The 127,666-nt window shown below is 43.7% G+C and overlaps 3 protein-coding genes across 14 annotated transcripts; 2 read left to right on the forward strand and 1 right to left on the reverse strand.

Annotated features, from left to right (window-relative positions):
- The first annotated feature begins 7,446 nt into the window (after nt 1-7,446).
- Nucleotides 7,447-8,388, forward strand: LOC117348505 (olfactory receptor 1019-like). The gene has a single exon (XM_033920719.1). The coding sequence runs from the start codon at nt 7,447-7,449 to the stop codon at nt 8,386-8,388; it is 942 nt and encodes a 313-aa protein (XP_033776610.1).
- Nucleotides 8,389-37,205: 28,817 nt separating this feature from the next.
- On the reverse strand, nt 37,206-104,798 carry CLDND1 (claudin domain containing 1). 5 transcript variants are annotated; one of them, XM_033919583.1, is made up of 7 exons: nt 104,241-104,798; nt 103,337-103,452; nt 55,701-55,801; nt 52,027-52,339; nt 50,970-51,077; nt 42,682-42,819; nt 37,206-39,692 (listed from the first exon to the last, which is right to left on the reverse strand). In XM_033919583.1, exons 4-7 carry the CDS (start codon nt 52,322-52,324, stop codon nt 39,472-39,474), a joined length of 765 nt encoding a protein of 254 aa, XP_033775474.1. In that variant the 5' UTR covers nt 52,325-52,339; nt 55,701-55,801; nt 103,337-103,452; nt 104,241-104,798; the 3' UTR covers nt 37,206-39,471. The 5 variants fall into 5 exon arrangements, with proteins under 5 accessions (XP_033775474.1, XP_033775473.1, XP_033775471.1 ...); XM_033919582.1 differs by lacking the exons at nt 103,337-103,452; nt 104,241-104,798 and adding an exon at nt 56,219-56,352; XM_033919580.1 differs by lacking the exons at nt 103,337-103,452; nt 104,241-104,798 and adding an exon at nt 56,186-56,329.
- On the forward strand, nt 56,536-109,946 carry LOC117348016 (claudin domain-containing protein 1-like). 8 transcript variants are annotated; one of them, XM_033919588.1, is made up of 6 exons: nt 56,536-56,652; nt 84,313-84,583; nt 86,492-86,795; nt 99,041-99,148; nt 106,633-106,770; nt 109,231-109,946. In XM_033919588.1, the coding sequence occupies exons 3-6, from the start codon at nt 86,510-86,512 to the stop codon at nt 109,449-109,451; spliced, it is 753 nt and encodes a 250-aa protein (XP_033775479.1). In that variant the 5' UTR covers nt 56,536-56,652; nt 84,313-84,583; nt 86,492-86,509; the 3' UTR covers nt 109,452-109,946. The 8 variants fall into 8 exon arrangements, with proteins under 8 accessions (XP_033775479.1, XP_033775481.1, XP_033775484.1 ...); XM_033919585.1 differs by lacking the exon at nt 56,536-56,652 and adding an exon at nt 59,676-60,097; XM_033919587.1 differs by lacking the exon at nt 56,536-56,652 and adding an exon at nt 82,628-82,843.
- The last annotated feature ends 17,720 nt before the right edge of the window (nt 109,947-127,666 follow it).

The raw sequence follows: 127,666 nt of genomic DNA on the forward strand, positions 1-127,666 counted from the left end.
CAGGATAAGATTAAGAGAAAAATCCTACACTCCATGCAGACCTGTCACTGTCAGAAAGCTTATTCAGTTTGAACAGCCTGTTAAAATCAGGGCTAGGGAGAAACCTGCCTGTAATAGCAGGAAGCAAGCCGGTGTGTGGAAAACCCTTCCCCCCCACCTTCTCAGAGGGGGAGTGGTTATCCACAGGATATAACGAGGCACAGGGGACATATGAGGGGGAGAGAGGAGAGACGGGAGGATGGGAAGCTGAGAGGAGGGAGTCTCTCACAGACTGTCCCATGCTGAGGCAGATGAGTTACCTCCTGTCTGGGACACTGGAGTACAGCCAGAAGGAGAAGCCATGGAGGGGCAGGAAAGCTGTGTAGGAGCTGACACTCTGCCAACACCCATGGAGACCCAGTAAGCCTAAGATTGGGATTTAATTTCTTTATGCTGCAAGCTTGTCTCTTACCCGTTTGAAGCCAGTGAAGGTCTCCTGGGAAGCCACATTTTTGAGGTTTTCTGTAAAGCAGGAATGTGTGTGTTTTCTGACAAACCATTTTGAATGTATTTCCTGTATGATGATTCAGCTGGGAAATCTCGATGGTCCTGCTCAGCTGTGCCTGATTGCTACAGCAACGTTTAGAGGGAAACGTTTGCTCGATTTTGAACTCTGAATAATGCTGTGATTCTTATGTGTTCTGGACTGTTGGATAAAAGCATTACTTATCTGATTATTACTGCTCTGGTGAAGAGAACTGTATTTCTTGACTGATTAAAGTCCAGAAGCAGGGGACTGTACACAAGGCAGTGCTGACCCAGATTCAACTGCCTAATTATATTATTGTGAACCTTTGTATTTCATGCAATATCAGTCCATCTTAAACTACAAGGCTGTTGCCTATATTTTTTTGATTTATTCAACCAGTGGTTGAAATAAAGTTTATTTTTGCTTTGCCATTTCTGACTAAGATGCCTTTATACTTTGCATGCTGATAAGTTTAGAATGTGCCTGTTCTAAAGACCTGAAGGATCCCTTAGTGGAAAGGGACACGTCGGGTTTCAGCTTTGGTCACATTCCCAGGTGCTCGCTGCGCCTTACAGGAGCCCGGGTTGTGACAATTTGGTGTCAGGAGTGCGATTTGGTACCTCCTTCAGGTGAAGAAAGGCATAGCAAGGTGGAAAATTTTTTTTTTTGTTGTTCTTCTGGATTTTCAACTGTGGATTAATGTTGCCGGAGGAAAAGTTTGTTGGACTAAACTTCTGGAAGTGATTGCTGAACTGGGAGTTAGAAGTCTTCAGGACAGCGTTTTGGAGCCTGCAGAGGAGCAGCTGGATCAACAGCGGAGGAATCCACAGCAGTGCAGCGCAGGAGAGTGTTCCAGGAGTGGAGCCGGTGACCAGACGATCCCTGGAGTTTCCAGTGGAACCAGAGGGGGCCGGGAGGTCCTGGAAGAAGGGCGGTGCACCCTGTAAGGAGCACAGAGGCGAAGACTCACCAGTACTGCGGTAAGCGCACTAGACAGAGGGTCTAGGAGGGTGGTACTGGGGGGTCAGTGATTGTTAGGATACCACACTTGGATCGAGTGTTTGTGTCTCACATTTCCACAGATCCAGGATGGAGTCTTCAGCATTTGTGGCAGTGGCAGCGGAGTGTCACAGGCAGAACGAGGAGCTGAAGAAGGTGATAGACGCCAATCAAGGTCTGTGGCAGGCGAGCCAAGAAGCAGCAGAGTGGCACCACAAGGACTTTGTACATGTAATGGAGGCACAGGCACAAATGATGGGACGGCTGTTGCAAGTGTTAGAGGCGTACATGGACGCCCAAAGTAGGGTAAATATTGTGAGACCTGCTTTTAGAGCACACCCACCCACACCCATCCCGATACACTCATCTGGGGATATAGGACCCAGTGGGAAAAGATTTGCTAGAACCCAGGGTAACACCCAGAGGAAATTTACACCTAATACAGGGGTGCAATGTTTCAAGTGTGGGGGAAGAGGACACCGACAGTGGGAATGCAGGCAGAGGAGAGACTGTACCATAACAACTGAGGTAAGGAGGAGCCCTCAGGGGGGTTATGTGCAGAAGGTATGGGTACAAAACAAAGCAGTGACTGCCTTACTAGACACAGGGGCGGAACAGAGTGCTATGGCCAGTGACCTGTGGCAACAGATAAAAGGTGACATCTCGGAAAGCACTAGCCTTAAGGAAGTTGAGATAGGATGTGTCCACGGTGATAAAAAGAAATACCCAGTGCGGATAGTGAATGTGAAGAGTGAAGGGGCAGCGGTATCATTGCAAGTTGCCCTAGTACACAACCTACCTTATGCCCTGATATTAGGTCAGGATTGGCTAAGAATCCAGGGAGGAGAGTTCCAAGTAGCCGGCCATAATAATATAAGCATACAGGCGGGTAGCCAAATATTAGGGGCATGGACCAAAAGAAAGCAGAATTACCCGAGGAGAGTACGGAGAGGCTGGCAGCCGACATTAAGATGGGTATCAATATCTGATAAAGCCAAGGCCCCTACTAGAGCTTATGAGCGCGCAGCAGGTTATGACATATATGCAGCTCAAGAGGTAGAGGTGCCCGCTCAGGGGAGAGCAGTAGTATTCACTGACATACAGGTATCACCACCCCCAGGCTCCTATATAAGACTTGCCTCACGGTCAGGTTTGGCAGCGAAGAAGGCTATAGAAGTGGCAGCTGGGGTGATTGATCCCGATTACCGGGGTAATGTTGGAGTAATATTGGTGAATCATGGGTCGGAGCCCTATTGGGTCCGACAGGGGGATTGCATCGCTCAGATGATATGTGAGCGGATCTGGCCAGCAAAATTGCAACAGTGGGTACACTTGCCAGTAACAGGCAGGGGTGCTAAAGGCTTTGGCTCATCCGATAGAGCAATTCCCGCAGAGCAAGGTAAGCAGGAACAGCTACCAGGAGAGGCTCAGCAGGGAGTTAGGATAGGACAGAATGGCAGTCAAGAACATAAGATACAGGGAAGTGTCCCAGAAACAATTACACTACATGAACCTCAAAGGAAGGGCAGAGCAGGTATGGAGGAAGTCCTCAAACAAGAACTGAGGGAGTTGAGGGAACAATTAAAGTCCCTGAGGGAGGAAAAGAAACAAGAAATGTACAATCATACACAACAGTCAGCAGAAACCTTTAATAAAGCCCTGACGGAGATGGCTGGGCAACTCTCCCAAATAGGCAAACAGGTAGTTGATAATCAACATCAGCAAGAAGAACTGGGAAAAATCTTAGAAACCCTATCGGGGAAATGGAAGGATAGGGAAGGAGAAAAGAATAAATGGGGTGAACAGAAACAAGTACTAGATGCCCAAGTAGAACAACAGAAGTTGCAGCTTGATAAAATGGAGAATACACTAAAAGAAATCCAAACCCAAGTAGGAAGGAGTAAAAAGGAAAGGTTGAACGAGAGGGCTGAGGCTGTTGCAGCCCTAGCCCAGCGGGTGGAAGGGGTAGAAGTTCTGGATCAAAGAGAGATGGAGCCTACCCAAACACCAGTGCTACATTGGCCTGAAGATTTTCAGGACCCTCCTGCCATTACACAGGACCTTGAGAAGGACTGTAGGAATTCTAGGTTAAGTGAGGAGGCTGAAATGAATAGGGTAGAGGAAGATCTATCCCTACCGGACCCAATGATGTTAGGAGAGGAGGTGAGACTCTCTCCCCAGAAGTGGGCACAATTTTTCCCTCACTTGTGTCCCGGTCAGCTCGGAGGGAGTTTACAGGGACCTGAAGCCACTCAGTCCTCAGGTAAAAAAACTAGAAATAAGAAACGTCATTGATTATTGCGCATCCCAGAGAATACAGGAGGTCCTTCATCTTTAAGCAGGAGTCAGCTTTTAAGTGTGGGGGAATGTGACAAACCCAGGTCCGTTTCGGGTTTTGGCCAAAACAAACCCGAATCTGTACCGGGTTTTGCCCCAGTGATCAGGAGTATTCACAGTGCACCTAGATGCAGGAGGGCTGATCAGGTGACCTGCCAATTGATTGATGAAGCTGACTTCTGCTCTGATTCTGACATGTAGGTAGAAGAGACAGGGCAGGATAAGATTAAGAGAAAAATCCTACACTCCATGCAGACCTGTCACTGTCAGAAAGCTTATTCAGTTTGAACAGCCTGTTAAAATCAGGGCTAGGGAGAAACCTGCCTGTAATAGCAGGAAGCAAGCCGGTGTGTGAAAAACCCTTCCCCCCCACCTTCTCAGAGGGGGAGTGGTTATCCACAGGATATAACGAGGCACAGGGGACATATGAGGGGGAGAGAGGAGAGACGGGAGAATGGGAAGCTGAGAGGAGGCAGTCTCTCACAGACTGTCCCATGCTGAGGCAGATGAGTTACCTCCTGTCTGGGACACTGGAGTACAGCCAGAAGGAGAAGCCATGGAGGGGCAGGAAAGCTGTGTAGGAGCTGACACTCTGCCAACACCCATGGAGACCCAGTAAGCCTAAGATTGGGATTTAATTTCTTTATGCTGCAAGCTTGTCTCTTACCCGTTTGAAGCCAGTGAAGCTCTCCTGGGAAGCCACATTTTTGAGGTTTTCTGTAAAGCAGGAATGTGTGTGTTTTCTGACAAACCATTTTGAATGTATTTCCTGTATGATGATTCAGCTGGGAAATCTCGATGGTCCTGCTCAGCTGTGCCTGATTGCTACAGCAACGTTTGCTCGATTTTGAACTCTGAATAATGCTGTGATTCTTATGTGTTCTGGACTGTTGGATAAAAGCATTACTTATCTGATTATTACTGCTCTGGTGAAGAGAACTGTATTTCTTGACTGATTAAAGTCCAGAAGCAGGGGACTGTACACAAGGCAGTGCTGACCCAGATTCAACTGCCTAATTATATTATTGTGAACCTTTGTATTTCATGCAATATCAGTCCATCTTGAACTACAAGGCTGTTGCCTATATTTTTTTGATTTATTCAACCAGTGGTTGAAATAAAGTTTATTTTTGCTTTGCCATTTCTGACTAAGATGCCTTTATACTTTGCATGCTGATAAGTTTAGAATGTGCCTGTTCTAAAGACCTGAAGGATCCCTTAGTGGAAAGGGACACGTCGGGTTTCAGCTTTGGTCACATTCCCAGGTGCTCGCTGCGCCTTACAGGAGCCCGGGTTGTGACACTATGGATAAATTATGTTTGCATTACTTCTTCAAATGTGATCCAGCATTCATTCTTTTGGGTTTCTCTTTATGCTCAATACTTTTTCATAATAAAAAAAGATTTAAACATAATTTCTACTTTATATACTGTAGGGATTTTCAGCATATAAATATGGTGTGGATCTTTATTTTCACTGCTCTATGCCAGATCAATAAACATTTAAAAAAGAATAAAAAAACAAAACAGCCATTCCCTATTTTTCTGTTCCTTTTGCTTAAGATGTGATCAACTTTTGTCAATTTATTTTTTTATTTACCAAAACATATATTCCATCTGTTTTGCAGTTTCAAGCAGATACCAATTTTACATACATAATAAATCTAGAAAAAAAATTAAATCATTACATTAACAATAAAACCACACAATATCTACTAAAAAGACATAGGGCCTAATATTCAAATAGCACATAGCCAGCTCCCCACCGATATTCAGCAGGAGATTGACGGCTATCTCCCACTGCATATCCCATTTGGTAGATAGCTGGTCACAACCAATATTCAACGGCTCTCTGGACAGAAAGACTCACCTATAAAGCAGGTCTATCTTTGGCCACAGGTCTTAGACAGCTAAGCAGATATCCATTGACTGGCTGTCTGCATGGTCTGTGTCCCATATATGGACATTCAGTGGAAGACGGACTGGGGAGGGCTTCAATGGCTGGAATGGTTAAGATGGTTGGAGTGAGCTGTTATGGAGCTATGATAGATCCTAAGCGCACTACCGGGCAGGGCTCTGTGTTTCTGGCCCAGAAATATCTAAGAAAAAGGACCATTTAAATTAAATTCATTTATGGATCATATATGATTGAGCAGACTGGATGGACCATTCAGGTCTTTATCTGCCGTCATTTACTATATTACTATGTCACAGCTAGACCCCCAAAAACCCAAACCTATAAATTTAATGCCAGTTGCAGGATACCACACTGACATTAAATTTCTAGTTTTGCCAGCAATCTCCTGCAGTCTGAATATTGGGCACTGCTCTCAGACTGCTCAGTAAACTGAAATGCCCTAACATGGATTCAGCAAATGCCATCCAAACATAGTTACCAGAATGATCTGTGCAAAACGCCTTTATACACTGTCACATATCACGGATTCCCACGGCTAACTTTACACCCGAGGACTTAATAATAATAATAACAGTTTATATACCGCAGGACCGTGAAGTTCTATGCGGTTTACAATGATTAGAAATGTTACAGAGAATGAATAAACAAAGTACAGACATAGTGATTGATGGTTCTTGCGATTGTTTGTTGAGGACTAAGATTAAATAGGTTGGTTTCCTAAGTATTTCAGGAACAGATGTGTTTTTAGGCGTTTCCTGAATTCTCCATAGGTAGTGGGCATGAGCAATTGTTCAAGGTCTTTGCCCCATAATGCTGCTTGATGTGCGAGAAGATGTTGGTGATGACTTTTAAATTTGCAACTTCTAACCAGGGAAGAAATAAAGTTTGGGTGTGAGCTTCGCTTGTGTCTGTTGGTTGTGAAAGAGAAGAGGTCTGTTATGTATTTAGGGGCTAAGCCTTAGAGAACCTTGAAGCAAAAACAACCAAACTTAAATTTCACACGCGCCTCCATCGGCAGCCAGTGTAGGAAGGTGGTCGATAGGAAGGTGTCACGTGATCAAACTTTTTCAGTCCACAAAGTAGTCTGACCGCTGCATTCTGAACTAGTTGCAATCGCCGCATATACTTCTTGGGGAGTGCCAGGTAGGCGATGTTACAGTAATTGAGTTGGCTCAGTATAAGGGATTGTAGTAGAATTCGAAATGATGAGGCATCCAGGTAAGCTCTGATGGACCGAAGCTTCCAGAGGGTGAGAAAGATTTTTCTGATCAAGGAGTCTACCTGGTCTTTCATGGTCAGGTTCTGGTCCAGTGTTACTCCCAATATCTTCATAGTGGGTTGAATGGGATAACTTACACCTGCTGCTAAATATTTGAAATCCCCCTGACACCCCCCCTCCCCCGATGGCTACACCTTCTTTTGGGACGTGCACAAGACACTTTTGGGTGTTCAGTGTTATGGAATAACAGGTTCAAAATGTCAAGATATTGTCCAGAATGAATGCAAGACTTATTTGATTTACTCACAATCACGTGTTATATTGCAGATGAATAACAGTGTACAATCTACATAGAACGTGCCCTATCATTAGGCAAAAGCAAATATAGCAGGCAAGTTGTTTACAAATAAAAATACAAAAATCAATTCATAGCACTTTTTTTTTAAATTCTAGACTCAACTGAGTGATGGCAGATGGAAATGACACTTCATTGAAGGCGTTCTTTCTTCTAGGATTCACCAGTGCTCCCCATTTGCAGGTTCCGCTGTTTGTGGGGTTTTTGTTGATATATTTGGTGACTCTTCTGGGAAATTTTGGCATCATCTTGGTTATTCAGACTGATCCTCGTCTTAACACCCCCATGTATTTTTTTCTTGGTAATTTGGCATTTGTCGATCTCTGGTATTCATCAGTCACTGGCCCCAAAATGTTAATTAACTTCCTTTCAAAGAAGAAATCCATTTCCTATATTGGGTGTGCAACACAAATGTTCTTTTTCGTTACACTCGGCTGTACAGAGTGCCTCTTGCTGGCAGCTATGGCATATGATCGTTATATCGCAATTTGCAAGCCGCTGTATTACACCATCATTATGACCAAGACATTTTGTAGTCAGATGGTCGCTGGCTCCTACCTAGGTGGTGTAATATATTCCCTATTACAGACAGGAGCCACCTTTCGACTGTCATTCTGTGCATCCCATGAGATTGACCATTTCTTCTGTGACATCCCAACAATGCTGAAGCTCTCTTGCACCAACACCTACCTCAATGATGTCGTCCTCCCCACCCTTGTGGCCATTGTGACTTTTATTCCAGTTCTAGTCATCTGTTTTTCCTATGTTTCTATCATTACCACCATTCTTAGGATCCGCTCGACTGAAGGGAGACGCAAGGCCTTTTCTACTTGCGCTTCCCACTTTGTCTGTGTTGTTTTCTTTTATGGGACCATTATCTTCAAGTATGTGCTGCCGAGTTCCATTTACTCTCTGGAGCAGGACAGGGTTGTCTCAGTAATTTATGCTCAGGTGATTCCCATGTTAAATCCCCTCATCTACAGCTTCAGGAATAAAGAGGTAAAAGCAGCAGTCAGTAAAATGAGAGGTAGAAATATCTTTGCAAAATATTAATTAATAATCATAATAATAATCAATAATCTTATATTCTGCAATTTTTCAATTCAGATTTAAAGCAGATTACAGCAAAAAAAACAACCCAAAAACAAACAAACCCAAAAGCACCCCTACATTACAAGGAGCACATAAACTTAAAAATTATTACAGAAAGAATTAAAATATCAAGAATAGCATCAAAAAAGTAGGTTTTTAAAAATTTATGAAAAATAATATACAAATCTTAAGATTCTTATTTCTAATGGAAGACTGTTCCACATTAGAACAGCCTGATAACATAGAAACATGACGGCAGATAAAGGCCAAATGGCCCATCCAATCTGCCCATCCTCAGCAACCACCATCTCCTTCTCTCTCCGAGAGATCCCATGTGCCTATCCCAGGCCCCCTTGAACCCAGACTCAGTCTCCAACTCCACCACCTCCTCCGGGAAACCGCTCCAAGCATCCACCCTCCCCCTGAAAAAAAGTATTTCCTCAGATTACTCCGGAGCCTATCACCTCTTAACTTCATCCTATGCTCTCTCATGGCAGTTTCCCTTCAAATGAAAGCAGACTGTGTCTGGGTTCAAGGGGGCCTGGGTAGGCACGTGAATCTCTCAGAGAGGGAAAGAGGTAATGGTTACTGCGGATGGGCAGACTAGATAGGCTATTTGGCCTTTATCTGCTGTCATGTTTCTATTCAGAGCTTTAAAAACTGATTAAAGACATCTCTTTTTATAGAAAATTTTTAAGTGATTAAGAAGCAGTGACTGAAGGAATGAAGTAATTAATGAAAACGTTATCTGTACAATAGAGCCTCAGTTAACCGGGACTCTCACCCAAACGGCATAAAAATTGTTGGTGGAAAAAAAAAATGTCCCCCAAAGCACCAATGGCATTACTCCGAAGCCGCAACCCCTCCTCTCTCCCTCACGCCCCAAAGCACCAGTGTGGCAGTTGCAAAGCCCTCCTCTCTCTCTCAAACCCCTTAGTGGCAAACTCCCTCCCTCCCTCTCTCTCTTCCTTACCAGAAGCACAGCCTCAAAACAGGCTGCTCGCGACCAGCCCCAGCAGGGTCTTTCCTCTGATACATCACTTCCGACGCATCAGAGGAAAGGCCCTGCCAGGGCTGGCTGTGAGCAGCCTGTTTTGAGGCTGCCTCCTGTGCTTCGGGTGAGGAAGGGGATTCACGGCTCAGGACTGCCGCTTGCTTCTGCTATTTCAAGGCTTGAGGGAGGGAGGGAGGACAACTGACATACTGGGGGGTTCTAACACACTCTAAATTAACCAGAAAAACAGCTATCCATGGGTTCTGGATAGCTGAGATTCTACTATATACTGTTTTGTTTTATTGTGTTATATATTGTCTTTTTGTGTTTTTTATCTTATGATTATGTTCATTTTTCTGTAATTAGTATTAGTGGAATATAAGATTTTTAAATATCGTCGTATAATACAAACTTTTATTAGTCATGACAGGGGTTGCCATTCAACATATTACCAATAATTGGAAAAATTACAAGAATCTTAATCACACATTTTGGTGGTATTCATTATGCCATATTTATAAGATGGAAAGAGTAATAGCGATTCAAAAAGGGACATATAATAACTTTGTAAAGATATGGGGGCCATTGGCAAAGTATTGCGATGAATAGTCATCAGTTCTTTTCTTTTCTTTCTTAGCTGTATTTAGCATACTCAAGGGGGAGGGTGGAGTTGGGGGGTAATTTTACAAGATATGTTATCATATGGTATATAACATGTGTATATTCTATTTTAGTTGAAAATATGATGAAGGGTGGATGGGTGGGTGGGGTTATTACACTATTAGATTTTGTGTGTTATATTGGAATTACTTGTATGATGTATTTTTGTGCACCTAGGACTGATTCAGGGCCATACCAAGTACCAATTGGTTCTAAATCCAATCTTGACCAGCTGGTAACATCTGATATTTTTTTTTAAAAAGGTAATAAATAGGACGCAGCTTTTGTATTTATCATTTTTATATCAGATGTTACCAGTTGGTCAAGATTGGATTTAGCCTGCTTAGAATATGTGGTAAAGGATACATGAGGCAATACTTGAACCTGGGAACTACCTATGGAAGACACTGGAAGACTGGTGGTCATTTGCCTTTATCTGCCATCATGTTTCTATGGATGATTGAGGACTCCTAAATGTGGGCTTCATTCCATAGAAACGAACATTTGCATAACACAGACTTTGTGCTGTGAACATCTATATGTTACGGGGGAAGGGGAGGGGGGTTATCAACATGGCCTACCACAGGTTGCCATTGCATAAAATGGGAGACTGTGCAAAAATTAAATAGTTTATCAAAGAACTCCTCCTATAAATATCTCAAACCAATCAAACAGTGAAATTGTAGTGCAAAAGAACTATGAAAAGGCCCCCTGCCCATCTTAACTGTACTCAGGAGGAAAACTTCTTCCTAAATAGTCAAGACTGAGTACCGTATTTCCCCATGTATAGGCCGCAGGAAATGCCGATGTAGGTTTTAAAACTCTTAGATAAGCCGCCCCATGTTACTAGCCACAGCTTATCTAAGAGTTTTAAAAAACCTACATTGGCCTATACATCATCCCTCCCCCTTAAATACCTCCTGGATGGCTGCCTCCTCCAATGTCGCGGCCAGCGGTACAGGGCAGTAGCGATCTTTTCAGCATCCAGCCTGGGCCTGCGTTGCTTCCTCAATGCCTGCTGTCAGTTGTCGCGGGGAAATACGGTAAGCACAGCTTTGAAAATTCCTGGTTTGTGGTTTTTCATCATAGATGATTGAATCCAAAAGAGACGGGATATTTTTTTTCTAAGTGGTACATTGTAAACTCATTTGTGTACTATAATTCTTTCTATTGAACTGTTTGCTTTTATGGCAGAGGCCTCTCAGCGGTTGTAGGAAATTATTGGAATGAGTTTCCAGGTGACTTTCAGATCATTCCTGATTATGACCCACTTTCATTAAATACTACAACCAAATGGGGAAAGCTTACTTAACTCTGTGATGAATCTCTTCAATCTCTTAAACAATCACAGCTCTTGTAAGGATATATATTTAGAAATTAGTAAAAGTGCTCAGACCACCTAACCCAGTGATGACACCAAACTTTTATTAAGCCACAGTTGAGTGTTTTCGCACTTGCCTGCGAGATGAATACTCCAACGCTCAGTCAAATCTTGTGAACGTCAGAGGATTTACTTTGTCAGCCAGCTCTAAAATGCTCCACTGTGGCTTGATAAAAGGAGGCCTATATTTCTTTCCAGAACAAAGTGAAAACATTTTTATTTAGACATGCCTTTAATGTTAATGAAATAATCATATTTTGTACTATGTCCTGTAATGGTTTAGTATTGAATGTCTGTGTTTGATGTAAACTGCTAAAAACATGGTGGATTAGTACTGTTATAAATAAATATTTAAATAAACACGGTCTCTATTCTGGTCTCTGTATACTTGTCTATCTTTTCTCAAACAATATGGCTCAATCCAAAGATCAAAGTTGGCGGTTTTAAAATTATCTGGAAACATTGGATGATTGCTGGAATTCGGATTTTAGAAGATGTAATAAATAAAGGTAAACTGCTTGAATTTTCACAATTGCAAAATAAATTCGGTTTGAATAAATCACAATATTTCAGATGGATGCAATTGAAGCAGGCCATTCAGGTAGGGTTCCCTGAATGGAAAAATCTTAATAACTATCATAGTATGGAATTCTTATGTTTTCAGATAGATTCCATGGGTCACCAGGCCGCAATGTGGTATAAATTAATATCTGGATTCGTACATAAAAAGAAAAAAAATGGTCTTAGAGATATTTGGAGCATTGAGATTAAGCATCAGATTAATGCATCTCAATGGCCACGACTTTGGTCTTGGAGGTTAAAATGCACATTGTCAGCTTCTATGAGACAAACTTGGTTTTTTATTTTACATAGAGCTTTATGGACCCCTACACGTTTACATAGAATAGATAGCTCTAAGTCTAATAGATGCTGGCATTGTCATCTTGAAGCAGGGACATTAGATCATCTTTTATTCTATTGTCCATTCATATTAATATTTTGGAAATCAATTTGGCCTCAAATTAATAGGATGTTAGAAAATCCGGTAGCCTTGACATATGATACGATTATGTTTGGTACTGCAATGAGAGCTCGAAGTCAAATTTCATCAAATAACAATAAACTTTTATTTATATTGACTGGAGTAGCAGTACAGCAAATTACACATAATTGGAAAAATTATGACAGATTGAACTATAATTTTTGGTGGAACTCAGTTTGCCATATATATAAGATGGAGCGTACATTTGCAACACAAAAAGGATATATGGATAAGTTCAAGAAGATTTGGGGACCATTAACAGATTTTTGCAATGACTGATTTTAATTTTTCCCCATAATAAGATAATGGTTAAAGAAGGGAGGGAGGGAAGGGGTAAAGAATTTATTCTCTTTATTATACATTATAAAAAATATATCATAATGAATGAATGATAGTCTTATGAGAAATTAATGTGATAAAGGGAGGGAAAAGGGTTCATAATTAAATAATAATTGATAAAATCATTACAATATATTATATAAATTCATAAGAAAAATAATATAAAATATGGTTTATATAAAATACATTATAGAGATATCAAGTGTATTGTTAAGATAAATGTATGGAAAATTTATAACACTTGTTGATATGTGAAAAAATCAATAAAAAACTTAAAAAAATATTCTGGTCTCTGTATACTTGTCTATCTTTTCTATTTTGTTATCGGTGTTCCTTTCTTAGGGTTGCCAGATTTCCTCTTTGAAAAAAAGAAGACTCCTCAGCCCCTCACCCCCCTGAGCTCGAAGGCCGCATTTGGAAGCCTTTGCATATATGCAGATGTCAACACAATGACATCACACTCATGCACATGTGCATATGACATCACGCTGATGGCCACACATGCGCAAAGGCTTCCAGACGCGGCCTCTGAGCTCAGGATTTCCAAAACCTAGACAAACTGCCGGGTTTTGGAAATTCTTCCAGACACTCGGACAGTCCTCTAAAGAGAGGACATGTCTGGGTTTTCCCCGACATATGGTAGCCCTATTTTAAATGTTATTATTTTGGAACTTGCCTTGTCCTGCTTGTCAGATTAGGCCAGTGGCCCCAACCTTTTTTACGTAAAGGGTCGCAGTGTGAATACATTAAAGCGCTGAGGCCACCAAAAGTTTTCAAGCTTACATATATGTGGTACTGTAATTGTGTCTACCACCCTAACCTGCTTGTTGAACTGGGTAATAAACATTGCAAAAATTAATACTAATATTGACCCTACAACACTTCAAGGATTTATTTTAAAAACTCACTTTATTATATTTGAATATAAGTTTTGTGAGGGTGGGGTGGGATATAATCTTTTTCTTGAGAAATTGTAGAGCTTCAAGTGATGTTGTATATTAAATGATTATTTTATTGTATACTTGTTGAAAGATTTAAAATGAATAAAGATTTATTTTAAAAAAACACAAAAAAAACCAACTCACTTTATTTTGGATTGTCACAGTAGCAAATTCCATAAGTGAGACGCCTGAACAACAGACTTAAGATTATATCAAGTGGGCAAGACTGAAATTAATGCAATCACAGGATTTGAAGAACATTTCAGCCAGCTGCAATGGAGGACTTCAGGAGCTGAGCGTTGGAGACCACTGGATTAGACAGCAAGGGCCTAAATCTGTATGACGCCCATTCTCAGCAGCCACCTAAGTGGCTTTTGAGAATTGCACAAGGGCGACCTATATAGAATTGCGTCTGTCCTAACATGGGAGAATTAGAGACAATAGCAAGACACAATGAACTGGAAATCATTGGCATAACAGAAACATGGTGGAATGATGAAAACAAATGGGACACAATACTACAGGGATACAAACTATACAGAATAGATAAGAGTAGGGCAGAAAGGTGGAGGTATTGCCCTATATGTTCAGGATGGAGTAGAAACTGTTAGAGAGGCTACGACGGAAAGGACAGAGAAGCTGGAGTCCCTCTGGATCAAGATTCCTAGACACAATGGTGCAGACACAAAAATTGGCCTTTACTATCGACCCCCAGGACAGACGGAGGAAACAGACTCAGAAATGATAGAGGAAATTAAACAAGAATGTAAGACAGGTAATGTAACAATCATGGGAGACTTCAATTTCCCGGGGATAGACTGGAACCTGGGAACCTCGAACTACGGCAAGGAGGCCAAGTTCCTGGAAGCGCTAGGGGACTGTTTCCTGGAACAAATGGTGGGAGAGCTGACGAGAGGAAGCGCCACCTTGGACTTGGTCCTAAATGGCATTACGGGACTGACAAAAGAAGTAGAAGTCACGGTCCCGCTGGGGACGAGCGATCACAACATGATCAACTTTAAACTTGACATCGGGAAAGAGAAATGTACTAAAACCTTAACCATGACCTTAAACTTTAAAAAGGGAAGATACGATAGCATGAGAGCCATGGTGAAACAGCGGCTCAAGAAAAAGATGGACAAAGTTAAAACGGTAGATCAGGTATGGTCCCTACTGAAAAATACTATGACGGAATCACAAAATCTCTACATTCTGCAGATTTCCAAAGAAAGGAAAACTAAAGGCAAAGGAGAACCGGCATGGCTTACTAGAGAGGTGAAGGAAGCCATAAAAGAAAAGAAGGACTCCTTTAAAAAATGGAAATGCATGAAAACAACCGAAGCTTGGAATAAACACAAAGATGATCAGAAGAAATGTCACAAGGCGGTGAGGGATGCCAAAAAGGACTATGAGGAGAAATTAGCGCAAGAAGCCAAAAATTTTAAGCCCTTCTTTAGATACGTAAAAGGGAAAAAACCTGCAAAAGAGGCGGTGGGACCGCTGGATGACCAGGGAAGAAAAGGGTACATCAAGGAAGACAAACAAATTGCAGACTAAATTCTTTCTTTGCGTCTGTCTTTACGAAGGAGGACACCACAACAATACCAGAAGCAGTGAAAGTGTTCAAAGGAGTAATAGAGGACAGCCTCACCACAGTAGAAGTGGACTTGGACCGGATATACTACCAGATCAACAATCTTAAAAGCGACAAATCCCCTGGACCTGATGGAATTCACCCGAGAGTCTTAAAAGAACTGAAGTTTGAAATCGGAAAGCTTTTGCAAAAACTTGCCAACCTGTCAATTAGAACTGGACAGATACCGGACGATTGGAAGATAGCAAACGTCACGCCAATTTTCAAAAAAGGATCATGAGGAGAACTGGGCAACTACAGACCTGTGAGTCTTACATCTGTCCCTGGAAAGATGGTTGAAGCACTGATTAAAGATAGCATAGTCCGACACTTGATCATAGACGACCTGATGAGAGTCAGTCAACATGGCTTCAGGAAAGGGAAATCATGTTTGACGAATTTACTTCAATTTTTTGAGACTGTGAACAAACAAATTGATAGTGGAGATAATATACTTGGACTTCCAGAAAGCGTTCGACAAGGTTCCACATGAAAGACTTCAGGAAATACAAAGCCATGGAATAGAGGGAGATATACTAAGATGGATAGGCAAATGGCTGGAGAACAGAAAGCAGAGAGTGGGCATAAATGGGAAGTTCTCAGACTGGGAGAAAGTGACTAGTGGTGTGCACCAGGGCTCGGTACTTGGGCCCATCTTATTTAATATTTTCATCAATGACCTAGAAGAAGGAACATCCAGTGAGATCATCAAGTTTGCAGACGCCACAAGGCTATGGCTTCTATCACTTGTATATGTGCATTGTCATAGTCATAGTTTATATAAATGCTTATTTACCTATGGACTTAACTATGTGACCCCTAGGGAGAAGGTCTCAAAGGCCACCACACTGTATATTTGAATAAATGCTCCTAGGTAATTCAAATATTATCTTGTGACAAAGCCAAGAAAGATCATTTGTAACTGTTCAGGTAAGGTTAGAAATCTTACAATAAAATATATTTGAATTGTTAACTGCTAACACTCAATTTGGTTTTTATATTTTATTACAGTATCAAGGGAAGGCTAAATGTGGATTTCTTTTTGCTGGAACAAGACCATTTTTGTCCAGTTTTATAGAACAAGACTTTATCAGCCTGTCAGGAAAATCTGAATTTATACACATTTTGTCACATTATTAAATTCTTGAATTTTAGGGTGGTTATTGCTGCTTGGGTGGGGTTCGGAGGGGGGGTTTCCATTCTTGTTTCACCAAAATATTGTGATAACTTTTGTATTGTTGGAAGATCTTTCCTTTGGCTTTGCTGCCTTTGTTATTTGTTGTTTTGTATTCATAATAATAAAAAAGATTTGAACATAAATTCTTGAATTTTAGCGCAACAGACAATTTTTGTTGTATATTTTGCTGCTGCTATATTTTTTTGTTGAATTAAGAACATAACATAAGAATTACCATACTGGGACAGACCGAAGTTCCATCAAACCCAGTATCCTCTTTCCAACAGTAGCCAACCCAGGTCCCAAGTATTTATTTTTATCCACAACGGCTCACAAGGGGTTACCTACATAAAATGTTAAAAATCTATACAAAATAAGAAAATAAAAGACATATTCAGTGTAGTATAAATCAATTACTCAGAAAAATGCATTAACAAATAGTTGAGTCTTCAACATTTTCCTAAAAGAATTCCTCTTTCCACATTTTTGAATCTGGCCAACAAGGCCTTCCATAACTTAACTCCTGCACATGTAAAAGTCATAGCATTCGTGTCTACATGTGTAGGGTTGGCCTTTGTTTTCAACAATGCAGCACCTGCAGACCGCAGGGATCTTTGTGGTTGATAACGAGATATCATGTTCTTAAAAATTTCAGGCATCGTACCATGTAAAAATTGATGACATAATATACTGAATTCGAACCACAACTGGCAACCAATGCAGTTGTTGAAGATATGGAGTAATATGCTCCTATCTTGATGTTCCAGTTATAAACCTGGCTGCAACATTCTGGACCACCTGCAATGCCCTACACCTGGTCTTTGTTATTCCTAGGTACAGGACATTGCAGTAGTCCAGCCGTGACAAGACCATTGCTTGTACAACAGCATGAAAGTCAGATAATAATAGCATTGGTATATTTGTATAAAATATATTTGCACTGTTTTTGCAACTTGACAATTCATAGTAAGCCCTGTGGCCAATTTTACTCCCAGGACTGTCATGGACTCCCTCACTAGTAGTACCTCATCCATTACTTTTAATGTTTTTGGCCATTTAACATGGTCTGGTTTCCCCACAAACATTACCTCGGTCTTGTCAACATTCAATCTTAAATCCTGCTTCTCCATCCACCCAGTAATATCACTCATATAATTACTCAGTAACTTTTCTAACCCATCTCCCCATACACATATTGGGAAAAAATATATATATCATCCGCATAAATGCGGTATTCAACTCCTAAAGATTGAAACAGCTGACCAATAGTAGCCATATAGATATTAAAAACAGCGCTGAAAGCGCCAAACCTTGAGGAACTCCACTCTTCACCAAAAAGTTACTCGAAATCTTAGCCCCATTCCTTACTTGAAAAGTACGGTCTATCAAGTATGAATTTAACCATTTAAAAACAGTACCACTCACCCCAAGATCTTTTAGTCTCTGCAGCAATTTCTGAAGATCTACAGAATCAAAGGCTCCTGATATATCCAGGGATATCAGGCAGAAGGTTATGCGTTGATCCAAACCTAGGTGCAAAAAGTATTTAGTAACAATGTCAATAATAAGTACCTAGCTAGATCCCAAGAAGTAAAACAGATTTTATGCTGCTTATCCTAGGAATAAGCAGTGGATTTCCCCAAGCCATCTCAATAATGGTCTATAGATTTCTCTTTTAGGAAATTATCCAAACCTTTTTTAAACCCTGCTAAGCTAACTGATTTCATCACATTCTCCGGGAATGAATTCCAGAGTTTATTACACGTTGGTATCGCTCCATCTTTCCAATTTCAGTCAGTATAATATCCCAGTTAATGTATTGGTCTTCTTATTGTAAACTGCTTAGAACTTCATGGATTTAGTGATCTATAAATAAAGTACAGTATTATTATTATTAATTATTTATTTAATATACTCCCTTTCTTCACAGGATAACAAGGTGGTGAACAAATCTAATGAACAAAAAAGAAAAATCAGGGAGAAAGAAATGTAATTATTTTCATCGGAAAGAGAAAGACGCACAGGAAAGGGTTGGATTCCAGAGAGTCATTAAAGCCCAACTTTCTAAAAGAGGATTCCTCTACGATTTCATATTGTGGGGATCCAGGATTGCCAACCAAGTACGAATCTGGATATATTAACGACTGCGTGGGCTGAGGACTTGCATTTCCAGTTGACTGCTCAACAGTTACAACGGGTCCTGAAGAACATTCAGAAGGTGTCACCCAATATTACTCACTGGGAAATGCAATTGAAAATTGTTCTTAGACTTTACATTCCACCGGAACGTGCAGCCCGGATGGGGATTACTGCGTCGCATTCTTGCCCGAAATGCAATCAGGCTCACGCATCTTTGAGTCACATGTTTTGGGCCTGCCCCGCAATCCAACAGTTTTGGAGACATCTGGACCTTTATACCACATCGCGTTGGGGAAGGCGATAGCTTCCACAACCGAGGGCGTTATTTGGATTTTATAATATAGCCTCGCCCAAACCCAGGGGAATGTCAGCATTTATCTCCAGAGCCCTTTTGATGGGAAAAAAAAGCCATCCTCACCAACTGGCTCTCCCGTGATCCCCCGTCATATGCACAATGGAGATCCCTAATGATAGTGCACACAACACTGGAGAGACGCATGGTGGGAGACTTGACTCTTGGCCCGGGTCGCAAATTTTGTCAGGTGTGGGAGCACTTCTGGCAGGACCTCACACTGTGTGCTCGCAGTAGACTTTTGAATCTTTAAGATTTTATTCCCACTCTCAGCTGTTGAACTGGCCATGGATTCTTGGGGAGGGGGGGATGGGAGGGGAACTGATTATATTGTTGAAAATGTTATTTCCTGAATGGTACTACTGTTTGTATTTGCTTCTTACTGCTGGAATAATAAAAATCATTTAAACATAAAGCCCAACTTTCTCAAAAAGACAGGTCCTAAATTTGGGTTTGGGTTGGATTGTAGAGGGAAGGAAGGTCCAGAGGAAGAAGTGAGTCAAAAGAAAGCTACAAGGGGCTGCTGAAAAGTTCTCAGCCCATCCATCAGAGAGTCATGTACTTAAACAGGTCAAAGGATAACTCCCTGAGCATGTTCAGACCTTCAAGTTCTTCTCAATGTTGTATCCGATAAACAAAATTAAAAACAGTCTTTAAATAATTTTAAACAGGCAGCGCTACACAAAAGGGGCAAGAGTTCTTTAAAAATTACAAGTGCAAAAAATGAGAATATCTTGTACTGCTTAGTCTAAGCATGTCTCTGTAATTGTGCTGCTTGTTCCTATGATTTCTTCCTATTTGTTGGGGTATTTTCATAATTTTCAATGGAAAGTTATAATTTCCTTTTTTAAATGAAAATAATTTTTAACACATTTTCAAGGAGGAAGCTTCCATGTAGGCAGCTCGAAGCCACACCGGGTGCCAAACCCCATTATAAAAGCGTACAGCAGGGATCTCAAAGTCCCTCCTTGAGGGCCGCAATCCAGTCGGGTTTTCAGGATTTCTCCAATGAATATGCATGGGATCTATGTGCATGCACTGCTTTCAATGCATATTCATTGGGGAAATCCTGAAAACCCAACTGGATTGCGGCCCTCAAGGAGGGACTTTGAGATCCCTGGAGTATAGTAACAGTAACTGGCCATCGACACACTGGCATCGACAATCATTATGTTCTGATAACATGAATCTATTGGAAGTGAAATCATTTAAATTTGTCAAATGTTTGACTCATCGCCAAGCTATGCTTTCTAGTCAAGGTGCCTGGGCTTTTGCAATTTAGAAAATGTCTGAAAACAATTCTATTTGAGTGTTTTTATCAGTAGGTTTTATGTTAGACTATCTTATAGATGAGATATTATTTTGTATTAAGTTTTGTTGTTGTAGGACTTTTATGTATGTTTTATTGTAACTTGCACAGTACCCAAATGTAGCACAGTGTTCTCCCTAGCGCAGGGGTAGGGAACTCCGGTCCTCGAGAGCCGTATTCCAGTCGGGTTTTCAGGATTTCCCCAATGAATATGCATTGAAAGCAGTGCATGCAAATAGATATTATGCATATTCATTTGAGAAATCTTGAAAACTCAACTGGAATACGGCTCTCGAGGACCGGAGTTCCCTACCCCTGCCCTAGCGTCTTTTAGCCAGGTGCTCTGCCCGGCTAATTTAGGTGAGTGCCCGGCTGTCTTCCTCGAATGACACGCTTCCCCCCTAGTCAGTGTCTCACCTTTAAAACACTTGTCTCTCAGCGTCTTCCCGCCAGTCATGCCGCACACCGTCTCCCTACTGCCCATGCTCCACAACTCGTGCATCACCTGCTGTGGTACCACAGCAGCCTGATCCTGAATGAGCAGGGGTTGTGTGGACCACTACCAGCAAATCAAGGCAGTGGCGCTCAAGTGCTAGCTCTGCAAGAAGATCCCCAAGGAGGCGGCGGTGATGTGTAAGCATTACAGAGGTTTTTAATGCGGGCCAGCGAGGTAAGTGCTCCGCTGCTCACATGAATTCTATGAGCGCTGGAGCATTTACTGTGCTGGTCTGCACTAAAAACCTGTAACGCAGCATGATAAAAGGTGCCCAAACTGACATCTATCACAAATGAAGGTCCAGAAAATACAACGTATGCCAAAACAGGAGTAAATATTGAAAACCGAAAAGAACAAATCATATGATGAACAGGATATGCTAAAATGTGATGTGTAAATAGCAAGAAAAGCCATGGTGGTGTGACACACTTACCCCTTTTCTCTAACCAGCAGAGGGATTAGGTGTGTTGAGTTCTGGCCTGTCGGCGTGGCCTCCTCAGGTTGTAGGAAGGCTTTTCAGGTTATAACAGACCTAGGCGCCTGCCTAGTCTGCCAGGCCACATTGAGAGTAGCTTGTAAAGAGAAGACCACACAGGTAAGTCTTGTTACAAAAGAATGTTCTTGTACTTTATTGAACCTGGGGGTCTGAATACCATCAGCCACCCGCATGTCATGGCAAAATATAAAACACAAAATAGCTTGCAGTTGTCAGAATGGCTTGCTACAAATGCCACATACAGTTCAATACCCTGGACTTTTCAATCTAACTACAGTCCTCTTCACCAGGGGTAAAGGTAAATGAAAAATATCAGGAAAATAAACTTTCAAACTTTGCAAACATCTTGTGAACACAGCCAGAGTAATTACAGTTCCCAAACCTAGCAATGAATTTCTCAAACGTTTCAGCTTACCTAGCTGAGACACGATAGGTTTTGCAGAGCAGGCTTCACAGCTGGTTACTATCAGCTGGGCTTCCTAGCTGAACATAGCATGACATTAGGTAAGCTGTGAATAAAGTTCCTTGAACAAACAATGCTCTCCGGGCAGTCACACAGTGTAACGGAGAGATTTTCCTGTTCTCCCCCTAATCACTGTCAGCTGAGCTTGGGTTACAGGAGCCAGCACAAGCACAGCCTTACTTCCTTCTCCTTAGCAACTAACCTCCATGTCAGTGGGGAAATAGCCAGCTTCCAGCAGTGGTTCAGAGACGTCCATAGCCTCTGTCTGCTCAGCAGCCTCTGGGGTGGAGCTGAAGTAGTCCTCGGTCATCTCCACGTCCTCACTGCTGCGGGCTGGAGGAGAGAGACTTTTCCCCTCATCTGCATCCAAGCCTTGCTTCTGCCGCTGCCTGAGTTCGTTAGCTCTAGCTCCGTCCCACTCTTCCTGCTCCTCCCTACTGAGATCCCATACTCTGTTTTTATGTGGGTTAAAGCCCCACCCCTCTCTCCTAGGAACTGCTGTGTTAGGCAGGAAATCCCTAGGGAAATAATTCAGGTTTCTCCTAGGCTGGTAATGAGCATACCTTCCAGCATTGGGACTCCACTTCTCAATAAGAGTCCTATCAGGCTTTCTGGAGTACCTGTACTGAGATAGCGCTCTCTGCTGGGTATACCTATGTTCCTGTCTCTCCTGCCCTACCTCACTGTCTGAGGGGTAGTCAGCCAAATCCAAACCTTTACTTTTAACCTGGTCAGCCCTTCTGACCAGGGACCGTGTTCTGCTTTTATCCCTTACAGGGACAAAGCTAGCCACAGGTTTGTCACAGTGGATATATAGTGAGTGCAAATCAATACAGTAAACACCCACATATACATAGCAAAATAAAAAAATTCATCTTGTGGATAAATTGTGGGTGAGAAAGTAAAAAATTTAAATAAGCTGATACTGCTGGAAAAAAATGTTATGTATAACAGATACAAAATAGTAATGCTGCCATCTAGTGGAAACAGTAAAAAAAGACAATGAATGTGAATGGACTGCAAAGTGAAAGATACAGTATTTCAAATACAATGGCGCCATCTGGTGGAAACAGTAAAAAAGCCAATGAATGGACTGGCTCCCCGTACTAAAAACTGCGATAGCACTTTGGATAGAATAGTTTATCACATAGACAAATTATGATGTAAACAACTTGACAGGCATTGCATTCGGATGAATGATGTATATTGAAACCTTTATTAGTATGTGGATCTGTGAAGGAATCAATGCATACCACATGTTTGCAGACAGAGCAGCAACCGCAGGCTCGTTGGCCAGTGTGTGCAGGTAGCTGAGTGTCTGAGCCAGGTAAAATAGATAGCATGAAGATCTCACATAGATTCCTGTTTCTCGTATGGGCAATAGTAAGCCTCGCCTTTAAAGCATGAATGGCAACCAGGCAACATCAACAATATTTTATATAGGGAAGAAAAGAGACTCGGTTATCAGCTTAATACCCTTCACTATTATGGTCTGAATGCTGATATTTATTATATTGCCTTTTTTAAACATTACATATTACAACTGTTTTAAAACATTTATTTGCATTATGGGGCAAAGATCTAGAACAATTGCTTACGCCTTCCACTTATGGGAAATTTAGGAAACGCCTAAAAACATATCTGTTCCTGAAGTATCTAGACAGCTGACCCGTACAATTTTTTCTCTTCAATAACGGTTCCCTTGAACTGTTAACCACTATCTTTCACCTCTGTTAAGTTCATTCAATTTGTACCATATTTTAATCTTTGTAAACCGCATAGAACTTCACGGTCCTGCAGTATATAAACTGTTATTATTTCTTTATTTTAATACATCTTTTTTCACTTGCAGTCCATTCGTTGTCCTTTGTGATGGTTTCCACCAGATGGCGCCATTGTATTAGAAATACAGTATCTTTTACTTTGCAGGCCTTATTTAAATTATTATACATATATTTTCAACTTATTTAAATTGTATGTTTATTTTCTTGCCCATGATTTAGCTACAGGTTGATTTTTATTTTCTTTTGCTATGTATGAGTGGGTGTTTTCTGTATTGACTTGCACTCACTATATAGCCACATCACATTTCACCTTCTGTTTATCATATGGTTTGTACTTTTCGATGCTTTCTCCACTTGATTTATTTGCATATTTTGTTATACTTTGTGTTGTCTGGATCTTATGTTGTGATATATGATAACTTACCCCCTCTTCTACGAAACTGCGATAGCAGTTTTTAGCGCTAATAGAAGATCCCACTAGTGATAAGTCTGGTGTTTTGTCTTCTTTGGGGGCTAGGGGTCGTCTTCTTGCTGATTTTTGTGATACTCTTTTCATGGTTGACCCTTGGCGCCATTTACATCTTGAGGTTAGAGATTATACTCATCTCTCCCGCGCTCATAATACTTGGTCTCGCATCGACTATGTCTTTGTGTCCCCGGGATTGTTCCCTTCAGTATCTTTGGCAGAGATTGGCCCTTTGAGTATTTCTGATCATACACCGATTTGGATTGACCTTTATTTGGACCCTGCTTATGTACGTACTCTTTCATGGCGGTTCCCATTTTACCTGGCCCAGGATGCTGAGTTTCAGACTTTTTTTGCGGACTCCATGGGAAGATTATTTGCTTCATAATACACAACATCAGGAGGATCCTATTTTATTCTGGGAAGCTGCTAAGTCAGTGCTTAGGGGCAATATCATTTCCTTTCTTTGTGCCAGGCATAAACATATTAATCGCAGCATTATAACCTTGGAGCGAGCATTACAAGTAGCTAAGCGAGCCTTCATTCTGCTCCTTCTTCAGCAACCCGGAAGCAATATTTGTCTACCCAGGCAGCACTTAACTCTTTATTCCATTCTCGTTTTCAGAAGTGGGCAGCTTCTCATAAACAACATTTTCACCGGTTCGGCAGTCTGCCAGGGTGCTTGCTGGTGCGTTTTGTGGATGCTAAGACGGGCAGTAAACCGATTTTGACGCTTCAGACTCCTGGGGGGGGGGGGGGGGTCGTGTGACAAAAAAGGCGGACGAGACCGAGACCCTCTCGGATTTCTTTTCTCGTCTGTATGCTGCCCCTGAGGATGCATTATAGGAGCTTATGATGGATTACCTACAGTCATCTGGATTGCCGCGTCTTCCTGATGCCATGGTGACCAATCTTAATAGTCCCTTCCAGGCGGTGGAATTGCAGATGGCCATTAAGTCTCTCCGCGCGGGCAAGGCCCCTGGCTCTGATGGCTACTCGGGCGAATTCTATTGTATTCTTTCGACTCAACTTTGTGGTCCACTGCTAGATTACTTTAATTCCACTATAGCTAACGGTTCTATTCCTCGTTATGCCAATGAGGCACTTATCACCTTATTGCTGAAGCCAGGTACGGAGGCTGATAATCCTGGCTCATTATTGCCCGATTTCACTGATCAATGTTGACCTTAAACTGTTTTCCTGCATGTTGGCCAATCGTCTTGCTCCCCATCTTCCCATGGTTATCCATACTGACCACCAATCAGTTTGCAATGTGCGAAAGATCCTTTTTGCGTTGGCACATTGCCAGGATCTTGGGATTCAAGCATAGTTTGTTAGTCTGGATGCCTCTAAAGCCTTTGATAGTATTCATTGGTCCTTTTTGTTTCACACGCTTGAGCATTTGGGGATTGGGGGGTTTTATCTCCAGGCAGTGCGTTCGCTATATTCCAATCCTCGAGCGTCCTTGTTGGTCAATGGCATCCGAACGGATTCCTTTCCTATTCTTTGGGGTACCCGCCAGGGTTGTCCTCTTTCCCCCCTACTCTTTTTTATTTTCTCTGGAACCTTTACTTTGTACCCTTCGTTTCTTCCCTGAGGTGAGGGGCGTATGGGTAGTGGATGGGACCCTGAAGACGTTGACTTTTGCTGACGATATGTTTTTGATCCTCACGGACCCAGAGGTTTCTTTACCGCTAGCGTTAGATCTTATTTCGGAATTTGGCTTCCATTCCGGCCTCTTCTTAAATCTGGACAAACCTGTAGCTTTGCCATCCTGTCCTGCAATTCACACTGGTTGGAATGGCCAGTTTCCGCTGAGGTGGGCGGAGTTAGAGCTCACATATTTAGGGGTTCGGTATCCCCCTTGATCTTTCTCGTCTATACTCTTTGAACGTGGACCCCTTATTTCAGGCTCTTGGGAATCAGTTGCAAATGTGGAGGGGTCTCCCGCTCTCGTTGTTAGGCCGAGTCTCTATAACATGCTTGTTGTCCCGCGCTGGTTGTACGTTTTTCAGGTTCTTCCTCTTTATTTGTCTCCCCAAGGATGAAAAGCGGTTTGAAAGATTGGTTCAATGGTTTATTTGGGTGGGTAAATGTGCTCGTATACTGTACCAGCAGGCGGCCTCCCCTTGGTATAAGGGGAGATTAGGATTGTTGAATTTTCATTTCCTAACAATTGGTTGTAGTATGCGCCATATTAATGATCTTTTTTGTGGTACCTCAACTTTTACTAATACCTCCTTAGAACTTTCCTGTTTTACTACCATTCACTTTAGTGCTTTTCTCCATTCTGCTCTACTTTCTCATTGGGGGGCCTCTCTCCAGTGCCCTGTTGCATGGCCCTGAGGCGGGTCTGGCATTAGGTATAAGAACATAAGAAGTTGCCTCCGCTGAGTCAGACCAGAGGTCCATCTTGCTCAGCGGTCCGCTCCCGCGGTGGCCCATCAGGCCTAGTGCCTGAACAGTGGTCAATCTCCCCCCATGTCCAAATATATCTAGTAAGAATCTTCCAGAAACATCACTCCCCTCCTCGGGATAAAAGAAATGCAAAAAAGAAACCTCTCTATCAACTCCCCCCCCTTCACCCTCCCTCCACCCTCCAGCTATCTCATCCTTTTTGCCTTTATGATTTAATACAAATTTCCAGCCTGGGGTCAATGGGGGCAGTTTTGTGAGGTGGGAAGCAGGGGGGGATTCACTACTTGTTTCATTTAGTGGATGATGAGGGATGCATTAAATCCTTTGTCCAATTATGTGAAGAATATTCTATCCCGCCTACAGATGGCTTTGCTTATATGCAAATTCATCATTATATTTCATCTTTGCCTCGTTGCAGCCTGTAAGGAGCTGTTGTCTACTGCTTTTACACTTGGCTCGCAGCTGCCTGTACCCCTGAAATTTCACCATAGGCATCTCAAAGATGAGTCCCCTCTGCTTGATTCTGTTTGTTTACATGATGCTTGGGTCCGTGTTCTTAATGTGGCCCTGCCTGATGATGTGATATGGAAAGTGATTAAAAGGCTGCCTGTTTTTGGAAAATACACTGAGGAGAATCGAAAATGACTGTTTTTGTATTATTTCCCTAGGGTATATTTCTATATATATTTCAGAGCACAAGACAGTCATTTCTTTGCTGTATGAGCATCAGTAGCGGTAAGTTCATTCTGTCGAATGGTGTATATAAACTGCATCATTTCGAAAAGGACCATAGTGCAGAGTTTCTGGCAATGTGTAAGGAAAAGTTCAGGGTATAGGATAAAAGGAATAATTTCAGTTCAGAGCTTCATGACATGTATACTGGTGACATTACTATACAATGTTGTAGATTTACGAGGCTGTCATGTGAATCCCATGAGAAGCCACAAAATTGGAACCCACCACATAGTTTTGTTAAACTGACCTTGGCAAAATCAGGAACAAGCAAGGGAAAGTGCAAAGTTTAAAGGAAGGCACAGCAGCTGGTCCGATAATGCATTAAGAGCACATTGACCCCATTTTGGTAATTTTCTGAGATCATATGTTATTATGTAGCACACACATATTTTTCACTGTGCTGACTACATCAAATTTTCAAAATGAATGAACACGCATAAGTTTAGTGGCTTTTTGGGAAAGTAATTTTATTAAGATTTTTTTCTCCCTTAACACTCCAAACGAGTACAAAATACTTGAGTACTTGATTACTATTCAGTATATTTTAAACCAATAAATATATAAACATACAGTGCAATGCAGTTATATTTAATAGTTATATTTAATCACCAAAAATCATTAACATGATCATTAACATACTGCATAGTAACACAGTAAATGACAGCAGATAAAGCACAGTTAGTTACTGTAACAGGTGTTATCCAGGGACAGCAGGCAGCTATTCTCACATGTGAGTGACGTCACCGACGGAGCCCGGATGTGGACGCCTTGCAAGCAGACTTGCTTGAAGAAACTCGAAGTTTCGAGTTGCCCACACCGCGCATGCACGAGTGCCTTCCCGCCCAACGCAGGGCGCGTCTCCTCAGTTCAGATAGCTAGCAGAGAAGCCAATCAGGGGAGGTGGGTGGGTTGTGAGAATAGCTGCCTGCTGTCCCTGGATAACATCTGTTACGGTAACTGTGCTTTATCCCAGGACAAGCAGGCAGGTATTCTCACATATGAGTGACCTCCAAGCTAACCAGAATGGGATGGTGGGAGTGTTGGCAATTTAGGAGAATAAATTTTGTAATACTGTTTGGCCAAACTGTCCATCCCATCTGGAGAAAGTATCCAGACAATAGTGAGAAGTGAAGGTATGAACCGAGGACCAAGTAGCAGCCTTGCAAATTTCCTCAATAGGTGTAGATCTGAAGCTGACATAGCTGCCATAGCTCTAACCTTAGGGGCTGTGACTTTACTGGGAAGGCATAATCCAGCCAGGGCATAGCAGAATGAGATACAGGCCGCCATCCAGTTGGAGATGGTATGCTTAGAAATAGGATGGCCCAACATATTTGGATCGAAGGAAACAAAAAGTTGAGGAGCAGTTCTGTGTGGTTTGGTGCGTTCCAAGTAGAAGGCCAAAGCATGTTTACAGTCCAGAGTATGAAGAGATGATTCTCCAGAGTGAGAATGAGGCTTTGGAAAAAAACACTGGAAGAACAATGGATTGGTTGAGATGAAATTCCAAGACCACTTTAGGGAGGAATTTAGGATGAGTATGAAGAACCACCTTGTCATGATGGAACACAGTGAATGGTGGGTCAGTTACTAAAGCTTGCAGCTCACTGACTTGTCAAGCAGAAGTGAGAGCAATGAGAAATACGACTTCAGATGAGCCTTATCCATTGGTTCAAATGGAGGCTTCATGAGTTGAGTAAGGACAACATTGAGGTCCCAAACCACAGGAGGTAGTTTGAGAGGAGGTTTGACATTGAAAAGTCCTTTCATGAATCTGGAAACCACCGGATGAGCAGAGAGGGGTTTCCCTTCAATAGGCTGATGAAAAGCCACAATTGCACTGAGATGGACTCGGATAGATGTAGACTTGAGGCCAGAATTGGATAAGTGCAACAGGTAGTCCAAAACAGAAGATAAGGAGGAATGCTGAGGCTCCTTATGATGAGAAAAACACCACGTAGAAAATCTAGTCCATTTTTGGTGATAGTATTGTCTAGTGGTAGGCTTCCTAGAAGCTTCTAAAACATCTCTTACAGATGGAAAAAAACTGAAGAGGGGTTATGTTGACAGGTACCAAGCTGTCAGGTTTAGAGACTGCAGGTTGGGATGAAGCAGAGATCCTTGACTCTGTGTAAGCAGAGATGGAAAAACTGGTAGAAAGTATGGCTCCCTGCTGCTGAGTTGAAGTAGAAGGAAGAACCAAGGTTGTCTCAGCCACCGAAGAGCAATCAGAATCATGGTGGCATGATCTTTCTTCAACTTGACCAGAGTCTTGAGAATGAGAGGAAATGGAGGGAATGCATATAGGAAGAGATTCGTCCATTCTAGAAGAAAAGCATCTGCCTTGAGGCGATGAGGAGAGTATATCCTGGATCAGAACTGAAGCAGTTTGTAGTTGTGGGGAGCTGCAAAGAGATCTACCTAAGGTGTTCCCCACTGTGAAAAAAAATGTGATGAAGAGGCGAGGAATGGAGTGTCCATTCGTTAGGTTGCAGAAGACAACTCGTTGTCTGCCAAGCAATTCCTTACCCCTTGAATGTAGACAGCTTTGAGGAAGGTGTTATGGCGGATTGCTCAGTCTCAAACCTTCAGAGCTTCTTGACAAAGGGAGGCAGATCCTGTCCCTCCCTGTTTGTTGACATAATACATGGCAACTTGGTTGTCCGTCTGAATGAGGACTACTTGGTCGTGAAGCAGATGTTGAAAAGCATTGAGAGCTTTGAGGATCGCTCTGAGTTCCAACAGATTGATATGACACTGATGATCCATACTGGTCCAGAGGCCTCGAGTACAAAGATCATCTAGATGAGCGCCCCAAGCGTAGGTCGAAGAGTCTGTCGTGAGGACCTACTGATGACGAGGAGTTTGAAAAAGCAAGCCTCTGGAAAGATTGGAAGAAAGCATCCACCAACGGAGAGACTGCTTCTATGAAGGAGTGACTGGAATGTGTCGAGTAGGAGAGTCGCAAACTTGCGTCCATTGAGATGCCAGGGTCCACTGAGGAATTCTGAGGTGACGTCTGGCAAAAGGAGTCACGTGTACTGTAGAGGCCATGTGACCCAGAAGTACCATCATGTGTCTCGCTGAGATGGAAGAACAGGAAGACACTATTTGACAGAGTTGAAGAAGAGCTTCCAGTCGTTGTTGTGGAAGGAATGCACTGAGTTGGACAGTGTCCAGAACAGCTCCAATGAATTGTAGAGTCTGTGAGGGTTGAAGCTGAGATTTGGGAAAATTGATCTCGAATCCCAAACTTTGTAGGAACCAGGTAGTCTGTCGGGTCGCTACAATAACCCCTTGAGACGTGGAATCTTTGATGAGCCAGTCGTCGAGGTAGGAAAACACCTGAAGACCATGATTCCTTAGAGCAGCTGCTACCACTACCAGGCACTTGGTGAACACTCTGGGAGATGAGGCCAGGCCGAATAGTAGAACTCTGCACTGATAATGCAGATTCCCCACCCAAAATCTGAGGTACTGAAGGGAGGCCGGGTGAATGGGGATATGAGTGTAGGCCTCCTTGAGATCCAGAGAGCATAATCAGTCGCTCTGCTCGAGAAGGGGATAAAGGGATGCCAGGGACAACATTCAAAACTTTTCTTTGACTAGAAATTTGTTGAGAGCCCTGAGATCTAGAATGGGTCGCAGATCACCTGTCTTCTTCGGAACAAGGAAGTAACGGGAGTAAAACCCCCTGTTCTGCTGTTCCAAGGGAACCGGTTCGATGGCATGGAGACAAAGCAGAACTTGAGCTTCCTGAAGAAGAAGGGCAGTCTGGGAAAGATTAGAAGGATACTCTCTTGGAGGAAGCTCTGGTGGAACCTGAGTGAAATGAAGAGAGTATCCTTCCCTGATGATGGTAAGCACCCAGAGGTCGGATGTAATTAACATCCATCGATGGTAAAAATGATGGAGATGACCTCCTATAGGGGGAAAAAGAGACAGAGTCAGAACGGTGGAGGTTATGCTCTGTTTTAAACAGTCAAAAAGGCTGAGAAGCCTTAGGTGCAGCAGAAGGTTGAGGTTTCTGTTGCCTCTGAGGTTGCTATTTCTTAAGAGGAGGGCGAGTATAAGGAGCCGGCTTCGGAGCAAAACGCTGTTGATAGATAAGAGCAGGGCGTGCAGGAGCTGGCTTTGGCTTAGGTCTGACAATAGAAGCAAAGGATTTTTCATGGTCAGACAATTTCTTGGTGGCTGCCTTGATAGATTCATCAAAGAGGTCATTGCCCTCACAAGGAATATTAGCTAAGCGGTCTAGAAGATTAGGGTCCATGTCAATGGTATGAAGCCAGGCAAGACGACGCATAGCTACAGAGCAAGCAGCCGCTCGGGCAGACAACTCGAAGGAATCATAAGATGAATGGATGAGATGCAAACGGAGTTGAGACAAAGAAGCAAGGACTTCTTGAAATTCAAAGTGCATTTGAGTATCCAAATAATTCAAAAACTGGTAGTAGAGAAATGAGGAACTCAAAAAAAGTAATGAATTGAAAATTATAATTAAGGACTTTAGAGGACATCATAGCATTTTGGTTGATGCGACGTCCGAATTTGTCCATAGTTTTCCCTTCCCTTCCAGGAGGAACGGTAGCATAAACTTTGGAAGGATGGGACCTCTTTAAGGAGGACTCAACAAGCAGGGATTGATGAGATAAATGTGAGTTATCAAACCCTTTGCGATGCACAGTTTTATACCTAGAGTCCAATTTTCCTGGAACAGCTGGTATGGAAAAAGGTGTTTCCATGCATTGACCAAAAGTCTGATTCAAAAGCTTATGAAGAGGAAGCTTTAGTGACTCTGCCGGAGGTTGAGGGAGATGCATGACTTCGAGATACTCCTTAAAGTATTTAGAGCCAGTGTCCAATTGAAGATCCAAATCCACAGCCATCTGACGAAGGAAAGATGAGAAAGATAGCTGATCCGCCAATGCTTTGCCTCAAGGACTCGAGGACATTGAAGCAGCTTGGGTCAAAGATGAAGCCTCGGCAGGAAATGGCATCAAAGGAACATGGTGACTTAGACGAGGCAATTGAACCCGGGATATCCTCAAGGTCCGGCATTGGAGACCTCGAACGAGGAGTCGGTGGTCTAGTCGAAGTTGGAGTAGATCGAGGCTTAGTTGAAGAAGGTCGTTCTTTAGAAGAACAACTATGCCTGGAAGGATGCCTCGAAGGTCTCGATCGTCAGTGAGAACTGTGCCTGGAAGCAGATCTGGAGGATCGAGGAGACTTCGCCTCGGAGACGGAAGCAGCCGATGCTATCAAAGAATGGATAGGACTGTAGGCTGTAAATCGAAGCTCCAGAGGCTTGATGGAGGAACCTCGATGCACTCCCAAAGACTCTGCTCCTTGTATAGAGTGTGAGGATTCCTGTCGAAGCACTCACAAAAAATCTGCTCCTTGCTTTACGTGCTTGGATACCAGACCAGACACTCGCAGAGACTCTGCTCCCTGCAAAGAGTGTGTAAGCTCAGATTGAGGCAAAGGAAGCGGCTTGACCTCGCGGGAGTCCATTGAATGCCCAGGCTGGATAATGTAACCCCACTGCTGCCCTAGACCAGGGCTCAGCAGCGCCCTCAGAGGTTACCAACGAAAGTACAATAGCGTGTGACCCAGGCTAGAGTCATCCTGCAGGTTCTCCACAACTCTTAATCGATGATTCAGACACGGTGGGTAGTATGGCGAAAGTGAAAACTTTTACTTGTTCAAAATCAAAAAGTCAAGAATGGCATACAGTTCAAAACAAACAATCAATCTCCCAACTGGAGACAAAAATAAAGTCAGAGGAAAAACTCTGATGGCCTTCAGGATTTGTACTTCTCAAACCAACAGTTCACTTTGTGAATTGCCTTCTCACAGAGCAGCTTTATTTCTCATCTTTCTTTTCCCAAAGATCTGTTCCTAAGCAGCACTCAGGTAAGTTCATCCTTTCAAAGATTCCCTGAGATTTTCTTATTCATTCTAACTCTCTGGTCAAACACACACACAAAGAAAACAAGCTTCCAGCCAGAAATCTGTAACAGGGCTGGGTGAAGAGGAGTCCATTAAACTTGCCATCAAAAGCACACAAAAGCTTTCAAACTTCCCTTCCAGGTCTTGGCAAGGTTCTCCCCACTCACTCTTAGCTTCACACAATAATTGCACAGTCCTGAAAAGTCTTTGCCAGTGACTAGGAGCAGGAAAGAACCTAGCTACAAAAATAAGGAAACCCCCCCCCCCCCCCAACAAACCTCACAGTGTTTCAGCACAGGCTGAGTGAACGGTTATTCCCACATCCATGGGTTCCACGAGTTCACATATTTCTTCAGGAGGAAGCTCCATTTGTACCTCCATGGCAGTCTCCTCATCAGCTATTGGTAAATCCAAGGACATTCCTGCTTCTTCAATCTCCATCGGGTCACAGCCATTACCTCTGCTTAAGCCAGGCAGATTCTCAGTGGGGATCATCCTCAGCTTCTTCCCTAACCAGCCTGCCTGCTTGTTCCAAATTGCTGGCTTTTCTAGCAAAGGGACATGCCCTGATCTGGCTGAGTCAGCAGGGAACCGATCTCCCTGGCTCCCCTGGTGGTGACCTGGATACAGGTTTCTCTGAGGGTTCTCAGTTCTAGCTTTGCCCCCCTGGGTCCTAGCTCTACTGGGTGCCTGCAGTTTGTGATCAGTGTTCTTAACTCTTGGTTCTAAATGGTTAGTAGGCTCCGGGAAATCCCCATAGTGACTGGGCCGAGCCCTGGGCATGCCCTTTCTGAGTTTCTTATCTCCTTTCTTCCCAGCACTCCCAGGGACTCTGGCTGGCCCAGAGTCTGCTTGGTCACAATAAGAGGAAGCAGTTTGAGTCCTATATTTGTAAGGAACTGAATAAACTGCTTCTCTAACATGGTCTGGAAAGAAGCCGGCAAAGATGGATCCGCGTCTGAAACCGGACCACTTGCTTTGGCTGGAGGTTTCTTCGAGGTAGTGTGAGTGTGCTTTGACCTGGGAGTCTTAGGCACTTTAATCACACTGGTGGAACCGACTGCTGAGCTATCTAACCTGAGGAAGCAGGGGAAGATACAGCAGATGTCATTGAAGAAAGAGCCGCTGCAAACGACGAAGGTCTGATGAGGCTTGAGGTGGAAGCAGTAGGGGCAGGAGGAACTTTGGTAGGAGTCGAGGACGCCTTCGAAGTTGAGGGATCAGTAGAAGACTCCATCCCGAAGAGCCAGTCCACCAAGATACAACGACGATTGAAAGCACGAGGCTGAAGTGTTTGACAAGGCAGGTACGACCTAGGATGATGATTCGGCCCGAGACACTTGAGGCAGCGACGATGAGGGTCTGTAAGAGATATTGTGCGCCGACACTTGCCACACTTCTTGAAGCCTGTAACAGACCGGGGCATAGAAAAAAAAATAGCCGCCGCAAGATCGAAGCCCTTGGGCTGCGGCCGAGAGGCCTGTCCCGGAAAACGAATGGAAGAATTTTTTTTTTTTTTTAAATGAAAGAAATAAAATAAGAACAGCGATTCGTGAGGAAAAAATTACAAACCGCGGTTCAGAGAAGGCACACAGTTACAAAGTTAACGCAGAGAGTCAAAGACGGACTTCTCGGCTCCGCAGAAAACTGAGAACTGAGGAGACGCACCCTGCGCTGGGCAGGAAGGCACTCGCGCATGCACGGTGCGAGCGACTTGAAACTTCGAGTTTCTTCAAGCAAGTCTGCTTGCGAGGCGTCCACATCCGGGCTCCGTCGGTGATGTCACCCACATGTGAGAATACCTGTCTGCTTGTCCCAGTCTGCCCACCAGTCATATCCAGCAAAACTTCATGATTAAATTAACTTGTCTCTTCTTTGATACACCTGGAAAACAGACTGCAAAGTTCACCTGGCATTGTCCTAATTTTCAAATGCTTAAATTGCTGTCCAAGTTCTCTCCAGCCTATCCAAGACTGGCCAGCAACATCCCCATGTTCCAAGTTAGTGGAGTTTCCATTGATACCCTCCCCAGCCCATCCCAAAACACCACACATGGTACACAGACCGCGCAAATCTGTCCTAGTTCCTTAATTTACATCCTTCATTTTCTAATTAGAGATCCTTTATGTTTATCCCACGCTTTTTCGGATGATCAAAATAGTTAGGGACTCTTTTCAAAAAGAGGTCCTTTTACTAAACTTACCACAAAACTTGCTCAGGTTCCTTCAGTAAGTTCCAAATGTGCTACCTATGAGGGGGTGTATCTGAAGGGTAGAGAGTAGGCATGCCTGTACCAATCAGTTAGCGCATCTACATTACCACATACTAACTGATTAGCACAGGATTACTGCATGAGCCTAGATTCTGTTAATGGCGTTAGCATTGATCAGCGCCTTTAAAAACAGCACCGGCGGTATGTCAGTCACGCTTAGGCATCATTAGCAGAATCGCGGCTAGCAGTGCCTAAGAAAAAAAACTTAAAGGGTGCCTAGGTTTTTTGGAGAATCAAGCCCAGCGGTACCTTAGGTCAACTCCACCTCTAACCATGCCTATTTTGACCTTAGGCGCAGCCAGATGTCATGCTAAAGGTATGATTCTGGCACCTACTTTTTTAAAGTTTTTAATTGTTCTTAAAGAATGTGATCAATTACTGTGCCAATTACGGTTAATTAAAGCATTTAAGTTAGGCGCAAGTAGGCATGATCAAGATGCCTAACTTACATAGAAACATGATGGCAGATAAATGCCAAATGGCCCATCCAATCTGCACATCCGCAGTAACCATTATTTCTTCCTCTCTCTAAGAGATCCCACGTGACTATCCCAGGCTTTCTTGAATTCAGACAGTCTCAGTCTCCACCACCTCTTCTGGGAGAATGCTCCATGCATTTTCCTTAGATTACTCCTGAGCCTATCAAGACTCGACTCATACACATTTACTGAATATGGGCCTTACTGCCTACAAAAAGGGTGGCAGTAACTGCTCCCTCAGTAATTTATTTTAGTGCCTGTAGGCTAATGACATGAAACAATGAATTGTGTGCTAACTGTAATCATGAAAATGAGGAAAATGACCTTAAAATGCCTTAGTGCCCCCAAAATTTTAACACTGCTGACAAGTTGTGGATATTCTCATTGGAAAAAAAAAAATCTTGTGTTGATATTTGGAATAATTTTGTTGCACTTATCATAGTCTGATGGTGGCCAGTCCATTTCACTTAAGTTGTGCTTCAAAACCACAATCAATGCTATTAGTGCTTCTCAATTGTTGCTTTCAAAACAATAACTTAATTGTAAGCAAAATCATGGAAGGCTCAAAATTGTGCTATACGAAATATATAAATACTGCTCGCACTAATCTCTGACTCACTACAAGGGGGTGCTGAAAAGTTCTCAGCCCACCAACCAACTTTCTAAATTCTGAACGCTATTTTGCCACTGTAGCTGAAAAGAGTGTTATCTTATTTTGTTAAGTGCCAATTTGCAGAAATGAAAATCTATGTTTTTGACATTTTTATAAATGATATTGCTGAAGGATTGTCGGGTAAAATTTGCCTCTTTGCAGATGATACCAAAATCTGCAATAGAGTAGACACACCGGATGGTGTGAATAACATGAAGAAAGAACTAGCAAAGCTTGAAGAATGGTCTGAAATTTGGCAGCTAAAATTTAATGCTAAGAAATGCAAGGTCATGCATTTGACCTTAAAAATATAGGATGAGTACAGAGAACCACCTTGTCATGATGAAACACAGTGAAAGGTGAATCAGCAACTAATGCTTGCAGCTCACTGACTCTTCGAGCAGATGTCAGGGCAATGAGAAAGACCACTTTCCAAGTAAGATACTTCAGATGAGCCGTAGACATTGGTTCAAATGGAGGCTTCATCAATTGAGCAAGAACAACACTGAGATCCCAAACCACTGGAGGCGGTTTGAGAGGAGGTTTGACACTGAAAAGTCCTTTCATAAATCTGGAAGCCACCAGATGAGCAGAGAGGGGTTTCCCTTCAATAGGCTGATGAAAAGCAGTAATTGCACTGAGATGAACTTGAATGGATGTAGACTTGAGGCCAGAAGTAGACAAGTGCAAAAGATAATCCAAGACAGAAGCCAAGGAGGTATCTTGAGGCTCCATGTCATGAGAGATGCAAAATGTAGAAAATCTAGTCCATTTTTGGTGGTAGCATTGTCTAGTAGCAGGCTTTCTAGAAGCCTCTCAAATGTCTCTTACAGGTTGAGAAAACTGAAGAGGAGTTATGTTGAGATGTACCTCCCCTCTGTCTCCTTCATCATCAACATTATTCTGTGTCCCTATCTCCCCTATACCCAGTGTCAATCCTCTGTGTCCATATGCCCCCCTCCCAAGTCTTCTGCGTTCCTCTTCTCTCTCATGTCTAGCCATCTTCTGTGTCCATAGACCCTCTTGTGTCTGGCATTGCCCCACTCACTCACTGTATCCATATGCCACCCCCATAAACCATCCCCTGTGTCCCTGTTCTTATGCTCCCATCCATACCCGCATCTCTCCTCTTTTCGTATATCTCCCTGTGATCAGCTTCTCATCACTTACTCTTTTACACCAAAATGTCTCTCACCCTTTCTTTCCTCCCTCCCTCTACTGTGTTAAATATTTCACTCCTTGGCTCAGCATCTCTTTGCCTTCCCTCTCCCCCTCCCTGCAGGTCCAATACCTCTCTACCTTCTCTCAACACTCCCAAAGGATACAGCAACTCTCTCACTTCCCTCTAGCCCCTCCTCTCATGGGTCCAACATCTCTCTCCTTTCCCTCTAGCTTCAGCTCTAAGCTACAGTACCTCTCTCTTCCCTTCAACTCTCAGCTTTAGGTTTAGCACCTCTCTTTTCCCTTCAGCTCCAGTACCCCCTCCACATCAGTATCTCTCTCCCTTCCCTCCAACCCCCCTCCATTGGTCAAACACCTCTCTTCCCCCAGCCCAAATCCAGCACCATCTTTCAGCTCCAGCTCTGAAGACAGCTAGCAGCCCCCTCCCCTCCTTGAGTACATCAATAGCGGCAGGTGACATCTCCCACCATGGTTCAGCATCTTCTCCCCAGATCCCCTTGCACATACTAACCGAACGAGCCATCCAGGCCATGCCGAAAAATCTTGAGAACCCTGCTCGGAGGCCTTCCTTTAGCCAAAGAGCCCCTCCTTGATGTAGCTTCTGGTTTAGCAAAACTGGAAGATACATCAAGGAGGGACTCTTTGGCAGAAGGAATGCCTCAGAACAGGCCTATGATTATCTTTCATCATCATCGGTGCAGCTGGCTCCTTCAAGTAAAACCACCGCCATGCTGAAAAATCTTTAGAGGCCTGCTCCAGGTTTTCCTTCAGCCAACGAGCCCTTGCTTGATATAACTTCCGGTTTCACAAAACCGGAAGTTACATCAAGCAGGGGCTTGTGGGCTGAAGGAAGGCCTCGGAGAAGACTTCTCAAAATGTTTCAGCGTGGCGTTGCTGACTCAATCAGATAAAGTAGGTGCAAGGGGAACTGGGGAGTAGATGCTGAGCCAAGGGGATGTTGCACACCAATGTTGCACACCTAATGCAAGGTCGTTTACCGTTCTACCGGGGCGGTGGAAGACCTTGCTCCTGTTCTCGCTGTAAGTCGGCTACACAGTTTCCCGATTTTGCAGGCTAACCATGGGTTGCCACGGTTCACCACGAGAATCCTTCACCATGTTATTCTCTAATCTACACGTCAACGTAAAGTTTCTAAAATAAGGGCTTATATTTATTAAAGTATGTACATGATAAAGTTCAGACTGGTCCAGCTGTGATAAACAAGAAGCATGCAGCCTTCCCCACTGGCTGATGAGTTAAAACACCACAAATGTCATCAGTTTTCTTACAAGGCTCTGTGCTACAGAAAAACATTTTAAATGTGAAATTCATTTGAAAAATACACTGAACAATAAAAATGTCAAAATGAACATTTTCTCTTTCGGAGTCACTCGGAGCTTGACATTTCATGGTAGTAATACAGTAATCTACGCAGCAGCAACTAGGTGTCAGGACTTCTCCACAGATCCTTAACTCATTTGTACAAACAAGCAATTCTTATATCCTTCATTTGCATAAAAACAATCCCATTAAGCTCAGGTGCTAAACGTATTCTTTCTGCAAAATACCTGGCTGCTGATTGGCAACTTGTGCTTGCTTCCAATAATGAAGTCCACAGTGTGAAAAGAGTGCTGAATGGTTTTGTATTATGAAGAGGCAGAAAGAGAAAATACCAAAGAGTTTTACGCCACACGGTACGCCTTCAGGAATGTGTACTCCTTGCGGTTGGTGCGTGCAGCCCAGATGAAGAGAGCAGCTGCCATGAATTGCAGTGGGGCAGCAACACAGGCCAAACAGAAGGACCAGCCAAACTCTCCTTGCACATCCTCTGGAATAGGAAGCTTTTGATGCAGGAGCTGCACACCAGTTGCATAACATGCCACAGATCCCAGGGTGCAGATACCTGCCAGGGAAATAAATGCCAGTGTCTGTGAATCAGTGCATTTACAGAGTTAAGATTTAGAGAATGACACGGGGACAAATTTGTCCCATCCCCGTGAGATTTGTCGCAGTCCCTGTCCATGCCCCATTCCTGTAAGCTCAGCCTTAACCGCACAAGCCTCGACTACTTATGATTTTAAAGCGTTCAAGGCTTGTGCAGATGAGGACAGAACTTGCATAAAGTGAATGATATAGTGTGCCAAATTATAACCTACATCTGAAAATTTAACTGCATGTTCTAGGATAAAGAGATAACTGAAGAAACTTGTCCTGGAGAAATACAGAACTGAATGCTGAACAATGAAAACTGTGCGATACTCTGACAGCCAAATCCAGCCTGATCTAAGGAAAAGAATAAAAAAAGAAATGATTTCATTTTTCCCTTAATAGTATAAGTTCAAGATAGGGGGAGGAGGGATAACTTAAAAGCTTTTTATTAATGGGAAGAAAGATAGGAAAGTATTTATTAAATGATATAAGTGTTTAATACATAATATGAAAAGGGTGGGAGGGTGATAAACTTTATAATTTGATTTATTGTTGAATATTAAGTGTTTTATCTAAGTTTAAATGATTGTACTTGGGTGGGTGGGAAGGGATTCTTTTATATTTATATATTTTAAGGATTATAAGTAAGATTGTTAAGTGATTTGTTAAAAATTTTTCTGATTGATTATTATACACTTGTTGTAAGATTTGAAAATGAATAAAGTTTAAAAAAAATAAAATAAAATAAAATAAAAAAAAGATTCTACTTGTTGATACACTTATTGTAAGTTTGAAAAATGAATAAAGAATTTAAAAAAACAAAAACAAAGAAATGTTAGCTGGATCCTACCTACAGGACTCCTGCAACCTCCAGAGACTGTTGCTGGAAGTCCTGGAAGCCATTTTGATGTAGGAGCCGTCTGTGCGCAGGATCAAGTGGGAAGTGCTCATGCACCCAGTACCCACCAGTGACACAGTGGGCCCAGGAGGGGGAACTGTCAACAGTGGGTAGGTCAAGGAGGGGGGTCACTGAGTGGGGGCTGTTTTCAGCTTCGGTTTCTGTTAAAACTGAACGGCCAATTTTGATCTGGAGAGGGAATAGTGCCCAAAATACATTATTCATATTCAGCCAAAAAGTGAACACGAATAATCCAGGGCTCTTCTGTGCTCCTAAAATAAACACAATCTCCAATTTCATGTTGCTTCTTTCATTAATTGTTATGTTAAAGCTCAATGCCAATTATTCGTATTCAGTATTCAAGTTTCATGAACATTTGATTAATCGCCTATCTTGAATACTAAGCGATGTACAATATGAAAAAAGGGGGAATATACATTTAAAATCATAAACCAAATACATGGACAAAGACAGTCAAACAAAAAATGAGAGGAAAAGGGTTGAACTACAAGAAAATCAAGAAAAGAGAACATAAAGGGGAAAAACAACAGGGAGGGGGGATTTCTTCATAAGAAAGAGGTAGGCTAATATCAATACTCAAAGGCATGCTTGGCCAACTAGTACAGCTCTAGTCCTTTCCTCTAAGAAATTCAACTTCCTAGATTTATCATTGGTATTTTTATCTCTAGACATATACGTGTGCTATTTTACAAACCTGCACATTGAAATTTTCCATTTAAGTGGGGGATTGAGAAGACAACATATCCCAAACCATCCTATTCAGCACTGACAATTTTTTATAAAATTTTTACATACTAAGGAGCAGCTGTATATCCCACATTAATCTTGATGATCATAAATGTGCCTTCCTCTTCTGAAACGGGGAAGAGAACTGTATATTTTGGTCTCACTCTTGTCCTTCCCAAACTCTACCCTCTTGCCATATGCACATTTCGGCCTGGATTCTGTATAGGATGCCTGGTCTCAGAAGCCGACGGGCGTCCTATACAGAATTTCGCCTAAAAAGAACCCGATTCTCTAACCGACATCCATGTTACAGACGCCAGTTTTAGAATCGGATCGCCGCTGAGCTTATCACGGCAAGGGATCTCCCTGCAATTATAAGTTTTCGTTCCCCCCCTGAACAATCGTTTGCAGGAAGGATGCCCAATCCCTCCTGCCGGAACCCCAACCCGTAGATAACAGCAGGAGGGTGCTCAATAGGCATAGGCATATGGGCCAACCTAAGATTCCAATTGGCCCAGCCTCCTATGGGTAGGGCCTTAGGTGCCTGAGCCAATCAGGCCTTAGGCCCCTCCCTGGTGCATTGAATAATGCACCGGGAAAGGGCAGGCCCACCTTATTCAGACAGAGGGAAGACCTGTCCGGCTGGCCTTCAAAAAAGGTTAGAGGGGGGTGCGGGGTCCGGGTGTGGAGGGGTTCTAGTGCAGGTGGGGGGTCTGGGGAGGGCGACGCGATCTGCATGGGTGAGGTTCGGGCAGGGGTGGGGGTTCCGGCAGGAGGGATTATGCATCCCTCCTGCTGGTGATTGTTCAGGGGGGACAGGCGGCTGTGACCGCTAATCTTATTGTGACAGGGAAATCCCTTGCCATGATGAGCTCATAGACTGCATGTATGTGTTTCCCACTGGCCTAGGGAGACACGTAAGGCCATCTAAGGCTACTTCCGTGCCAAACCACACCTAGCCTTAGGCGAGCTTAGGCGGGGTTGTGCGCCTCCCTAGGCTCCTGGAGACGCCTACATTGGAGGCAGCCTGCCTCGGGAGCTTTTTTTAAAAAAATGTTTGTCCCGATTGGCTTGTTAGACAGCGGTAGGATGCCTACCTCCGCCTACAATTGGGACGCCGTTTACAGAATCTGGGCCTTCATGTGTAAATCTCCGTTTTCTATAGCAGAATTGATATCTATTCAATATACAGTATATGTGTAAATTGTAAATAAAGCTTCTAATATAAAGGCCCTAATCTATTAGTTTGTGTCTAGCGATTATTGTCACTATTGATTCACTGTTCAGGAAAATCTGAGCTTTTCACCATAATCTTTACCTGCAAGAAAATGAAGTACGCCAGTACCAATGGTGGGATAGAGACTGTGACAGGCACAGGCACAGATTCCAATCAGGGCCCCGAAGCACATCAACCCCAAGCTGACAAAGGGCAGCAGGACCTGACAGCGCCAGAGATCTGAGAGACACAGGAGAATTAATGCCAATCGCCCAGAGAATCCATCATACCCCACTCCCACACACACATCTCATTCTGATCTGCTTTCACACACTATGCTCTTTGACTAACCCCACCTAACGTTTGAGATCTAATTCTCAAAACCTCTTGTCTATCCCCTCAGCTTATTATAGACAGTTCTCTTCTACCCATCATTGTGCTTAGCTCCCTCTCTTTGGAATTCCCTACCTCTCCAGCTAAATGCTCTGCCGGTAGATTTGGAAAAAACTATGATATAATATACCTCTGCTGACTGGGAACAGTTAATTGTATGTTTTTTTAGATGCTTTATCTGCTGTAAATATGACACAGGTGGTGAAGTAGGATACATACTGGATTTGATTTTTCTCCTTAGTGCATGGTCACCTATGGGCTAAGTCGCCCCTATAATAGTACTAATACCATTTTTTCCATTCATTTTTCATATATACACACACAATATAATCTTATTAACAATACATAATGGTTAACCACAAAATTAAACTACACAAAGCACACTGTATGTATGCTTCTCAACATTCATTCCTACCAGAACACAGATAACCCCTATGCAAATACGGGACCGCAAACTAAAAGTACTAATATATATAAACGAAACCCTAAGATTCAAGACTCTGCATGCAGTACAACCTCAGAGAAATTGAAACAAATGCATTTCTTCCTGAACAGTGCAAAAAATAGACAGCAGATATAAATTCTCACAATTGACACAATTCAATCACTAAATTAAAAATAAAATCATTCCCTCTTCTTTGTTGTCTCCCTCCCTCCATGTGCCATCACTTCATCACGGCAGTTGGGTGAGGCTGGGTGTCCTGCCCTCTCTTGTTTACAAACAACGCCTTGAGAAAGTCAGCTGTCTCTCTCGTCTTCCTCCCCCTCTGCAAGAAACATACCAGCGCTTCCACCTGGCCATTTTATGCTGCTCGTGGCTGGCTCCCTCTTCCTCACTTCTCCTCTTTCTCACTGCTGGCACAAAGTCACGTGCGGCGGCTCCTCACGCATCATCCAGAAGCTTTTTTTCTGACGTTGCGACATCAGAGAGAAGGCTGCCGGTTCAGGCGCAGAATGCACGTAGAAGCTGATACAGCCTGCAGCTTTGTGCACTGATCTCCTCAGGTCCAAGGCACATTCCGGCAGGAAATTTCTGCAGACCGACAATGGTCCGAGAACCGGCGGTTGAAGAACACTGCTCTAAAGTATCTCCTGAGGAACTACTTGATTCTATTTTCCTTGCCCATTGGTTAATACCAAGTTATGATAGATCAGTACATATTAAATCACCTAGAGGCATTAAAAATGTTTGAGGTACATTGTTAGATGATATGGCTGGGTTGAACAACATTGGAAAAAAGTAAGATGTGGTTAGAGCGGAGATTGAGGATTCAAGCCCTGCATTGCTCCTTGTGACCCTGGGCAAATCACTCAATCCTCCATTGCCCCAGGTATGTTAGATAGATTGGGAGCCCACCAGGACAGATAGGGACCAATGACTGAGTGCCTGAAATTAACAGCCGGTATATAAATAACCAAAATAAATAGATAAATATGACACTGGTAAGGCATTCAATTTTCACTTGCTACTTTTCCTTAGTTTAACTCTGGATTAAGTAAACTAAAGGAGTGAAATGAATCAGGCAGAAAGAGAGTGGAGAAAAACTGCTGGAATATGTCAGTCATTGTCAAGGAGAGAGCTCTAGACCTATTATTAAAAATGGATTAACAACAAGCATAGGACTACATGCAGATTTGGAGCTTGTTGGTGGCAACGATAGACCTTGTACCATGGACATGAGTTCACAAAACTATTAATGCAGGGCTCAACAAATCACGGGCACCAAATTGCATACTGGCGCCCTGGATTTAATTGTGGTTTTCTTTCTTTTTTCTGCAACAATACCCACAGTACTAGGAACTTGAGCCGTGTATTGCAAGAAGCTCGGGAGTCTCGCAGTACTTGAAAATGCCAAGATCAACCCGAACTTCCTGTACTTACACAAGAGCTGAATTGCTAGGAAGCATGCTATCTCCTTTGTAAAAGGCTAACTGCAAAGTGAAGGGAATAGTTAGGGGTTGAGAGAGAATGAGTGAACGCTCAGTGGGGTTGAGAACGAGAGAATTTAGTTTATTGGTACTTGATATTCCACCCTTCAAACAAAATCAGAGCAGTGTAGAAAAAGAAAAGAACTACAATAATTGATAGGAAAGAGAACCCCCCCCAAAAAAAACAAACAACTAGCAATTACTTCTGAGAAGGGCAAGCTTCCAAAACTAACCCACTGAGAAAAAAATGGGAAGGCTAAGAAGAAAAGGTGAGCCTTCAATAGTGCATAAAATGATAACAGGAATGGCACAACTTCTCTATGAGGAAAGGCTAAAGCGGCTACAGCTCTTCAGCCTGGAGAAGAGACAGCTCATGATAGTGAGCTCCACTGAGTGGAGTAGAAAGAGTAGAGGTGAATCGAAAGAGTAGAGGTGAATCGCTTATTCACGCTTTCCAAAAATACTAGAACTAGAGGGGCATGCAATGAAGCTACTAAGTAGTAGATTTAAAACAAACCAGAGAAAATATTTCTTCACACAACGTGTAATTAAACTCTGGAATTCGTTACTGGAAAATGTGGTGAATTCAGCTAGTTTAACAGGGTTTAAAAAAAGGTTTGGATAATTTCCTAAAAGAGAAGTCCATAGACCATTATTGAGATGGGTTGGGGAAATCCACTGCTTAAAAGTTGTTTTACTACTTAGGATCTAGCCAGGTACTTGGGACCTGGGTTGGCCACTGTTGGAAACAAGATACTGAACTTGACGGTCCTTCGGTCTGTTCCAGTATGGCAATTCTTATGTTCCATAGAAACAGAAAAATGATGGCAGATAAAGGCCAAATGGCCCATCCAGGCTGCCCATCCTCAATAACCATTTTTAATTCCTCTAAGACATCTCACGTACCCATCCCAAGCTCTCTTGAATTCAGACAATGTCTTCGTCTCCACCACTTCTTCTGGAAGACTGTTCCATGCATCTACCACCCTTTCTATAAAAAACGTATTTCCTTAGATTACTCCTGAGCCCATCACCTCTTAACTTCATCCTCTTATTTCAGAGCTTCATTTAAAATGAAAGATTCGATTCATGTGCATTTACACCATGTAGTTATTTAAACATCTCTATCATATCTCCTCTCTCCCGTCTTTCCTCTAAAGTATACATATTGAGATCTTTAAATCTGTCCCCATACGCTTTATGATGAAGACCACGCACCACTTTAGTAGCCTTTCCCTGGACCGACTCTATCCCACACAGGCATCTAATAAACAAACTTGGTGCCCTTGGGATGCGCCTAAAGTGTCAGACTGGATCAGGAACTGGTTGAGTGGAAGGTGACAGAGGGTAGTGGCCAATGGAGATCTCTCTGAGGAAAGGAATGTTACCAGTAGTATACCTCAAGGTTCGGTACCTGGGCCTGCTCTTTTTAATATTTTGTAAGCAACATTGCTGAAGGGCCAAAAACTGCAATGATGTGGTTAACATGAGGAAGGACCTACCAAAGCTTGAAGAATGCTCTGAAATTTGGCAGCTAAGATTTAATGCTAAGAAATATATGGTCATTCATTTGGGCTGCAAAATCCCAAGGGAACAGTACAGTTTTGGAGGTGAAGAACTTTTGTGCATGAAAGAGGAGTGGGGCTTGGGAGTGATAGTATGAGATGATCTTAAGGTGGCCAAACAGGTCAAAAGAGAGACGGCAAAGGGACCAAGATGGCGTTGAGGGCAGATGCAAGTATAGAGCATCTTCGAGGATGAAATCTTGACAGATGCCAAAACTTACCTTAAAGGTTTTTTCCTTCTTGGACTATGTGGAAGAGAAAAGGAAGTGCCCAACCTGGTCCTCCAGCAGCCAGGAGCTCACAAGGACTCTTTCAGACAACTATCCCTGGAATAACTCTGTGCCATGTGATGGAGACGTCATCGGTTTCTAGAGAAATGCATGAACCAACGGCTTCAGCAAAGGAAGATCTTGCTTGACGAACTTGCTGCACTTCTTTGAGGGAGTAAATAGGCAGATAGACAAGGGTGACCCGGTCAACATTGTATATCTGGATTTTCAGAAGGCATTCGACAAGGTTCCGAATGAATAACTACTTCAAAAAACTGTGAGCCATTGAATCAAGGGTGAAATACTCACGTGGATTAAAAACTGGCTGGCGGAGAGGAAACAGAGAGTGGGGGTAAATGGACAATACTCGGACTGGAAAAGCATCACGAGTGGAGTGCTGCAGGGTTCGGTGCTTAGACCCGTGCTCTTCAACATATTTATAAAAGGCCTGAAAATTGGTACGACGAGTAAGGTGATTAAATTTGCAGACGATACGAAGTTATTCAGAGTAGTGGAGACGCAGGAGGATTATAAAGACCTGCAACGTGACAAACACGCTCGAGAAATGGGCTGCGACATGGCAAATGAGATTTAATGTGGATAAGTGTAAGGTGATGCATGTCAGTAACAAAAATCTTATACACGAATACAGGATGTCCGGTGCAGTACTTGGAGAGACCTCCCAGGAAAGAGACTTGGGAGTACTGGTTTACAAGTCAATGAAGCCATCCGTGCAATGCATGGCGGTGAAACTAATGCTAGGAATGATTAAGAAGGGGATCATAAACAGATTGGAGAAGGTTATCATGCTGCTTTACTGGGCTATGGTATACCCTCACCTGGAATACTGCGTCCAGCACTGGTCGCCGTACATGAAGAAGGACACAGTATTACCGTATTTTCGCGGATATAATGCGCACCATTGTAAAACGCGCACAGGGGTATAGCGCGCAGAAATCACGATGCTATGTACAAAAACTTTTCTATACCGCGCTCAGGCATATAACGCGCATGCTGCCCGACTCTCCTCTGGCCACCCCGACTCTCCTTTCGCCCTCCCCGACTCTCATCTGGTTGCCCCGACTCACCCTGACTTTCGGTGCACTGCCCCGACTCTCCTCTGGTTGCCCCGATCTGCCTGTCCCCCTTGAAGATCTGCCTGTCCCCCTTGAAGTCCTGTCCCCCCTTGAAGGTCTGCCTGTCCCCCCTTGAAGGTCTGCCTGTCCCCCCTTGAAGTCCTGTCCCCCTTGAAGGTCTGCCTGTCCCCCTTGAAGATCTGCCTGTCCCCCCTTGAAGTCCTGTCCCCATCCTGAAAGCCTGATGCCCCCCCTCGACGTCCGATTCTTCTCCCCCCTCGGCAGGACCACTCGCACCCCCACCCCGAAGGACCGCCGACTCCCCGACAATATTGGGCCAGGAGGGAGCCCAAATCCTCCTGGCCACGGCGACCCCCTAACCCCACCCCGCACTACATTACGGGCAGGAGGGATCCCAGGCCCTCCTGCCCTCGACGCAAACCCCCCTCCCCCCCAGCCGACCCGCGACCCCCCTGGCCGACCCCCACGACCCCCCCACCCCCCTTCCCCGTACCTTTGGAAGTTGGCCGGACAGACGGGAGCCAAACCCGCCTGTCCGGCAGGCAGCCAACGAAGGAATGAGGCCGGATTGGCCCATCCGTCCTAAAGCTCCGCCTACTGGTGGGGCCTAAGGCGCGTGGGCCAATCAGAATAGGCCCTGGAGCCTTAGGTCCCACCTGGGGGCGCAGCCTGAGACACATGGTCGGGTTTGGCCCATGTGCCTCAGGCCGCGCCCCCAGGTGGGACCTAAGGCTCCAGGGCCTATTCTGATTGGCCCACGCGCCTTAGGCCCCACCAGTAGGCGGAGCTTTAGGACGGATGGGCCAATCCGGCCTCATTCCTTCGTTGGCTGCCTGCCGGACAGGCGGGTTTGGCTCCCGTCTGTCCGGCCAACTTCCAAAGGTACGGGGAAGGGGGGTGGGGGGGTCGTGGGGGTCGGCCAGGGGGGTCGCGGGTCGGCTGGGGGGGCGGTCGGAGGTTCTTGGGGGGGGGCGGTCGTTGGAGGGAGGGGGGTTTGCGTCGAGGGCAGGAGGGCCTGGGATCCCTCCTGCCCGTAATGTAGTGCGGGGTGGGGTTAGGGGGTCGCCGTGGCCAGGAGGGTTTGGGCTCCCTCCTGGCCCGATATTGTTGGGGAGTCGGCGGTCCTTCGGGGTGAGGGTGCGAGTGGTCCTGCCGGGGGGGGGGATGTATCGGACGTCGGGGAGTCGGCCGGGCAAGAGGGCTTGGGCTCCCTCTTGCTCCGATCGTGGATGCGGGTGCGGGTGGGAGCGCGTGCGAGCGGTCGTTCGGGGTGGGGGTGCGAGCGGTCCTGCTGGGGGGGTGAATCGGGCGTCGGGCGGGGTGGGAACTATGTTTAAAAACTTTTGTATACCGCGCTCAGGCATATAACGCGCGAGGGGTATGCGCGGTACGTAAAATCACGTATAACGCGCTCGTTATATCCGCGAAAATACGGTACTCGAAAGGGTCCAGAGAAGAGCGACTAAAATAGTTAAGGGGCTGGAGGAGTTGCCGTACAGTGAGAGATTAGAGAAACTGGGCCTCTTCTCCATTGAAAAGAGGAGACTGAGAAGGGACATGATCGAAACATTCAAGATAATGAAGGGAATAGACTTAGTAAATAAAGAGGTAGAGAGAACGAGATAGATTCCGTACAAACGTACGGAATTTCTTCTTCACCCAGAGAGTGGTAGAAAACTGGAAAGCTCTTCCGGAGGCTGTTATAGGGGAAAACACCCTCCAGGGATTCAAGACAAAGTTAGACAAGTTCCTGCTGAACCAGATCGTACGCAAGTAAGGCTGGTCACAGTTAGGGCACTGGTCTTTGACCTAAGGGCCACCGCATGAGCGGACTGCTGGGCACGATGGACCACTGGTCTGACCCAGTAGCGGCAATTTTTATGTTATTATGTTAAACCTAGTTTGGAACGGGTTTCCCTGAGTCCGGAGCAGGGCCAGGCTCCTATCCAACCCGAAAGAGCCCAACATGTGTGGAGGTAGCTCACTCCCCCCCCGAGGAGGAGTTGGCACCAAGCCCTGGAGGAACAACAGGAGAGAGGTCGGTGGTGAAAGTTGAGGCTCTGACATTGGCACCCTGCGAGGAAGCTACAGGAACTCTGCCCTTCCAGAGAGAGAACATATAATTTGGAGAGTTAGTAAAGCCTGACATAGTCAATTTGGACGGTATACCCATTCTCCACTAAGCTGCTTGCTATAGATAACTACAGAAGGGAGCAAAATATCTGTCTCAATAGGCAAGGCTCATAATGTTATCGTAAAAAAGCCTCCCATAAGGCTCTCTCTTTATAAGGTTTGCGTTGCAGGCTAAGGAACATTTTGGTAGCTCCTTTCTGAACTGCCCCAATTCTCTCAATGCCTATAATTCATTCTGCAAATTCAGAAAATACCATGCTTCATCTCCAAGTCATAATCATATACAATAATAATAATAATAATAACTTTATTTTTATATACCGCCATAATCTTACGACTTCTAGGCAGTTCACAATAAAGAGAGCTGTACAATCAGTGAATTACAATCTTAACAATCAGCGAACTACAATATAATATTAACATGTTACAGTGAAGGGGCTGGGTGGCCAGCGAATTTCAGAATACAAATGGAGAGGAAGGCACTGAACAGACAGAGAGTACAGAATACAATTGGAGAGAGAGCGTAGAATCAGCATGAAGAGTGAAAGTTTTTTAAAGGAGGGAGTATTTTGACTAGAAAATAAATCTATTAAACAGAGCAGTCTTAATTACTTTCAAAAAGGCACCGTAAGTCAATCTGGCTTTATCAATGAAGTCGCCTAGCCAGGTTTGCTGTCTGCTAGCTTGAAACTTAAATTTTCTTTCCAGAAAGGTTATGTATTTGCAGTCTGTGATCTTCGGGTAAGCAAAAAGATTGCGATTTCTGGTTGTCCTTGTGGGAGTGTATAGTTCGAAATGAGGTGAGAGATAGTTGGGGGCCATTCCCCACACCAGTTTATAGCAGATATATGTGCTCAGAAACATAAACTAAGTCTGAGCCAAGCCATATTTTATGTGGATGCTAAATACTTCTAGTTGCACAGAAAATCCAGACCAGTATAACACATACAAATTACAGGAATGTCTTCATGCATACTTGACAAAAACCCACAGCTCATACTCACAAGTCCGGAGCAGGTCTGGATCAGTGTTGTGGTTCCCAGGCTCTGTGTATTTCTTCATGAACTGGTCAGAGAGAGAGAAACTGACACACTCTGTAATAAAGTCAGGATCTGTATCGAAGAACAGAAAATCTCTCATCCAATGCAGACTGGACATGTCCATGTGCAAACCCACCACCCCACTTTTAGTAACAGGTACTATCAATGAATTTTCCAGACTGCACTGCTCCGTAGGATTCCCTGGAAATCTGCAGATATGTTTCTCAGCACCTATATCAGTAATGATATTACAGAGGGTCACCCTTTCTCTATAATGTGCCAGGAAAAGAGAATAGATTAATAAGACAAAAAGGATTTGTTTGGGGGACCTCATCTTGAGTATTGAGTTCAATTCTGGTCTCCTTATCTCAAGAAAGATATAGCAGCACTAGAAAAGGTTCAAAGAGCGACCAAGATGATAAAGGGGATGGAACTCCTCTTGTATGAGGAAAAACTAAAACAGTTAGGGCTCTTCACCTTGGAAAAGAGACAGCTGAGGAGAGATATGATTGAAGTCTACAAAATCCTGAGTGAAGTAGTACGGGTACAAGTGGATTGATTTTACAAAGACTAGGGCACACTCGAAGTTACAGGGAAATACTTTTAATACCAAAAGGAGGAAATGTTTTTCACTCAGAGAATAGTTAAGCTCTGAAACGCTTTGCCAGAGGTTGTGGTAAGAGCAGATAGCATAGCTGGTTTTAAGAAAGATTTGGACAAGTTCCTGAAGGAAAAGTCCACAGTCTGTTATTGAGAAAGACACAGGGGAAGCCACTGCTTGCCCTGTATCGGTAGCATGGAATATTACTACACCTTGGGTTTTGGCCAGGTACTAGCGACCTAGATTGGCCACCGTGAGAATGGGCTACTGGACCATTGGTCTGACCCAGTAAGGCTGTTCTTATGAGGGGTGAAGGAGATAATGGAAAGTGGGAGGAGGTCTGTAACAGAGGTGAAGGGGAGGGAGAAGGAGTAGAGAATTATTACTGAAGATAACAGGAAATTAAAGGAAGGAACATACCTGGCAAACGGAACCAATGTGAATGCCTGGAGACAGTAATGCATCTCCGCCATAGTCCCAGTGTGCCATTGCAGTGGAACAGTACATCCATATAAGTTTTCTCATCGGCCTCCTCGCTAGTGAAGTCTTCCAAAACATTGCGCTCCCCAGTGGTCTCACTGACATTTATGGTTGATAACGGAGAGCTGTGGTACTCATACCAGAAGTCAGTGCCAACCGATGCAGCCACATAAATGGTAGAGATGATACTGAGGACACAGGCAATCACCAGTGCCGTAGCAAAGCGGTTATCCATCATGGTGCCAGATCCTCACTATTGTACAGAAAGCCAGGTTACAATCTACCACACCTAGCCAGTTAGACTTTCAAGACAACCACAATGAATATACATGAGATATCTGCATATGTTGGAGATCCACTGTATGCAAATATATCGCATACATTTTTATTACAGTAATCCTGAAAACCCAACTAGCTAGGTGTGTCTCCAAGAAAGCACTGATAAGCATCGAATTAGACTGAAAGGGATCTTATGCGGTTATCTATTCCAGTGTTTATCACAGACTTGGTTTTTAGGATATCCACTCTAAAAACTCATAAGACAGATCTGAAAATTTTAAATGTAGTTCAGTAAATAAATGATTTACAGTGGATTCTAGCAGCAGTCATTCTGTCCCCCAAAGGATGCCTTCTCCTCTGCATGGTTAACTGGCCCTACAAAGGGCAGGGCGCCACCATTTTGAAGATAACTCGGCTGGAGGCAGGCTTTGAGGTACAGAAGTCTGGGGGTGCCACTAGACACTTTTAGTCAGGGGTAGGGGGTCCATTGCATCACTCCAAGGGGTCCTTTTACAAAGCAGCGCTACTGATTAGCAGTACACTGAATGCAAAGAAGACCATTCAGTTGAAAAAGGGAGGAAGTGGAATCTGGAGCAGGGTGATGGGGATGAAATGAGAGAGGATGTGCCACAAGACACCCACTCCTCTTTGATGCAAAGTTTCTCGCATATAACCTTTTTTTTTTTCTGCATGGCTGCGGGATAACAACCACATTAACATGTATTTTATTGATGATAAAGTCATTACAAATATAGAACAGAACCATATCACTTAAATGATGTATAACATAAAACAGCAAACAATATAGAACTGATCATCATCAAAATTTTTGAATAATAAACATCTCAACCCTCACCCCTAGCCTCCCCATTTTTATACCTCTCAACCCCCGTCCCCTACTCTCAAAGCCATCACCTACTATGAAGTTCCAGGTAAAGGGATAGGCGGTTTAGCAGACATAGAATGTATATCAAATTTATCTAGCTTATTAAGAAAATAACTCCCTAGTCTGCCTAAGGATTTCTGTACAAAATAATACCCATGCCAAACCCATTTCTGCATTGCTATGCTACAGTAAAACTGCATTAAATTCACAGTAACCACATAGCAATTATTCTGCATCAGACCCTTAGCCATTGGCACTAGCTTTAACATAAGGCTCATTGCATTAAAGCTCTAATATTGTATTCATCCCTTCCCGTCTTCTGCAAATAGCTTCATTAGCATGTATTTACATGTGCTGTGCCCTGATGAGCACAGCTTGATCACATGCAGAACTCATTTCCATGTAGGAGCCACAAAAATTGGGAAACATGAGTGAGAGGAAAAGAAGGCCGCTTTGGTTCTCAAAAGCAGTAGCTGAGAAGACAGGTTGAAATCTGAAACTCATAAGTCTCAGATTTATCACTTCATTGTTAATATCTGAGCAGATTTCTGAGATCCTTTTTCCTCCTCTCTCTTGATCCCTTTCCTCCAAAGTACAATATACTATATGTTTTGCACAAATACATTTTCTGTATCAAGTGACTATTGCAATGCGCTATAGTGCTAAACACAAAGGATCCCTAAACCGAAAGAGGATAGTTTCAACACAAAACTCAGCAGGTCAAAAACTACATCTTCATTTAAGATTCACAGGAGTGGTGTTTGAATAGAAGCCCAGCAGTGGGGAAGGAAGATGATGCCGGATGGCCTTCTATGGTCTGTCTCTTGTATATGTCAAGACGGATCAGGGGGAGGGAGCTGGAGTTAGCTGTTATGGCAACTCCAGCCATGGGGGCAGTGTGTGGAGTGCTGTAGCCGATGTCAGACAGATCTTTTTCTCTTTTGTGTCAGTTGGTTTGTGAGATTTTGTACCCGTCTTTATGTGATATTAATTAGCCTTTAATTTTAACTTGCGAACGATACAAAGTTATTCAGAGTAGTGAAGACGAAGGGGGATTGCGAAGATCTGCAACGTGACATAATCAGGCTCGAGGAATGGGCATCGACATGGCAGATGAGGTTCAATGTGAGGCGGCGGCGAGAAGGGCGAACAGAATGCTAGGAATGATAAAGAAGGGGATCACGAACAGATCAAAGAAGGTTATCATGCCGCTGTACCAGGCCATGGAGCCCCCTCACCTGGAGTACTGCGTCCAGCACTGGTCGCCGTACATGAAGAAGGACACGGTACTACTCGAAAGGGTCCAGAGAAGAGCGACTAAGATGGTTAAGGGGCTATAGGAGCTGCCGTACAGCGAAAGATTAGAGAAACTGGGCCTCTTCTCCCTCAAACAGAGGAGATTGAGAGGGGACATGATAGAAACATTCAAGGTACTAAAGGGGATAGACTTAGTAGATAAGAACAGGTTGTTCATCCTCTTCAAGGTAGGGAGAACGAGAGGGCACTCTCTAAAATTGAAAGGGGATAGATTCCGTACAAACATAAGGAAGTTGTTCTTCACCAGAGAGTGGTAGAAAGCTGGAATGCTCTTCCAGAAGCTGTTATAGGGAACAACACCCTCCAAGGATTCAAGACAAAGTTAGACAAGTTCCTGCTGAACAAGAACGTGTGCTGGTAGGGCTAGTCTCAGTTAGGGTGCTGGTCTTAGACCAGAGGGCCGCCGCATGAGTGGACTGCTGGGCATGATGGACCACTGGTCTGACCCAGCAGCGGCAATTCTTATATTCTTATGACAGTATTATCCTGTTTTTGCTTATTATTGTGAAACCACTGTAATTTTGAAAAGACGGGATAACAAATTTTTAATAAACTTGAAACTTCTACGATCTGTGTCCTGAATATGGCAAGATGGATTGGGGGTGGGGAGGAGGAAGCTGGAGTTATCGTTACAGCAACTCCAACCATGGGGCAGTGTGAGGCAGTGCCGGATAGACTTCTATGGCAAAATTATACCTAGTCTTACCTCTCTTGGGGGGGGGGGGGAAACATCTTTGAAACTTAGCAAATAAAATTAATAATTACTGGTTTGTTGACTTAAGAATGAGTGTGACTGTTGGGCAGACTGGATGGACTACATAGATCTTTATCTGCTGTTATTTACTATGGTGCGCTAGCTTAAAAAATTACCGCCTGCTTAAAAAGAGGCGGTAGCAGCTAGCGCGCGCTATTCCGCGCATTAAGGCCCTAACACATCTTTGCAAAAGGAGCCCTATATTAGATCTTGTGAAATGGGATTAACTACCCATTTGTTCAGGATGAGTGTGGGTTTACAAGAAAGATTAGCAAAGTTAAGATATGTGGAAGAGAAACTACTGTGTTTCCCCCAAAATAAGCCCCTCCCGCCGTACAACTGAACCCCGCTAACCCTCCCACCGCGAGACCAACATACCTCCCTCCAAACAGCAGCGTCAGCAGCACTTTAAACAGACGGCTTCATGGTCTTCTCCCGCTGGGTCCTACCCTCTGCTGTATTTTTTGGTACATAGTTCCCTGGAGTGTATAAACAAATCAATAATAAAGAATTATGAAAAAAAAAAACCCCAACAACAAATCAATAAATAGAGTGTGTACTGGGGGGAAGGCAGCTGGGTAGACAGTGAAGTGCCCCATTGAGCACCCCAATATTAAACCCTAACTGTATCCAGGGAGAAGGGATTACCATTGAAAAGTTGGCTCATACTGTATCAGGAAAAGAGAGTATGGCTCATTTCCAAGCTCCCAAGTTTCCTTCATGTCAACCTTTTGGGACTTCTATGATCTTTTATGGTTCATTTAAAGAGATGTGCAGAAATGTCACTTTGACTTGCCTCCCCAGTCCCCGGAACACCTCGACTCAAACACCACAACGGGGGGGGGGGGAGGGAGAGAGCTCACCACGAGCACAGCTAATTAGCTCAGCAGCCTCACCCGGGAGGAAAGACCGTTAGCAACAGCACACCGGCCTCCATCAGCTGCTAGGCATCCCATGAGTCTAAGCTCCAGCGCTGGGACAGCTGGGAAATTGAGTGCTACGCTGCCATGCAAGCCGGGGAGCACCGTCCTACCGGACTATAACTCCCAGCAGCCCGTGCGCCATTCCTTTGATAAACTGACGGCTGCTAGGCATCCCATGATTCTAAGCAGCAGCTCCAGCGCTGGGACAGCTGGGAAATTGAGTGCTTCGCTACCATGCAAGCCGGGGAGCACCGTCCTCCCGCACTACAACACCCAGCAGCCCATGCGCCATTCCCCTGAACACTAAACGGTAGCCTTTGCTTCCTCGGGATTAAAGCGGTAGAAGGGGGTCACGTGTGTAGAACCAGCTGGAGTTGTGCTAGTGTTACTTTTTTTTAGCAGAAAAAGTAAGTAAAGAACCACAAATGTAAAATTTTCAGTGTGTGTTATGGGGGTGTGGGGCTGGAGCCTTTACACAACTCTGCCCCCCACCACCTACTTCTCTCTGGTTTCCTTCCTTCAAATTATACCCTAGTTTCTCTTCCCTGCTGTTCACCGCCTTTTCCCTTTTTAGGTCCCCAACCCCTGGTCTGCGAAAGATCCTCCATCCCTCAGCAGAACCCCAACTGCCGACCAGGCAGCACAACAGCCAGCTTTGCTGCGTGCGCTGGGGTCTTCCGTCTGCTGCCATGTCACTGATGACATCATAGTAACATAATAGATGACGGCAGATAAAGACCCAAATGGTCCATCCAGTCTGCCCAACCTGATTCAATTTAAAATTTTTAATTTTTTCTTCTTAGCTATTTCTGGGTAAGAATCCAAAGCTTTACCCGGTACTGTGCTTGGGTTCCAACTGCCGAAATCTCCGTTAAAACCTACTCCAGCCCATCTACTCCCTCCCAGCCATTGAAGCCCTCTCCAGTCCATCCTCCCCCAAACGGCCATATACGGACACAGACCGTGCAAGTCTGCCCAGTACTGGCCTTAGTTCAATATTTAATCTTATTTTCTGATTCTAAATCTTCTGTGTTCATCCCACGCTTCTTTGAACTCAGTCACAGTTTTACTCTCCACCACCTCTCTCGGGAGCGCATTCCAGGCATCCACCACCCTCTCCGTAAAGTAGAATTTCCTAACATTGCCCCTGAATCTACCACCCCTCAACCTCAAATTATGTCCTCTGGTTTTACCATTTTCCTTTCTCTGAAAAAGATTTTGTTCTACATTAATACCCTTCAAGTATTTGAACGTCTGAATCGGTTCATAGACAACAGCGCGAAAGACAAAAGCGCGCGCAGACAATTGAGCGCAGCGCACGCCACCACGCCGCTCTAAATTACAGTTTTTAGGGGCTCCAACGGGGGGTTTTGTTGGGAAACCCCCCAGTTTACTTAATAGACATCGCGCCGGCGTTATGGGGGGTTTGGGGGTTGTAACCCTCCAGATTTTACTGTAAACTGAACTTTTTCCCTAAAAACAGGGAAAAAGTGAAGTTTTCAGTAAAATGTGGGGGGTTACAACCCCCCACAACGCGGCGCGATGTCTATTAAGTAAAGTGGGGGGTTCCCCCCACACACACACCCCCGTCGGAGCACTAAAAACAGTAATTTAGAGCGGCGCGGCGGCGCGCGCTGCACTCAATTGTCTGGGCGCGCCTTTGTCCCGGCACGCTTTTGACCTGACACCGTCTGAATCATATCTCCCCTGTCCCTCCTTTCCTCTAGGCCAGTGATATAGGCAAACTCATTAGTCAAAAGAGCCAAAGATCAGCAGTACAACAATTTTTGAGAGCCATACCCCGTGCCCGCTTGCGCTACGATGGCTACATCAACCCGACTGACACACCGGTCAACTGCATGTAGTTGAAATCGATTCGTGGCAAAGCCTAGAGAATGACACAGGGAAAAAATTTGTCTCCAACCTCGCCCCATCCCCATGACCTTGGTCCCCATCCCCGCAAACCATCTGATCCCATCCACACAAGCCTCGAATAGTTTTATACTGAACTTATTATATTAAAGTATAAAAAGAAACAATATTCTGTACAATTGTCAATTTATAAATCAATGTTTTCTCCCCACTCTCTCTTCCCCATTTCCCTTCAGCGTTCTCAGCCCACTCTCTCCACTTCCCTTCAGCGCACGCACATAAAAACAAGCAAGCAATTTTATATCATTTTCATTCTATTCATTCATAGAAATTAAAGTCTAAATAATGCCAGTCACATAACAAAACATGATTTTACAAAAATAATTCCCTGCACAGTCAAGCCTGCAAGGATTACTAGATGTCTTTCAGCAGCTTCCCTCCCTCCATCCCTCCCTCCTCCTTACCTTCGTAGCCAAGTCAAAATGATCTACCAACAATAAAATTTAAAAAACACAAAGCACACTATACACAGAGAAAATGTTAATTATCATTTATATTCTGCGGGTTTTCAATGAGATCAAGGCAGATGACTTTATGCAATGTCACCTCAGTAATAACTATACAAAAATAGACCAATATACCACCTCCCTTTTTATTAAATTGCAATAGCGGTTTTTAGCGCAGGGAGCTGCGCTGAATGCCCCGTGCTGCTCTCATAGGCTCCCTGCGCTAAAAACAGCTATTGCAGTTTAGCAAAAGGGGGCCATAGTGCAAAATATAGACAGCAGATAATAAAATAAAATCATGTTTCCTACCTTTGTTGTCAGGTGATTTCATGAGTCTCTGATGGCACTTTATTCTTCTGACTGCATCCAATATTTTTTCTCTTCTTTCAGCCTCCTGTATGCTTCCTCTCCTCCAGACCTCATTCCCTCCCCCAACTTTTTTTTCTTTCTTTCACCATGCCACCTTCTTTCTCTCTCCATGCCCCCTTTCTCTCTCTCTCCATGCCCCTTTTCTGTCTGTCTCCCTGTCCCCCCTTTTCTTTCTTTCTCCCTGTCCTCCTCCAAGCCACCGCCATTGGGGAACAGGCTGCCACTGCCGCCATCGGGGAACAGGCCACCGCCAAGTTCTGAGCTTTCACTGCTTCCCTTCCCCGTAAAGAGGACTCTGAAGTGCCGGGCCGACCAACCTTCGCCACCCGACGTCAATTCTAACGTCGGAGAGGAAGTTCCGGGCCAGCCAGGCAGCGATTGGCTGGCCCAGAGCTTCCTCTCTGACGAAAGTTGGTCAGCCTGGCGCTTCAGCATCCTCTTTATGGGGAAGGGAAGCTGGTTGGGCACCCCTGCTCTAGACGAGCCACAAGCCGCACTCAAGTGGCTAAAGAGCCGCAGTTTGCTGACCACTGCTCTAGGGTATACATATTCAGGGCTTCCAGTCTTTCCTCATACGTCTTCTGGCACAAGCCTATCATTTTCGTCGCCCTCCTCTGGTCTACTTCAAGTCTTCTTACGTCCTTCGCCAGATATAGTCTCCAAAACTGAACACAATACTCCAAGTGGGGCCTCACTAACGACCTGTACAGGGGCATCAACAACTTCCTTCTACTGGCTATACCTCTCTTTATACAGCCCAGCATCCTTGTTGCACTGTTTTTTCGCCTTTAGATCTTAAGTCATAAGTGAAGTGGTGGCAGAGGAATGGCCCTGGCAGGGAAGGCAGCAAAGCAGCTTGTTCAGTGTTGCCGCTGCTGCCGCTTTTCAGAACAGAGGTTGGTGGGGCCTCGCGGTCGGAGGGTCATCAGAGTTCTGCTGCAAGTGGGGGATGGGAGGGAGAGATGGAAAGGTGGTGCGCAGGGAGATGGGTTGGCAGGGTCATCGGGGTTCTTCTACACACGTGTCACTGTCTTCCATCGTCCCCAGATGGGTTCGTTTGGTTGCAGGAAAACAAGCTCAGGGCTCCCACTGATTCTGCATTATGGTAAGTTGTATAATTTCTATTATGATATTATAACTTAATAATAATAGATTTGTAATGTATATTGTGTATAAAACTGCCCTATGAACCTGCCCCTAATCCCCCACCCCCTCCCCAGCCACCACCGGTCCTTGGAAAAATTTGCTTCTATAAAAGCAGTCCTTGGTGTCAAAAAGGTTGGGGACCACTGCTCTATACAACTCCCTCCCTCCAACACACACGCACAGACACACATATCTCTTTGGATTCTGGGATGAATGAAAGGATAGAACATAAGAACAGCCTTACTGGGTCAGACCAATGGTCCATCAAGCTCAGTAGCCTGTTCTCACAGTGGCCAATCCAGGTCACTAGTACCTGGCCAAAACTCAAGGAGTAGCAACATTCCATTCAGAATCCTAAAGAATAGCAAGATTCCGGAATCCCAAAGAGTAACAAGATTCTAGAACCCCAAAGGAGTAGCAACATTCCATGCTACCAATAAAGGGCAAGCAGTGGCTTCTCCCGTGTCTTTCTCAATAACAGACTTTGGACTTTTCCTCCAGGAACTTGTCCAAACCTTCCTTAAAACCAGCTATGCTATCTGCTCTTACCACATCCTCTGGCAACGCATTCCAGAGCCAAATAGGCCAAAAACCTGCCACCCGCCCAAGCCCTTTATTTCCCATCTGGCTTAAAAACTAGCCCTGGGTGGGAAAACTGGCCCCGCCCTGTTCTGCCTCTAACCCTGCCCCATTACATCCCACCCTCTGTAAAGCCTTGTCTTGTTTTCTGACCTCTGGGTCATGTCTGGAGGGTATCCGAGCATGCATGGATGCATGTGACATCATCCACGCATACTCAGAGATCCTCCAGATGCGGCCGGGAGGTCAGGGCTTTCCAAAACACAGATAAACTACTGGGTTAGGAAAGTCCTTCCAGGCACTCAGACCTCTAAAAAGAGGACATGTCCAGGTTTTCCCCGGTCGTCTGGTAACTCTACTCATTAGCATTCTATTGCTCTTCCCATCTCTCTGGGCTGTCCTCCAATTCCTCAGTTGTCTCTCTACAAGCGAGATGGTAGGAGCCTGTCGTTTCTGCTAATGTTTTTCATTAAATTCAGTTTTTGCTTACCATTTTGCAAGATTTTTTGGTGCTGCATTCTTGGGACATCTCTGGCTACAGGAGAGCGCAGACTCTAAAGACGGAGGTCTGCATCCAAGGGACAGACTGCCTTGCAGTGCACCCACTTGGACAGCCTGCACTAACAGTCTGGGAGGTCAGTGAATTGGGAGCAAGGCTCGCCTCAGGTTCTGTCTGTAATGGGCTTGAGTACAGGCTGAGTGGCTCTGTGGCAGTTTTTCCAGGATTGGAGCCAACTGCTTTCCTCCCTCAACTGCGCACACAAGGTTTCAGTGGGGGTTGAGATCTCCAGATGGCTGTTGGGCCTATGAGGCAGTCTGAAGAGACAAGCAGTTCGGATTCCATGCTTGTATGAAGCAGAAGTTCAGTAAGCTGTCTGCAGCTTCATTACAAGCAGCCCCTAGCACATAACATGGCTCAGTGAGTAACAGGCTGACAGCCTTTAAATCAAAATCAGGAGGGTGTCTATAAAAGTATAATTTTTTTGTGTTCTGGGATTAAAGCCATGGACCCCACCTCTAAAATCCCTAAATCTCTAGTTTTTGGACCCCAGTGTAGTCCACAGGCCATCTTTGGCACTAAAATCGCTTCCATGGCAGCCTTCTTAGATTTCCCAATTTGAGTCAGATTGAGGCTATGTGCAGGCTGTTTAAGCCCTCAGTGCTTTTGGAGGTAATCATGGAATCCCTCCAGTCTTCAGTCACACAGTGCTGACTGACTTATAAGCAGCATAAAAGCACAAATCACATGTTTACCCTCTCATCAATACATTATGAAAATGCTAACAGACCACTGGGAGGTCCTGGAGGGGCCTCTATGGTTAGCAAAAGCCTTGGCTGTATCTGATGGGTGCTGAATTTAACCAGCTCTTTGTTCCACCAAAAGTGCATTCCCTGGTGGCATAGGTTACCAAGCATACCTCCCTTCCCAGTGAAGACGGTGTGGTATTAAAAGAAGCTGAGGACCGCAGGCTGGATTTTGTTCTTAAGAAGCTATTTGAAGCCACGGCCTTGAGTTTAAAAGCAGCTGCGTCTTTTGTCATCTGTGCTTTCTACTCTAAGTTGCACCATGATTTGGAAGCAATGGCTAGGAGGAATCACCAGCTTCTGATATCAGGAATGGTTTATGTAGCTGATGCTCTGTATGATCTTTTCGGTTGTGAGCAAAATGCTGCTTATTCTATTTCCTCCAGTATGATGCTGTGGATCGGATCTGGAGGTTACAAATGAATTTTGACTGCCTGGAAAGGCTGCCCTGCCTCGAAACTAACCATTTAAAGATAGATCCATATGGCCACTTCTTCAGCTTATATTGGAAGTGGAATGCGACCACCTATATCCATAAAGATACATTCCTCTAGAAGCATGGCTTCCTTATATAGTAACATAATAGTAAATGACAGCAGATAATGACCTGAATGGTCCATCCAGTCTGCCCATTAGTTATAGCCATTAAAAATACATGACTAAATTAACTTGTCTCTTTTTTGATATTTCTGGGTTGTAGACTGTAAAATTGGCCTAGGTTCCAAATGCTTAAGTTGCCATCCAAGCTCACTCCAGCCTATCCAACTATCCTGTTTGAAGGATATCTACCATAAAGTCTGGCCAGTAACATTCTCATGTTCCCAAGTTAGTGGAGTTCCCATTGATGCCATCCCCAGCCCATCCGACACCAAATCACCACATATGGAACACAGATTGTGCAAGTCTAGTACTGGCCAAGTCAAAATTCAGTCTTATACAAACTGCAGGGCTGTATTTGAGAATAATGTTATTTGACTGGGTTGGACACTTTGTACTTGACAAGGAATATTTGTAGGGCTTGTCCCTTTATTGGGAAGTGTGCCAAACTTTTGTTTGTCACCAGGCAGGGTCTGCACCATGCAATCTGTGACCCCTCTGTGGCAACAACATGCACAGAGATGTCACCCTACAGGTAAGCAACTTTGCTTTCTCTGACTGATAAGGTCTTTTATTCTTTTTTTTTTTTTTAATCTTTATTCATTTTCATATCTTACAACAAGTGTATAATAATCAATCAAAAAAATTTTTTTACAAATCACTTGACATTCTTACTTATAATCATTAAAGTATAAAAGAATCCCTCCCCATCCACCCCATCCATTAATAATAAATCAATTAGCAAATATCATATTTCCTAATCCCACCCCACCTATATCTTATATAATAACAAGGTTTTTAAGGTGTCAGTTTGTCATATTTATAAAATGGAGAGAGTGCTTGCTATACAGCAAGGAAATTATCATAATTTTAAAAAGATTTGAGGGCCATTGATTACATATTCTAATGATCAGACACCTTAAACACCTTGTTATTATATAAGGTCTTTTATTCTTAAGTCTGTCCTTGTTTCTTCTTATGGCTATCCTTGCAGTTTAGCATTAAAATAATTTTTTTTTTTTTTTTAAATCCATTGGGTTCAATTTCAGGAGCACACAAGAAGTTAAGCTAACGATTGCTTCTCAATTTAGCTCAGTTTCAATTTCCGCTATATTATGGGGTACTATTCAGGGGACAACTTTTCTACCCTTCAGGTTATCAATTTTTCTTCTATTCTGGCAGGGCAGTGGTAGTGCTCTGCTCTACATGATTTTTTCATCCCCTTTGTGGGAAACATCGTTTTCATGTCTTCTTGTTATTTTATTATGTCAAGTCTTCTCTGCATTGTGGTGATATCACACGCAGGCATGTGACAACATCATGTCACATCAGCACGTGCGCAGATGCCCTCCCGACAAGTGACCAGGTTGAGGGGGGCTGGGCTGGGGGTGGGGCCATGGGTCCAGATTTCCGTTCCCAAAAATCTGGAAACCTTAGGTAGGACATATATATATTTTTTCCTTGCTCTATATTCTTGTTTCAATTTCTATTCATTTTTAATGTAAACTATATACTAGAATTCTGATTATTGTCTTAGTGTGTGTTATTGTGCTCAGTGAAATTCCTGCAGTGTCACATAAATGTCTCTTTTGTTAATTAATATTAATACAGGAAGCTTCCCAAGAAGTGTAGTAGAGTCACCTTATTTGCTGTATTGGAAGCAAAATAGAATAGAAATACTGTTTGCACTATGAATTAGAGAATGACATGGGGATAAATTTGGCTCCGTACCCGCAAGTCCCCCTGCCCAGGCCCCATTCCTGTAAGCTCTGCCTTCACCATACAAGCCTCGAACACTTATGATTTTAAAATGTTTGAGGCTTGTGGAAATGAGGACAAAGCTTGTAGGAATGGGGCAGGGACAGGAAAAGAACTCCCAGGGACTGGAAAAATTTTGTCTACTATAAATCATTTCTAAGTTATCAAATATAAGTCTACAAGAGATTATCTAAATGCATCCATACAATTTGTGTTGCATAATGATGATGAGAAACCTGGAACTACAATCATAACTTGTGGTATTTGAGGCCTGCGCAGTCCTTAACCTAGTGGTGGTTAAGGTTTGCTATCAGCCTCATAGAGAAATCAGGAGGATCCAAGACACCGAGAAGCTCAGAGCAATAACTTCTCAACAACTCCCTCCACAGGTCCAAACTCACATACAAGAGGCTTTTCTGTCTAATGCAAACAACTTGGGATTAGTTTTATTTATTATCCCAGGACAAGCAGGCAGCAAATTCTCAACAATGGGTGTCGTCACCGACGGAGTCTCGCAGCGGACAGCCTAGAAAGCAGACTTGCTTGAAGATCTTTGTAAGAACTTCTGAGTGCTGCACCGCGCACGCGCGAGTGCCTTCCTGCCCAAGTTAGAGCGCGCGTCTCCTGTGAGGAACCTCAGTTCAACGTTTTCCGCAGAGCCGAGAAGTCCTCTTCTTTCAGCTCTGCAGCCTTCGTTGCCTTCTCTCACAGCAGCTTTTGTTATTTTATTAGTCGCTATGCTCACATTTCATTCTTATTTTCTTTCTTATACAATATTTTTTTAAAAAATTTAAAAAAAAAACCTTTTTTTTTCTTTTTTCTTACAGCAGCGGCCTTATGGCCTAGGCCTGGCCGCTTACCTCGTTCGGTATGTTGGGCTTCGTTTTTTCTATGTCCCGGCCTCTAACCAGGTTCAAAAAATATAGCCAGTGCAACAAGACCCTTTCAATCACTGATCCTCATAGTCGGTGTATTGTTTGTCTGGGTCCTGAACATTGTCCCAACGCTTGTTCACGCTGTGCTACCCTTCAACCTCGGCCCTTCGTCGGCACCGTGCCAAGCTCTTTCAACTTTTTGGCACGATGGACCAGCCGACTGACAAGGTCTTGACCTCGGCTTCGGAGACGGCCTCGACCTCGGCTTCGGAGACGGCCTCGACCTCGACTCCAGCTTCTGCCTCCACCAAAGCCTCGACCTCGACTCCTTCGGCCTCGAAGGCAGCTCCTCTGAAGACCCCGACGGGTAAGTCTCCTGTCTCTCCTTCAGGTACTACTCCTAAGAAGCCTCCAGAGTCATAGGCATCCCAGGCCATATTTGCCGGCCTACCTGCCTCGACTAGACCTCCAGCTAAGCGTGCCTCCAAGCATCGGGAATACTCAACCTCGAGGTCGCTCTCCTTAGAGCACACTGCTGCACCTTCGAGACCTGATCCTTTTGTCTTGGTGCCCATGTTCAAGGACATGTTAAAAGCCATTCTGACCACGCAGATTTCCTCGGTCATGGCTCAACTCCTCCTGTCCTCGACCCTGCTTCCTGTGAGCCAGCCTGAGCGGCAGTCTGAGACCCCGGTGGAAGCACCTAGAGGCAAGCCTCGGAAGTCTCGCCGTTTCTCATCCAGTGACTCTTCACCTACTCCTCGGACACAGTCTCCTCCACTTTGACCGAAGCATCGTTCGAGGCATTTGAGGCATCTCGCTTCCAAGCTTCCTCATGAGACATCTCTACAACAGAAACCTTCGCCTTCTCTGGATACTGAGACTTCTATGCTTCATTTATCCAAGGCTACTGAGACTTCTTCCAAATCTAAACATAAGTCTCGCAAAGCTATTACACTGGCTGCTTCTCCTCAGAGTCCATCGAGGTCTAAGTCTCCTCCATCGAGACCGCCTCTGAGGGAGCTTCTCCTCCTGCCTCGACCCAATCTGTTCCTCGAACCCCGGGAACTTCACCATCGAAGGTTTTGAAGCACAAACATTCACTGACTCCTCCTCACGCAGGTAGTGCAGCTTCCTCAAAGTGCGCCTGGACTCTGAGCCTCTGTCTCAGTATTCCAGAGAGGCTTCTCCTTCCTACTTAGTAGTTCCTCGGTCTCGCACTCCTTCTCCTGAAGATGCCTCAACCTCAAAGTCTGCCTCTTTTGCCAGGTTCGTCTTCCGACATGAGAAAAGCTCTTCAACTGGATCTCCACTCTGATTCCAAGTATACACCTGAATACTTGGCCGACATGGAGTTGCTTCATCCACCAAAGGAGACCTTGAGGCTTCCTATGACTCCAGTATTGAAGCAAACTTTCTTAAGGAATATGGAAACTCCTTATTCTATCACAGCCATTCCATCCAAGCTGGAATCCAGGTATCGCACAGTACCTTGCAAAGGCTTCAAGAAATCTCAATTATCCCATCAGTCTTTGGTGGTGGAATCTTCTTTAAAGAAAGCTCATCCATCTAAGCTTTACGCTGCGGTCCCTCCAGGCAGGGAAGGCCGTACCATGGACAAGTTTGGCCGCAGATTATACCAGAATTCCATGATGGCTAACAGAAATCTCAATTATAACTACATTTTCACAGCTTATTTTAACCATTTCCTCAAATTACTGCTTAAATTCTACCCGGCTCTTGAGGAACAAAGTCTTCCAGAATTCAAACAGATCATTAAAACTCTGTCTCAACTTTGCCTCTTCATGCTGCAAGCCACTTATGATGCCTTTGAGCTCTCTTCTAGAGTTTCGGCCTTTGCAGTAGCCATGCGCCGTCTAGCCTGGCTCCGCATTGTTGATATGGATCCCAATCTGCAGGACCGTCTAGCGATCTTGCCTTGCCAGAGAAATGAACTCTTTGATGATTCTATTGAAGCTGCTACAAAGCGCCTCTCTGAACATGAGCGCTCTTTTGCTTCCTTGATTTGGCCGAAGCCTAAGACTCCTCTTGCTCGGCCATACAAGCAACCACCACGTCGTTATTCCCAAAAAAGACATCAGCTTTCTCCAAGCCTCCGCCTAGGCCTCCACAACAACAACGACAGCAGAAGGCTCAGACTCCTGCTGCGACTAAACCAGCTCAGTCTTTTTGACATTCCCAGTCTGAGCATGCCAACCTCCCTGCATTAAAATTCTCTTCTGCCCATAGGAGGTCGTTTTCACCAATTTTATCACCAGTGGGAGATGATCACCTCAGATCTCTGGGTTCTCACCATCCTTCGGGAGGGATACTCACTTCACTTTCTTCAGGTGCCTCCAGATCGCAACTTCCCCTTTTTCTTCAGGAAGCTCAGGCTCTTCTTCGCTTTCGAGTTGTCAAGGAGGTTCCTCTGAACCAATGGGACTTTTATTCCCGTTATTTTCTAGTCCCAAAGAAGACGGGAGATTTGCGACCCATTCTGGACCTCAGAGCCCTCAACAAATTTCTAGTCAAAGAGAAGTTTCAGATGCTATCTTTACCAACCTTATATTCCCTGATGGATCAGGGAGATTGGCTATGCTCTCTGGATCTCAAAGAGGCTTACACTCATATCCCGATTCATCCAGCCTCTCGCAAATATCTTCGATTCAGTGTGGAGAATCTTCATCTACAATACAGAGTTCTTCCTTTTGGACTCGCCTCATCCCCCAGAGTCTTCACGAAATGTCTGGTGGTGGTGGCTGCAGCCCTCCGTGCCGAGGGTCTTCAAGTATTTCCATACCTGGATGACTGGCTTATCAAGGCTCACTCTCAACAAGGGGTTATTGCAGCAACCCAACAGACTATTATGTTCCTCCAAAGTCTGGGGTTCGAAGTCAACTTTCCAAAATCCCAGCTGACCCCAATCCAGCTCAGAGCGTTTCTACATCCACCACGTCGGGATACCCTCATTCGCCTTTGCCATCAAGTGTCTCATTTCACATCAATTTCAGCAAGACAAAGATGGTTCTGCTTAGTCACATGGCTTCTACAGTTCACGTAACTCCTTTTACCAGACTTCACCTTCGCATACCTCAGTGGACCCTGGCATCTCAGTGGCAACAAGCTACCGACCCGTTTTCTCAACAAATTACAGTAACTCCTTTGTTGAAGCAGTCTCTCCACTGGTGGATGCTCTCTTCCAATCTTTCCAGAGGTTTGCTGTTCCACAATCTCCTTTATCAGAAGGTTCTCACAACAGACTCGTCAACCTACGCGTGGGGAGCCCATCTCGACGGACTCCGTACCCAAGGTCATTGGACTCCTGCGGACCATCTTTATCACATCAATCTGTTGGAACTCAGAGCGATTTTCAATGCTCTCAAAGCTTTTCAACACCTTCTTCACGACAACTTAGTCCTTGTCCAGCCAGACAACCAAGTCGCCATGTACTATATCAACAAACAGGGAAGTACGGGAGCTCTGAAGCTGTGGGATTGGGCAATCCATCAGAACATCTTTCTCAGAGCTGTATATATTCAAGGTCAGCACAACTGTCTGGCAGACAAATTGAGTCGACTTCTGCAACCTCACGAGTGGACACTCAATTCCTCGCCTCTACGTCAGGTGTTTGCTCAATGGGGAACCCCTCAGATAGACCTCTTTGCGTCTCCCCTCAACAACAAGCTGCCTCAGTTCTGCTCTCGAATATACTCTGGACGGATCACTTTCTCTATGCCTTCCCTCCATTCCCTCTGATTCTCAAGATTCTTGTCAAACTCAAGACAGAACGTGCCACCATGATTCTGATAGCTCCTCGGTGGCCCAGACAACCGTGGTACTCCCTTCTACTTCAACTCAGTACCAGGGAGCTTCTGCTTCTACCAGTTTTTCCCTCTCTGCTTACTCAGAGTCAAGGATCCTTGCTACATCCCAACCTGCAGTCTCTACACTTAACAGCTCGGTACCTTTCAACCTAACAGACTCTATACGGTTCTCTCAGTCTGTACAAGATATTTTGGTAGCTTCCAGAAAGCCGTCCACTCGGCAGTGTTACGGCCAGAATTTCTGCTTGGTGTTCCACTCGCCAATGTCTACCTCCTTGCCTTCTGTTTTGGATTATTTACTTCACTTATCACATTCGGGACTTCAGTCTATATCTATCCGAGTCCATCTCAGTGCGAATGCTGCTTTTCATCAGCCTCTTGATGGGAAACCTCTGTCAGCACATCCTGTGGTTTCCCTCTTTATGAAAGGACTTTTTAATGTTCATCCACCACTTAAACCACCCCCAGTGGTTTTCTTGATTGTCCTCATGTCTGCTCGAAGAGTCAGTGAGTTACAAGCTTTGGTTGCGGATCCACCTTTCACAGTTTTCCATCATGACAAGGTGGTCCTCCGTACTCATCCAAAATTCTTTCCTAAAATTGTTTCAGAATTTCACATCAATCAATCTATTGTTCTTCCAGTATTTTTTCCAAAGCCTCATTCTCACCCTGGAGAAGAGGTTCTCCATACTTTGGAATGCAAGCGTGCCTTGGCTTTCTACTTGCAACGCACTCAACCTCACAGGACAGCTCCACAACTTTTCATCTCCTTCGATCCAAATAAGTGGGGCACCCTGTCTCGAAGCGTACCATCTCTAACTGGATGGCTGCTTGCATCTCTTTCTGCTATGCTCAGGCTGGTCTCCCTCTGCAGTGTCGAGTCACGGGCCACAGAGTTAGAGCTATGTCTGTAGCTTTCCTCAGATCAACGCCTATTGAGGAAATCTGCAAGGCTGCCACTTGGTCCTCAGTTCATACATTCACCTCTCATTACTATCTGAATACTTTCTCCAGAAGGGATGGCCATTTTGGCCAATCTGTTTTGCAAAATCTTTTTTCTTAACTTGCCAACTCTCCCTCCATCCCATTATGCTTAGCTTGGAGGTTCACCACTGTTGAGAATATGCTGCCTGCTTGTCCTGGGATAAAGCACAGTTACTTACCGTAACAGTTGTTATCCAGGGACAGCAGGCAGATATTCTCACAACCCACCCTCCTCCCCTGGTTGGCTTCTTAGCTAGATATCTGAACTGAGGTTCCTCACAGGAGACGTGCGCCCTAACTCGGGCAGGAAGGCACTCGCGCATGCACGGTGCAGCACTCGGAAGCTCTTTCAAAGATCTTCAAGCAAGTCTACTTTCGAGGTTGTCCGCTGCAGGGCTCCATTGGTGACATCACCCACTGTTGAGAATATCTGCCTGCTGTCCCTGGGTAACAACTGTTATGGTAAGTAACTGTGCTTCTTTGAAGGACTAAGGCCCAAATTCTCAATACTTTAAAGCTGTCATTAAACTGTTTACCAATGGTTTAGCCTGTACGCATTTTAGCAGCGGATTATCTCTGTCAATAGCGAGCTTTCTAGCAGTCTCCGACAATAACATGCAGATGGGTTCTTCAGCATTGAAATTAGCTCTCTTGTGGATTCTTTAAAAATGCCGAGTCATTTAAGAAAAGCGGCGTCAGCTTTTGGTGACAAAAATAAGCGCTAGTCCAGGGGTGCCGCCATGGCAGGGGCCCTATACAACCTGGGCCAATCAGAGCCTCGGGATGCACCGGGGAAGGGAAGGCCCATTTTGGATGACGCAGAGAGGAGGGAATCTGTGTCCCGCTGTAGGGTCATGAAATGGTTAACTGTTGTTTAAAATATTGCTCTGGCCTACATAGCTGAAAACAGTGTACAATCTATTGACCTCATTTGCCTAAAATGTATGTCCCTGCCTTACCACATTGTAAGCTAAATAGATAAGAGTTTGAGCCATGATGTATCCTGCCCTTCTGTACATTTAACTGTAAGAGTTAGATAAGTGTCCTGCTAGTGACCTGCTAGTGTGAGCTTAGAACCAATGAGTGTTAAGAAAAGTAACACGTGAAAAGCTTTTTCTAGAATTCAGTTGTATAGCCAGAAAAATGAATAAATATCTCTGTAACTTCCTAGTTTCGGCACTTCTGAGCCAGCTTGGAGCTCAGGGGTCCAGCATGCATTCTGTAATAAATCTCTTGTACTTTCTTCACGCCTCTGACTTTGTGTGTCCAAGTGACCTTTCACCGCAGGTCATCTACTTAGAGGTAAGGGGGAGGGGGCGTTGGAGGCAGGGGGAGGGGTTGTAAAGTAGGAGTGGGCATCTCTCCCTGCAGTGGGTGCACGCGGCAGCAAGTATTTCTTGGTAGCGGGAAAGAGTGGGCATCTCTCCCGCTGCTGGGGGGGGGTTGTTGGTTGGCAGTGGGAGGGCAGCCACACGGGGACCCCGAGGGAAGGAAGCCACCACGCTGAAAGTGCTGCAGCACCCACAGGCAGGTACCCACCATTGCCGAGAGCTCATTTATCGGGGCGGTGCTCGGTTTGCAAGACAAAAGTTTGCTGAGTGTTTTGCTCGTCTTGCAAAACACTCACAAACCGTGTTACTCGTAAACCAAGGTTCCACTGTATTAGTGTTTGGTCAGGTATTATTACACACATAACAATACTATTCCAGGGGTGGGACCGCGGTAGAGGAAACAGCCAGGTGCCCTGCTAAAAGACGCTAGGGAGAACACTGAGTTATGTGAAAGGGGGAAAAAAAAGCTGATGATTCAATAAAGGAAATTAATGTCTTTGCATAAAATCATGCTCTTGGAGTCCAAAGATCTGTGAAAAAAATGTGTGCCAGTTTCACTGTATGTGGTGGATGTCTACCTGGCTTCGCTGTGACTCCATTCCAAATTTCCACTGAAAGACAGATAACCCTTTGCTTTTTACAATCTGGAAATTGTATTAATGCTGCTTTGTTTCCGATTGTCATAGCTTTACAAGACAGCACAAGCAGAAGCTCTATGAAGCTCAGGGGGAGAACAGAGGATTGCACAGATGAAACATATGGACTCGGCATATTTCGACGGACTTTTTCAAACAGAGACAATATTTTTTTGCTTTTATAGAAATAGTGCATCTGAAAGACCATTAAATTAGCACTTATTGATAACTCCTGATTTCCTGAGCATGCCCCCATTGCTATTTTTGGGAAGTCAAGAAGCAGAGAGACTGTTGTTAAATTGCACAGATTGTTCTGCCATTAAATTATTTGCTATTTCAAATTTTATATTGTTCACATTTTATTATTTATCTAGATACTACTGATATTAATTGTCCTAATCTTTAAGAACATAAGAATTGCCACTGCTGGGTCAGGCTCACACGGCGGCCCCCGGGTCAAAGACCAAGCCTCACTTGTGTAAGTCCCAGTTTAGCAGGAAACTTGTCCAGCTTAGTCTTGAAACCCTGGAGGGTGTTTTCCCCTACAACAGACTCCGGAAGAGGGTTCCAGTTCTCCACCACTCTCTGGGTGAAGAAGAACTTCCTTACGTTTGTATGGAATCTATCCCCTTTCAACTTTAGAGGGTGCCCTCCTGTTCTCCCTACCTTGGAGAGTATGAACAATCTGTCTTTATCTACTAAGTCTATTCCCTTCAGTATTTTGAATGTTTCGATCATGTCTCCTCTCAGGCTCCTCTTTTCAAGGGAGAAGAGGCCCAGTTTCTCCAATCTCTCACGGTCTCCAAACTCCTCCAGTCCCTTAACCATTTTAGTCACTCTTCTCTGGACCATTTCGAGTAATACCATGTCCTTCATGTATGGCGACCAGTGTTGGACGCAGTACTCCAGGTGAGGGCGCACCATGGCCCGGTACAGCGGCATGATAACCTTCAATCTGTTCGTGAGCCCCTTCTTTATCATTCCTAGCATTCTGTTTGCCCTTTTTGCCACCGCAGCACATTGTGCAGACGGCTTCATCGACTTGTCGATCAGAATTCCCAAGTCTCTTTCCTGCCCCAGACATCCTATATTCGTGCATGAGATTTTTGTTACTGACACGTATCACTTTGCACTTATCCACGTTGAACCTCATTTGCCATGTCAATGCCCATTTCTCGAGCTTGATTATGTCACGTTGTAGATATTTGCAATCACCCTGTGTCTTCATTACTCTGAATAACTTCGTATCGTCCGCAAATTTAATCACCTTACTCGTCGTACCAATGTCCAGATCATTTATAAAAATGTTGAAGAGCATGGGTCCAAGCACTGAGCCCTGCGGCACCCCACTGGTGACACTCTTCCAGTCCCAAATGAAAGGTCACTTGGACACACAAAGTCAGAGGCGTGAAGAAAGTACAAGAGGTTTATTACAGCATGCCGGACCCTTGTGCAGTGAACAGCCTGCTTACAAGAGTGTCAGAAACAGGAAATACACGGACTTTTATGCCCTTTTCACTAAGCATATGCAAACTAATATATGCAAACACTACAATTTTCATTTGTTATTTCTATAACTTTCTACAATTATTATTGGTCCTAAGCCAGCACTTATGATAAGTTCAGGGGTACAACTTATAGTCCTATAGAAAGAACATAAGCATCGCCTCTGCCGAGTCAGACTATAGGTCCATCGTGCTCAGCAGTCTGCACTCGCGACGGCTCCCCAGGTCCATGACCTGTAGTGATCCTTTACTTAAGACATTTTATCCTTTATAGTACCCTCTAACTATACCCCTCAATCTCCTTTTCCTTCAGGAACTTGTCCAACCCCTTTTTGAAACCCAAAATCGTACTCTGCTCTACCACCTCCTCCGGAAGCGCATTCCAGGTATCCACCGCCCTCTGAGTGAAGAAGAACTTCCTAGCATTTGTTCTGAATCTGTCTCCCTTCAATTTTCTTGCATGTCCTCTTGTTTTTGTTTCCCCCGCCAGTCTGAAGAATCTGCCCCTCTCTACCTTCTCTATGCCCTTTATGATCTTGTAAGTTTCTATCATGTCCCCTCTAAGTCTCCGTTTTTCCAGGGAAAAGAGCCCCAGTTTCTCCAGCCTCTCAGCATATTTGAGGCCTTCCATGCCCCTTATCATCTTTGTTGCTCTTCTCTGGACCCTCTCGAGTGTCGCCATATCCTTCTTAAAGTACGGCGACCAGTATTGAACGCAGTATTCCAGATGCAGGCGTACCATTGCCCGATATAGCAGCAGGATAACTTCTTTGGTTCTGGTAGTGATTCCTTTTGTAATAATTCCCAACATTCTGTTCGCCTTCTTGGAGGCCCCTGCGCATTGTTCTCCCGACTTTAATGATTGGTCCACTAAGACCCCCAAGTCCCTTTCTAGGTTGCTCCTCCCCAATACCATCCCCCCCATCTTGTAGCTGAACATCGGGTTTCCTTTCCCTATGTGCAAGACTTTGCATTTCTCTACATTGAAGCACATTTGCCATTTATTTGCCCATTCACTCAGTTTGTTCAAGTCCCTTTGTAGTTCTGTACATTCTTCAACAGTTCTAACCCTACTGGAGAGTTTTGTGTCATCCGCAAATTTTATAACTTCGCACTTCGTCCCCACTTCCAGGTCATTAATGAATATATTGAACAGCAGTGTCCTAGCACTGACCCCTGCGGGACACCGCTTGTGACTGCTTCCCAGTCAGAGTAGTGTCCTTTTACTCCTACCCTCTGCTTCCTGTCCGCCAACCAATTACAGATCCATCTGTGCACTTCTTCCACCCCATGGTTCCACAGTTTCCTTAGCAGGCGCTCATGGGGTACCTTGTCGAAGGGTTTTTGAAAGTCCAGATATATGATGTCTATGGGGTCACCTTTGTCCAATTGTTCGTTAATCCCCTCGAAGAAGTGCAGTAGGTTCGTTTGGCAGGATCTCCCTTTACAGAAACTATTCTGGCTGGTTCTCATCAGATTATTTCTTTCTATATGCTCATTTATGCTGTCTTTGATTAATGATTCGGCCATCTTACCCGGAACTGAGGTCAAGCTCACCGGTCTGTAGTTCCCCGGGTCACCTCTGAGTCCCTTTTTGAAGATAGGTGTAACATTCGCTATCCTCCAGTCCTCCGGAACTACCCCTGTTTTCAAGGATAGGTTGCAAATCTTCTGTAGTAACTCCGCTATTTCGTCTCTGAGCTCCTTCAATATTCTCGGGTGGATTCCATCAGGTCCCGGCGATTTGTCAGTTTTTAGTCTATCTATCTGAGTACATCCTCGAGGCCTTGCAGTTCTAAATGTTACATGTTCAGGAGGGCAGGGTACATCATGGCTCAAACTCTTATCTATTTAGCTTACAATGTGGTAAGGTAGGGACATACATTTCAAGCAGATGATGTCAGTAGATTATATACTGTTTTCAGCTATGTAGGCCAGAGCAGTATTTCAAACAACAATTAACCATTTCATGACCCTACAGTATAAGTGCTGATTTTATTAATGTCACTTATTTGGCTTGTCATATTTCTATTTTTGCTTTTTCCCTTATTCATTTACAGACTGGGATCTTTAATCTTTATCAGGTTATGAAAAAATTATAAGAGCAAGTGAAATATTGGGTAATTAGATATGTTAGTATCAGTAATTGCTGGGTCTGTGCAAAAGCCTCCTCACCATTCTGGTGAGGTGTCTTTTTGCATTGTTTCATGGAATCTTTTTGACCTCCGTTATTATTCTATTGTTTCAGTTTTATTTAAAATTTGATATACTGCTTAAAAAGTTATCTAAACAGTGTACAGAGTCATAAACAGATAAAATCTTGGGGGAAGGACATAATTAGACAACAACAATCTTAAATGACATATTGAAACACTGACAATCTCTACATAATCTCCCTCGCACATGTTCTCTTACTCAGTATGACTAGGCTCTCCCTCCCCTCTACCCCCTTCTTTCTTGCCCCCTCCCTCCCCTCTTGACCTAGCTCCCTCCTTCTCAAGTCGCCTAGAGCCTGTTTAGGTTTGTGTGGCACACAAATATTAGATTAGATTAGAAATACAATTTACAATAGGAGAGAAAACCAATAAAAGTCAATACAATAGGAAACATGGAAATATGATGGCAGATAAAGGCCAAATGGCCCATCTAGTCTGCCCATCCGCAGTAACCATTATCTCTTTCTCTCTCTGAGAGATCCCACGTGCTTATCCCAGGCCCTTTTGAATTCAGACACAGTCTCTGTCTCCACCACCTCTTCTGGGAGACTGTTCCATGCATCTACCACCCTTTCTGTAAAAAAGTATTTCTTCAGATTACTCCGGATCTTATCACAACTTCATCCTTTGCCCTCTCACTGCAGAGTTTCCTTTCAAATGAAAGAGACTCGCCTCATGCGTCAAAACACTTCTGCACAGATTGCTTGCAGAAATTGAAAACCACAGGGGCCTCTAACTCTCTTTCTAAGATGGGAGGAGCATTTGTTCAGAAAAGTGTTGTGATTTCTACAACTCCTGGATTGAGGAAAGGATAGAACACCTAGTGTACTGAATCTGGAAGGGATGTAACAAAGGTGAATTAAGTTTAAATCGGCTTGCATAGTTCATTGTATATTACAGACTGACTCTTCAGATAATCTGATTATGTGGTACTTTATTACTACATTTTCCACAGATTAGAGGAGTATGGTATAAACAACAGCTCAACTCCTCTTTTGCTTATGCTGCCATTACAATTTAGAATAATCTACATTAGGACTGATATAAATTACTTAAGGTTTCATAAAAATTTGAAAATTTTTTATGACTTGTTGTAATCTTCATGTTATGATGATATTTTAATTACTGATTGCTTTTGTTTTTTCCCATAGATTTTACGGCCTCATTGAATGTAAATTGCCTTGAAATTTTTTGGTAGAGTGCACATAATAAATTGTGAATTACATTAAATTAGATTAGATCATAAAAGGGAAGACAGAGTATCCCGATAGTGAGATTGCAATAAAGGCCACAGTAGACCATTTTTTCTTAAATACAGAACAGGCTGATTTTAAAGATTGCAAATTATCCATGCCAACTGCTGAGCAAATAGTAAATAGATAAGACAAACATTGTTTGAAATGCCTATTTGCAAATGCCAGAAGCCTAAGAAACAAGATGGGAGAGTTAGAATATATTGCACTAAATAAAAAGATAAATATAATAGGCAACTCTGAGACCTGGTGGAAGGAAGATAACCAACAAGACACTATCATATCGGGATACAAATTGAGGGTTCTTCAAAAAGCTTCTATGCTTTCAGATTTTTGCAGGAAATGGTTGGGACAGAAGTGGTAAGAAGGCGTGTAAGTAGGACGCTGGAAAAAATGTATTGCAACACAGAGTGATTATGTAGAAGTGATGTAATTTTCTTCTGAGATATTTAATAGTGTTTAAAAAGTTTCTGCACTTTTATTGTTTTAAAGATCCCTCCTATATCGCTATGATAGGGTGGATCAAATTGGTGGAGGCATGGAGGGGCATAATCAAAAATGTGCCTAAGTTTGAGGTTGGATGTTTTATGCAAAACGTCCACAACCCAGCAGGAAAAATGTCCATTTTCAAAGTTGCCAACCATCTATCTTTTATTTTTGAAAATGAGCATGGTATAAGTTTTGGTCCTTAGGACGTCTACATTTTTACCCATTTTCAAAAGCGATTTGAGCCATTCAGAGCCTTTGGCTCCTCTCACTGCATTCCGAGATGCAATGGAAGGGGGAAGCCCTGTCATTGCAGCACATGGCCCTGTAAGCAGGAGCAAGTGAGTTTCCCTCCTGCCGTTTGCTCTTCCAAAGGTACAGGGGGGTTCCGGGGATGTGGTAGGGGGGCCTAGGAATGTTGGGGGGGGAGATGTTGGGGAGGGGTGTAGGGCTCCGTGGCTCCAGCTGATCCTGACAGGGGAATTCCCATCAGCTGAGTCACCAGGAAATCCCAAAACCAGTTCAGCTGATGGGAAGCCTACAGGGTTTTTTCTCACTCTTTGGGTGGTGGGAGGGGGTTGTGATCACTGGGGGAGTAAGGGGAAGGGGTCATGCCTTAAATCCTCCAGTGGTCTTCTTGTTAATTTGGATAACTTTGTGGAACTTAAAAGCAACTCAAACAGATCTAACTGCCGGCATCTATGTTCCCTCTAAGAAAGTTTTGATTATGGCTGGGGTACGTCCAAATTGAAGCCTGCCTGATTCCTGCCCATAACACACCTCCCTACACACCTCTTTGCTCTCTGGACACACAGCAGCTTCAAAGTGGTGCTGCATGTCCAGAAAGTTGGTTTTGATTATCAGCACTTGGACATCCCTGCTATTAGGATGTCCAAGTGCTGACTTAGGCTGATTTTTGGATGTTTTAAACTTTTGATTATGAGCCCCATAGTGTTATATGTTAAGGAGAGCCTTGAATTGAATGGACTGAAAATTCTACAGGAGTAAGAACACACCTTGGAATCCCTATGCATAAAAATTCCATGTGTAAGGGGGAAAAAGATCAGGGGGGGGGACGTTCGCCCTGGTTGCTGTCTTGGTGAGTATACTGTACAGGTATCCACCATCCTCTCCATCTCCCCACTCCTTTCCTGTCTCACCACTGCTGCATGTGCACACTACTTCTCTTCCCCCATATCTCTGTAATATTCATGGCATGAGCAGCAATCCTCAAACTGCTATCACGCCAGCATCGGCTCTTCCTCTGATGTCACTTCCTCTGGGGCATGGCATGCCAAATGTGTCAGAGAAGTCCAAAAGGGCTCCCCCATTCTTTGAAAAATTAACCCTGTACTGGAATCGACAGTCAATTTAGTATATTTTTACACAATATTATTGTGGTAAGTTTCAAGAAATTCCTGGTTCTCCGTCCAGGGGGGACTTCTATATTAAAGTTCCATATTGAGGAAACATGGTTTACACAATATATTCCACAATGTAGACATCAAAGGGCAAGACCGTGTCATATGACACAATGTGACTCTCAAATGGTTACATATTGGGCATTTGTCTGCCTAAAAGTAGCTTTATAAGTTCTAAAGATGATATAAAGTGGCACAGAAGAAATATATTTTGAGGTTACCAGATTTTTGGTTTGCAAATCTGGAACACCAGGTGGAGCAGGGTGAGATGGGACAGGACATGGACGTTCCTGATGCAACTTTCTACCATAGAAATAATAAGAACATAAGAATTACCATACTGGGACAGACTGAAGGTCCATCAAGCCCAGTATCCTATTTCTTTCAGTGGCCAACCCAGGTGCCAAATACCTGTCTAGATCAAGTAGTAAGACAGATTCCATGCTGCTTATTCTAGGAATAGACACCAGCATTCAGACACCTCCTATATATCTTTCCTCCTATATACTTGTACACCCTGCTTTGTGACCAGTCTAGCACTTAGCCTATTGTGTGTGTTTTTTGTTGTAACCCGTTCTGAGCTTCCATGAGGATGGGATAGAAATCAAAATAAATAAATAAGCAAGCAGTGGATTTCCTCTGGGGAATGCAATAAGATACTGAGTAGTTGTGAATATTTTTCCAAAGTGTTTGGGAGGGGGATAATCAACAATGTTCTTTTAGATCAGAAGAGCTGTCATGAGATTATGATTGTTAATGTATAGACAACTTTATGGTCTAAGCTGAAAGGAGTGATAAAAATGGCTACGGACCTTTATGTGAAGAGAATAAAAACAAGAAAAAAAGGAAACCAATATGGTTCTCCAAACTAGTGGCGGAGAAAATAAAGGCAAAAGAGTTGGTGTTCCTGAAATATTAAAAAACCCAACAAGAAGAGTATAGAAAGGACTACCGGGTGAAAATGAAAGACGCCAAGAGAGAGATATGTCTGGCGAAAGCGCAGGTGGAAGAGCATATGGCCAAAAATGTAAAAAAGGGAGAAAAATTTTTTAAGATATATTAGTGAAAGGAGGAAGATGAAAAATTGAATTTCTAAACTAAAAGATGCTAGGAACCAATATGTGGAGAGTGATGAGGAAAAAGCAAACGTGCTAAACAAATACTTCTATTCTGTGTTCACGGAAGAAAATCCCGGAGAAGACCGAGACTGTCTGGCAAAGTTAGGCAAGAAAATGGAGTAGATTCTGTGCCGTTTACGGAGGAAAGTGTTTATGAACAATTTGAAAAACTGAAGGTGGACAAAGCGATGGGACCGGACGGGATCCATCCCAGGATACTGAGGGAGCTCAGAGAGGTTCTGGCAGGTCCTATTAAAGACTTGTTCAACAAATCTCTGGAGACGGGAGTGATTCCTGGGGATTGGAGGAGAGCGGATGTGGTCCCTATTCATAAAAGTGGTCACAGGGATGAAGCAGGAAACTACAGGCCGGTGAGCCTCACTTCAGTTGTTGGAAAAATAATGGAAGTGTTACTGAAAGGATAGTGAACTTCCTGGAATCTAATGGATTACAGGAACCGAGGCAACGTGACTTTACTAAAAGTAAATCTTGTCAAACAAACCTGATTGAATTTTTTGATTGGGTGACCAGAGCACTGGATCGAGGACATATGCTAGATGTAATTTACTTAGATTTCACAAAGCCTTTGACACGGTTCCTCATAGGAGGCTCTTGAACAAACTTGAAGGGCTGATGTTAGAAACCAAAGTGAAGAACTGGATTAGAAACTGGCTGTCAGACAGATGCCAGAGGGTGGTGGTTAATGGAAGTCGCTCGGAGGAAAGAAAGGTGAGTAGTTGGATCCCTCAGGGTTCGGTTGCTGGGGTCGATCCTGTTCAATATATTTGTGAGTGACATTGCTGAAGGGATAGAAGGTAAGGTTTGCCTTTTTGCAGATGATACCAAGATTTGTAACAGTGTAGACACCGAGGAGGGAGTGGAAAACATGAAAAAGGATCTGCAAAAGTTAGAGGAATGGTCTAATATCTGGCAACTAAAATTCAATGTAAGAAATGCAGAGTAATGCATTTGGGGATTCATAATCGGAAGGAACCATATATGCTGAGAGGTGAGAGGCTGATATGCTTGAAGGGGGAGACGGACCTCGGGGTGATAGTGTCCGAAGATCTATAGGCAAAAAAACAGTGCGACAAGGCGGTAGCTGCTGCCAGAAAGATGCTGGGCTATATAAAGAGAGGCGTAACCAGTAGAAGAAATAAGATGTTGATGCCCCTGTACAGGTCGTTGGTGAGGCCCCACTTGGAATATTATGTTCAGTTTTGAAGAATGTATCTGGCAAAGGACATAAGAAGACTTGAAGCGGTCCAGAGGAGGGCGACAAAAATGATAGGAGGTTTGCACCAAAAGATGTATGAGAAGAGACTGGAAGCCCTGAGTATGTATACCCTAGAGGAAAGGAGGGACAGGGGAGATATGATTCAAACGTTCAAGTACTTGAAAGGTATTAACATAGAACAAAATCTTTTCCAGAGAAAGGAAAATGGTAAAACCAGAGGGCATAATTTGAGGCTGAGTGGTGGGAGACCCAAGAGCAATGTAAGGAAATTCTTCTTTATGGAGAGGGTGGTGGATGCCTAGAATACGCTCTCGAGAGAGGTGGTGGAGAGGAAAACGGTGACTGAGTTCAAAGAAGCGTGGGATGAACACAGAGGATCTAGAATCAGATAATAATAGTAAATATTGAAGAACTAAGGCCAGTACTGGGCAGACTTGTATACGGCCGTTTAGTTGAGGATGGGCTGGGGAGGGCTTCAATGGCTGGGATGGTGTAGATGGGCTGGATTAAGCTTTGACAGAGACTTCAGTAGTTGGAACCTAAGCACAGTACCGGGCAGACCTTTGGATTATTGCCCAGAAATAGCTACGAAGAATCAGGTTGAGCAGACTGGATGGACCATTCAGGTCTTTATCTGTTATTCAATATCTTTCTATCTCCTCTTCTTACACTGGCACAGTCTATTGGATTCACGATCTTTGCCTATGCAGATGACATACAATTACTTTACCCTGTCAATACCTCAAACATCTCAGAAATAAAAGATATAAACAATAAATTGGATGCAATAAATGACTGGCTTTACACAAATAAACTCTCCCTCAACATAGACAAATCCTGCGGCCTTCTACTCCCATTCAAAAACAGCGAGACTTTATCAGGAAAGATTTTTATCAAATCCATTCCTATAAAAATGGAAACAAAAATAAAACTACTAGGAGTTATTATCGACAAGGATCTTACTTTCCACGATCACATCAGTTCGTTAGTAAAAATTGTCTTCTCTCTGCTATAACTTCCCACTTCCGTATAGGCAAGACGCATCAGAGAGAAGGCTTGGTTTGGCTGTCCACCTGCTACAGAAGAAAACTTCTTAAAAGGTACAAGATTAAACCCTGAAATTAATAGAGTGGAGGCCATCTAGAAAGTAGACCAAATGATCAGAAATAGCTCCAGCTGTTGTCTTGGCAATGCTGGTTATGAAATTGTAAGCTGAATGTTAGGTGACGTTTGCTATGCACAAGTGAGTAGGAGGATTCCTGCTTTGACAGAATCTTTCAGAACAGGAATTTCAACCAACAGGCCTCAGATGGCATAGCCTGAACACTTCATAGACTCCTCCCCTGCCAAGAGCAGAGAGCTACTATTCAGATGATCAGCCTGAGAAAAAAGTCAGGAGTTTCAGGAAGAAAGACGAGTGTGTTGGAGAAGTGAGCAGATTTGGAGTGGGGAAAGTGGAGAGAAAAAAGCCAGAAGTTGAAGAAAACACAGAGGAATCCCTGGTTTCAGCTGCAAGGAATAAGAACCTGGCCAGCATCTGGAAAAAGGAAGGCAAATGCTTTTATTGAAACACCTAAGGTAATCTGTTCCAAAACTACCAGCACCACAGGGACAAACACAGAAAGGAAGTGTTCAAATTTCAGTTGTTTTGGACACCTCAACAAGCATAGACTATCTTGAGTAAACATTTTATATGAGATCCTTTAAGTTTACAGCTAGCCAACTAGAACTTGTAAGTTTCAGAAATTAACATTTGTTGTGTATTTTTATTTTTCTATGCACCTTATCTTGTTAGTTGTTAACCTCCCTTGGGTGTGTGTGTGTGTAGCATAGCTCTGGAGGATCAGTGTCCTAGAACCCAGACATGATTTATTACCAACCTGTATTGATTTAGACCTGTCTTGGCCACGTTTTGCCCTTAGGCTGCGTCAGGGATAAAAACTGCAAGGGGAATTTGATACCCAATCCTAGGATTACCATATTTGTGAAGACCCACCCCTCGCCTAGACAGTTGCCTGCTGTGTGCAGTCAGGGTCATAGCTAGCTATAATTGCGACTTGCTTTCCATGGTGCGCCTGTGATATATCTGACCATAGGCAGCAGAATGCTTTTGTTTGGTGGGGGGCTTCAAGCTCTGCCCCATGCCCCGCCCCCATAATAGTACTAATTGTAATACAATTTTTTCCATTCATTTTTCATATATACACACACAATATAATCTTATTAACAATACATAATGGTTAACCACAAAATTAAACTACACAAAGCACACTGTATGTATGCTTCTCAACATTCATTCCTACCAGAACACAGATAACCCCTATGCAAATACGGGACCGCAAACTAAAAGTACCAATATATATATAAACGAAACCCTAAGATTCAAGACTCTGCATGCAGTACAACCTCAGAGAAATTGAAACAAATGAATTTCTTCCTGAACAGTGCAAAATATAGACAGCAGATGTAAATCCCCAAAATTGGCACAATTCAATCACTAAATTGAAAATAAAATTATTTCCCCTACCTTTGCTGTCTGGCGATTTTGGTTTTCAAACCATCTTTCCCAATCTCTGGCTGCACTTCCTTCTGTCTGTGCTCTTAACTGTGCCACCTTATCCATTTGCTGGTTTTCTCTCCTTCACTTTCTACCATTCATACATCTTTAGTCAACAATATTCAGAGAAAAGGGTATAAAAATACCTCAATTATAGAATGCAAAAAATAGGAAGTAAAAATTTTTTGTGTGTACTCAAAGAAACACTTCCCTGGATATGCAATAGTGATGGTTTATGCTATACATATGTAAAGATCAGCTCAGAGATATGGAGGGGCTTTTACAGAAGGCAAACCCCCCTTTTTTTTACCACCTCACCACCCAATCATTGCTGTATCTTTCATACTTTGAAGCATAAATAGTGCCAATTCAATATCAAATCAGTGTGAAGAAATCAAAAAAAATCTAAATTGCTTAACTTAAAGTTTGGTTTCTTGGAATTTATTTCTTGAGGACCTGGTAGCCAATCATAGCCTTTTCTCTTTCCCAGGGAACAGACAATTGGGAAGAACTTACAGTGATCATTTTATTTTGTCCTAACTGCACCCTAAGAAGCCAGATTCTGCATAGAATACAGCACCACATAAACGGTGATGCATGTCCCCTAGTACTGTCTGTGCAAGGTATAAAGACAGCAGATGTAAATTTGAAAAGACTGACAAATACCAATCATCACATAGAAAAATGGAAAATAAGATACCATGTTATTGGACAAATCCATTTTTCATTTAGTTTTCCGAGGCCAAGATCTCCTTCCTCAGGTCAGTACTGTATACTGCTGTTATGGTATCCTTTTTACGGTATTTCAAATTATAAACATTTATTAGCACAGCTATTATACTGCTTTACCCTCAAACAAAAAAACCAAACAACTTGGTTGTCTCTGGGTTTCTGCTTTCCTCATCTTCTCTTCACTCTTTCATTTTTTCCAAATGTCTGTCCTCTTTCTGGCCCCCTTTCTCCCCATTCCATCCAGCCTGAGCCCCCATCTCTCCAGCATTTTCTTTCTGTGTCTGTCAGTCACCATTTCACCTCTTTTCCAGCATCACCCTTCTGTGTGTCCATCTCACCTCATTTTCAGAATCTTCATTGTGTCCCTGTCCTTGTCTTTCACCCTCTCAATGTTCTTATCTTCCCTTTTTTCAGCATTACTTCTGGGTCTCTATTTCACCTCCTCTTTTTCAGCACTACTTCCCTTCAGCATTGTTCCCTCTCTGTGTCCCTCATTGCCCCATCAACCCTCCATTTCAGTATTATCCTCCTCTGGGTCCCAATCTAGCCTCTTTCAGCATCACTCCCTCTTTAATTCCATCACTGAGTTATCATTATCCAATTCCAGATGCAGGTTAATATCTAAGACAAGACAGTATGGTGAGAAAGAGGAGTTATGTAATAGAAAATCATAAAAAGATTCTTTGGCTCCTGACCATTTTTTTTTTTTTTTTGGGGGGGAGGATATAGAAAAGAATACAAGCCAAAATCTCTAAATGGGATGTCCAATTGGAATCCACAATTTTAAATTCCAGGTCCTCTCTAAAAATAATGGCCAATCCCCCACCCCGCTTAGAGTCTCTGCATAATGTTAGAAGGAGTAATATCACCTATACTAGGATCATTAGAGTTTAATAGCCAGGTTTCCACCAAAAAAAGCCAATCTAACCTATCATCATCTATCGTGTCCCTGACTACTTGAGCTTTATTTCTCATAGATCTTCCATTCAGATAGGCACATGACAGGTGATGAGGAAAAATTGGAGGGATCGGAGAGCATAGTTGGATAGACTTTAAATGGCGACTTCTTTCCCTGACTGACAGACCCTTGGAGACTTCTTATAACCCACTTGGACTGATATCGGAAAAGACACTGATTCTGAGCAATGAATTCATGTTCTGTCTAAAGAACTAAAATCTTTAACTCTATGTTATCTATGCCTCCTAGAGGCCATGGATCCAGTAATTTTAGGGATTTCAAGCTTTGGTCCTTCCTCTCACTGGGATTCTCTCATCTCCACTTCCAGGGCAGCATGCCAGTTCTTCAGTTCATGGGCGGGTAGAGTCACAGTACCAGTTTTGTAGGGTTCTGTAATTTGAATCCAGCCGTCTTCCCTCAGCACAGCCTCTTCTTCCCCACTGCTAGAAACCTTTGATGCCTCATGACCAATTCATCGATGAACCTCTCATTCTCACCGATGCTTCTCAATCTTGCAACCTCCTTTCTCAGTCTTGTATGCTTGTAATCTCGGGGTCATCTTTGACTCCTCTCTCTCCTTCACTGCCCAGATAAAACATATTGCTAAACATTGCCAATTCTTCCTCTACCAAAATCTGTCCCTTCCTCTCTGAGCACATTACCAAAATACTTATCCATGCCCTCATCACCTTGCGCTTAGACTACTGCAACTTTCTACTCTCAGGCCTTCTGCTTAGCCATCTTGCTCCCCTCCTGAGTGTTCAAATTAATCAGGCTAGGCAGCACAGTAATGATTGTTAAACAGTCAAGAGTGTTGGCAGTACAATATTATGTTTGTGGGTGTTATTTTGAATTCTTAGTATTTTGTTTATTTTGTGTATGCTAATTTTATTGTGTGTGTGTTTAAATTTGTGACCTGACTAGGTTATAGGTGGACTAGAAATTTTTTAAATAAATTGTAACCTGCTTCTCCCTTCAGTACTGAAGAACTGGCACCATGATGGATAACCGCTTTGCCACAGCAGTGGTGATCGCCTGTATCCTCAGTGTTATCTCCACCATTTATGTGGCAGTGTCCATTGGTACCAACTTCTGGTATGAATACCACACCCCTCCATCACCATCCCAGAATGTCAGTGAGATCACTGGGGGAGGCAACTTAAAGGAAGAATTCACAAATGAGAAAGCTAATGAAACGAGCTACATGAATGCGTTGTTCTACTGCAATGGTACAATGGGATTATGGCGGAGGTGCATCACTGTTGCCAAGAATTCACCGAAGGGTACAATTCATGTCTTCCTCCTGCTTTCTCATCCATGTCTTCTCTTTCTCCTGTTATAGCTACTCATTTTCTCCACCTCACTTCTGTAACCACTTTTTTAAGCTATTTCCAAGTTTTATTTAAAATTTGATAAAACGCTTATATAAAATTTTCAAAGCGATGTACATCAATAAAAATAAACAGATAGGAATATATAATAGACAGATTTTAAACATGACAAAACTGCATGGTAGGGTAAAAGGGAAGAACTACAATTTTTGTTTGCTCCTCAATTATTCCTCCTCTCCCCAAATTCAGTATTCCTTTGCTCTTATTATCCTCTTCCCTTCCTCAGGCCCACTATAGGGTAGGGTAGATACTCTGGAGAAATAGGCCTAATGATTACAGCAGTGGGCTGAGGTTCAAGGAAGCCAGGATTCAGATCTCACTGATGATCCTTGTGATTTTGGGCAAGTCACTTGCCTCAGGTAGAAATTTAGATTGTGAACTGAAAAAAAATCACACCAAAATGTTTTTTTGTTAGATCATCCACAGAACTCAGCCAATTCTTATGAAATTTAGTGTGTCGTGTCCTGAATAAAGTTGATGTAAAATGTTGTAAATATTTCCCACCAACCACAACACTACCTTGTGAAAATGAATTGTTGATATGGGGCATACGGCAGCTTGTAAACAGTCTCTGTATCGAAATGGTTTTCACCACAGAAGACCAAATTCTAATAAAAAAACTTGTTACTGTTGAAAGAGTTCCCACAGAAAGATTGGAACAAAAACATGCTGCTTTGCAAGATCTGAACAACACAAGAGTGATCTTATACTGAGCCAGGGGAACGCGCCACAAATGGTTAGGATAATTCATGACGATCTGAAAGTAAAGTGTCTTAAAAAGCATTGTGCCCAATAGTTAACTTTACACAACAAAGACACATGCCTGAAACAGTGTAAACAGCTTTTGACCAAGTACCCAGAGCAGAGTGTCAACTTCATCTAGTTTACAGATAAAAAGATATTTACAGTAGCTCTACCAATTAACACATAGAATGATTGCCTGTATATGCCTTCAAGAACACTGAAGCATGAGGTTATGGACAGATGCCTATTACGGACCCACCTGACCTTCAGCCAGTCAGTCATGGTCTCAGTTGCAATCTCGAAACTTGGATTCACAGATCTGTTCTTCATCGATCCTGGGTTACAATCAATATGACACATACTACCGAGACGTCCCCTTGACGCAGAAGCTGTTACCAGTGATCCATCGCATGTTGGGAGACTACTTTATCTTCCAATAGGACAATGCCCCAGCATATCAGTCAAAGGACAGCATAGAACTACATTGGGAGACCCCAGACTTCATTGATCCAGATCTCTGGCCTTCAAATTCACCAGACCTAAATCCAGTTGACTACCGGATCTAGGGACGCGTTTACCAGTCAGCGATATCTGATGTCAAAGACAGTAAACAGAACCTCATCTCTGAAGCAGAACATTATTGAGAAGTCCATAGATCAGTGGCGGCAAAGGCTGAGGATGTTCCTTCATGCAAAGGGAGCGCACTTCGAACATCTGCTTAATTAAAACATTACTTTTTGACTTTATATTTTTCTGCAAGACACACCATAAAACTTTTTGATGTTTTTATTCAGTCCACAATTCATTTTCACAAGCTAATGTTATGGTGGGAAATATTTACAACATTTTACATCAACTTCATTGAGGACATCGTGTACTTGGACTTCAGTAAAGCTTTTGATAGCGTCCCACACCGCAGGTTATTGAACAAGCTGAAATCAATGGGATTAGGGGAAACACTAACTGCATGGATTAAGGATTGGCTAAGCGGTAGACTTCAGAGGGTGGTGGTAAACAGTACTCCCTCCAAAACGTCAGAAGTGACCAGTGGAGTACCGCAGGGCTCGGTCTTAGGCCCGATCCTCTTCAACATATTCGTAGGAGACTTAACCCAAGGGCTTAAGGGTAAAATATCATTGTTCGCCGATGACGCCAAACTATGTAACATAGTACAGTGTTCTCCCCAGGGCCTTATAGCCGGGCGCTGCGCCCGGCTAATTTAGATGACCGCTCAGCGAATCCTGCTGCTGCCGCTGATGCTCCTTCCCAGGCTGACTCGCCGCCGAAAATTTTGTTTGACGCCTGCCTTTTTTTTTTTTTTTTTTTTTGCCAGCATGCTTTTACTTGCTTCAGCCCTTCCTCGTTGCTGGGACCTGCCTACTTTCTGTTTCCGTGAAGGCAGGACCCGGCAGTGAGGAAGGCCCGAAGCAAGTAAAAGCAGCAAGTTGTAAGCTTCCCTCCGGGGCTCTATCGTGTGCGTGCCGGCTTCCCTTCTCATCCCCCCCTGGGACGCTACTTCTGGTTTCGGAGGGAAGAGAAGGGAAGCCGACACCCCCAAAAGAAGCGTAGAGTAATAGCCATTGGGGACTCCATGTTGAGGGGCACCGAGGGACCAATATGCAGACCAGATATGCAGTCGAGGGAAGTCTGCTGTCTGCCCGGAGCCAGAATAAGAGACGTGACCACCTGTCTTGATAGACTTCTCAGGCCCCAGGACCACTTCCCCTTGCTGCTCATCCACGTCGGAATGAATGACACTGCAAAGAACACCCTGGAGGACATAGCGAGAGACTTCGGAGCTCTGGGAAAGAGGCTGAAGCAGATAGGAGCACAGGTAGTATTCTCTTCCATTCTTCCTGTTAGGGGCAGAGGAAGGGACAGGGACGAACGCATCCTGAAGACGAATGAGTGGCTACAACGATGGTGCCAGGAGATGAACTTCAGATTCCTGAATCACGGAGAGACACTACAGGGACCAGACGGACTCCACCTGACCAACAGAGGTAAGAATGTCTTCGGACACAGACTAGCCCGCCTACTTCGAAGGGCTTTAAACTAGGTAAGTCGGGGATTTGTACCCACTTTTACACCAGAGCAGTAAGTAACAATCCTGATGTAGCGAACCAACATTACGCTTCTAGGTCTGAGGTAAGTACCCTTACTGCAAACGAATCGCTAGGAGACAATTTGACTCAAATGGGTGGCTCACAACAGGAGCTTAGCAAACAGAAAGAGTGGAGAGCTATGTATGTTAACGCACACAGCCTAGGGAATAAATTTCTAGAACTAGAAACAGAAATAGTTAATGCAGACATAGACATAATAGCAATATCCGAAACATGGTTCACAGACTCTCATGGGTGGGATATAACCATACCAGGATACAACCTGATTAGACAAGATAGAGAGGGTAAGTTAGGTGGTGGGGTAGCACTTTATATCAAAGAGAACATTAAGACAACCAGGATCACAGATGTCAAGTACACTGGGGAATCCATCTGGGTAAACTTGGCCAGAGGTGGAGAAAAATGCCTGTACCTTGGTGTGGTATACAGACCTCCGAGACAATCGGAGGAAAAGGACGCAGAATTAATTGAAGACATTGAGAATATCACCTTACGGGGGGAGGCTGTTCTATTAGGAGACTTCAACATGCCTGATGTAGACTGGAACACACTATCAGCGACAACTTGTGATAGCAGGAGGATATTAACATCCTTGAAGGGAGTACGGCTCAAACAAATGGTACTAGAGCCCACTAGGGCCCAGGCCATCCTGGACCTGGTACTTACGAATGGGGAAAGCGTCTCGGACGTCTCGAAGGGAGAGACGCTAGCCACCAGTGACCATAACATGGTATGGTTTAACCTTAAGAAAGGCTTCCCTAGATCACAAACAAAAACAAGGGTACTCAATTTCAGGGGCACTGATTTCGCACGCATGGGAGATTTCGTCTACCAGACACTGCAGGTTCAAGAAGTAACTGATAATGTGGAAGCTATGTGGACAACCTTGAAATCGATCCTTCATGAGGCAACTATCCGCTACATAAAATCGGTAACCAAACAACAAAGAAAAAGGAAACCCCAATGGTTCACAGATGAGGTATCATACCTCGTCAAGGAGAAGAAAAGAGCATTTCTATCATACAAACGCATGGGGGAAAAAGAAGCAAACATTGAATACAGGACAAAGTCTGCAGCGGTCAAAACAGCAGTCAGGGAGGCCAAACTTCGTATGGAAGAAACTCTAGCGAAGAACATCAAGAAAGGGGACAAATCCTTCTTCAGATACATTAGCGACAGGAAAAAGAACACAAACGGGATAGTACGCCTTAGAACGCCAGACGGGAATTATGTGGAAACTGACTCCGATAAAGCCAAACTACTGAATGATTACTTCTGTTCAGTCTTTACCTGCGAGGCACCAGGGCACGGGCCTCAGCTGGATGCAAAGCAAAGCATGAATGACCCATTTCAGAAGTTTGAGTTCACACCAGCTGATGTTTACCAAGAACTGTCAAGACTCAAGGTGAACAAAGCCATGGGACCGGACAATCTGCACCCAAGAGTGCTCAGAGAGCTATGCGATGTTTTGGCGGAACCATTAGCCATGCTCTTCAATCTCTCCCTAAGTACGGGGAGAGTCCCCCTGGACTAGAAAACTGCCAATGTTGTTCCTCTGCACAAAAAGGGTTGCAGAGCAGAGGCTGCGAATTACAGACCAGTAAGTCTCACATCAATAGTGTGTAAACTCATGGAAACTCTACTTAAAGGGAAATTGGACGCGATATTGGATGAGGGGAATCTGAGGGATCCCTGTTAACATGGATTCACTAGGGGCAGGTCATGCCAATCCAATCTTATCAGCTTCTTTGACTGGGTGACAGGAAAGCTAGATTCGGGAGAGTCTCTAGACATAGTGTACTTGGATATCAGTAAAGCGTTTGACAGTGTCCCACACCGTAAACTATTAAACAAGATGAAATCGATGGGGTTAGGTGAGAAACTAACGGCATGGGTCAATGATTGGCTGAGTGGAAGACTTCAGAGGGTGGTGGTCAATGGCACCCTCTCTAAGACATCGGAAGTTACTAGCGGAGTGCCGCAGGGCTCAGTCCTGGGACCATTCCTTTTTAACATATTCATAAGGGACTTGACCCGAGGGCTTCAGGGAAAAGTAGCGCTGTTTACCGACGCCACCAAACTGTGTAATATAGTAGGTGAAAGCGATCTCACGGATGGTATGGCGCAGGATCTGATCAAGTTGGAAAACTGGTCCTCGACATGGCAGCTGGGCTTCAACGCAAAGAAGTGTAAGGTGATGCATCTCGGCAGCAGAAATCCATGCAGAACATACACCTTGAATGGAGAAACACTAGCTACGACCTCAGAAGAACGGGACTTGGGAGTAATCATCAGTGCAGACATGAAGGCTGCCAAACAAGTAGAGAAGGCCTCATCCAAGGCAAGGCAGATGATGGGATGTATCAATAGAAGCTTCGTCAGCCGTAAACCTGAAGTCATAATGCCACTGTACAGAACCACGGTGAGACCTCATCTGGAGTACTGTGTGCAATTCTGGAGGCCACATTACCGTAAAGATGTACTTCGAGCTGAGTCAGTCCAGCGAATGGCCACTAGGATGGTCTCCGGACTCAGGGGTCTCTTAAACGAGGAAAGACTGGGCAAGTTGCAGCTCTACTCTCTAGAGGAGCGCAGGGAGAGGGGTGACATGATTGAGACATTTAAGTACGTCACAGGTCGTGTCGAGGTGAAAAACGACATATTCTTTCCTAAGGGACCTTCAGTCACAAGGGGGCACCCGCTCAAACTCAGAGGAGGGAGATTTGGTGGTGACACCAGGAAATATTTCTTTACAGAAAGGGTGGTGGATCACTGGAACAAACTACCGGTGCAGGTGATCAAGGCCACTAGCGTGCTCGACTTTAAGAATAAATGGGACATCCACGTGGGATCTCTACGTGGGTCGAGCAGCACTCTGACTTAATGGGGTGGGACAGTAGAGTGGGCAGACTTGATGGGCTATAGCCCTTTTCTGCCGTCATCTTTCTATGTTCTATGTTTCTATGATAGAGCCCCGGAGGGAAGCTTACAACTTGCTGCTTTTACTTGCTTCGGGCCTTCTTTGCTGCCGGGTCCTGCCTTCGCGGAAACAGAAAGTAGGCAGGATCTGGCAACGAGGAAGGCCCGAAGCAAGTAAAAGCAGCAAGTGTAGTGGTATACCATTTGAGAAAAACAAACGCACAGACATCGGATCCGATTCTGCTTGCTCTTTTAAAGCTCTGATCCAAGCAACCTTGGTGCCTATTGTGGAAGATAAAGTGGTCAGCCAGGAAGAATGAAATCAAGAAAGTTCAAGTTTAGTCAAGCTGTGATTTGAACTTTATATGCATTTGTTTTCCATCCTTTAACTGGCAGGCAGAAGGATGCTCCATTTATTAATCTTGCAAAGTCTGATACAGGAAAAGCTAGAAGTGCATCAGGATTTAAGGAGCTTGGGGTGTGCAAATCCACTTAATGCAGAAATTACAGTAAAACGAAATCACTTTTCTATTTCACTGCAGCTCTATAAGGTTCTTTTGCACTTAGCTATAGTCAAATGATGGATAGGAATATGTTTATTTCATTTAAGCTAAGGGAAAACAATATTTTTTCTGAGTATCCTTTAAATAATGGTTCACAAATTAATTCACCCGAGAGTCTTAAAGGAATTGAAGGTTGAAATCGGAGAGTTATTGCAAAAACTTGCAAACCTGACAATCAGAACTGGACAGATACCGGACGACTGGAGGATAGCAAACGTCACGCCAATTTTCAAAAAAGGATCGAGAGGGGAACCGGGCAACTATAGGCCTGTGAGTCTTACGTCTGTCCCCGGCAAGATGGTTGAAGCACTGATCAAGGATAGCATAGTCCGGCACTTGGACGCACACTACTTGATGAAACCCAGTCAACATGGATTCAGGAAAGGGAAATCATGTTTGACGAATTTACTCCAATTTTTTGAGACCGTGAACGAGCAAATTGATAGTGGGAAGCCAGTGGACATAATATACTTGGACTTCCAGAAAGCGTTCGACAAAGTTCCACACGAAAGACTTCTCAGGAAACTACAAAGCCATGGCATAGAGGGAGATATACAAAGATGGATAGGCAAATGGCTGGAAAACCAAAAGCAGAGAGTGGGCATAAATGGGAAGTTCTCCGACTGGGAGAAAGTGACTAGTGGTGTACCCCAGGGCTCGGTACTTGGGCCGATCCTTTTTAATATTTATATCAATGACCTGGAGGAAGGAACATCCAGTGAGATCATCAAGTTTGCAGACGATACAAAACTATGCCGGGCAATCAGAACGCAGGAGGATAGAGAGGAACTCCAGAGCGACTTGTGTAGGTTAGAAACATGGGCGGAGAAATGGCAGATGAAGTTCAATGTGGAGAAATGCAAGGTTATGCACTTAGGCAATAAGAATAAGGAATACGAGTATACAATGTCAGGTGCAACTCTGGGGAAGAGTGAACAAGAAAAGGACCTGGGTGTACTGATAGATAGGACCCTGAAGCCGTCGGCACAATGTGCGGCAGCGGCAAAGAAGGCAAATAGAATGTTGGGCATGATAAAGAAAGGAATCTCGAGTAGATCGGAGAAAGTTATAATGCCGCTTTATAGGGCAATGGTCAGACCACACTTGGAATACTGCGTCCAACATTGGTCTCCCTACCTAAAGAAGGATATAAAACTGCTGGAGAGGGTGCAGAGACGAGCAACAAAACTGGTGAAGGGTATGGAGAAACTGGAATACGAGGATAGACTTATAACATTAGGATTGTTCTCCCTTGAGAAAAGGAGACTGCGTGGGGATATGATCGAGACCTTCAAAATACTGAAAGGAATCGACAAAATAGAGCAGAGAAGATTATTTACATTGTCCAATTTGACACGGACTAGAGGACATGTAATGAAGCTAAGGGGGGACAGGTTCAGGACTAATGTCAGGAAGTTCTGCTTCACTCAGAGAGTGGTTGACACCTGGAATGCCCTCCCAGGGGAGATTATTGCGGAATCTACCGTCCTAGGCTTCAAGAGCAAACTAGATGCATATCTCCTTAAGAGAGGCATATAAAGATATGGTGGACTATAAATTATGCCAGGTGTACACCTGGCAGGGCCTCCGCGTGTGCGGATCGCCGGACTTGATGGACCAAAGGTCTGATCCGGAGATGGCAGTTCTTATGTTCTTATGTTCTTAATTCAGCCTGTTTTAAGGCTGGGTTTTGTTTTTCATATTATTGCTTCTGTTTTTATAATCCTTAAAAAATAAGGGGCAATTCTCCAAGTGGGTTCTTCCTCGTAGGCACCCTGAGACTGTACAGGGAACGCCTATTCTATAGCAGTGAATGGGCTCCCAGGTTCCATTACAGAATGGTAGCATATAGCCTTAGATTCAGGCGCCTTACAGTTAAAGCAGCCATAGAGCTGACGTAACTAAGCATGTACAATTGTGGGAGAAATGATTTTATTTTCAGTTTAGTGATCAAAATGTGTCTGTTTTGAGAATTTATATCTGCTGTCTATATTTTGCACTATGGCCCCCTTTTACTAAATCGCAATAGCAGTTTTTAGCACATGGAGCCTATGAGCATCGAGAGCAGCGCAGGGCATTCAGCGCATCTCCCTGCGCTAAAAACCGCTATTGCAATTTAGTAAAAAGGGAGGGGGTATATTTGTCTATTTTTGTATAGTTGTTCCTGAAGTGACATTGCATAAAATCATCTGCCTTGACCTCTTTGAAAACCTGCGGAATATAAATGATAATTAACATTTTCTCTGTGTACAGTGTGCTTTGTGGGGTTTTTTTTTTAATTTTATTGTTGGTAGATAATTTTGACTTGGTCATTTTAAAAGTAGCTCACAAGCCCAAAAAGTGTAGGCACCCTTGCTGTAGAGCCATTTCTTGTATGACTGGATCAGCTATGTTTATCTTTTTTTTTTTAGCTGTTTAAATTCATGCAGAAATAAATGGCTAGATTGAACCTAATGACTTCATTAACGCCTTTCCCTTTTTTTAACCTCTATACCATTTGAAAGAGGGCAAATACTTCTTAAATTTAGTAAAAATATTCTGGCACAAGTGTCAAACCTTAAAAAAGGAAGTCATATTGAGCATTGGAAAATAATAATAATAATTAACTAATAAAAATAGTACACATTTAGGGCAAGTTACAATAGTGGTTTTAGCTGCGCTTAGTGCGCGGAGAATTGCCACATGCACTAGATGCTAATGCCAGCATTGAGCTGGCGTTAGTTTTCCCACATAGCACAGGGGTTTGCGCGCACTAAAAATGCTAGTGCACCTTAGTAAAAGATGGAGTTAATTTTCCCCACCACCAAATTTCCCCATCCCGCCCCACCCGGCTACTTTTTCATGCCACCCGGCTGGAAAAAATTCTGGGGAGAACACTGTAGTAGGTAAAAGCACTTTGCCAGACAGTATGACACGGGACCTACTTCTGTTGGAGCACTGGTCATTGACTTGGCAGCTAAGCTTCAATGCTAAAAAATGTAAAGTCATGCACTTGGGCTGCAGAAATCCGTGCAGAACTTACACACTAAATGGTGAGACCTTACCTAGGACTAAGGCAGAACGTGATTTAGGAGTGATCATTAGCGATGACATGAAAACTGCCTATCAAGTGGAAAAGGCTTCATCCAAGGCAAGACAAATAATGGTTTGTATCTGTAGAGGTTTTGTCAGCAGGAAGCCCGAAGTCATAATGCCATTGTACAGATCCATGGTGAGACCTCATCTGGAATATTGTGTACAATTCTGGAGACCACATTACCAGAAAGATGTGCTGAGAATTGAGTCGGTTCAACGAATGGCCACCAGGATGGTCTCGGGGCTCAAGGATCTCCCGTATGAAGAAAGGCTAAATAAATTGCAGCTGTACTCACTTGAGGAACGAAGAGAGAGAGGAGACATGATTGAGGTGTTTAAATATATCACGGGCTGTATCAAGGTGGAAGATGATATCTTCTTTCTTAAAGGACCCTCGGCCATAAGAGGGCATCCGCTGAAAATCAAGGGAGGGAAATTTCATGGCGACTCCAGAAAATATTTCTTCACCGAAAGGGTGGTTGATCGTTGGAATAAACTTCCACTGCAGATGATTGAGGCCAGCAGCATGCCAGATTTTAAGAGTAAATGGGATTTACATGTGGGATCTCTAGGGGGGTAAAGTCAGGGTGGTGGGTCATTAGAGTGGGCAGACTTGATGGGCTTTGGCCCTTTTCTGCCATCATTTTCTATGTTTCTATGACATGATGTACTAAATTTCATAAGAATCAGCCGAGTTCTGTGGAAGATATGACATAAAACATTTTGGTGTGGTTTTTTTCGGTTCACAGTGTATACCTGAATGTGTCATAAGAACTTAAGAATTGCCATACTGGGACAGACCAAAGTTCCATCAAGCCCAGTATCCTGTTTCCAACAATGGCCAACCCAGGTCCAAAATACCTAGCAAAATCCCAAGTAGTAAAACAGATTTTATGCTGCTTATCCTAGGAATAAGCAGTGGATTTCCCCAAACCATCTCAATAATGGCCTATGGACTTCTCTTTTAGGAAATGATCCAAACCTTTTTTACACCCTGCCAAGCTAACTGTTTCACCACATTCTCTAGCAATGAATTCTAGAGTTTAATTACACATTGTGTGAAGAAATATTTTGTTTTAAATCAGTAGGAACACAGTAGGTCAGGGGTGACAAAGTCCCTCCTCGAGGGCTGCAATCCAGTCGGGTTTTCAGGATTTCCCCAATGAATATGTATGAAATCTATTTGCATGCACTGCTTTCATTGTATGCTAATAGATCTCATGTATATTCATTGGGGAAATCCTGAAAACCTGACTGGATTGCGGCCCTCGAGGAGGGACTTTGACACCTCTGCAGTAGGTTCATTGCATGCCCCCTAGTCCAAGTATTATGGAAAAAGTAAACAAGTGATTCACATCTATGTTTTTCACTCCACTCAATATTTTATAGACCTTTATCAAATCGCCCATGAGCCATTTCTTCTCCAAGCTGTAGAGCCCTAGTTGCACCTCCAACCTGCTTTCGTCATCCTATCCCTTTTATCATTTCCATTGCCCTTCTCTGTACTTTTATACTTCCGCTATATCTTTTTTGAGATATAGTGGCCAAAATTGCACCCAAAATTTGAGGTGAAGCCATACCATAGAGCAATGTTTCTCAACTCATTCCTGGAGTACCCCCTTGCCAGTCAGGTTTTCAGTATATCTATAATGAATATGCATGAAAGAAATTTTCATATAATGGAGGCAGTGTATGCAAATCAAGATTATGCATATTCATTGTGGAAAACCTGACTGGCAAGGGGGTACTCCAGGACCGGGTTGAGAAACACTGCCATAGAGCAATACAAGGGCATTATAACATTTTCATCTTTGTTTTCCATTCCTTTCCTGATAATTCCTAACATTTTATTTGCTTTCTTAGCCACCGCCACACAATACATAAAAACATGATGGCAGACAATGGCCAAATGGCACATCTAGACTGCCCATATGCAGTAACCATTATCTCTTTCTTTTTCCGAGAGATCCCACGTGCTACCCCACGCCTACTTGAATTCAGACAATCTCTGTCTCTACCACCTCTTCCGGGAGACTGTTCCACGCATCTACAACCCTTTCCGTAAAAAAGTATTTCCTCAGATTACTCCGGAGCCTCTTAACTTTATCCTATGCCCTCGTGAAAGAGACTCAACTCATGTGCATTTACATTACGTAGGTATTTAAACGTCTCTATCATATCTCCCCTCTCCTGCCTGTCCTCCAAAGTATACAAATTGAGATCTTTATGTCTGTCCTCATATGCCTTATTATGAAGACCACACACCATTTTAGTAGCCTTCCTCTGGACCAACTCCATCCTTTTTATATCTTAACACAGAACCCAGCATCACACAGTTGTAGCTCTGGTTCCTCTTTCCCACATTAAACGTCATCTGCCATTTTGATCCCCAGTTTCCTAGTCTCACAAGGTCCACTTGCAATTTTTTTTAGAATCCTCTTAAGATTTAACAACTTTGTGTCATCAGCAAATTTAATTATCTCACTAGTTATTCCCATTTCTAGATCATTGGTCCCAGTATTTACCTTTCTCCATCTTCAGCTACTGCATGTGCTAAATTCCTTTGCCTTTTCTTTACAGAAATAGGGTAAGAGATTATAGTGGCGGGCTGGCGGGATCTCTGGTATTGGCATTTTATTACAAGTAGGATGGCATGTTGTACACAGTTCCAATCCTGACTGAGTGGGAAATGTTTTCTTCTTTGATACAGGTATTGTTTTCATCACAGAATGTGTCAGTTTCTCTCTTTCTGACCTGTTCATGGAGAACTACAAACAGCCCGGGAACATTACCAGTCATCCAGATTTGCACCGGACTTGTGAGTTGAGAAGCAGACATTTTTCTTCTAACTCTGAAGTACACTATTGATTACTTACTCTACAGTCAGTGCCTTTGGTCCTTTTTTTCTAATAGTGTAAATTCAGCTTTTCACTTCCTCATTCTCTGCAGTTCCTGTTCCTTTATTTAACGTATAACCAGAGCTTCTAACTTGTTCCTTCTGCAGCCTGCCTTTTCTTGTACGGAGCAGCACACAGCTCAGTCAACTTCTGTTGCTCCCATACAGTTCAAAAACTCAGCTGTCTGCTCAGTACATTCATGGAGCAGGCGCAGTTCAACAGCTGGCTGTAATTGAAGCCACACAGCAGCAAGAAGAGCAAATCGTGAGACGTGCTGGACCACTCTTCTGTTCACCATTCTCCACTGGGTGACAAGATACAGGCAGCTGGTTAGGACACTTGCCTCTTCCTTTGGTTTTTGGGGGGTGATCTCCTGTTTCTCTTATTAGCTAGCTTCTAACCTACCTTTCCTTACTCCCTCTTCTGTTCATATCTAGAATTATGTAAAGGCACTTCTGTGTTTTTATACTTGTCTGGATTTCCTCTGTTTCTGGAAGTATTTGGGATCCACACAGACCCTCCCAGGTATGTGTGTGCACAACCCTGGCTTGGATTTATTCTGCAGCTCGAACCTGTGGCATAGTAGCGGTAGGGGGCTCACCTCCCTGGGCGCCAGTGCCTCTCCTCTTCTCCATACCCCTGCTCCTTCCCTTCCCCCCCAATACTTCTAGCTCTTCACTGGAGAAGGGAAGGGAACGGGTGCACATGGGCACTAAGCCACGAATCCCCACATCCACCAAGGTACAAACAAGAGCCAAGTTTATACATTTATACGTCAGTTGACAATAAGAATGTAACAAACCCCCCATACTTTTAGAAAATATGGCAAGCGCCTCTGTATTACAGCAGCTACTTCTGCACCATGCACAATCTAAACTATTCTTCTAGCAGGTAAAAATTTGCTGAATCGCTAAACCCATTAATTCATCAAATAACTTAGCTTCTGCTTTATCTAACTCTGCGGCCAAGGCCACAGAACAACCAGTCTGTAAGTTGGTGGAACATGAAATTTACAAACAGCTAAAACTCTTTCCCATATTGATTAACAACTGTACACAAGAACAAGCAAATAACATAATGTTGAAAGGTCCTCACTAGTGCTGCCCGATTCAGGAAAAAAAGTTGATTCGATTCGATTCACTTTCAATGACACAGCTTTTTAAGTTTAAACATTTTATGTAGCCAAGGCAATATCATGTAAAAAATAGGAACATCCAAACTATACATAGCTGTAAAATTAGTTAGAAACAGATTCACAGTTGCCCCAAAGCAAATCATCTCCAAAGCTTCCCCCGTCCCTGCCCGATTCTCAAAATCATGCTCCCAAATGTGCTCCAAAGCCACACATCAATTAATCCCCTTAAACTTAAAGTTCTGGTACACCACTGAGACTTTTTTTTATTCTGCCCAATTAACCCCTCACAGAAATCTCGCAAACCAGTATCTCCCTTCTGAACAAATCCTAATAACCTACAATCTTTCAAATAATGCTGAAGCTGTAACCAACAGTAAAATTGGGACACCCCTAAACCAAACTCCTGTCTCAACTCCTCAAAAGCCTAAACTCATCCCATTCAGAAGTTGAGTAGCACACCAAATAACCTTACTTTGCTAGTCAGCCCAACTACCTCAGGATTAGATCAACTATCGGTCATACCAGATCCATACCCTCTGCCAAGAACTTAAGCACATCCATCACCTTCATTGCCAGCAAGCCAACTAAGGGAATCGGAGACAGCTACAACCACCGAGGACATCACCCATCTCCCTCTGGCAGCAACCAGGCCACCACTGCTGCTTCCATATAGGACTTACAGAACAATATAACATAGCATCTTTACATTAGTAATCTAAAATCCACTTTCATTTTGTTACCATAAAACTCTTCTAAAATTCGAATGCCTGTTTTTAGTTCTTTCTTGAATTTCTCCATACTATGCAAGGTCCCAATTTCAAAGACCGGTATTCTATCCGAATAGTATGAAAGGAAGTACATCTAAAAGGATCTTTTCTGCTGATTGTAGCGTTTCAGAAGGCTGATAAAGATGTAAACAATAGAAATGATAGTTGATAGAATATGGCGATACTTGAGAGGGTCCAGAGAAGAGCTACACGTATGATAAAGGGTATGGAAAACCTTTCATACGCAGACAGGCTGGACAGACTGGGGCTCTTCTCCCTGGAGAAGCGGAGACTCAGAGGGGACATGATAGAGACATATAAGATCATGAAGGGCATTGAGAATGTGGAGAGGGACAGATTCTTCAGCCTACGGGGAACTACAAGAACAAGGGGGCACTTGGAGAAACTAAAAGGGGACAGGTTTAGAACCAATGCCAGGAAGTACTTCTTCACTCAGAGGGTGGTGGAATGCGCTTCCGGAGGATGTGATAGGACAGAGTACTTTACAGGGTTTCAAAGAGAAATTGGATAAATTCTTGAAAGAAGAAGTTATTGAAGGATATAGATAGGGAAGATATAGGATGAAGAAGGGTACAGTTCGAAGGATATAGATAAGGAAGGACATAAGGGATAGAAGGATATAAAGGATCACTTACAGGTCATGGACCTGATGGGCCACCACGGAAGCGGACTGCTGGGCGCGATGGACCTCTGGTCTGACCCAGCGGAGGCAATTCTTATGTTCTTATCTATAATAATAAAATGCTAAGCACCCATGCGCACTCTTACCAGCATGTTCCCTGAGATCTGATCTGTCGGGCTGTGGCAGTAAGAGTGCGCATGCGCACGTCTAAGGACCGGCCAGGTAATACGCTGCAACTCCGCCCCCCCCCCCCGCCGCCGCCCCTACCCGGCACACCAGAAACCCCCGTTGACCCTCGCAGCCGACCCTCCCCCCGCTACACGGCTGACAAACCTCGCAAGTCCAGCAGCGTCCCAGGCACAGTAAACACACTGCTTCGGCTCTTCTACTGGCCTAATTTCCTCTGCCGCGTCCCTGATGACGTCAATGGAAGGGGGATGGAAGGCAGGCAGGCATCGGAGGGGGGGTGAGGGGTTTTCAATGGAAACATGCTGCTCAGGGGGATGGGAGCAAGGCTGGCATCGGAAGGGTGGGTTTTTTTTAATGAAAACATGCTGCTCAGGGGGATGGGAGGCAGGCAGGCAGACTGGCATCGGGGGGATTAAATGGAAACATGTTGCTCAGGGGGATGGGAGCCAGGCAGGCTGGCATCGGGGGTGGAGGTGGGACAAAGTCTGGAAGATAATGATGGGGACATAAGAAGGAGGCACTGGGGGCACTAAGGACATAGAAAGGGGCACTAAGGACATGGAAGGAAGGCACTGGGGGCATTATGGACACAGGAAGGAGGTAATGGGGGCACTAAGGATGTAGGAAGGGATACTAAGGACATGGGAAGAAGGCACTGAGGGCACTAAGGACATAGGGAGAGACACAGACAGAAAAAATGACAGACAGGCAGCGTGCAAGGAGAGAGAGACAAAGAAAAAAAAATAACCCAGACAGACAGACATCTATTCTAGCACCCGTTAATGTAACGGGCTTAAAGACTAATTGTTTCATATTTTGAAAACCAAAAGCAAAATTCTGAATTGTATTCTTTGTTCCAAAGGTAACCAACAAATTCTTTAGCACATGGGAAATATGAGAAAAATGAGATGTATCTGTCAACACCTGAGCTGTTGCTTTCTGTGCCTCCTGCAATGCTTTTATAGAGCATTTTGGTGTGCCCATAGACAGCGGAACGCTTTTTTGTTTGGGGGGGGCCCAAAAGCGCCACTCTTGATTCCACCCCCATAATAATGATAATATGAATTGTAATACCATTTTTGTTCCATGCACACAGTATAATCTTATTAATAACACATAATAGTTAACCACAAAATTAAAGCACACTGTTTGCTTCTCAACATTCATTCCTGGCCTTGGTCACACATGCAGAACACAGATAATAACACAGGACCACAAATTAAAAATACGAAACCCTCAGATGCCAGACTCTACATGCATTATAACACCTGAGAAATAGAAAGAAATTAATTTCTTCCTGAACAGTGCAAAATATTAAATTCTCAAAACTGACACATTTCAATCAGTAAATTGAAAATAAAATCACATTCTCTACCTTTGTTGTCTGGTAATCTAATCATCATTTCCCAGTCTCTGGTTGAACTTCTTTCTCTCTGGGCCTTCTTATCCAGTTGTTGGTTTTCTCTCCTTCACTTTCTGCCCTACATTCATCTTTGTATAATTGTACATAAGTTGTTATTCAATTAATGCTATACATATGTGAAGATCAGCTCAGAGACATGGAGGGGATTTTTATGGAAGGAACCCCTCACCATACCACCTCACCACCCACCACCCAATCATTGCTAAATCTTCCATACTTTTAAGCATAAATTAGTGCCAAATCATTGCAAATAATACAAATGGCTCTTAACTTAAAGCTTGGTTTCTTGGTTCCAACGTGAACACATTTCGTGCTCCTGCTTCAGGAAACCAAACAGCTTTGAGTCCAGCCGCACTAAACAGAATGTACTAGGTGGCAGTAGGCGATTTGAATCTAAACAAAAAATAAGAGTGAAACTATGTTGCTGCTAAAGAGTGCAAATTAAGATAATGCCTACTTAAATAGGATATATAATATATAAATAGTTCAATAAAGAGGCATTTCAAAACCTTTAAAGCAGCTCATATGTTTAAAAGACGCTCCCACAGATTTCTTAATGGGAGAACGCCGACTGCCAGCTGATTTAAGAAGACTGTACATCAGCACACAAGAGACGTAGCGTCAAATGCGTGATGACGTGCATTCTAACCTTCATATCAAGTTGAAACCCACGGTTATTCAAAAGACCAAAAGGAAAAATGCAAAGTTCATTACTAAAAACCTACAAGAAAGCTTGCCATTCAAGTTCAATCGAACTGGAACTGAGGTGTGCAATATAAAAACACATCATTACTCTTTGTTATACTGAGTCTGCACACGAGGCTACCGATCGCAACAATCATTGCAAGATACCTACATAAAAGATTTGCCTTTCAAGTTCACTATTCAATCCAGCAGGAGCCAAAGTGTGCAATTTAAAGATCCATCATTGCTCTTTATTCCACAAAATTTGTGCGAGGTTCCCACCTCGAGGCAATCGAGGCACTTCCAACACTGAAAAAGAGAGAGATTCAATAGAATGTTGTAAGTCCATCCAATGTCCTTCCCTGCTTCCCCCAGCCCATGCAGCATCTGTCCTTCCAACCCTCTCCCAGCCTGATCATCCTTCCCAACCCCTTCCCAGCCTGTATAATATCTGTTCTTCCCTACCCCCTCCTAGCCTTACATCTGTCCTTCCCTGCCTCTCCCAGCCTGTGCAGCATCTGTCCTTCCCAACCCCTTCCCAGCCTGTATAACATCTGTTCTTCCCAACCCCCTCCCAGCCTGTACAGCATCTGTCCTTCCCTGCCTCTCCCAGCCTGTGCAGCATCTGTCCTTCCCAGCCCCTTCCCAGCCTGTATAACATCTGTTCTTCCCAACCCCCTCCCAGCCTGTACATTTGTTCTTCCCTGCCTTCCCACCCAACCCATGCAACATCTGTCTTTATCTTCCCAACCCCCCTACCCCTAGCCCATGGCATGCAGCATATGTTCTTTCCTTCCTCCCCCCCCTTCCCCCCAGTGGGATCCTGCAGCATGATCTCTTCAGCTCTGGACTCCCCCACACTTGCTCCCCGGAGTCGCTGTCATTTTAAATGTTCTGGCAGCCATGGCACAGTGTCCACGAGATGAGCCTTCTGCCGTCAGCCTGCCCAGGAAGTCTTAATTCAGCAGCAACTTCCTGTTTCCGCCGAGACGGGCGGCTGCTGAATTAAGATTTCCGGGGCAGGCAGACCACCACTATTAATAGGCACTATCAATAGACCATTACAATAGTCAAAGTGAGAAATTACTGTACTTTGCACTTCCAACCTAAAATTTTGATGTTGGGTAATATTTTAATCGATCAAAAATAAAGCATATCTTTTAAAGTATCAAATAAGTCTCAAGTTTCATAAATTATTTTGTAAAAAGTGTTCAGTGTCTAGTGTTTCCTGCAAGCTTGAGCAGCTAGGAAAACAATATCGGAACCATCTTGTCACTTTTATTTTCTCAGTCCCTGTAATACATACTCTTTATAAGTCCAATCTGTTTTCAAATGCTACTAGTGTAACAATGTAACAGGACTTAGTAGCACTTATCTTTTTCTCGTTGTCTCAAAACCAGGTGGCCTGGCAGGATATCATCTTTTTTTTTTCTTTTGCAGTGACTTGGTGCTCCGTGAGTGCACATAAGATTTAGTTGCTCCCCTACTCAGACCCGAGTTTCATCAATAAACGGCTTCCCCAGGAGGAGTTTAGACTAAAATAAACATAAAAGCACACCAAATTATTAAATGGTCATAGAGGAGTAAATCCACCAATAACCTCCCACAAAATCATTCTACAGCAATACATTTTTTAAAATTCTCTGTTGTATATCATTATTAATTCAAAATATAGGTTCAGCAGTTAGATAAGGTCGAGAAAGAGAAAACAGGAGCCCCACGGACTTAAAATTGTTATAGAGCTTACTTGTGCTGGAGCAAGCCCAAGCATTGCCAGCATTCAAAGCAACGCTAATCACGAAATCAGCTGACAGCTGTGACCGCTGCAGAATTTAAAATAAGCTGCGCAGGATCTAGCCAAGCCTCTTTGTCATTTTAACATTTTCTTGACATTTTTGATAGACAGGCTCATGACATCCACTCCTCACACTGCCCAAAACTTAAAAAGGTGATTATCAAAGCCAACATTCAAATCTGCGTTGGTCAGGACAAAAAAAATCAGCTGATAGCGAAAACCACAACAAGTTTAAAAAGACATGCTAAAGGACAGGCTTGAGCCGCTAATTCATCAGTAGCATTTTTAATAGACAGGTTGAAAGGTGTCATTGTTATCATTTGACATAGCATCTATTAGACGTGAAAAACTGCCCAAAGTTGAAGATGTTTCTTTTAAATACAGTACTTCATAAGCACACTGAAATAAAGACACTCTTGTTTCTTGTTAACAGAGTGACAATCATGTAACAAAGAATCCAAGCACCGTTCATTTTAAACATTATCTCAAGAACGAGTTATGCATCCTATGCGCACTGAAAAATCCAGAGGTTGAAAATACATGAAAAGAAAAATGCATAAAAAAAAAAGAGCACAACCCGCTCCTGCAACAGCTCAAAATGATTAAAACCATTCAAAAGGTAATAGGAGAAGGGGACCCCGAAGTTAAGCTGAAATAGAAGTTTAATGAGGGGGTCAGACCTGTATCCATTCGGTTCCATAGTTCCCCAATTGAAGATCGTTCTCTGCTCTTTTCAACAGATGGCATTAATCTCTTCCATATCTTTCAGATCTCTGGCGCTGTCAGGTCCTGCTGCCCCTCATTAGCTTGGGATTGATGTGCTTCGGGGCACTGAGTGGAATTTGTGCCTGTATCTGTCACAGGCTTTCCCCCACTATTGGTACGGGTGTATTCCATTTCCTTGCAGGTAAGAATTCGAGTGAGGAACTGAGATTTGGAAAGGGAGGGGAGGCCGACTTTTCCAGCGTTTGAACAGGAATATGCTGAAAAAGTTTGGGAGAGCTAATTTGACCAGAGACAGAAAGAAACTCAGATGCTGGGAGTAACATTCTGCCCATAGTGGTAAGTGATTTGTAAGCTGCTCACAACCATGAACTGAATTAACCCCAGATATTTAAGGCCAAGGCGAATGTGACTCCCAGCATTGAATATCCAGGTATGTGTGGTATCAGATAACAAGCTCCCATAGAAACATAGAATATGACAGCAGAAAAGGGCCACCAGCCCAACAAGTCTGCCCACTATAAGGACCCTTCCCCCTAAGCACTTCCTCGAAGTGAACCCATGATTATCCCATTTTTTCTTAAAATCAGCACGTTGCTTGCCTCAATTACCTGAAGTGGAAGATCATTCCAACGATCAACCACCCTTTCGGTGAAGAAATACTTCCTAGTGTTGCTATGAAATCTCCCACCCCTGAGTTTCAATGGATGCCCTCTTGTTGCCATGGAAGAGTGGGTAGGAAGGGTATAAATTTATGTTTTTAAGATGATGTTATAAGAAATACAAGTGATGTTTTTAAGGTTAAATGATGTAATATTGTGTTCTTGATGTAAGATGGAAAAATGAATAAAGAATTTGAAAAAAAAAAAAAGATACTCAGGGGTGGGAGATTTCATAGCAACACTAGGAAATATTTCTTCACCAAAAGGGTGGTTGATCGTTGGAATGTACTCTTGTGTTTAAAGTGTGTTTTTGTCTAGTCTTTTATGTGTGCGTTAAGAAGTCCTAGGTTCAGGCCTCAGAGGAGAAGCGGGAAGTAAATTAATGACAATAATAGCCAGGTGGCTGAAAAAAAGTATATATATATATATATATATATATATATATATATATATATATACACACACACACACATAGTCAAACCTCGGTTTGCGAGTGTTTTGCAAGACGAGCAAAACACTCGAGCAAACTAAGTTGCAAACCGAGAATCTCAGAGAGGGTGAGAGCCAGAAGGCATTGAGCATGCGCAGATGCTCAAGGCCCAGCAGCAGCCTAGCAAGGAAACCGGCGGCAGGCACTTTCAACACCAGTGGCGCACAGGTAAGGATAGGGCCAGTCAATGGGGGGAAGGAGGTGATCAAGAAGGGAGAGAGCAGCGCCGGTGGCCTCGGGGGAGCAACAAAGCTGGTTCCCGGGGTTGGCTCGGGGGTCGGGTCGGAGAGATGTACCTACCAGTATTCAGTCAGTGGAATGAATCATCTAAGTTGCCATTATGGCCTATAAGGAAAGTTGCTTTGATATACGAGCACTTTGGATTGCAAGCATGCTTCTGGAACAAATTATGCTCACAAACCAAGGTACCACTATACATATATATATATACACACACACAATAAAACCTTGGATTGCAAGTAACTTGGTTTGCAAATGTTCAAAACATTTTATAAAATTTTAACTTGATAAACAAGCAATGTCTTGCAATACAAGTACATACAGTACTTTGTATTAAAGTTTTTGGGTTGTGGAATGAATTGTCTGAGTTTCCATTATTTCTTATGGGGAAATTCGCTTTGATATACGAGTGTTTTGCATTACAAGCATGGTTTCAGAACAAATTATGTTTGCAAACCAAGGTTTTACTGTATATGTAAAAGTATGTGTGTGTCTATAGATAGATAGATAGATACTTTTTTCAACCACCTGGCTGCTATTGTCATTAATTTACTTCCTACTTCTCTGGAGAGAGAGAGAGAGAAGCATAATCAAAAGAAACGTCTAAGTCTAATTTAGACATAGGGCGCTAGTCAGACAGTCAGCAGGGTAAAAAGTACGGCCAAAATATTTATTCCCCAAAAAATCGTCTACTTCTATGTCCAGCCACTTGATCGTCCAGACTACCAGTACGTCTATGTTTATACCACATTCTCATCCAAAATATCGTCCAAGTCCCAAATGCCTAGATTAAGACATTCTGAATGTGTGCAAATAAACATTTTAAGCCTATAGATAAACATTTGCAGAGAAGCTGGAAAAATGCCATACTCTGCAGACTTTCCCTACTTATTCGCATGTAGTTTATAGCTATTCTGAATAAAATTCAGATACCGGATGTTTAGTGCAGCGTAAAAAGAATACTGCTCCCCCCTGTATGAGCAGCACTTAAAAAAAAAAAGCAGGACAGTACTTAACCCACATTGAACAGAATAATATGTGCAGTATTCTGGAAATATATAAGGTATTTTAAGTCTCATGAGGATGTCCCATGAAGTCTTGACAGCCATTTTGAAAATCTTCAGACTGGTGACACTCTAGCAGGGGCAAGAAAGAGTTGGGCCGAAGAGCCTCTCCTGCCCAATCAAGCCCCTTTGTCTCCTGATTCTGTAAGTTGGTCAGTCTTTGACTGTGCTATTTGCTTCCCTATCAGGTATCTGTATCCTGGGATCTGTGGCGTGTTATGCAGCGGGTGTGCAATTTCTGCATCGAAAGATTCCCATCCCGAAGGATGTTCAAGGAGAGTTCGGCTGGTCCTTCTGTTTGGCCTGTGTCTCGGCTCCACTACAGTTCATGGCAACTGCTCTCTTCATCTGGGCTGCATGCACCAACCGCAAGGAGTACCGATTCCTGAAAGCTTATCGTGTGGCATAAAACTGCAGTTTTTAAACATTTGGCATTCATTACCACCACATCTCCAAATGGCTGTGTTTGTGGGTCAGCATCCAGAAATGCTTCAGAAAGAATGACTGCTACCTGAATTAAAAGGATGTACATATTTCAAAGAGGAATTCAAACAAAAAGTCACATCTACAAACAATCAGTTATTGAAATGCAAGATGCACATCAATAATTTTTATAAAATAATAAATTGCTAAATGATTGTAAATCTTTTTTGGAAGGCATATTGTGAAAAAAAAAAAATACATAGCTATAGATATATATGAACACTTAAGCATTGCCATACTGGGACAGACTGAACATCTATAAAGTCCAGTATCCTGTTTGCAACGATAGCCAGTTCAAATCACAGGGATCCCAAAAGAGTAAATTAAGATTTTATGCTGCTTATCCCAGGAATAAGCAGTAGGGTTTGTTTTTTTTTCTAATTCCATCTTAATAATGGGTTATGGACTTTTCTTCCAGGAACTTGACCAAAACTTTTTTAAAATTCTGTCACATTAACTATTTTTCTAGTGCAATAGGTGTATCATTCTAGACGTAAGCCATGCAGAAGGAATCCACTCCTGCTTTTCAATCCCTCCTTCTTCACTTGAGGGCTCTGCTCCCAAAATCTTTTTATTGTTTTCAAGAAAAATGACAACTACCAACCAATACAACAAAGTCAATAACAAGAATTCACACCCATCCCAACCCCACCCTGCACCCCCACTCCCCCCTCCCATCCCACAAAGATACCATAGGCAACCCAAGGAGATATCTCAGAAAACACAAATCAGAGTATTCAAAATCTGACTGCGGCCTCTCGAAGTCAGTACATTCAAATAAAGAAGGAAAATCTTTAGGGCGCTTCTGGGAACCAGCTACGGCTCTTGCCTCCCACCGCATCAAGGTATGCAGTTTATTCCTCCAGTACCAAACAGAAGGAGCCTGTGCAGAAATCCAATGGTTCATGATACTTTTTCCCCCACTACATAATACTTGTTCAAAAACATGCGTTCCCGAGCTGGATGCATATTTAACAAAGGAAAATGATAGAAAGCATACCAGGCGCCGAGAGAGAGAGACTGTGGTGTTCAAAGTGGTACCCAAAGAGAGCCCCATCCAGCCAAAAACCCTGGATAGTTGAACACACCCACAGACCATGCATGACATTTGATACAGCTGGGTATCTATACACCCCATGTGATAAACCTGGCTCGAGGGGACATAAGCCCGCAACATAGTATGGTAATGACATTCCCGCAGTTCTGCATTACCCATAACCCCTGGTATGCCCTTAAGTGCCCTCATCAGCACCGGTAATGTTAATTGCCAAGTAAGATCCCCTTTCAGTTTTAATTTTGCACATAAGCCAGAAGGAGTCTTTCTGATCTGCTCTGTTTATTTTTTTCAGTCTTTTTTCATGTTTTTTTGATGGATTTGGTGCTCAGAGCTCCCCTGGTCAGTGGTCTGCAGCTGCCAGAGCCAATCTCTCTGCGGTACCTGTTGGCCAGCCTGCAGAAACATTTTGGAGCTCGGAGTCCATTCCCCTTGTAGCATTGCAGGGGCTTGAGCGCAGGCTGTCTGGCATCCTTAGGGGCTCAGTGGGGTTCCACAGGGTGCAGGATGCATTTTTGCCTCCCCCTTTCGAGTCTGGAGGGGATTGAGTCATTCAAGTGTCTCATTTGGCATGCTTGTGAAAATAACCTGAGACTGTGCAGCCCCAACCCTCCCTGATCCCTCAGTTTCATCAACACTGACAGAGATAACCGTGCCCTTTTCCCATTCCACAAGTAGGCCGTTAAACATTTTCCAATTTCTGTGTCATGTTAGCAAGTAACAGTATAGGAAGAATCTGAAAAACATAAAGCCATTGAGGCACCAACACCATATTATACAATGCTATTTTGCCCATCAAAGAAAGTGGAAACTCCCTCCAAAGACACAAACGCTGTTAGTGAGCGACAGGAGTGGCAGGACATTCATTTGATATAATTTCGTAAGATCCATGGAGATTTGAATTCCCAAATAAGTCAAATGATCTGATGCCCATTTTAAGGGAAAATCCCCTCTCCATTGACTAGGTGTGTCTGGGAATAGAGGCAACACCATAGATTTTTGAAAATTAAGGACTAAGCCAGAATACATACTAAACTCATCCAAGAGAGCCAAAGCTCTGAGCAAAGATGCGGGTCCACCAGGGTCAACAACATATCATTCGCGAACGCTGACACGCAGTTGTGTGTCCCCTTCCGAAAGACCTCTCAAATCGTCGTCCCTCTGGAGAGTACGCAAAAAGGGATCCAGGTAAAGCAAGAACAAAAAGGGAGAAAGAGAACTACCCTGTTTAGTCCCTCTCTCTATGGAAAAAGGCAACATTCGTGTACCATTCACCAAAACACAAGCTGTAGGATCCTTGTACAGCAATTGAACCATATCTTGAAACCAGCCCGTAATCCCCATATGGGTAAGAACAGTAAACAAATAATTCCAGTTAACCTGGTCGAAGGCCTTAGCCGCGTCAAGACTAACAAGTATACCAGCGGTGTGAATGACTTGTGCTCTCTGAATCGCTGTCAGCAACCGACGGACATTCAAAACCAAATGCCGCTGTTTTACAAAGCCTACCTGCTCAGGGACAATTAATTGCGGTAACAGAGAAGCCAACTGATTAGCCAATACCTTATCCAAAATTTTTATGTCAACATTGATTAAAGATATGGGACGATAAGAATCAATGTCTGCATCAGGCTTACCTGGTTTCGGAAGAAGCGTAATATATGCCTGGTTAGCACCCTCTGGGAAGGTGCCCACCTCTAACGCTGTTGTATAATAAGCCTCCAGCGGGCCACAAAGATGCGGAAACAAGACTTTATAAAATTCAGGAGCAAATCCATCGGGTCTCGGTGTGGAGCGATTCTTAAGCTGTTTAACCCCCAACTGCAACTATTTTCCCTGAATTGGCCCATTCAAAGAAGAACGCATAGGGAAAGACAACCGCGGCATCCCCGCATCCTCCAAATAATCGCCAGCATCCAGACCCCGAACCCGTCCACGGCAGTGTAAAATTGTTTATAATGACGAAAAAAGCAATCTGCAATCTCCGACGATTTTGTCACCTTAGTGCCATCAGATAAAGTTAAACAAGGAATATAATGATTAGGCTTCCTAGGTTTTGTTAAAGCAGCCAATAATCGTCCAGACTTGTTCCCATGTTTGTAATAATAAAACTTAATGTAATACAGGTGTTTCTTAGTGCGTTCATGTATTAATGTATTGAGAGCAGCCTGTGCGGAAACCAAGAGCTCCCGAGGCTGAGCCGTGGGATGCGCTATATGATGTTTCTTAAGAGCAAGACATTCCCGCTCCAACCGAATTATACCCCGAGCGATGCATCTCATGTGAGTCACCACGTAGGATATGATGTCCCCTCGGAGGACCGATTTCGCCACTTCCCAAAACAATAACGGCATCTCATGATGTGGTGCATTAAAAGAAAGATAATCCTCCCATTTATCAGTAAAGTATTTAACAAAATCAGGATTATCAACCAAATGCGCAGGAAAACGCTATCCCCCCCCCAGTAGCATGATAGTCCTCCAGGAGAACATCAACTCACACCGGGCAATGGTCGTAGACTGAGAGGGGGACAATTTCCGAAGAGTCAATCAGGGGAAAAAAAGTAGTAGACACCATTATATAATCTAGTCTGGAAAATGATTGATGGGCTCGAGATTGATGAGTGTAATCTTTCTCATTGGGATGCAATAACCGCCAGGGGTCTTGCAAATCCAAAACCTCACACAAATACGGAATACCCTTAGAAGAGGTAGCCCGAATTGAGGACCCCGGCCCTGTTCTATCTTGCAAAGGGTCTAAGACCTAGGTAAAATCTCCCAATAATAGCAGAGGATGTTTTGGATCACTCCTGCCGATTTGCACCAATGAGGAAAAGAATTTATGGTCATAGTGATTTGGGGCATACACCATAATTAAATTAAACACCTGTCCTGACACTGTCACCCAACAAAAAAGAAACCTACCCAAGACGTCAGTTGTAAGTTGGTCCACTCTCCCCAGAAAGCCCTCACGCACCAGGAGCACTACACCTGCATGCTTAGTAGGGGAGGAAGCATAGAAGACTTGGCCAACCCAACCCCTAAGCAATTTAGCATGTTCCGTGTTAGTCAGGCGTGTTTCCCGTAAACAAGCTAAATCTGCCTTATAGTGTTTCAATCTATTAAGAATCTTAGTAAGCGTCACTGGGGATGTTATACCACAGACGTTCCAGGATAAGAGTATGAATGTCTTACCATTCACAGGGAAAACAAATAGAAAACCCGCCAAAAGCGCATATCCAGTAGACCCCCGGGCACTCAGCCTTCGCCCAGGAGACAACTAGTGCTTTTAGAACCCACAATCCCATAGCCAGAACCATATGTACAAACCACATACACTCCAAAACACAGTACAAAGCAAACTCCCCTCCCTATCCCATACTCCTTCCCCACCTCCCCCACCCCCCTCCCCAGACCATAATTACCTATACAGAACCCCAAAAACAAAAAGCCATTCAGCTACCAAATGGAAGCAGGAAAGCAGAGCACATATCTAGTGCCTCCTTAGAACAAAAGCTTTAACGCAGTGCAAGAACCAGTGCCCTCAGGGCACTAAACAGCTTGTCCCCACATTGCTACCCCAGCTGCTGTGTAAGTACATTCAAGTAGGCGCAGAAGGGGAAGCTCCCAATCTATTAATGAACTCTCCTGCCAATTTATCAGAGTCAAAAACATGCCATTTACCATCCGATTGAATTTTCAGGATAGCTGGATATAAAAACATGAAGCGGCGTTTGTGATCCACCAGCTTCGCACACAAGGGATAAAAGGCCCTCCGTTTGTCAGTTAACGCTGCAGAATAATCCTGCCCAATCCGAATCGGCACAGAATCATATTGTAAAGAGTCTCTTTTTAAACGAAACTCAAGGAGAATCTCCACCTTGTATCTATAATTGTGTAATTTACCAATGACCACCCTGGGCTGCTGGTCCTTCCCAGGGCAAGGCCCCACCCTATGTACTCGCTCAAAACGGGCTGGGCCTACGGCTGCTGGCATAGGCAATTCGCTCGCAAGCTATGACTCCAGGACGGAGAGGAGAACAGAATTAGCTATTATTTCCAGGAATCCAAGGAAACGCAGATTTCCCCTGTGAGACCTATTTCCAAGGTCTTCCAATTTCTCTTGCTGTTGGCGGAGCTGTGCTTTCAAGGAGGTAACTTCAGTATCCATCGCATGTGCCTCGTTCCCCACTGAGGAGACACGCTTCTCCAATGCTGTAACCCTTGTGGAATGATCCTCCAATAAAGCTTCCAACTTAGTAAGTTGCGCCGATAATTGCTCCATACTCGGGCTTAAAGCCTGGGAGATAAGTTGCTTCAGCTCCGTCAGCGTCTCTGTGGTAAATTGCGTTAGCACGCCACATGGGGATTCCGCCATCTTGTCCTCCCCCGGCTTACCCTTCTCTTTATCTTTTTTTGCCAATTTAGACGACATGGCAGGTTGAGTTTTGGCCAAGTATCTGTCCATATAGTAGCTCACCAAAATAGAATAAAACAGCCAAGAAAATTGCGCTGTAGATCCCACTAATGACCAATATGAGGGACAGGGTTCCGGAGCTGGCAAGGCTAGATGCTCACCGGCTCACAGCATCATGTGTTCTCTCAACACAGGTAATTTAAAAAAGGATGAATGCACCACCTGTGCTACTTGCGCACTCATAGTCAAATAGGAGTCCCAGCAGACGAAACTCTCTGCATAGGGACCACAAAATCTCCCAATCTCCCATAAGAAGCTCTTTCTAAAATTACTGCTCCGATTTCTTTTAGGGTGGTGGTCTTGGTCTGTGATTGACAATCTGTGAAGGCCAAACTGTTATTTCTGCTATTTCTTCCATTGCCAGACTGAAAATCAAGTTTCTGTCTCAGAAAAATCGTCTCTGTTAACAGTTTCTGTTCTCTCTTCTAGAAAAAGACATCACTTCTTGGTCTCCTTAATGGCTAATTGCTGGTAAAGAAAAATTATTTCTTGTTTTAGTTATAAAAGATTTGATATACTGTACCGCCTTTCTGTGAGTATATTTACATATATTTACATATATTATATGCAGGTACTTTGTCCCTAATGGACTGAACATCTTAAGTTTAGTACCTGGGGCAATGAAGTATTAAGTGAGAATTGAACCCAGTTCTCCAGAATAGCAAATAAAAATCAATTTGTCTCTCCAGTTGGCCCAGTTGAGATTTTTTTTCTACTTTTGAACTGGTTAAATTTCTATATGTAAACCAACATCTACTTCCAACCCACCACCTTCTGACTCTCCATTACTTGCCTCTGGAATATTTACTAAATTTTACCACTTCATGGGCAGGATGTGACACTTCTGTTTCCATGAACTTCCAGTTCTACCTCAATATTGTACAATTTGGGCATCACCATGCAGTAGGTTCTGGAAAGAGACTTATTCTCAGAGAGCCTGGCTGTGTAAACACTGCAGAGGTGGTGTTAGTCAACCCTCTATATTCCACCTGTTCCAAGAGTTGACAGATTGGAGAACAAAAATTTATGACACACATAAACACAAACAAATATAGTACAGACTAAAACAGTTTCACAAATCTCTAAATCTACCGTAGTCATGATCACTTAAAACGACAATCATCGATAAACAACCATCAAATCAGATGCTTAAATGCCTGTTTGGTTGGATCATAGCGTGCTAGCTACTGTGCTCACAGAGGAGGGCTGCTAGCCCAGAATGCTAGAGACTAAGTAGTACAATCTGAGCTAATGAGAAGCCAATAAGAATCCATCTGCAGTACAGTAAGTTCTATTGAATAAGCAGGACTGTCCCAAAGCAAACAGTATGGAATTATCAAACAGTATGGAATCAGATCAAACAATATGGAATTATCTTCATAGTGCTTTAATATGGGGAGAGTGTGGCGCAGTGGTTAAAGCTACAGCCTCAGCACTCTGAGGTTGTGGATTCAAATCCACGCTGCTCCTAGTGACTGTGGGCAAGTCACTTAATCCCCACATTGCCCCAGGTACATTAGATAGATTGTGAGCCTGCCAGGACAAGACATGGAAAAATGCTTGAGTACCTGAATAAATTCATGTAAACCGTTCTGTGCTTCCTTGGGAGAACGGTATAGAAAATTGAATAAATAAAATATTCCATTAAAAGAGACTGCTCTGTGTTTAATGGTCTTATTCTCTGTTTTTGAGGGTCCTAAATCCGCGTCTCCATATCAGATGACGGAATGTGAAAAGTGGCAACTACAAACAGCTGAATCCTCTCTGTTCCTTTCTGTTCAAGGGACCTTTCTCCATTTCAGCTGGCACATAAAGTATTGTCTAGATTTCAAATGATTCTACTGTCCCTTGTTATCACTTAAAATAAAGCATTGAAATAATTGGATCTTCTACTTTCCTCTCTTTATCAAGGAAATGGGTACAATGTCTTCAAACCAGTTCTGTCATGACAGTAAAAAGCCTCACTGAGGGCAGGATACACAACAGTCTGACAACACGGTAATAAATACTATGTTGGGAGTGATTTTAATTTACAGGGTGATGCTCAGCAGAATAGCATGCAAATTATATGCATGCTATCTTTGCGGGGCAGCCCTAGTAAAAGGGGGAGGAACTGTGCCTGGAGCCTGCTCAGAAGAACAAAGGCATAGACACAGCTCCTTTCCTTCCTCCCTCCTGTCAGCTCTTGTAGATTTTCTCTCTGCTCCTTCTACTGTTGCTACTCTTCCTGCCATTTCATCTGATCGGGGTTTCAGAGCCATGACCAGCTGAGCCAACATGGGGAGAACAAAGCTGCAATCAGCTGAGCCAGCGGAAAATAGCTGTAAAGGTCACCATAGTAATCTGATTACTGTGTGAGCTTTAAAAGATCTGTTTGTAGCAGTCCACTAAGAATCAAACCTTTAGAGAGAGAAGGAGTCCAAAGTAACCTTCCGGAGAGGACATTTTGCTGGGTAATATAAACCCATCCAAATATAAACCAATATAACATTTCCCCCGAGATAACATTTTTCTCCTATAAAGGGGAGGGGGTCTCTGGAAATGTTAACTCGATTATAAACTTGTGGAAGCTATTTTTTCAGTGAGACTGCACAGACAGGCGTGTAAGAGGATCATTTCCGCCCCAACTTACCTTGCCTGACCACAAATGACTAAGGTAGGCCCGTGGGGATGCCTATGCTGGTTCCCTGAGGGAAGGAGAGGATGTGTGGTGATTGTACAGCAGACTGACAGCAAGGACAGGACTCAACACCTAATCTCAGGGGAGAAAGGGATCACTCCTGTTCCAGCTAGCTCACCAAAGAACAACCAGGATTTAAGGTGGACCCAGAAAGAGGGGGTAACCCACAGGAATGGGGCAAAAAAAAATCCAACTGGTTGCCATGGGTACTGGGACAAGGCTATTCACCGCTTATCCCCACAGTAAAGGATCTGCTGCGAGTTGCCTCCCTTCCTACCACTCCCGGTCAGCAGCCCGCCTTGCGATTGCATGTCCAGCTGCTGGACAGTCTGGAGCTGAAGGGGAGACAGTTGCTGGATCTGGTCTAGGGATTGGGGGGGAATGGAAACAGGTGTTGGGCCCATGTGGTGGGTGGAGTGGAGCTGGAGAGAAGGAAGAGGTGCCAGACCCATACCTGGGTGCTGAAGGGAGGAGATAGTTGTGGTGGACCCATGGGAAGGGGGCTAGAGGGAAGGGAGTGAGGTGCAGGACCTGCAGGGAGGAAGAGAGAAGGAAAGGGAAAGACAAAAACTGAATCAAGGGGATGAAGGAAGAGTGAGGAAAGAGAGAGTGTGAGAGACACATTGGTGTAAGGGAGTAAGAGGGGAGAAGTTAGACATGGAGATATACAAAAAGAGGAGAGATGGTGGGCAAGGATAGGAGCATAGGAACAAGGACAAAAAGGGGAATGCTGCATCTGCAGGGGTGGTATGTGGACACAGAGGAGTAATGTTAAGACATGGAAGGATATATGGACACAGAGAGATGGCTAGAACGCAGAAGGAAAATGCTGGACAAGGGGGGTCATAGGGATATAAAAGGAGTGATATTGTACACAGGAAAAGGAGATCATAGAATGGTGAGATGATGAAGGCAGGGAGATGAGCACAGGGGAAATACTAGAAAGGGACATAAAGGAGCCAGAGAAGGAAGATGAAGAACAATACATACACAGAGATAGAAGATGGATGGTGAGCATGGAGAAAGAAGAAATGTCAAATGGTTAGGAGACTCTGGCAAGTGAGTTAAAAGACAACAAAAGAAAACAGAGACCAGCGCCTGAGACCAACATGATTTGAAGAATAAAATGAAGAGACAACAAAAGTTAGAAAAAAAACCCCACATTTGCATCACTGCTTTTGTTGCAAATATCTTGCCATGTTCAGACATGGTTGCATGTCTTTTACTTTTTTGGTCAAAATAGAATCCATGTCAGCTTAGCAGTTGAGAACTCATTATAGTTTCAATGGCATCTGAAGCAGCAGTATCAAAAGGTATGTTCAGCTTCGTAATTAAGTTTACTTTTTTCCCTCCAGATCTTTGGAAAAAGCAAATTTGACCATGTGACTCCTTTGCTCCAGAGTCTCCATTGGCTTTTGGTTTATCTTAGGGTTCAATTTAAATGCGCTTGCATTTCTTTTAAAATCCTACATGATATTTTTATTCCTCTCATTCCTTTATTATGGAATATTTATAGATTTTCCTTTGCAATAGGTACCCAACAATTAAAACTCTCCTTTCCCTCTAGAAAAGGAAGTTAAGACCTTCAGCCAATCCTTGGTCTTTAAAATTTCTCAACTCTGGAATGATCTCCCCTTTAGTCTGAGGAGCTCTAGTTTGTTTCAGTCTTTCTGTAAATCTTTGAAAACCACTCTATTCGCTAAACATTTGAAAGTTAATTCCCTTGAAATTTTATATTTTTCTTCAATCTTTATTTATCATTATAAATTTTTTTGTTTTTTTTAACTGTTGTAAACTGAGTTGAGCTTTCTTTGAATGATGACTTGGTATATTCTTTATTTTTTGAAAGACTACTTCATTCACATCCAGCATACAGTTCTACCTTCTTTGTCTTGATGCAAGCCATTTGACAAAGTACAATGATAGTATCAGGAACACTGTAGGCAATTTCATCATTTGAAATGCTCATTTTGATATTTTCCTGATCATGGCAGAGATGCAAAAAATACTTCATGACTTGTCTGCAGGTAGGCAACATAGATACTGTAATCAAAGATGATGAGTGTCCATAGAACCAAAATTTACTCATTGCTCTGGCCTTGAGGATTTCTCAGATGATGAACTTGGTAAACCAGGAACATCAGCTTTAGCTTCGTAGGTTTTTCAACCTCTAGTTGACATGTTCAGTCACTAATGAAATGTGCTACAGTACCAAACACTGCTTTGAATAAAAGTGAACTTATACTTACCCAATATTGGCACTAGATGCAGCAAGTTATTCTTGCCCACACAAGCTCAACATGCCTAGAAATAACTTATGTTTGAGTAAAGGTGGGATCGCTCACAAGCATTTTTCTCAGGCAGCAGTTCAACTGCTGATGTCATAGTTGCCCAATCAGTTATGTGACAGTCAAACATTTAGCTGTTCTTTGAATCTGTTTGATTGGTGTATGATACTGTAACCCAGAAAGCACAGTTACTTACCGTAACAGTTGTTATCCAGGGACAGCAGGCAGATATTCTTAACAGCGGACAGCCTTGCAAGCAGACTTGCTTGAAGATCTTTGTAAGAGCTTATGAGTGCTGCACCACGCATGCGTGAGTGCCTTCCTGCCCTAGTCAGGGCGCGCGTCTCCTGTGAGGTACCTCAGTTCAGCTAACTAGCTAAAAAGCCAACTAGGGGAGGAGGGTGGGTTGTGAGAATATCTGCCTGCTGTCCCTGGATAACAACTGTTACGGTAAGTAACTGTGCTTTATCCAAGGACAAGCAGGCAGCATATTCTCAACAGGTGGGTGACCTCCAAGATAAGCATAAAGGGATGGAGGGAGAGTTGGCAAGTTAAGAAAAGAGATTTTGTAAAATAGACTGGCCAAAATGGCCATCCCTTCTGGAGAAAGTATCCAGACAGTAATGAGAGGTGAATGTATGAACCGAGGACCAAGTGGCAGCCTTGCAGATTTCCTCAATAGGAGTTGATCTGAGGAAGCTACAGACGCCGCCATTGCTCTAACTCTGTGGCCCGTGACTCGACCCTGCAGATGGAGACCAGCCTGAGCATAGCAGAAAGAGATGCAAGCAGCCATCCAGTTGGAAATGGTTCGCTTCGAGACAGGATGCCCCAACTTATTTGGATCGAAGGAGATGAAAAGTTGTGGGGCTGTTCTGTGAGGTTCAGTGCATTGCAAGTAGAAAGCCAAGGCATGCTTACAGTCCAAAGTATGGAGTGCCACTTCTCCAGGGTGAGAATGAGGCTTTGGAAAAAATACTGGAAGAACAATAGATTGATTGATGTGAAATTCTGAAACAACTTTAGGCAAGAATTTTGGATGAGTACGGGTAGAAAACTGTGAAATGTGGATCCACAACCAAGGCTTGTAACTCACTGACTCTTCGAGCAGACGTGAGGGCAATCAGGAACACCATTTTCCAAGTAAGATACTTGAGATGAGCCTTGTCAATTGGTTCAAATGGAGGCTTCATCAATTGAGCCAGGATGACATCGAGATCCCAGACCACTGGAGGTGGTTTGAGCGGTGGATTAACATTAAAAAGTCCTTTCATGAAGCGGGAAACCACAGGGTGTGCAGACAGATGTTTCCCATCAAGAGGCTGATGAAAAGCAGCAATCGCACTGAGATGGACTCGGATAGATGTAGACTGGAGTCCAGATTGTGATATGTGAAGTAAATAATCCAAAACCGAAGCCAAGGAGGTAGACATTGGCTCCATTTGATGAGTAGAACACCAAGTATAAAATCTAGGCCATTTCTGGCCGTAACACTGCCTAGTGGACGGCTTTCTGGAAGCTACCAAAATGTCCTGTACAGATTGAGAAAACTGTAGAGTCAGTTAGATTGAAAGGTACCAAGCTGTTAAGTGTAGAGACTGCAGATTGGGATGAAGTAAGGATCCTTAACTCTGAGTAAGCAGAGAGGGAAAAACTGGTAGAAGCAGAGGCTCCCTGGTGCTGAGTTGAAGTAGAAGGGAGTACCATGGTTGTCTGGGCTACCGAGGAGCTATCAGAATCATGGTGGCATGTTCTGTTTTGAGTTTGACAAGAGTCTTGAGAATCAGAGGGAATGGAGGGAAGGCATAGAGAAACTGACCCATCCAGTCCAGGAGGAAAGCATCTGCCTCGAGACGCTGGGGAGAGTAAATCCGGGAGCAGAACTGAGGCAGCTTGTTGTTAAGGGGAGACGCAAAGAGATCTATTTGAGGGGTCCCCCATTGAGGAAACACCTGAAGTAGAGGTGAGTAATTGAGTGTCCATTCGTAAGGTTGCAGAAGACCACTCAATTTATCCGCCAGACAGTTGTGCTGACCTTGAATGTATACAGCTCTGAGAAATATGTTTTGATGGATTGCCCAATCCCACAGCTTCAGAGCTTCCTGACAAAGGGAGTGAGATCCCGTACCTCCCTGTTTGTTGACATAGTACATGGCGACTTGGTTGTCCGTCAGGACAAGGACTACGTTGTCGTGAAGAAGGTGTTGAAAAGCTTTTTTTTTTTTTTTTTAATATTCTTTATTCATTTTCATATTTTACATCATAAGAACATAAGAAGTTGCCTCCGCTGAGGCAGACCATAGGTCCATCCTGCCCAGCGGTCCGCTCCCGCGGCGGCCCATCAGGCCCATTGCCTGAGCAATGGTCTATACCTATCTATACCCCTCAATCCCTTTTTCTTCTAGGAATCTATCCAAACCTTCTTTGAAACCATTTAATGTTTTCTTGTCTACAACAGCCTCTGGAAGCGCGTTCCATGTATCCACCACCCTCTGAGTGAAAAAGAACTTCCTAGCGTTTGTTCTAAACCTGTCCTCTTTCAATTTCTCCGAGTGCCCCCTTGCGCTCGTGGTGCCCCTTAATTTGAAAAATCTGTCCCTGTCTACTTTTTCTATGCCCTTCAGGATCTTGAAGGTTTCTATCATGTCTCCTCTAAGTCTTCGCTTCTCCAGGGAGAAAAGTCCCAACTGCTTCAATCTGTCGGTATATGGGAGATTTTCCATTCCCTTTATCAGTTTAGTTGCTCTTCTTTGTACTCCCTCAAGTACCGCCATGTCTTTCTTGAGGTACGGTGACCAGTACTGGACACAGTACTCCAGATGCGGCCGTACCATTGCACGATACAGCGGCATGATGACTTCCTTCGTCCTGGTCGTAATACCCTTCTTAATGATACCCAACATTCTGTTTGCTTTCCTAGAGTCTGTGGCGCATTGCGCCGATGCCTTCAGTGATGCGTCTACCATCACTCCAAGGTCTCTCTCCAGGTTACTGACCCCTAGTGGTGTTCCCCCCATTTTGTATGTGAACATCGGGTTCTTTTTCCCCACGTGCATGTCCTTGCATTTCCCCACGTTGAAGCTCATCTGCCATTTTTCGGCCCACTTTTCCAGCTGCGTTAGATCCTTTTGGAGATTTTCGCAGTCTTCCCTGGTTTGAGCCCTGCTGCATAGTTTGGTGTCATCTGCAAATTTAATGACTTCACACTTGGTTCCCGCCTCTAGGTCGTTTATGTAGATATTAAACAGGAGCGGTCCCAGCACCGACCCCTGCGGAACTCCACTCGTGACCCCTTTCCAGTCTGAGTAGTGGCCCTTCACGCCAACCCTCTGCTTCCTGTTTGCCAGCCAGTGCACAAAATATTAAATTACAACAAATTAATACACAATATCACTTTTATATCTATTACATAAATTCTAAAAATATTTTTGTCCCCTCCACCACCCCCCACCCTTCAAGTACTTTCCAATCACCTTATACACATTATATACCATATTATAACATATTTTGTAAAATTGTTTCCATTACCCACCCCTCCAGATGTGCCATAAAGAAGATGAAAAAGAAAAGAAGAAGAGAAAACCTGATAATCATTCACTACAATATTTTGTCAATGGCCCCCATATTTTTATAAATTTAGTATATGTCCCTCTTTGTATTGCTATTGCTCTCTCCATTTTGAATATATGACAAATTGTATTCCACCAAAATGTATAATTAAGGTTACTATGATTCTTCCAGTTATTGGTTATATGCTGAATGGCAACCCCTTAGGCATTATTTTGAGGAAGTGATTAAAATAAGCAGTGAAAGTGTAATTGTAATTGAGAATTCTGTAGCCATCATGGAATTCTGATAGAGCCTAGGCCAAACTTGTTCATGGTTCGGCCCTCCCTGCCTGGAGGGACCACAGCGTAGATTTCTCAAATCCCTTACAAGTTACGGTGCGATATCTGGATTCCAGCTTAGATGAAATGGCTGCAATGGAATAAGGAGTTTCCATATTCCTGAAGAAAGTTTGCTTTAAAACAGGAGTCATAGGAAGCCTCAAGGTCTCCTTGGGTGGATGAGGCAACTCCATGTCGGCCAAGTACTCAGGCGTGTACTTGGAATCAGAGTGAAGATCCAGCTGAAGAGCTTTCCCCATGTCAAAGACAAATCTCGCAAATGAGGCAGACTTCAAGGTAGATGGACCCTCAGGAGAAGGAGAGCGAGACTTAGGAGCCATCGAATTGGAAGGAGAAGCCTCTCTGGAATATTGAGAAGGAGGCTCAGACTCCAGCCGCATAGTCACTGAAGAAGCTCCACTACCTGTGACAGGAGGAGACAAAGAGTGCTTGCGCTTAAGAAGCCTTGATGGTGAAGTCCCCGGGGTCCGAGGAACAGAGTGGGTCGAGGTAGGAGAAGAAGGCTCCCTCGGAAGCGGTCTCAATGGAGGAGTCTTCGACCTGGATGTATGTCGAGGAGAAACAGCTGGTGGAAAAGTCCTGTGAGACTGAGACTTATTTTTAGGTTTTGAAGAAGTCTTGACGGCCATCGATAAACGAGGCATAGAAGACTCAGTATCCGGAGGAGAGGTCTTGTGCTTGAGAGAAGACTCAGGACCTCGCCTGGAAGCACGAGGCCTCGATCGAGGCTCAGAAGAGTCTGTCCCAGGAGGAGGTGAAGAGTCACTGGATGATAAGCGACGAGACTTCCGAGGCTTGCCTCGAGGTGCTTCAACAGGAGGCTCAGGCTGGCTTGTAGGAAGCAGGGTCGAGGCCAGGAGGAGTTGAGCCATGACCGAGGAAATCTGAGTGGTCAGAATGGCTTTCAACATGTCCTCGAACATAGGCACTGAGACGAAAGGATCAGGTCTTGAAGGTGCAGCAGTGCATTCCAAAGAGGGTGACCTCGAGGATGAGTATTCCCTATGTTTGGAGGCACGCTTAGCTGGAGGTCTCGTAGAGGCTGGCAGGAACGTAGGCACGGCCTGGGATGTCTGAGACTCTGGAGGCTTCTTAGGAAGGGTACCTGAAGGAGAAACAGAAGACTTACCCACAGATGAAGACTTTGAAGAGACAGGAGTCGAGACCTTCGAAGCCGAAGTGGTCGAGGTCTTGGTCGAGGCAGCCACGGGTGTCGGGGTCGAGTTCTTGGGAGTCGAGGCCGTCCCTGAAGCTGAGGTCGAGGCCCTTTCAGCAGACTGCTCCATAGTGCCAAATAGTTGAAGAATTTTAACATGGCGTCTGTGAAGGGCTCGAGGTTGAAGGGCAACACAGTACGAACAAGCATCAGGGCATTGTTCAGGACCCAGGCAAACAATACACCGACGATGAGGGTCGGTGATTGAAATAACCCTGCCGCACAGGCTACACTTTTTGAACCTGGTAAGAGGCCGGGACATAGATAAAAAGAAGACCGATGAAAGAACGAGGTTCAGCGGCCAGGCCTCGGTCAAAAGTCCGCCGGCCGAAAAAAAAAACCCAATAAAAGTTTTATTATTATTATTATTATTATTTTTTTTAAAATAAAAGATAAAGTACACGCGAGCACAGTGACTAGAAAAAATAACAAAGCCGCAGTGCAAGAAAGCAACAAAGGGCTGCAGAGCTGAAGTGAAGAGGACTTCTTGGCTCCACGGAAAACGTTAAACTGAGGTACCTCACAGGAGACGCGCACCCTGACTCAGGCGGGAAGGCACTCGCGTATGCGCGGTGCAGCACTCGTAAGCTCTTACAAAGATCTTCAAGCAAGTCTGCTTGCGAGGCTGTCCGCTGCGGGGCTCCGTTGGTGACATCACCCACCTGTTGAGAATATGCTACCTGCTTGTCCTGGGATAAATTCTTTTACAAGTTTATTTAAAATTTGATAAATCACCTATACATAGTTTCTAGGTGGTTTACAGCTAAAATTAGTGGGTAAGTTTACAATAATCAATACATTTAAGGACAGTATACGACAATAGGCTTACTTGAACAATAGGATAGGAGGGGTGACAAGTTACAGATCACTAAGCAGTAGGTCAGCAATTTCATGTTTGAGTTCTTTTAGTACCCTAGGATGTATACTATCCAGTCCAGGTGATTATCACTTTTTTTTTTTTTGAAAAGTATATTTTATTAAGTTTTCAATGATGAAAGAACAAAGCACTCAATTACACGTGGTGTACAACAAATCTCATGAATACCAAAATACTGCTCAAATTCACCAACACATTCTTGAGCCCTCCCCCCCATCTCACCCACTCCCACCCCCCCTCCCATGACCCAAACAAACAAATCATAACAAAAGTCCACTCCAGTACAGTCCAAAATATATAGTCAAACATTTAACAAATGACTTCGAGCTCTTGATGTTAAAGTATCCCAGAAAGGAGCCCAACATTGACAGAACAACCTGCCCTGTGCGGAGTCCAACATAGAAAAGCAAAGTCGTTCCATGGAGGCTTGCTGTATCATCAATGTCCGCCAACGAGAAAGCGTCGGAGATTCAGACGAAATCCAGTAAAGTAGAATAGTCTTCTTCCCCAATAATACAGAACGGGCGAGAAAGCTCCGAAACCCCTTAGGAGCTGACAGGGGTACATAATTAAGGGTAAACAGCATCTGTTGATCTAAGGAAAAGTTGTAATTCCACATGGTTTGAATATGCGTACACAGCTGTTGCCAGAATGCTTGAATCCGAGGACACATCCAGAACTGATGTCCCAAAGTGGAAGGAGAATGAGAACATTTAAGGAAACAATCGGACAAGCACATGTGATTATCACTTTTTAACTTGGCGATTTGGCTTAGTACATCTTCCAAATTCACTGAGATTTCTTTTCAGTTCCTCTGCACCATCACCCTTGACAACCATTTCCGGTTCAGGTAGATCTCTTACACCATCTTCTGTAAAGACCGAAGCAAAGAATTCATTCAGTCCCTCTGCTATGGCCTTATCCTCCCTGAGCGCCCCTTTTGCTCCTTGAACATCCAATGGTCCGACGGATTACCTCACAGGTTTTCGGCTTCTGATGTACCTAAAAAAATTGTTATGAGTTTTTGCCTCTTTAGCAAGTTTATCTTCATATTCTTTCTTAGCTTTCTTTATCAATGATTTGCATCTAAATTGCCAGTCCTTGTGTCTCTTCTTATTTTCTTCATTTGGATCCTTTTTCCATTCTTTAAAGGATATTTTTCTGGCTCTAATAGCCTTTCTCACTTCACATTTTAATCATGCCTGCTCTTGTTTCCACCTTTGCTAATACATGGAATACATCTGGTCTGGGCTTCTACAATCGTATTTTTAAATAACATCCACGCCTGGTTTACACTCCAAACTTTTGCAACTGATCCTTTTAGCTTCTTTTTAACCATTTTCCTCATTTTATCATAGTCGCCCTTTGGAAAATGAAATGCCTCTATAGTAGATTTCCTTTTAACCGTCACTCCCGGTATCAGCTCAAATTTGATCTTGTTATGATCACTATTTCCCAGCGGATGCAACACAGTTAATTCCTGTACTATACCTTGCATTACACTAAGGACCAAATCTAAAATAGCTCCCCCTTTTGTTGGTTCCTCCAAGAAGCAGTAATTTATGACATCTAGCACTCCCTGATGTAACATTTAACCAGTCAATGTTGGGGTAATTGAAATCACCCATTAGTATACTGTTGC

The sequence above is a fragment of the Geotrypetes seraphini genome, chromosome 14 (assembly GCF_902459505.1).
Source record: "Geotrypetes seraphini chromosome 14, aGeoSer1.1, whole genome shotgun sequence".
Lineage (NCBI taxonomy): Eukaryota > Metazoa > Chordata > Amphibia > Gymnophiona > Dermophiidae > Geotrypetes > Geotrypetes seraphini.

Coding starts and splice junctions, on each gene's coding strand:
- LOC117348505 (XM_033920719.1), top strand. CDS start 7,447: ATGGCAGATGGAAATGACACTTCATTGAAGGCGTTCTTTCTTCTAGGA.
- CLDND1 (XM_033919583.1), bottom strand. CDS start 52,324: ATGATGGATAACCGCTTTGCTACGGCACTGGTGATTGCCTGTGTCCTC. Junction 42,820..50,969: donor TCCAGACCTGCTCCGGACTT/GTGAGTATGAGC, acceptor TGTGTCTCTCAG/ATCTCTGGCGCTGTCAGGTC. Junction 39,693..42,681: donor CGTACTTCATTTTCTTGCAG/GTAAAGATTATG, acceptor TTTCCCTGGCAG/GTATCTGCACCCTGGGATCT.
- LOC117348016 (XM_033919588.1), top strand. CDS start 86,510: ATGATGGATAACCGCTTTGCCACAGCAGTGGTGATCGCCTGTATCCTC. Junction 99,149..106,632: donor TCCAGATTTGCACCGGACTT/GTGAGTTGAGAA, acceptor CATATCTTTCAG/ATCTCTGGCGCTGTCAGGTC. Junction 106,771..109,230: donor TGTATTCCATTTCCTTGCAG/GTAAGAATTCGA, acceptor CTTCCCTATCAG/GTATCTGTATCCTGGGATCT.